This window comes from Balaenoptera musculus, chromosome 16 (assembly GCF_009873245.2).
Source record: "Balaenoptera musculus isolate JJ_BM4_2016_0621 chromosome 16, mBalMus1.pri.v3, whole genome shotgun sequence".
Lineage (NCBI taxonomy): Eukaryota > Metazoa > Chordata > Mammalia > Artiodactyla > Balaenopteridae > Balaenoptera > Balaenoptera musculus.
In genome coordinates, this window is record NC_045800.1 from 25048625 (window position 1) to 25192803 (window position 144179).

The following is a 144179-nucleotide window of genomic DNA, read 5'->3' on the forward strand; positions in this document are numbered from 1 at the left end:
TTTCCTTCCTTAATTCCTTTACGAAAACTGTTCTCTGCCCATTCCCCATCCTCTACCCGCAGCAATCACTCCTCATCCTTTAAATCTCAGTGAAAACAGCACATGCACACAGAAACCAGCTCTGACACTGCCCATCCAACCAGGAGAGGACCACAACATAAGCCCTGTAATATCATGTTCCTTTTCTTCTTAATTCAATCTGTGATTCCTACATTTGTGTAATGGAGTGGATGTCTGTCTATCCCTCACTCCCTGGGCCCCACCAAGAAGGAAGTTCTTCTAAGTTCCATGAAGGAAGGCACTGTATCTGGTTTGCTCACTATTTTGTTCCAAGCAGCTAGCACAATGCACAGTAATACTGGGTAAATATTTGTGAATGAAATGAAGAGAAGGTGGCAAGATGGGAAGGAGAGACCTAAAGAAGGGAAGAGGAGAGGACTGGAGAGGGGGTAGGGCAGAAGGAAAGTAGGGGAGGGCAAGAGAGTGTATGAGAGGGAAGGGAAGAGGCAAGGAAAAACTGCTGACCTTTTGATCAGTTACTTCCAGAAGCTTTCTGCCTCCTTGAAATAGTTGAGGGTCCATTAGAGTGTGTAATAAGTAATTAAAGGCTTGAAGCTCTAGATTTACACTAGATCTGGCTTTAAGTCCCACTCAGTTTTGTAGCCTTGGACAAATTAATTCTCTTATCCTGTTTTCCTTTTCTATAACATGGGGCTGATTGGGGGGTTTGAATATTAAATGAAATAATATCTGACCGCGCTTGGAAAGACGTCTGGCACGGTCACCACTCAATATTAAAGTCTGCTACTGATATTTATTAATTTTGTAATTATATGCCCCGTAGTGGGCCACTCCAGCCCCCACCTTGGGGCCAGCCCCTCGCTTCGTTCTACGCTCTCCCATTGGTCAAGGCCCGTCAGCGCTTCCACCAATCCACTTGGCTCGAGAGGGAGCAGCCGAAAGGACAGAGCCAATGGGCGCAGGGGTTGCGGTCTCCCGGATACGGTGTAAACAGTGGAGACCGCCCACCCAGCAGCCAGGGGCCTCGGTGTAACCGTTGCAGACACGGGCCTGGGTACGGCGTTTGCTGCCCCCGGCCCGGCTGAGAGACACACGGCCCATGGCGCAAGACCGGGAGCGAGATGAAGCCCAGAACGTCGCCCTCGGCGCGTCCCTGTCCGTGAGGTGCGGCGTTCGCGGCCCCGCGACTGACTCGTCTAGTGGAAATTCTTCCCTCAGAACTGCATCCTCTCCCTATCCTCCGCTTCCTCCCATCCCTGTAGACCTGCTTTCACGCAAATTCGACCTCTTTTCCTTCAACCCGCAACGCCTTCCTGCAGGCTTCCTTTCTCTGTGACTTCTCTCCATTCCCCTCGTCCCCTTAGTCAATGACCACATTTCCAGCTCTTTCCACGCCCCCCCCCTCCGTTCCTCACTATTCTGTGACCCCAACTCTCGCTGGCTTACCCAGTACTGCTCTCCTCCACTCTCCATTTCTGCCTCCTCTTTTTGACTATTACCTTCAGTGATCCATTTTGCTTTCATATATATTCCCCACTCCCCACCCCCATCCCAATGACAGCCCTCCTCCCATCCTAGTGGTCTTTGGTGATTTTCCCCGAAGTTAGGGCCATCAATCCCTTCCTTCTATCTCCTATCCACCGACTCTGGATTTGTTTGCACTTATACTGGCCTTTGAAAAGCATAAAGCGCTGCCCAGGTGTAAGTTAGTATTGCTCTCCTTCCACATTCTAGAGTGTTACCTGCACTATGTTCACACAGCAACCTCCACCAGTCCTGGCTGTACTCTCCATTTCCATGAAGCTTCTCTCCAAACCAGTGTCTTTCTCTTGCCCTCTCCACCATCTTTAAGCATATCTTTACTATTTAAATAGAAGTAGAGTCTCCCCCTCTTCTCAGTCTCTCTCTCCTTGGTCTAGCTTACACTCACCAAACACTCCTTACTTAAAAATATGTTACTTTTGTGTTCTAATCTTTTCATTCATGTTGACTTATTCCTTTTACTTTCTGCATTTATCTCTACATTTTAGATCTAAAATATGGCTACACATGCTCCATCTTTGTAAAGAAGCAATTTCCCTACTGGGCTCACAACCATAAAGCAGGCAGTCCTATTCAAAGTTGTTTTTTTAACGTTTATTTTAAAAATCAAAACTAGTTTTAAAGGTGAGGACCAGGAAGCAACCTGTTTTCAATTAGGATCAAGCTCTTTTCTCTCCCTGTTGTTTTTACTTTTTCTTTTCCAAGTATACAAGACCCCAGAAATTCTTCTGAGATTTTTTCAAGTTTGAACAGAGGTTGTGCTTCACTGGAAAAGCTCTTTGAAGAAGGTTCTTGAGACCTGTGGAACTTTAGGTGGCATTTAAGTTTCTGTAGTGCCTGGGCTTAAACTGGTCTCACAGCAACCTTGTGTGTTTGGGCAAAAACGGGGTGAAAAGAGAATAGATATGTTTCAAAAATTTTGATGATCTTTTGTTTTCTTTGTTTAAAAAAGAAAGAAAGAAAAAGTATTTGAAATGTATTTTATTGATGTTGATGTGTCTTTTCCCAAAGATGGGTGCAAGGATTCCCCAGGCAGAATGTTCATTTTGTCAACGACAGCACCATTTGCTACCCTTGTGGGAATTTCGTAATATTTATTAATATTGAAACCAAGAAAAAGACTGTACTCCAGTGTATGAATGGAATTGTGGGTGTCGTGGCAACTAACGTTCCTTATGAGGTTGTGGCTTTTTCTGACCGGCGGCTGAGACCCCTCATCTACATATACAACTTTCCTGGATTAACCAGAAGGACCAAATTAAAAGGTATCTTACAAGACCCTTCCTCTGCCATGACTGAAGGATTTTGTTTTAAGGTGTGACCAGATCTAGCTCTTATAAATGAAGTTTGTTTTTTTTTTGAAGGATTGTTTTTTCAGTTTTGGTGGGTTTTTTATTGGTTTTGTTTTTGGTAATACACATTTATAAGGAAGGAATCAGGCTGATCACTTAGAATTTAATTAAGTAGGCTAGAACCTTGCTACTTAATATGTGGTCTGCTTACAATTAGCATTGCGTTGCCTAGGATGCATTATAAATGCAGAAACTCTGCTCTCATCCAGGACCTACTGAATTGTAATCTGTGTTTTAACCAGATTCCCTAGGTGATTCATACGCACGTTAAACTTGAGAAGCACTGGGCTAGAACACTCTATTAGAGCACTAAATGTTGTTTGTAAACCTTTTTCAGAACAGTATTTTCTTTCCTTATGATTTATGGAAAATCTAACCGAATGGATGTTGTATAACTTCTAAAGATAAGTCTCTGAGCCTCAATTTCCTTATCCATGAAATGGGGATAATGGTATCTACTGTTAAGGCTGTGGTGATAATAAATGAAATTATGTGTAACATATGTAATTATATAATACATTTCATATATATATATATATGAAATGTATATATATGTATATATATAATATATATGTCATATATACAATGTCAATCAATGTTTCCTACCATTTAAATTATTATTGACTCATTCATAGATACAGCTGACCCAGGCTGGGCTGTTGCACATATATTAGGGCCTCCATGTAACGATTCCCTCATTTAACACATCTTGGACAGAAAGCTTAGGAAGGCTTGAGGCTGGTCTCAGTTCTGTAGCTTATGATAAAAGAAGTGTTTGGATCATGCCAAGGATATTCACTGTAATTTAACATTTTATTTGTGGGGAAATTTGTCTGTGTTCTTAACAGACTAAAACAACATTTAAAACATAACCCATTCATACATTGGGCACCGTCTACAGGCATATCTTGTTCTATTGTGCTTTGCTTTATTATGCTTCATAGATACTGCATTTTTTACAGATTGAAAGTTTGTGGCAACCCTGCATTGAACAAGTCTACTGACACCATTTTTACAATAGTATTTGCTCACTTCTTGTCGCTGTGTCACATTTTGGTAATTATTGCAATTTTTCAAACTTTCCCCATTATTATTATATTTGTTTTGGTGATCAGCGATCTGTGATGTTACTATTGTATTTGTTTTGGGGTGCCACAAACTACACCCAAATAAGATGGCAAACTTAATCTCTAAATTTTGTATATGTTCTGACTGTTCCACCAAACAGCCATTCCCTGTCTCTCTGCCTCTCCTCAGGCCTCCCTGTTCCTTGAGACACAACAGTATTGAAATTAGGCCCATTAATAACCCTACAATAGCCTCTAAGTGTTCAAGTGAAAGGAAGAGTCGCACATATCTCTCTTGAAATCAAAAGCTAAAAATAATTAAGCTTAGTGAAGAAGGCATGTCAAAAGCCCAGATAGACCGGAAGCTAGGCCTCTTGCACCAAATCGTTAGCCAAGTGGTGAATGCAAAGGAAAAGTTCTTGAAGGAAATTCAGAGTGCTACTCCAGTGAACACACAAATGATAAGAAAGCAAAACAGTCTCATTGCTGATATGGAGAAAGTTTTAGTGGTCTGGATAGCAGATCAAACAGCCACAATATTCCCTTAAGCCAAAACCTAATCCAGAGCAAGGCCCTAACTCGCTTTAATTCTGTGAAGGCTGAGAGAGGTGAGAAAGCTGCAGAAGAAAAGTTTGAAGCTACCAGAGGTTGGTTCATGAGGTTTAAGGAAAGAAGTCATCTCCATAACATGAAAGTGTAAGGTGAAGCAGCAAGTGCTGATGTAGAAGCTGCAGCAAGTTATCTAGAAGATCTAGCTAAGATAATTAATAAAGGTGGCTACACTAAGCAACAGATTTTCGATGTAGATGAAACAGCCTTATATTGGAAGAAGATACCTTCTAGGACTTTTATAGCTAGAGAAGAGAAGTCAATGCCTAGTTTCAAAACTTCGAAAGACAGGCTGACTCTCTTGTTAGGGGCTAATGCAGCTTGTGACTTGAAGTTGAAGTCAATGCCCATTTACTATTCTGAAAATCCTAGGGCCTTTAAGAACTGTGGTAAATCTACTCTGCCTGTACTCTACAAATCCTGGATGACAGCCTATCTGTTTACAACATGGCTTACTGAATATTTTAAGCTCACTATTGAGACCTACTGCTTAGAAAAGAAGATTCCTTTCAAAATATTACTGCTTATTGACAATGCACCTGGTCACCCAAGAGCTCTGGTGGAGATGTACAATGAGATTAATGTTGTTTTCATGGCTTGCTAATGCAACATCCCTTCTGCACCCCATGGATCAAGGAGTAATTTCAACTTTCAAGTCTTATTATTCAAGAAATACATTTTGTAAGACTGCCATTGATACTGACTCTTCTGATGGATCTGGGCAAAGTAAATTGAATACCTTATGGAAAGGGTTTACCGTTCTAGATGCCATTAAGAACATTCGTGATTCATTGAAAGAGGTTAAAATATCAATATTAACAGGAGTTTGGAAGAAGTTGATTCCAACCCTGATGGATGACTGAGGGGTTCAAGACTTTAGTGGAGGAAGTAATTGCAGATATGGTGGAAATAGCAAGAGAACTAGAATGAGAAGTGGAGCCTGAAGATGTGACTGAATTGCTGCAATCTCATTGTAAAACTTGAAGAGATGAGGAGTTTCTTCTTACGGATGAGCAAAGAAAGTGGCTTCTTGGGTTGGAATCTATTCCTGGTGAAGATGCTATGAGGTTATTGAAATGACAAGAAAAGGTTTAGAATATTACATAAACTTAGTTGATAAAACAGTGGCAGAGTTTGAGAAGATTGACTTTAATTTTGAAAGAAGTTCTACCCTGAGTAAAATGCTATCAAACAGCATTGTGTGCTACAAGGAAATCGTTCATGAAAGGAAGAGTCAGTTGATGTGCAAACTTCATTGTTGTCTTATTTTAATCAATAGCCACAGCCACCCCAACCTTCAGCAATCACCACCCTCATCAGGCAGCAGCCATCAACATGGCGGCAAGCCCCTCCACCAGCAAAAAGATTATGACTCACTAAAGGCTGAGATGATGCTTAGCATCTTTTGGTAATAAAATGTTTTTAAATTAAGGAAATTTTTTTTTTAGACATAATGATATTGCACACTTAATAGACTACAGTATAGTGTAAATATGACTTTTATATGCACTGGGAAACGAAAAAAATTTGTTGCTCGCTTTATTGCCATATTACTGTGGTGGTTTGAAACCAAACCCATATCTCCAAAGTATGCCTGTACAGGGACCGTAACCACCCTTCATCTTTAAAATTTCCGCAGGGACTTCCCTGACGGTCCAGTGGTTAAGACTCCATGCTTCCAATGCAAGGGGTGCAGGTTCAATCCCTGGTCGGGGAACAAAGATCCCACATGCCACACGGCACAGCCAATAGATAAATAAATTAATTAATTAATTAATTAATTAATTAATTAATTAAAAACAAATTTCCACAGCTTTACAGAAATAGAGACACAGATGTAGAGAACAAACTTATGGATACCAAGGCGGGGGTGGGGGTGGGATGAACTGGAGTTTGGGATTGACACGTATACACTACTATGTATAAAATAGATAACTAATGAGAACCTACTGTATAGCACAGGGAGCTCAGTGCACTGTGGTGACCTAAATGGGAAGGAAATCTGAAAAAGGGGACGTATGTCTACATATAACTGATTCACTTTGCTGTACAGCAGAAACTAACACAACATTGTAAAGCAATTATACTCCAATAAAATTTTTTTTAAATTAAAAATAAAAAAATAAAATTAAAAATAATTTCCCCAGCTTTATTATTTGGCTGTAGCCCTGTACAAGCAATTGAAAGTTAATTCAAACCAATAGCCAACATTAGTATTGAATAATGAAACTATAAAGGCATTTATAATAAAATTAGGACTAAGTCATCAAGGATGCCTGTTGTTACCACTAATATTAAAACCAACGTGTAGTTTCTAGCCAATGCAACAAAATATGAAACTGAAAAATTATACCTATGGGAAAGGAGTTAATGCATAATAGTGTACTAGGACTAATAAAATAATGCTCAGTAAGATGCTGGTTTCAAAATAAATATCCATACAGTTAGAAGATTTAAACACTTAGGAATACTCCAAAGAAGGAATGTGACTGACCTTAATGAAGAAAACTACAAAAATCACTGATATAAAAAAATATTTAAACATAGGCATATCCCTGCATGGAGAGTCCAGTTATTATAAAAATATTTCTGATATCTTCACAGAGTATAATTCATAGGTTTATCATATGTTTTAGAGAGCCAAGAGTACTTAAATGAAATGACTATTCTTCCAGAACAAAAAGTAGAGAATGGGAATAATTTGAAAGAGATTGATGCCAAGGCAGAGGGCCCTCTTAGCATTATGGTGCTATAGTCATGTAGAGTGTTGTATTGGTGCAGGGATCACTCCATCAATGGAAGAGTTGAAGGCTAAGGACAGACTCTAGAATATATACAGCTAAGTATATGATGAAGATGCTCCCCTACACATACACACACAGTAGATGATATGGATTATTCAACAATGGTATTAAAACTATGAGAACAAAAGTATCAAGTTAGGTACTCATGTCATACTGTACATCAAAACATATATCAAACAAAAATAAGAGTTCATTATAAACAACAAACCCATTGAAAAGTAGAAAAAATGTGGTAGAAAACTGAAATAATTTGAGGATGGGAAAGAACTTTTCACACGAAGGATAAAATTTTAAATAGAAAGACATGTTTTTGATTACATACAAATTTAAATCTTATGAACATCAAAAATACATGAAAAATTAACAGGCAAATAATAAACTGAGGGAAATATTTGGAACAAGGATGACCAAACATTTTCAGAGCATTTATGAAACAATAAGAAAAAAGACAGATATTCATTAGAACAATGGAATTTGCCCAAACCACAAGACTACCAACGACCAAAAACATAAAAACTCTTCCATCTCAATATTCACTTTAAAAAGTATCTTTTAAACCAAGATGAGGTTTTTCTCCTTATCAAGGTCACAATTTTTTTGAAGCTCATAATTGCTAGGCAGAGTGCAGTGAAATTGATAGCATTCTTTTTTGTTGAAGGTGGGGGTAAAAATTGATACAAAGACATGAATGTAAAGACAGACATAGGAGAAGGCAAAGCTTGCATCTATGGAACCACACTGAAGAAGAGCAGATAAAGGAGGGGAAACCAGAGGCTCATATGCAAGGAGTCAGAAGCCGACACTTCCCTGTTTTAGCATCCTCATGATGCACATTTAAAACACGTCGTTGCTAAGACTTTTAATGTCACGTTTCATTTCTTCAACTGTAGGTACAAATGAGAATAGACCTTTTATAATTGTTCCAAGAACTGGAAGATACTAAGCTAAGGGCCAGATATGGCCTAAGAGTCAGAGATATGGAAGTAAGGTAGAATTACTACAACTCCCCAGGGTTTTTCAAGTTGTGTGAATAATTTTTCTAATTACCATGTTTCATATATTTATGGAATATTTTATGGTTCTTGGGCCGTTTCAAGCCAAATGGGGACATACATGGTGCAGTATGCTCAGTTTTGTACTGAAGACTCGAGAGAGTGACCTTGTGGTCTTAATTCACTCTAGAATCTTTTAAACATGGATCTGAACTTAGCTCATAGCTTTCTGTTAATAGTGTTAGAAATCAACCAAAACATCTCTTATTCCAGGAGCCAAATGCTTTTGAATTATGTAAAAATTATTAGATAAGGGAAATTAAACTATAAGACTATAGTTAATCTGAACATAATGATTAAATCCTTGTAATGGATTTTGTATTTTAGGCAATGTTCTTCTGGACTACACTTTACTTTCGTTCAGTTACTGTGGCACCTACCTGGCTAGTTACTCCTCCCTCCCAGAATTTGAACTGGCCCTCTGGTAAGTTGCAGCCTCCTGCAGAATTCCTTTCATTGGGTCACATTTTAATCTTGCCCTTCTGGATTGTATCAAAAGACATATACATGAAAAATCCAGAACAAGGAAAAATGGAAGAAATAAAAGTCCTAATCATAAGGTTTAATACAGTCACTACTTTCAGGCAGAAAATTGGCAGTGCAAAAGCTAAAAGAGATTAATTACCGTCTTTCTCTTTTTGTTAACCTGTTATAATATTTCCTCTGTCAGGTAAAGAACACATGGATAAGTACATAAAGTTTCATCTTTTCTTAAAACAACTGATACCTTTGAATTATTTTCATATTTTCCACTAATGTTGAAATTAAGATGGTCTCTATATTAGAGCTCAGTTTGAGTAATTGTTTTTAGGGACATTGGAACAATTATATGTTCAGAGAATGGAACATTATATCCCATTTTCCAGCTGTAGAGGAAATACTTGTGAATAAGACACATGCCTGGTCTTTGCTGGGTCACTTCATGTGGCCACCTTCAAAGCTGCACTCACTCTTCCATCCATAATATAAACTGCTTCAGGGGGGAATTTGTCTTATTAAGGGGAAATACAGAATGTTCCACGAATGATTGAGGACACTCCTTACATACCAGCATTTCTCAGGAAAAAATGTAATAATCTAGATTCCAAGAACAACATTTAGTTTATGCAGAGTTACTTTTTTTAAAAACAGCTTTACTGAGGTATGACTGGCGTATAATATACTGCCCATATATATATATATATATATATATATACACACACAGACACACACACACACACACACACACACACAACTTGCTAACTTTTGACTTACCCATAAAACCATCACCATAATCAGGATAATGAATATATCCATCAGCTCCAAAAGTTTCCCTTTGCTCTTCAGACCCTTCCTTACTGGCTCTTGCCACACATCCCTGTACACCATCGTTGCCCTGCCCCTCGCCCCCAGGGAACCACTGATGTGTTTACTCACACTCTGGATTACTTTGCATTCTCTAGAATTGCACATACATTATATACTCTTTTTTTTGGTCTGGCTTCTTCCACGCAGCACAATTATTTTGAAATTCTCTCATGTACTGTGTGTTTCAATAGTTCATTCCTTCCTATTCCATGGTATGGATGTACCACAGTTTGTTTACCCACTCACCTGTTGATGGTTGTATTGGTTTGCTAGGGCTGCCATTAACAAAGTACCACAAACTGAGTGGCTTAAACATAGAAATTTATTGTCTCACAGTTCTGGAGGCCAGAAGTCTGAGATCAAGTTGTCAGCAGGGTTGGCTCCTGCTCAGGACTGTGAGGGACAGTCTGTTCCAGATTGTGAATAACTGTCTTCGTGTTCACATGGTGTTCTCCTTGTATGTGTATCTGTCTCTTAATTTCCCCTTTTTATAAGGATACTAGTCATATTGGAGTAGGGCCACCCTAAATGGCTTCATTTAATTCAGTAAAGACCCTCCTTCCAAATAAGGTCACATTCTGAGATGCTGAGGGTAAGGACATCAACCCTTGAATTGTGGGGGAAGCAGTTCAACCATAGCAATACTTAAAGGATGAGTAGGAATCAGCTTTGTGAAGAGGAAAAGGAAGAGGATTCTAAGCAGAGGACAGGCATGTGCAAAGGCCATGAGGTCAGAAAATATGGTGAGTTTGCAGATTTAATTAAGAGATCATAATGATGAGAACAAGAGATGAGCCATGAGAGGCAAGCCCAGAGGGACAGTCTGAGGCCAGCTCACGAGCAGCCTTGTAAATATGTGACCATGTAGTTTACCATCCAAATCAGGTCACTTGTGGGAGTGAAAGGGGTATGTTATCAATAATTAATACAGAAGGATCCTCACCCTATGTATAAGCCATGCTAGTAGGCACGTCCTTTATCCTAGAGACATTGGGAGACTATTAAGGATTTTTTTAAAAAATTTATTTATTTAATTGGAGTATAGTTGCTTTTTTTTTTTTTTAGTTAATTATTTATTTTTGGCTGTGTTAGGTCTTCGTTTCTGTGTGAGGGCTTTCTCTAGTTGCGGCGAGCGGGGGCCACTCTTCATCGCGGTGCGCGGGCCTCTCACTATCGCGGCCTCTCTTGTTGCGGAGCACAGGCTCCAGACGCGCAGACTCAGTAGTTGTGGCTCACGGGCCTAGTTGCTCCGCGGCATGTGGGATCTTCCCAGACCAGGGCTTGAACCCGTGTCGCCTGCATTGGCAGGCGGATTCTCAACCACTGCGCCACCAGGGAAGCCCCTATTAAGGATTTTAACCAGGGATGTGACATGATTAGATCTGCATGTAAGGAGACTCCTTCTAGTCACATCATGGAAGGATGTTGGAGGGAAGTAAGCCATGAACATCAATTAGGAGGCTGTGGTGGTCCAGATGAGAGATGGTTGTGGCATGGATTGGGGTGGTGAGTATAGGGACAGAGAAAAGTGGAGATGTTTGGGAGGTGTTTAGGAGGCAGCACCATGAGGCTTGGTGACCGACTGAATGTTGGGCGTGGTGCTGAGGGAGAGGGACAGTTGAGGGTTTTACCCAGAGTTGTGACTTGGGAAACTTGAGGACGTTGTGGTGCTTTTCAGAAAGATATAGAGAGCATGGGTGGAGGGAGGTTGGATGAGGCAGTGGGGAAGATGAGTTGGGACAGCTGAGTGTGCCTGAGATAAAGAAATGGGGATGTCTAGTTGGCAGTTGATATATCAGTTAGGATTTAGGTTCAGTTGCTGTCACAGAAACCCAAATCACCCTAAAGAGGTGGCTTAAACAAGACTGAAGTTTCTTTCCCTGCCATGCAGCAGTCCGGGTATGAGTAGCCCATGGCTGGTCTGGTGGCTCCCCAGTGTCTGGGACCTCTCCACTCTATTCTGTTGTTCTCCCATTCCTAACGTGTTGCCCTCATCTCTAGTCTGAAGTGGGGCACCAGCCATGTATTCTGGGGAGCCATGTGGAAAGGAAAAGCATAAGGGGAAGGGCACAAACATTTGTTGGAATGCCTAGCCTGGGAGCTGCACACACCACTGCCACTTAGATCCCACTGGCCAGCTTAGTCACAAGTCAAATCAAGCTACAAGGGAAGCTGGGAAATATGGTCCTCACTGTGGGTGACATGCGCCTGGCTAAAAACCAGGGGTTCTGTTACTCAGAGGAAGAAATGGAGAACAGATGTTGAGAGACACAATTTGTCACTGTCCTAGATAGCCAGACCCAGAGCACAGGAGAGAGGGCTGGAGATTAACATTTGGGAGTTGTTAAATCAGATTAGTAATCAAAGTGCGAAAAGTGGATTAGAGCACCTACAGAGGAACCTCAGACAGAACCTAGAGGAAGACCAATAAAAGGGACTGAAAGAGGCAGCGAGATCTCATAGGACACGCAGAAGGAGCAGTCATGGAGCAAGGAGGGACAGAGGCATGGAGGTTCCAGAATATGCCTCAGCCTGGATTCCAAAGAAAGCAGAGCCTGAGGCAGAAGCTCACCAGCGACTTCTTTAGGAGGGAGTAAAGTTCCAGGTGGGAGGCAAGCTGGAAAAGGGGGCAGGGAAGGGGAAGAGCCAGTGTGAATGCGCATTACTTTACTGGGCACCACTTGGCAGCTCTGTCCTGCGGGTGGTCTTCTGAGAGGCCGTAATGGACTACTGTGAACATGGACAGTCCCTGGGCAGTGATGCAGGGGGCTGGGGAAGGGAGAGGAAGATATGGGAACTTACCCACCTACTCCTGTTACCCTATCCATCAAAGTTTCCCTGCCCAGGGTATTAACTCCACCACACTTTCAGATTTATTGCAACCTGGGATGGCCCTGGGCGTGTGGAGCAGGCATGAGGTGTGCCTGTGAAGTTAGTTGAAGCCTACACTGCTGGACAGCCATCGAGTCAGCTAGGCAGAACAGGTGGTCCAGGTCCCAGAAACAGTGCGAGGCCGACAGGTATGGGGTGTCCCATAAGAGCTGTGTGACAGAGAGTCCAAGAGTCATCCCAGAAGGTAGTTGTGGTGAGCGGAGTCCAATCCTGCAGAAGTGAAGTTAGACAAGGACTGAGAAGTGCCTGCTGGATTTGAGATGAAGGTGGATGTCAGTGGATCTTGGAGACACAGAGCTATGTTGATGGAATGGTGGTGATGGGATGCAGATTTCCTGGAATGAGGAGTGGGAGTGAGAAAGAGGAGGCTGTGAGTTTAGAACAGCTCACTCACTCGGGAAGTCTGGCTCGAAGGGAGGGAGAGAGACGTGGAAGGGTGAGACTGAGGGAGGGCTTTTTTTTTTTCTTAAGATAGTACAGATGAGCACTTAACTTAAGTGCTGAATGGGAGGAGTCAGGAGAGAGGGAGAGTCTGAAGATGCCGAAGAGAAGGAATAATGGATAAACTAACATTCCTAAGAAGTCAGGACCTGTAGGGTCCAGAGCACAGGTGGTGAAATTGGCCCTAGGCAGGAGGAAGTATACGCCTTCATTGTAACAGAAGAGGAGAGGGAAAGAATGATACACATCCTGGCGGGTCATTACACTCGATAGCAGAAATTTGGAGGAATTCTCAGCTGATGGCCTCTGTTTTCTTTGTGGAAATCAAAGCCATTTACTGAGAGTAAGAAGGAGGTGGAGGAGTTTGAGGCTTCAGGAAAATGGAGAGTATTAAAAAAACCAGCACTTTAGAGAACAAGAGAGAAAACCAACCAGAGAAACACAGTAGGATTGGCGGTGGTATAGAGGGTCCCTGGGGGTGGTAACCACGAATTTATAATGTCACTGACACACATAGTCCTGTGATCTTTCTTCTTTTCTCTCAACTGCCCAGGCTTTCAGTCGTATCCATCCAGGGTTGATGGGTTTTCCCAGGCATCTGAGGCAGAAAGTCAAAAAATCCAGGGAACCGGTGATACCAGGAAGAGAATGGTTGATATTGATGGATGGGACCTTTGTGAGGGGGATGGAAAGAGGTGGAAGCAGCAGGGAGCTGATAGACAAGGCGAGCTCCACACCTATTAGGTCCAATTTGCAAATCACAACCCTGAATGGAGTTCTGGCTCCATTCAGGAGCCAGACAGCTCACATTAATTTTTTTTCTGTATATGTCATCTAGCAAAGGAACTTGCTCATGATAGGCATTCAAGATATTCTCTCAAATAGGTAAATGATTTAGTCTGTTTTAAGGTACTAGTACTGTGATTTTAAAAACTCAGTGAACGATCTACTGGCATCAGTGTGTACAGTGCGTCTCGATCTATGAGGAGTACTCATGTGTGCTAAGAGATTTAGGTACCTACACTTACTTTTCAGCAAATGTGATGATATATTCCATTTCCTACATTTGAACGGGTCAAATCCAAATTTGATAAGGAGGATAAAACAGCCTTAGTAGCATATTGAAGAGTAATATTTTAAAATAGTTATTTTGCTTTCCTAGGAGGGCACACTATAATGATAAGCATAATTATTTATAAATTTGATATTAAGATCATAGATTAATAAATTATATCATAAATTCTCAACTTATGTAAATTGTTTTCAAATAATTAGATAAATGTTCTCAAGATATGAAATTCAAATGAATTATTTTTCACCAAACTCAATTTTCCTCTCAGGAACTGGGAATCAGGTGTCATTTTGTGCAAGAAATCACAACCCGGTATAGATGTGAGCCAGATGACCTTTAACCCCATGAACTGGCACCAGCTGTGCTTGTCAAGTCCAAGTGCAGTGACTGTGTGGACAATCGAAAGAAGTAACCAGGAGCATTATCTCAAAGCAAAGTAAGAGACTTCATTACAACACAACAAAGTGGGGATTTTTGTTTGCATTCATGTAACGTGATTGGATCAGTTTGGTGAATTAAGTGGCTTTATACATGCATCCTTTTTTTTGTTTGTTTTCTAAATATTTTTAAATTAAGTTTTATTGGAGTATAGTTGATTTACAATGTTGCGTTAGTTTCTGCTGTACAGCAAAGTGAATCAGTTATACATATACATATATCCACTCTTTTTTAGATTCTATTCCCATATAGGTCATTACAGAGTATCGAGTAGAGTTCCCTGAGCTATACAGAAGGTTCTTTTTTTTTCCTTCCTTATTTATTTATTTATTTATTTTAAGCAGGTTCTTATTAGTTATCTGTTTTATACATATTAGTGTATATATGTCAATCCCAATCTCGCAATTCATCCCACCACCATCACCCCACCCCCCTGCTTTCCCCCTTTGGCGTCCATACGTTTGTTCTCTGCATCTGTGTCTTTATTTCTGCCTTGCAAATGGGTTCATCTGTATATATGTGCATCTTAACTTAAAACGTTCTTTCTACATATATCAATATAATTTCCTTGGAGTGGTTGTTTGCATTTTGAAAGTATTCTCTGTGCTTTGATTTCCCACTGAGTTTGTTTTAAATATCAAGCTTTTCCCACATGGTTTAATTTTCCAAAATTGTATTTGCTCTTACTATTTCAAAACATGCCTATTGTGTGTATGTGTGTGTATGTGTGTATATATATATATATATATATATATATATTTTTTTTTTTTTTTTAAAGGTCATGTTTTCACTTTTTGCTCCTATTACTTTGATGCCCAATTGAAATCTCAAAAATAAGAAATTTTTAGATATGGGAAGTGTGTAGTTTATACCTTCAGCCACATTATCTGTAAACAAAAGGGTAGTTGCATGTAGTGAAGTCATGGAATTGCCTGTTTAAATAGAACTGGGTCAAAGAGAAGTTCTATGACCAATGTCCTGGTGATAGCTGATAATAATGGTACCTTTGTTGAAAAGAATTCAAAGACTCAAGGTGCCCCTGAGCTGACCATTCTCATCATACTCCCCAAAGTCAAAGAGTAAGGAAACGTTGGACATACACATCCTTGAAATTGCAGTTTTTGAAAAACTGCCTTCTTAAAGAGCAATGTAAAGCTAGTAAATGAAGTTTTCGAATGGAGAACCCTAAGAGAGGCACTTCTTTCTCCTCAGTATTCTTTATGTCTCAATTTCATTTTTACAAGAACCCATTGAATAGCCAAATCTGTCTCAAGGCAGAGTTGACAACACTGTACCTTTTTATAAAGTGGGTAATGTCTCTATCAGATCCTTGCCACGGCAGGCAAGTAATTTATCACATCTTTCTCTCCTTTTGCTTCCCTTGAATATTCTTCTTTAGTTCTGAATGTTGAGTTGTGATTTTTCTGTAAGCAGATAAAGTGGGAGGCAAAGTGAGTGGATTGTCCTGGATCAGAAAACAAGTAGGATTTGAAAATACTTAGTTAAGTCTTACATTTGAGTAGTAAGTACTTTTTGTGTGATCATTTTTCAAAATTATTCATCATTCATAAAACATAACCAAAGACATTTTGACTTTAATACATAAAGCCATGAATTCTCTAAACTCACTTTTATAGCCATGTTGTGGTTTAAAAGTAAATATTTGGCAAATCTGAAAATAAATTCTTGATACTAGAGGTTGTAAAGGTAGCTGAATACAACCTACATTTATGTTTTTTTTTGGTCCATGTGTGTTGCCAATATTTAAAATTTGAGAATTTTCTCATCAATATACAGATTATGATTTTCTCTTGAAATTTTGGAACCAAAGTTCTCACAAGTCAGCAAACCCTCCTGGTTGGAACTGAGTGGTGCCTGCCAGCTTTAGGGGGTGTATATAGAGAAAAAAACTCAGATTTTCTTTCTCTATGTAGGCAAAAGCCTAGTTCTTCCCTACTGTGTTTTTCTTCTCCATGAGTCTCCTTTATTACAGTGAACACTTCAATTCTGACATTTGTGGAGGAGGTTTTTCCCTGCACCAAGCAAGTCTCCTCAATACCAGCTGGGTGTCTTACCATTCAACTCAATTCTGTTGCTGTCTACCCAGAGACAGAATCAGATTCCATAGGCTAAGGGTTCAGTCCTACAAGACTGTCCTCCCCTTTCCGCTTCAGATGCTAGCTGCAGCCCAGGTTGTTACCTGTACTTCTGACTAAGTGGCTATAGATTAGAGGTTTCAATGACCCCCTCCTTGGGTTCCATTAATTTGCAAGAGCAGCTCAAAGAACTCAGGGCAACACTTACTTACATTTACTAGTTTATTAAAGGATATGATAAAGGATACAAATGAGCAGCTAAATGATGAGATACGTAGGGCGAGGTCTTGGAGGGTCTTGAATGAAGGAATTTCTGTCCCATGGAGTTGGGCTGCATCACCCTCCCAAGTGCATGTGTTCACCAACCTGGAAGCTCTCCAGGCTCCCTACCATTGTGATTTTATGGAGGCTTCCTTATGTTGCATGATCAATTATTTGCTCCATTTCCAGCTCCTCTGCTCTCTCTGGAGGATGGGAGTTGGGGCTGAAACTTCCAAGCTTCTAGTCATGGCTTGGTCTTTCTGGTGACCAGCACCCATTCAGGAGCCATCCAGGAGCCCACCTAGAATCGCCTCAATAGTACAAAAGATGCTCCTAATGCTCTTATCACTTAGGAACTTACAAGGGTTTCAGGAACTCTGTGCCAGGAAACTAGGAAGAGACCTATATACATATTTTCCACTGTCTCACAGGAGGGAAAACACTTTCCCATCTGCCATAATCCTACCTGGCCACACATCACCTGCTTAACCCCTGTCAGTGTTCAAATTTACAATTCCTGCTTTACATATTAACTTTAAAATTTTTTGAAAAATACCAATATACTTAATTTATGACTGTTTATTACTTGTACTTTTACGATATATATTTTTAAATCTAGTATTTGGTTTCATCTGGTTTTTCCTAGGTTTTTTTAATGAGTTGTAACACCTCCCATTTTGCTTACCACTGATATGCAGCAGTTCCATCAATGATCCGTTTCTGTTAATCTGATTATTCTGATGTCTCTTTTTTTCCACAGGTCAGTAAAACTGCCTATGGAAGATGGGTCATTTTGTAATGAAACAGATGTAGTTTTTCCCCAGTCGTTGCCCAAAGATCCTATCTACGGACCTGTGCTCCCCGTGTCAGCCATTGCCGGACTAGTGGGCGAAGAGGCCGAAACTTTCAGGGTAACGACCTGGCCGCTCTCCGTGTTTGCCTGTTTGCGTTCATGACCATCCCATGAGACGTGCAGGATAGAGAGGCTCTTCCTGGTTTTTATTTCAGGCTAGCCCTGGAGGCCACGAGAGATGAAGTCTCTGGAGTTTTGAGTTTGGGTGACTAGGAAGATGATGGCCTTGCTAACTGAAACAGGCGGCCCAGATGTGATTTCAGTTTTGGACATACTGACTTTGGAGTGCTGGGCAGCTTCCAGGTGGAGATGCCAGGTGGAAGCTGTCAACTTGGACCTAGTGTCAGGGAGGAGAAGGCAGGGCCGGAGACACAGTGTGTGGTCAGAGTCATTCCCCCAGAGAGGACAGTGGGAGCGTGGCGGTGGGCAGGGGATAGGGGGTGAGGAAAAGGAGAGAGAGGGTGTCAGGGAAGAGAGCCGGAGAAGAAGGAGTCAGCCAAGAGACAGGAGGAAGAAGAGGAGCCTCAGGAGGAACAGGCACAGAAGCAGGAGCAAATCCAGGAGAAAATGAGGCCATGGAAAGCGGTGGAAGAAAGCTTCATAAGGGAGTTTGCCAAGTTACTCATTTTTTTTCATGCAACAGATACTTATCAGGCTCCTTATAGGTAGCAGGCACTGTTTCAGGCAACAGGGTCGGATGGCGACCAACCAGGCATAACCCTGCTTCTTGGAGCTTCCATTCTACCAGGGAGACAGAGCGGCAATGCCACCAACACCAGAAGTAAAGAGATACAGCAAATCGTTGCGAAACGTGACAGTTATTACAACAGGATAAATGAGAGGTGGGCGTGGGCTGAGGGAGAGATTAACATGCTGTTCAAGGAAGGCCTCTGGGGAGATGACTCTGAAGGACAAGGAGGCGTTCCTCCAACTGTAAGCAGGGTAAAGAGTGTTCAGGCAGAGGGAACTGCGCCTGCAAAGGCCCTGGGGGAAGGAAAGAACTCTGTGTTTGAGGAGCTGAGAAAAGAGCCCTGTGGCTGGAGCAGAGTAAGTGAGGGGGAATGAGGTGCCGTGATGGTCGAGAGCGAGGCAGGGAGCAGAGAGTGACACATGCAGGGCCTTTGGGATGAAGGTAAGGAGCTGGATTCCGCTGAGCCTCTGGAACCCGCGTTATGTGAATGCTTGTGTGAAAGCTCCAAGCCCAGGAGAACAGAAGTAGAGTTTCCCCAATGTTTCTGAACACTGCAGAGAATTAAGCTATAGATGTTTAAAATAGTTCCATGTGATAAGTAGTTTATCAAAAAAATCTCTGGCCAGCAAGGGAAAAGGTTGTATGCTCTTAGTATTTCCTCTAAAGGATGACAATTACTCACTTTTTTTAAATTACAGAAAATAACTAATTCCTTTTAATAGCACAGGTCTTACCCTTGGAAATGCAACCACACTCAGCCACAGTGGGGCAGCAAAGGAAAAACAAACACATCAGCCATCAAGGTTGACAACTTGAAACAATGTTTCTATGCTTAGCTTTTGATGCCAAAGAACCCACATTGTCAACCATCTCAAACGTGTGTGTGTGTGTGTGTGTGAGTGTGTATGTGCAGCAAATTTCTGTGGGAGCCCCCATCATTCACCCTTTGTGCCAACTTGATGGATCCTACATAAAATTCAAGTAATTGTTCTTGTTATTTGAAAAATGCTATGAAATGCCTCCTTTAAATAATTAAATGTGAAGTTACCGTTTTTAAAAAGTGCTCATAATAAACAGACATCTTTATTTCCTAGGACTTTTGTAACAGTGTATTTTAAACTTTTTCTGAAAACAGAAATTTAATATTAAAGTATGACATCTCTAAATCATACAGGGAATATTATTAAAGCCATTTACTTTACATTTAAATTAGAAATCAACTTTCCCAGTATTTACTTCTTTCATCTTATAGACAAATAAGGTGAGAAAAATTGGTAAAACATTGAGTAATGTCTATACAATGAGTGAAAGCATAACTAAACTTAGATCTCAAATGTCTTGATTCTATTTCTTCCTTTGAATGAAATTTCTTGTGACCCAGTACCAATGGCAAAGAAACCAGTAATGACTTGACTTATTTAAGGGTCTTAAAAATTGACAAATGTGGATTTTTATAAAATTACAAATATTAAGTACTCCCCTTATTTCTCTTATAGCTAACACTAAAAAGGCACATGATAGGACTTTAAATAGGCCCGCATCACGTTACACAACTTATTTGGGGCATTAGAAATGGTATCCAGTAGTAGCATGGGGAAAATCAAAGGCAGATGTTATCTGGGCAGAAACTGGATCCAAGATAGTGAATTTAATCTCAAGGGTCCAGTTTTCTTTTTCCATCTACTTTTTTTTTTTTTTTAAAGCAGAAGTTGCTAAATAGAAATTCCTTTTGAAACTCAAGTATTCTGACATACATTCAGATGCTTACAATTTCTAAAGCAATATTAAGTTGGGCTTGAGCTTTTTATATTTGATCCTCAAGTGATCAAAATGTTTGATTCCAGAGGACTGAACAAGGAGGTGGTGTTACCAACAAATACTTTTAAACACTATAGGCACCTTTTCTTTTAAAATTCTCAATTTCCAGGATTGAAAATTATTGCACATCTGCTTGCACCACATAATATTACATTCATTTTTAAATGGCACAGAACATATTTACTGATGAAAGAAAAGTAATAGGAAGACAAGCCCAGGTTTATCTTAAAGTAAGAAAAGCCACACACAATACTAGTTTAGTATACCAAGGCAAGAAAATTCCAAGTTTTAATCCTCACCTTCTATGGCATACATACAGATTCACTGGTATTGTGAGAACCAGTTATGTGTGGTTTTTTAAAGATTTTTGAGCCCATTGCCATACGAGGTAAGAGTCTGTCTTTTTGTGATTTATAGTCTAAGGTCATCAAGACGACCCAGGCAACTTTTAAATAATGATGATTAAATAATGGTAGTCAGTGAGTAACTCTTTTCCCTCTGAGTCAAATCTCAGTTTAGACACCACAAAAATGTCATTAATCAGCAACAGTTTAATCCTTTTGAGTGGTTTTGTCCCCTTTTTTTTCCTGCCCACTGGGTGGCGAAATTGTTACTCAAGTATTTATTTTCTAACAATCCAAGGCTATGAGGGCATGAAATAGGCCAATCATACAATTAAAGACAATGTATCCTTTAAAAAAATTATCCTGTGGAGTGCTCCTATGTATGATTTCTGCCTTAGTCATATTTCCAGGTTCATACCAAATGATAATTCTCTCTCTGTCCACTTCCTTCACTCCACCAAGAAGAACAAATTGCTTTCTCATAGATTCTCTTTAATATTTAAACACTCTTCTACTATAGCCTACTATGTTTTCTGATTCTGATGTTTGTTGATACTACTTCTTCGCCCGATAGGTGATTATCCTATTGAGAAGAGGGTTCTCTTAGCAGTTGGCACAATACCTGCTATATAATCAACACCCAATAAATGTTTGTGGAAATATCAATTATGCAACACATTTATATCAGTTGGGAATCCAGCAGAATAGTTACTCTGGCAGTGCTCCACCTGCTTTACCTTGAATCTGTAAACCTTTCCTAAATTAAAGAGCAGTATATATTATTCAAATAACTGAGTATTTATTACAACGGTGGCTTGCATTATCGAAGAGTTTTGAATGAAAAAATGGCTGTTTATATAGGTTTACAGTTATTCCCCAACTATGAAACCTATTCCACCTTCCCCTGCTTTATTTTTCTCCCACAGCACTTTCAACACATAACATTCCATATATTTAACTTCTTAACTTATTTTTACTCTGTTTTCCCTCACCAGGATGTAAGCCCCATGAGGGCAGGTGTGTGTGTGTGTGTGTGTGTGTGTGTATTTTGTTCACTGCTACATCCCTGTAATTAGAACAGTGCCTGTTATGTAGCATAAGTATTTGTTAGATGAATGAATAAAGGAATGAAATACATATAGAGCTCTCAAGGAATTTAAGAATTCTGTTAATTTGGCCATTAGCTTATTAAAAATGTTTTCTGTCCCAAATAAGGATGTACCACTTTTATAATTAGAAACAAATAAAAATATTATTAAAAAATGTTTTCTGTTCCTATGGCTGTAAGGATGCCTAAAGAAAGCAAAGACGTTATGTTGTAGCTAATGCAATTCTAAATAATAGTATAGCATTAAAAAAAAACTAATATAGTACTAAATGTTATATTACAAGCAAATACATCTGTAAATAGATAAATAAATAAAAGTAAGGTAGTATGTTTGACTTGTTTAAATAGAAAGGAAAGAAAGCCATGTTTTATGTTATGTTATGGTATGGTATGGTATGGTATGTTATGATATGCCATGTTATGGTACCCTGAATTCAGGATCTTAATCAGTGCTGTGGAGGGCACATGCCCAGAATAGCTGCCATGGCTATTTTGACCTCTGGAAAGGAAAGCAGATGGTCCAGGACTTACAAGGAGGCCTGCTGTGTGCGGACAGAAAGGAGGAGTGACCTCTCCCCTGCTGGACACAGTGTTTAAGGCTGCAGGGGGCATAACACTGAGATATTATCATCTAAGGAACAGATCAGCAAACTGTCACCTGCTTTTACATGGCTTCAAGCTAAGACTGTTTTTTACATTTTTAAGTGATTTAAAAAAAAAAGGGATATGTGACAGAGACCTATGTGGTCTGCAAAGCCTATTCTCTACCTGGTCCTTTACAGGAAAAATTTGCCATAGACCCTTGGTCCATATTATTTTTAGTTCCCAAAACCAACATTTCTTCTAGGTACGTCCCAAAGATTTTGTGCATTTCTCTCTGAGTTTTCCATGGAATCAAAGTCAAGTAGGATGTTTCATGAACTAGAGAGGCTACCAGAGGCAGACAAAGTGTCCTCTTACTCCCCGTGAGAGTTAACCAAGCAGAGGATCGAGGCCAACCTCTGCATAGCCACTCAAGGAAAATCACATTCATGTCCCCCTGCAGAACCAGGAGGGGAAAGGTTGACCAAAATCTTCCTCAAATGGTGTGATTTTAGCTAAACAATGACTTTAGACAATGACTCTTAGATCCAAGATATCAAAAAGTCCACCAAGAAACAGTGTAGACGTTATTACTCAAGAATTTTGTGGGACTTCCCTGGTGGTGCAGTGGTTAAGAATCCTCCTGCCAATGCAGGGGACACGGGTTCAAGCCCTGGCCCGGGAAGATCCCACATGCCGCAGAGCAACTAAGCCCGGGCGCCACAACTACTGAGCCAGCGCGCGTAGAGCCCGTGCTCCATAACCAGAGAAGCCACGGCATATTCATCTGTTTTGTCTTGGAAATTGTTTTTGCTGAGTATTTCTCTGGCTCTTAAGCTATGACTGTTGTCTTAACACAAGGTTTTAAATCTTTCCTTGAAGCCTAAAGATGATCTATATGCTTTGCTTCACCCGACTATGCACTGCTGGACTCCAACAAGTGACCTATATGTTGGCTGTGAAGAGGGTCATCTTTTAATGATTAGTGGAGAAAACTTGAAGGTAACTGTGCTTAATAAGATAGAAGACGGACCACCAAGGGGTAAGAAACTGCTTTGCTTTATCTTCCCAGAAGTGTAGCCATTGGTGATGGTTTTGTACTTGACAGTGGATGTTGTGTTCCCTATTTTTCTCTTTCTAGAGACATCTTTGATTCCTCCTTCTTTATCCTCTAGTTTATTACCGAGCCCTCTGTATGTTTCTTGTAGCTAACATGTTTATTGAGTGCTCTATGCTCTAGGCTTTCTGCTATCACTCTATATGTATATTTCACATAATCCTTAAAACAAATTTGTAAGGAAATATATTTTTATCTTCATAATATAGATGAGGAAATGGAGGCATTAAGAGGTTAAGAAACATGCCCAAATTCACATAACTAGTAAATTATGGAGCTGACACCTGAACCCAGACAATGACTTTGGAGTCCAAGTTCTTAGCTACTATGCTATATCCTTTCCCATACATATGCCTGTGTGTTTAATCAGCTAATATGCCTTCCACAATGACCCTTTCTCCACAAGACCTTCTTTTAAGACCAACTGCCGTCTTGAAAATTACTTTTTGTTGCTTGGTTAGAACTTCTGAGAGAATCTGACCTATTCTCCTTGGATCTGGTGTCCATTCCTGGTCCCATCAGCTGTGGCCAGAGTTGGGCCTGAGTCAGAGAAGCCAATGTCACCTTGTGGGGGGCTACTTGTAGACACTTTGAGAAGGGATTCTCACCAGGGCAAGTTCTCCAACCTGACCAAGGCACTCTCCACTCCATTTCCTCTTATTCTTTCACACCTTGATTTCTGCAGCAACCTTAGGGCTGACTTCATTGACCTTAATCCGCAAGTGACCCAAATCAGGCATCTCATCCCTGCCAAACCGCGTTTCTTGAAGACCATTTTAAACATATAACTCAAGGACTACTTTGCCTTGATTTCAAGCCCTCTCTAATCTAATCTTACCCGCGCCATTAATATTATTTCCTGCTACTCCCCAGTATGAGTTTCCTGATCTAGCCAGTCATTTCTTCCCATCATTTTACAGACATACCACCCAGCTCATTCCCTTGCCACCTTACTCTCTGAATCCTCCAGTTCCCAGCTCAAACACCACATCCTACAGCAAGTTTTCCCCAGCTGCATGTCCCTTATCTGCTCCCTCTCCTGTTCCCTGACTCACTCCACGGAGAAAGTGAAGCCATTAGGTTCAACTTTCCTACCCCAGCCCCCATCTCTCTTCCCTTTACTGTCACCTGTACTCTCCAGGCCCAGTCCACCCTCTGATCTCATGTCCACAATGCCATCTCTCAGCTCTCTAAAAACTAAGCCTCTTTTCTGGCCTGTCTTTCCAGTTTCAGCTCTCCCGCTTGATCCTTTTAGAAGTTCTCATCATTCCTGTGCTCTCTCTAAATTCTGCCTGCTGGCATTGGTAGTTACCTTTGTCTAGGACGCCCTTCTCTTCCTTGTCTACCTGGCGACATTATCCATTCTGGAGCCTTCGTCTGTCCTCACCGCAACCTACAGGCAAAATCAGGTGCCCCATCTGGGGTTCCATCAGACTCACTTCTTTGTTAGAGCCTCATCCTGTGCTGTTACCGTACAACGCCCCATGTGCCTGTCTGTCTTTGCCACTAGTCACCAACTCTTTGAAGTTAGGAACTGTGACTTACTCAAACTTTGGCTCTATAGTTTAATTCCAGAGATTGCTAGGGAGTAAATTGGCACTTCTGTGTGTTTGTAAAGTGAATTATCGAACAATGTTTCGCATTTCCAAATCCCTATCACACTTATAATGTTTTACACAATTTAGGACTTAGTTGTATGTAGTCTTTTTTTTTTGGCCACACCTCGCGGCATGCTGGATCTTAGTTCCCTGACCAGGGATCGAACCTGCACCCCCTGCAGTGGAAGCGCAGAGTCTTAACCAATAGACCACCAAGGAAGTCCCTGTATGTAGTCTTATATTGTTCACTATTTCCTTCTTGTACACTATTTCTTATTATTTTCATGATATATTATAAATACTTTCAAATAAATATTTATCTAGCTTCTACAATGTGGAGGACACTAAGCAAGGTGCCTCCGAGTTGACATCGGTGGCAAATATATAATCTCATAATCAGCACCTCCAAGGTGCTGATTTATATTTTATTAAAGAGAATAAGACAAGTTGACAAACAATTGCAGCCAGGAAAATTAAGATGTGAGGAGAACTTCATAAAGTGCTCTGGGAATTCAGATGAGGGAAAACTGCCAAGTTAAGTCATTTTGTAGGCGGCATTTAAAATAGCCCTTAAAGGATGGATTCACAGACAGAGATGAGGGTAGGTGGAATTTGGGGCAATGGTATCTGCATAAACAGGAAAACATGGGGAAGGCTGAGAAAAAGAAGTGGTCCAGTTTGTCTGGAGCATCGAGTGTTATGCAGGAATAGTGGGGAACAAAGGGACATCTATCTGATACCATATCTGACCTTGAATGTCTGACTAAGGCATTTATACTTAATTCAGCTGACAGTGGACTGACATCAACTCCTGAATGGGGATGTACCCCAGTTGGAATTGTGCTTGGGGAGATTAATTATCCATAGTTCAGGGAAGCACAATCCTAGAAGCGGGTGGCTATAAGTAGCAGGCACCTAGACTAGGCCAGGAGTCATAGCAACCTGGATTCTAGTGGCAGTTGGATTGGAAAGAAGAGACTGCTGGGGTGAATAGTCTTTGGAGGAAATGACAGTATGTGTCTTAGCATCTGGCAAAATGCCAAGCATGTAGTGTTGAGTAAGTAAAAGTCTGATACATGTCTCTGAGCCTTTGATCTTGTAGTTCTTGCGGTTTATCTACATAAAAGGTAATATGCTTTTTGTTACTTTCCCCAGGACAATATTTTATTAATAACAAAGTTCTTGTAGATCACTTTTTCTTTTTACTCTTTTAAGTCCACTGTGTTTTATTTACTGAGGTATAAATTTATGTACCATAAAATGTACAGATCTTAAGTATACAGCTTAATAATAATATAGTTTTTGTCTTTTTTCTTTCTGACCCCTTAAAATCTCTGATAATTGCTTTCCTAAAAAAGAAAATATATTAACTATATAATTCCACAATGTTACTTCCATAGATCTGATGATACAGAACCTTAAAAAAAAAAAAAACTGTGTGATTTACATCAGTAGTCATTGCAAAGCAGCTTTTATTCTTCATTGTTTGAGAAGCATAGCACATATCCTGATAGGAAGTTGATTTGTGGAAAGAAGAATTACAAAGAAATGAATAGTCCTAGGAAAGCAAGTGAGATTAATTACTCTGTACAGCACTTTTAATTACGTGTCACCTGTTTTACCTTGTTTTTCTTTTCCAAAGTTGGAAGAAATTTTGTCAGTCCAGTCACCATGGCATATCAGAAGGGAGGCGTGCTTGCTTCTGGAATTGTAATGTATTTTTTTCTTCAAAATTAATTGCTTTAAAGAAAATATACAAACATCTGAAGCTAACACAACGTTGTAAATTAACTATACTTCAATTAAAAAATAGTTAAAAACTTATTTCAAATAGAGAAAAAAAGAAAATATACAATTTCCATTTGCTGCCATTTCCTATGATGAGCCATAATTTGGGATGTCAAGTTCTGTCAGATTATTAATTAAAATTGTGTTTGGGGAGATGTTTATTGTAAAACTTTTTATTATGAAGAATTTCAAATATATACAAAATTACAGATAACAGTATAATGATCTATCATATGTCTATCTTATTGCAAATAAGCAAAAACAAGATTAAAAAATCCAACCCCCCAAACACACACACACACACACACACACACACACACACACACACACACACACACACACGAAGGAGTCGAGTCTTACAGAGTTCACCAGCCAGTAAGTGGTGAAGCTGGGACTTGAACCCAGGTGTGGCAAACTCCAAAGTTCTTGCTCTCATTTATTAGGGCACATAGCCTCAGTAAGTATGAAAAGAGGTCAGACCAGGTTACATTTCCATGTGGTTGTAATCAATGCTAAGGTTTGGAGCCGACCTACACTAAAATCTCAGGTCTACTGGTAGCCGTCCCAGAACACTGTTAGCTTTGTGTCTTCTTTTGCCACAGATCACATCTCCAGGAACCTAAGGGCAGCTAGGCAATGATGTCAGAATGAGAGATGTAGCTCCACCAACAAGAAACAATCTGGAGCTCATTAACCTACATGTAGCTTGTAATCTCCTCTCCCCAACCTTGCAACGGACTACTTCCTCCTACATTTAGTCTGCATTTGTCCTTCTCAAGGCCACCCTTGGTGTGTTTTTTTAACCTAGTTTAAAGGAGAGATTGGAGCATCTGCTCTGGTGAGGGATGGAGAATGATGATGGGCTTGGAGAAAGCACCTTGCACATTTCTCCCCCCAGGTCTCAAGTCTGAACCCAGCCGTCTCACAAATGCCTACTCTTAGTTATTATGGGGTCTAATCTAGAAATGATGGGTGAATTTGCCAAAGCCTTTTCATTACTGTAAAAATAACTTAAGTTTTTCTTGAGAGTAGTTAAATTAACCTAAAGCTGTTTACAACTAACTGATCAACATTTAACCAACCCTTTTTTACTGGATACTTGCCCTGTTTCTATCACTGTGTGAAAAACTAGAAAAGAAAATACAAAGGAAATAAACAGTACACTCCCTACCTTTGAGTCATTTAGAGATTTAGGAAATGCACATAATGATGACTATACATACATTAAGGCTAAGGTCTTTGAAGTAAGGAGACTTCTGGATACCAGCCACACGATAAACTCTGCCTCATCTGCCCCACCTCCTATATAATGAAGAATGTGGTAAGAAGATAAATGCTAAAGAAGTTCAAAGAAAGGAGAGATCAGTAAAATTTTAGGTAGTTGAAAAATGTGTCACAAAAGAGATAAAATTGAAAATTGACCAGGAAACATGGTTCAAAGTTGGCTAAATAAAGGTAAGAAGCCAGGGCATTCTAGATAATGTAAATATAGATGATGATTCCAAAAATGAATAGTAGATGGTAATCAATAATTTTTAGCTTGTTTGATGAGGAAAGTATATTGAATACTATGCATTGATCAAGACTAATTTTCTTCATTTATCTCATTGTTTTTGGTCTCTAGGATGGCTTTGTGTATTCTTTTCTTATTAAAGATACAAATTACAAAGTAGAGGATTTTCTTGAGGTTGAAGGGCCTGTGGAACATTTGATGTTTTCTCCCAGTTACAGAATGTTGCTGATTCAGACAGACAAGGTATGCTAGATGGTGGTTTCTTGACATGAAATTTCAGATATTATTATTATCATCATTGCATGACAGGAATGAAGGGCAGAGTGTGTTGCAGAATGATACATTACTAGTCAGGACTCTTTAGCTTGCAAATGAAAAAATACCCAATTTAAAAGACCTAAGTAACAGAGGGATGTTTGTTTGTTTTTGTGTGTATAACTGAAAGCAAGCAAGGAATTGATATAAATCCAAGAGCTCCCATGATGCCGCATGCCTTGTTTTTCTGCCATATCTTGGCTCTGTTTCCTCTCTGCTTCCTCCTTTTCTATGCAGACTCACCCCTGTGGTGTCAAGAGAGCCTTCTGCAACTCCAATTTTGTATTTTTATCCTCTTGGTGACCCAGGTAGAAAGATACCAGTTGGAAAAAAATGTCCTGGAATCTAGACTCATTGTACTAACTTGGGTCACCTCTCTACCCCTGGGTCAAGTACTATGTCCAGAGGGATTCTAAACTCTCATTGACCAGGCATAAGTCACATGTCTACCCTTGGACCCTGGGTAGAGTCAATCCACCCAAACATGAACTGAGACTGGGGTCATGGGTGGTTCTCTAAGGAAAACACAGGTTCTGTAAGAGAAGAAGGGAGGGAAATAAATACAGGATAAAATCAAATGCCCACCTGAATTATACTGTTGGGAAGACTCCTAGGTCAGGATATATTAGTTTATATTGTTAGGCAATGATTTTAGATGAATTACAAGTAAAGTTCAATGATTTTCTGCCTAAAAGAAATTTAAATTTAAATATGGAAAGACTTAAGTTTCTGTAATTACCAGAAGTTAAACTGTGCTAATGATGTTTTAATAAATGACAAATTTAAAATATCTATGGAGAACAGGAAACAATTAAAAAGTAACAAAACAGAAGGGAGAAAGACACAAACAGAAGTTCTAAAAAAGAAAAATATACTAACAAAGAAAAAATTAAATGAATATGTCTGACAGAAGACTGGAGAATCAATGAACTGGAAGATAGATCAGAAGAAGTTGTCCAGAATGAACCCAAGAGACAAAAGTATGGGAAATACAGAAGGGAGGGTAAGAGAAATGAATGATACAGTGAAAAGATCTAACATGTATTTGATTGGAATCCCAAAGAGGAGAGAGAGTGAGACAGAGGTAATATTTAAAGAGATATTTTCCAGAACTGATTAAAGACATGAATTTACAGCTTCAAGAGGCCCAGTGAATCCCAAGCAGGAAAGATATACACACTTAAACTTAACAAAGTGAAATTTTTGAAAACCAAAGACAAAGAGAAAATCTTAAAAGCAGTCAGAGAGAAAAACAGATTATTTCAAAGGACTTTCAGTTACACTAACAGCTGACTACTCTGGCAATAATGTAAGTAAGAAAGAGTGGAATGAGATCTTCCATGTAGTGCAGGGGTCAGGAAACTTTGGACCCATGGGCCAAAACCAGCCTGCTGCTTGTTTTTGTAAATAAAGTTTTACTGGAACACAGTCAGACCCACTTGTTTATGTATTGTCTATGGCTGCTTTCACACTACAATGGTAGAATTAAGTAGTTGTGAGAGACCACGTGGCCTGCAAAGCCTAGTATATTTACTAGCTGTCCTTTTATAGAAAAAGTTTGCTGACCCCTGATTTAGTGAAATAAGGTTACTACCACCCGGAATTCTATACTCAGGGAAAATACTTTTCAGTACAGGGGTAAAAAAAGACTTTCTAGACACTCCAGGATTGAGAGTTTGTTAGCACATCATCACTAGAGAAAATTCTAAAGAATGTACTTCAGGCAGAAGGAAAATGACCCCAGGTGGAAGGACTGTGATGCAAAAAGAATGAAGAGCAGTAGTAAATGTGTAGAGAAATGTAAGTGAACACTGACTGTATAAAACAGCACAAATAATTCAAAGTTGGGTTTAAAAATAACATTGAATTAAAATTCCAGACAACAATAATGTAAGTTGGAGGGAAAGGAGTAAATGGAATAATGTATTTCAAGTTTATTTTATTGCCTGGGAGGAGAGTAAATGTTTTAAGTAACTTCTGATATTTATAAGTTAAGTATGCATGTTCTGACTGCTAAGGTAACCATAAAAGAACTGAAACATCTGATGAAATTTCCACATCATAGAGGGGGGAAGTGAAATGTTAAAAAAAAACAACCCAAAACAAGGTAAGAAAAGAGAGAAAATGAAACACAAAACAAGTGAGAAAATAGAAAGCATAAATTAAATGTAATGTTTAATCTCAGATATACTAGTAATTACAATTAAAGCAAAACAGAATAGTTGGTCTAGTTAAAAGGCAAAGATTACCATATTTGATTAAAAAAAAATCCAAACCTAACTGCACTGTTTTCAAGTGACATATCTAAAGCATAAGATTGAAAGTAAACTTTTAAAAATACAGTAACATTGAAAGTAAATTAAAAACTAAAAAGTAAAGTAAATTTAGAAAATGGGAAAAGATATATCATGCAAACATTAACCAAAAGAAAGCCTTTGGAGATATGTTAATATTAGGCAAAAAAGACTTATGGGCAAAAATCATTACTAAGGATAAATGGGCTTATTTTAGAATAGTAAAAGGTTAAATTCACTAGGAATACATAAACTTTTAAAATATATATGTACCAAATAAAATAGCCTCAAAATATATAAAGCAAAACATGACACAATGACAAGGAAAAACAAAATCATGATCTCAATAGGAGATTATAATATACTTTTCTCAGTACATGATAGAATAGACTATGTGTACTCAACATAGCAGCCAAAGTGAGCAAAGCATCTCTCTCTACTACTCAGAGCCCGCCAGTGATTCCCCATGTTATTCTGAGTAAAAGCCAAAATCTTCACTATGCTTTACAAGGCCCTTCATGATGTGGACTCCATTCCCCACACTGGCCTTATTTCCCACGACTCTTCTTATTCACCCTGCTTCAGTCATGCTGGTCATCATGCAGCTTGCTTATACGCACCAGGCATGCTCCTCCCTCAGAGTGTTTGCACTGGCTGTTCCTTCTGTCTGGAATGCGTTTCCCACAGAATCCACATGAATCCCTTCCTCATTTCCTTCAAGTCTTTTCTCTAAACACACCTTCTCTGTAAAGCCTTTCTTGGACACTCAGTTTAGAATTTCACCCTCTTATTTTGCCATGTCATATCCTCTTTCCCTGCTTTATTTTTTTCTTCTTGCAATTATTGCTCTTTAACTTACAATATATATTATTTAGAAATCTTATTCATTGACCAAATTCCCCAGTAGAATGTAAGCTCCATAAGGGCAGGGAACTTTTGTCCGTTTTGTCCTCTGATGCAGCCCCAGCATCCAGAGCTGTGTTTGGCACAGTGTATCCACTCAATATTTGTTGAAGGAATTAATGAAAGGTAAATGAATGAAAGGTAAAATCAGTAAATACCTACCAAATTTTAGACTTTACAGAGTTGTATTTTTTAGATAAACAGGAACGAAAATATTCATGTTTAACTGAAGTAAACTTGAAGAACTTGTGATCAGTTGAAAGCAGACTTCTTATTGCTAGTTAAATAAACATACCGTATTACAGTTACTTGGCAGGGATGCATAATGTATAGGATAGATTTTTTGGAGAGGTGAATTTGGAACCTGAGAATGATAAACAAGTCATAAGTAACAGCTTCAGACACACCTCTACAATTTTCACAAATGTACATTTAAAAGTTTTTGTTAGTGCCCACCATGGTCTAGTATGTGATAGAAGTTAGTTCATCTTAACAACTTTTCTGGTTTTCTACATTTTCCAAATTTTCTGCATAAATAGACATTATTTTTAAAGTCAGGAAAAAGTGCTTTGTTATGTATTGTAATCTTAAAAAATGCTTGGAAATGGAGAAAAGAAGAAAGTCCTATTTATTGATTATTTTAATTGAGGAATGAATGAATGAATCAATAAACATTTATATTTTAAGCTCCTCAAGGTCAGGGCCTTACTGAGTTTATCTCTACTTTCCCACTACCTTTTCTAACACAGTGCCTTGTTCATAGTAAGCATTTAATAACTATTTGTTGAACTGAACACACAACAATTACATTATTTTTTTTTTTTGGTATATTTATAGGGATCTATTTATATTTACACTTTTGATAAGGAGCCAACCTTTGAAAAACTCCTAGCGGCTTGTGATGGGAAATTTCAGGCAACAGACTTTATCACACCTGGAAATGAATACTGCATGGTAAGGAATATTGAATTGTTTCACATTAGGATTTAAGGGTAAGATTTTGGAAGTTCATGTGCAACCTGTTGTAAATCCCTGCATTGGGATTGGGAGCACAAAGTCTTAACCACTGGACCACCAGGGAAGTCCCCCGAGGGTACTCTTGAAGATGTTGTAGAAATGCCAACCACTTCCATCATCAAATCTACTCCCCAGTTAGAATGACATTGTCATATTGTGACTTCATAATATTAAGTCTCTGAACATGACCAAAGCAATGAAAATCTTAGGAGCCATCCTGTTTGTTTGTTTTTATTTTTTAAACTTTTTATTTTATACTGGAGTATAGTTAACAATGTTGTGATAGTTTCAGGTGTACAGTAAAGTGATTCACTTATACATATACATGTATCTATTCTTTTTCAAATTCTTTTCCCACTTAGGTTGCTACATGATATTGAGCAGAGTTCCCTGTAGGAGCCATCCTGTTTGTATTCACCATCCAGGCTTTCCAAGCCAGATGGTTAAACACATTCATTGCTAATGAGTTGTCAACACTTATTAAACTATTAGTGTTTACCCTCTCAGAGTAATGCAGCCCAATCTGAAAATGAAAATGAAGTAGTTGCCATGCACAAAACATGTATTCAGTCTACTTAGGAAAAAAAAAAAAAAAACCTTCCCTCTACATGCAGAAAATAAATTTTTTTTCTGGTGTTTAACTGCTTACTTTTAGTTGATCTCAAGAAACATATTTCACTTTTCATATGATTCATCAACAAATCCATTAAGATTTTGGGAGTTCTAGCAAATAAAAACACATAGACTATGGAATAGGTAACACTTAAGGTTTCTTCCAATCTTCAGATTCTGATTAAGTGATTTTTCTTCCAGATGTTCTCTGATAAGAATTATGTCTGTTTTTAGGGTTGTTTCAACTCAATAAAAAAGTTTAATACAAGATTTTCATGTTTAGGATTTAGATACTTGATCCACAGTATCATGTTACCCACTCCCTAGTATTCAAGAAACAGAATTTAAATTGTATCACATTGCAGTTACTTTAAGCTGCTTTCAGTCTTGATCCTGTGAAAGAGTAAAAATTATCTGTAAAAATGAATATGAACTTTGGGTTTCCAGTCCAGCATGTAAAGAACCTCACAACAAGAAAAAAGCTGAATTGGGCTTCCCTGGTGGTTCAGTGGTTAAGAATCCACCTGCCAATGCAGGAGACACGGGTTCAAGCCCTGGTCGGGGAAGACCCCACATGCCGCGGAGCAACTAAGCCCATGCACCACAGCTATTGAGCCTGTGCTCTAGAGCCTGCGAGCCACAACTACTGAAGCCTGTGTGCCTAGAGCCCGTGCTCCGCAACAAGAGAAGCCACTGCAATGAGAAGCCCGCGCACCGCAATGAAGAGTAGTCCCCACTCGCTGCAACTAGAGAAAGCCCGTGCACAGCAGCAAAGACCCAATGCAGCCAAAAATAAATAAATTAAATAAATTAATTAATATATCTTAAAAAAAAAAAGAAAAAAACTGAATAAATTTTAAATCAACAATTCCTCTTAGACCCATCAGAGAATTGAGGTCATAGGGAAAACCACTCCCCCCAAAATTATAGAGACAGACAGGCAGATGCAAAGAATTACAGCTTACTGGAGCAGATGCCCAGAAGTAGAAACCACCACTGGAGCCAGTACCCAGGGGGATTACAACTGGAGAAACTGCACATCTCAGACCAAAACAAGGACACCAGAGGAAATTTTAGTTTCTGACACATTCAACTACAGCAAACAGTAAACACAGTCTAACTCCTAGCCAGATAAACATAAAACCTCACACTACAGCCTATTTAATTCATATTCTTTTACCCAGTACATCATGTCCAGCTTTGAACAAAAATTATAAGGCATACCAAAAGGCAACAACAGAAGAGACAGAGCAAGCATCAGAATTAGACTCAGATATGACAGACATGTTGTAATTATCAGGCCAGAAATTTAAAACAAACTATGATTAATATACTAGGGATTCTTATGGAAACAGTGGACAACATGAAAGAATGACTGGATAATATGAGCAGAGATATGAAAACTCTAAGAAAGAAAAAAAGAAATATTAGAAATAAAAAGCACTGTAACAGAAATGAAGAATGCCTTTGGTGGGCTCATCAATAGACTGAATATTGCAAAGGAAAGAATCAATAAGCTTAAAGAAATGTCAGTAGAACCTTCCAACACTGAAATGCAAAGAGAAAAAAGAATGAAAAAGAAAGAACAGAATATCCAAGAAAATGGGACAATTATAAATGGTATAACATACACATAATAGGAATACTAGAAGGAGAAGAAAGAAAGGAAGGAACAGAGGAAATGTTTCAAGTAATAATAGCTGAGAATTTTTCAAAATTAATGACAGATCCAGGAAGCTCAGAGAACACTAGTGGGATAAATACCAAAAAATCTACACCAAAGCTTGTTATATTCAAACTATAGAAAATCTAAAACAAAGTAAAAATTTTGAAAAAAATCCAAAGGGAAAAAAAAAACCTTACCCTTGAAGAAACAAAGATAAGAATCACAGTGGTCTGCTCTTCAGAAATCATGTAAGCAAAAGTAGAGTGAATATCTAAAGTGTTGAAAGAAAGAAAAAAAAAAACCCAGGATTCTATATCCAGCAAAATTATCCTTCAAAAGTGAAGGAAAAAATATTTTCTCAGGGCTTCCCTGGTGGCGCAGTGGTTGAGAATCTGCCTGCCAATGCAGGGGACATGGGTTCAAGCCCTGGTCTGGGAAGATCCCACATGCCATGGAGCAACTGGGCCCGTGAGCCACAATTACTGAGCCTGCGCGTCTGGAGCCTGTGCTCCGCAACAAGAGAGGCCGCAATGGTGAGAGGCCCGCGCACCGCGATGAAGAGTGGTCCCCACTTGCCGCAACTAGAGAAAGCCCTCGCACAGAAACGAAGACTCAACACAGTCATAAATAAATAAATAAAAGAACGTGAATTTCTTTAAAAAAAAAAAAAAAGCAAACTGGGCTATTCATTTCAGTAACAGTCAAGTGGTCTTAGTTTGCATTCAATTTCCAATCAGTTTCTCAATCTATTAAGAAAAAATATATATATATTTTCTCAGACAAATAAAAATTGAGGGAATTTGTCACTAGCAGAACTGCCTTGCAAGGAATGTTAAAAGAAATTTTTCAGAGAGACAGACCAGCAGGCAGAAGATCAAAATCATAGGTGAATTGAACAATACCATCAGTCAACTGGATCTAATTGACATCTATAGACTACCTCATCAAATGATAGCATAATATACATTCTTCTCAAGCTCACATGAATTATCCACCAAAATAGATCACATTCTTGGTCATAAAACATACCTTAACCATTTAAAAGAAATACGTTCTCAGGCTACATGGAATTAAATTAGAAGTAAATAACAGAAAGGTAGCTGGAAACTCCCCCCACCCCAAAATAATTGGAGAGTAAACAACACACTTCTAATAACACATGGCTCAAAGAAGTCTTAAGAGTAATTAAAAATTTGAACTAAATGAAAATGAATATACTACATATCAAGATTTATGGGATTTTGCAGTGAATACAGGGCTTAGAGGGAAATTTATAGCATTCAATGCATATATTAGAAAAGAAGAATGTTTAAGATCAATTATCTAAGCCCCCACTTTAGGAAATAGAAAAAAAAAAAAACACCAAAATTAAATCCAAAGTAAGCAGAAGAAAAGAAATAATAAATATGAGAGCAGAATGCAATGAAACTAAAAATAGGAAATCAGTAGAGAAAATCTAAGAAACCAAAAGCTGGTCCTTTAAAAAGATCAATAAAATTGATAAACTTCTAGCCAAGTTAATGAGGCAGTGGGGGGAGGAGGGAGAGAGAGAGAGGAGATACAAATTACTAACATCAGAAATGAAAATTAAAGAGGGGTCATTACTACTGACCCCAGGGACATTAAGAGGATAATAAAAAGAGTACAGTCATCCTTCAGTATCCATGGGGGATTGGTTACAGGACTCCCTGTGGATACCAAAATCCACGAATGCTCAAGTCCTTTATATAAAATGGCATAGTACAGTCAGCTCTCTGTATCTGCAGATGCAGAACCCAGATACAGAGGGCCAACCATATTATGAACAACTCTATGCCTACAAATTTGATAATTAGATGAAAGGGACCAATTCTTTGAAAGATACAATCTACCAAAACTCATACAAGGAGAAATAAATAATCTGAGCCTATATCTATTAAATAAATTGAATAAATAATAACATTACAAAACAAAACCTCTCAGCAAACAACAAAGAGTGGGTAACTTCTTCAATCTGATAAAGGACATCTTTAAAAAAAAAAAAAAACCTTAATGAAATCAACTGGAAGTCCTAGCTAATGCAGTAAGACAAAAAAAGGGGGGTGGGGGTGGGGAATAAAAGGTATTAAGATTGCGAGGGAAGAAATAAAACTTTGTTCTTAGATGACCTGATTGTCTATGCAGAAAATCCCAGAGAATCAATAAAAAATCCTTCTGGAGCTAAGTGATTATAACAAGGTTGCAGGGTACAAGTTTAATATACAAAAGTCAATTGCTTTCTTATACAAACAGTGAAGAATTGGAATTTGAAATTTAAAACACAATACCATTTACGTTAGCACTGAAAAAGTAAAATAGGAATATAACAAAATATGTACAAGATATATATGAGAAAAACTATAAAACTCTGATGAAAGAAATCAAACAAGATCTAAATAAATGCATAAATATTTCATGTACATGGGTAAGAAGACTCAGTATTATTAAGATGTTGATTCTTTCTAATTTGGCTTATAGATTCAATGCAATTCCGATCAACATTCCAGTAAATTATTTTGTGGATATCAATAAACTGCTTCTAGAACTTATTGATTCTAGAACTTACTGATTGTAGAATTGGGTAGGACTAACACTACCCAATTTCAATATTTACTATAAAGCTACAGTAATCAAGACAGTATGATATTCGTGAGAGAATTAGACAAACAGATCAATGGAACAGTGTCTAGAAATATAGTCAACTGACCTTTCACAAATATGCAAAAGCAATTTAATTGAGAAAGCATAGTTTTTTTCAACAAATGGTGCAGGAGCAAATGGACATTCACATGCCAAAAAAAAAAAATCTAGTCACAGATCTTACACCCTTCACAAAAAATTAACTCAAAATGGATTGTAGACCTAAATGTAAAATACAAAACTGTAAAACTCCTAGGAGATAACATAGGAGAAAAATCTAAGTGACCTTGGGTTTGGTAATGACTTTCTAGACACAACACCAAAAATGCAATCCATGAAAGAAAAAATTGATAAGCTGGACTTCATCAAAATTAAAGACTTCTGCTCTGCAAAAGACACTGTTAAGAGAAAGAAAAGACAAAGCACCGACTGGAAGAAAAATCTTTGCAAAACATATATCTGATAAAATACTGGCATCCAAAATATACAAAGAACTATTAAAACTCAACAATCAGAAAATAAACAACCCCATTGAAAAATGGGCAAAAAAAATCTGAATAAACACCTTAACACAGAAGGTATACAGGTGGCAAATAAGAAAGATGAAAAGATGTTCAACATTTTTCGTCATTAGAGAATTGCAAATTAAAACAATGCTACACACCTATTAGAATGTCTAGAATCCAAAACACTGACAGTACAAAGTGCTAGTGAGGATATGGAGCAACAGAAACCCTCATTCACTACTGAGGCAAAATGGTACAGCCCCTTTGGAAGACAGTTGGCAGTTTCTACAAAATTAAACATACTCTTACAATATGATTCAGCAATTGGGCTTCTTAGTGTTTACCCACATTAGTTGAAATCTTATGCCCACACTAAAATCTGCATGTGAATGCTTATAGCATCTTTATTCATAATTGCCAAAACTTGGAAGCAATCAAGATGTCCTTCAATAAGAGAATGAATAAACAAACTGTGGTACATCCATACAATGGAATATTATTCAGTACTAAAAAGAAATGAGCTATAAAGCCATGAAAAGACATAGAGAAACCTTAAATGCATATTGCTATGTGAAAGAAGGCAATCTGAGAAAGCTGTATGGTTCCCTCTGTAAGACATTCTGGACAAGGCACAATTGTGGAGACACTAAAAAAAATCAGTGGTTGCCAGAGGTTCAGTGGGAAGGGAGGGAGGGATGAAGAGGTGAAGCATAGAGGATTTTTAGGGCAGTAAAACTATTCTGTATGATACTGTGATGGTGGTTACATGTCATCGTACGTTTGTCAAAACCCATAGAATGTATAACACAAAGAGTAAACCCTAAGGTAAACTATGGCTTTAGTCCATAACACTGTATCAATATTGGCTCATCAATTCTAACAAATGCACCACAATAGTGCAAGATGTTAGTAACAGGGAAAATTGTATGGATATTGGGAAGGGCAGGGAGGGAAGTGCAACTCTCTACTTCCTGCTCAAAATTTCTGTAATCCTAAAACTGCTCTTAAAAGCAAAGTCTATTAATTTTTTAAAATACCAATTGTGATTTTCTATTCCTAGGCTTATTCACTAGGAAATTCATTGAATTTCCAAGTAACTTATTTCAATTATGTTACACAGAGAAAAAAACCTTTATTTCACTTTTCTAATCCTAATTAGTTATTATGTGTTACTTAAATTGCATTAAAGGTAATAGTTAATTTTTGTCAAATCAGAAGTATTGACATTGAAATTGTAAAGTAATTTTAATCCACATAAATAAAATGAAATTTTATACTAAATCATTTTAGTGTGTGACATACTAGAAAGGAGTTTAGAACATACTCCCATAGCAAAGTCTTGTTTTCCATTTGAGTTTTCTTTTTCTTTCTTTTACAGACTCTCACACAGTCAGGAGAAGTTTGTGTTTGGGGTATAGAGGATGGTGCTTGTGTCAGCAAGATTTATCTGAATATCCCAGTAAGTGTGCCTTATAAATGAATTTAAAAATATATATATTGAATTCTACTCCAACCTACTTTTTCATATTCACATGTCAATAGTCTGTGGAAATACTCATTACAGAGGCCTTATTGCATTTTTACCTTATATATTAGAGTAATTCTTGTGTATAAATTATATTCCACAGCCCAGAGAGTGGAACATAAGATACTCTACTGGTGTATGGGAAAGAACAAGATTTTCTGTGGTGGCAGTTATTCCTGAAACACTAATGGTTTATATCTCACTGAGGCTGTAAGTTCATTGTGGATTGAAAGGTTCTCTGCTCCACACGACCTTTCAGGGAACAAAGTCGACAGAGGCTCCACCAGCTAATAGCTCCTCAGTGCCATGGTATGGGAAGAGTGCTGGAAGTTCTTGAATTAGCAATTAAGTGCTTTTACTAAAAAATGAAACATCTCCTTGGCAGTAACTAGATAAATGGCCCCATCTAACCTCAAGAGGATCGGTTAGAAATGAAAGAAAGGGACTTCCCTGGTGGCGCAGTGGATAAGAATCCGCCTGCCAATGCAGGGGAACATGGGTTCAAACCCTAGTCTGGGAAGATCCCACATGCTGCGGAGCAACTAAGCCTGTGCGCCACAACTGCTGAGCCAGTGCTCTAGAGCCCACGAGCCACAACTACTGAGCCTGTGTGCCACAACTACTGGAGCCCGCATGCCACAACTACTGAAGCCCGCGTGCCTAGAGCCCATGCTCCACAACAAGAGAAGCCACCACAATGAGAAGCTTGCGCACTGCAGTGAACAGTAGCCCCGCTCGCCGAAACTAGAGAAAGCCTGTGTGCAACAACAAAGACCCAGTGCAGCCAAAAATAAATAAATTAAAACAAACAAACAAATGAAAGAAAAGTACCACTCTAACCAGCTTGAGCCAAAAATTAAAAAGTGGGGGTTATTGACTCAATCAACTATAAAGTATAGAGTTTGTCTGGGCTCAGCTGTGGCTTGATCTAGAAACTCAAATGATATTACCAAGGATCTTGTTTTCCTCTCTGTCTGTATACTATGTCTTTAGTTTCATCTTAGGCTTCATTTAGTGGTACCCAAATGCCTCAGGTACCAGCGTCACATCAGATCATCAGGGAAGAAAGCCTCCTACAGTGGGAGGAGGAAAAGAAGAGAAGTTTCTCCTTTTCAGAAGGCTTAGTAAATACCTCCTAATGTCTTAATAATAACACTGAACTAATCACTGTAGACAGGGGGATGAGAAATGCTAACTGGCTTAAAATCAGCCATGGAAATGGGAGTCAGATCTGTTCCACTCAACCCTGAAAATAGGGGAGAAATGGTTTCTCAATGGATATTCAAGAAATTTTCCAGAAGGAAGGTGTATTGATGCTGGGTGGCAAACCACAATTCCTTACCTAAACCTAACCCTAACCTACCATAAGGTGATACCATTCTTTCCACCATGTTCATGGTGCATTTTACATAAAATAATATTTTTAAAAATATAAAAAGACCAAGAAACAGTGGTAATGCTATTTTTTCTTAAATTATCATTTTCTGTATTACACAGTTCTAGATGAGTTATGGGTCTTCGTAGTAGGAAGAGAAGTTACAATCCTTCTCTATTATAAATTAAAATCTCAGTTATAATACAAGATGAAGCGTCATACCTCACATAAGAGGATTACAATATGCAAAAGGATGCAAGAGGATTACAAGATGCATAAAATTCAATGAGATAAAAAACTCATCCTAAAAAAGTAAAGATAAAAATTCTTACCTGAAAGAATATGTGTAGACTCCATAATCTATGTGACAAGGTTTATATGTATTCATTTCTGTTAGAATTACTAGAACTAGAAAAATCTTAAAGCTCATCTGATCACACCTCCTTTTACAGATGAGAGACATACAGATGTTTAACAACCCACCCAAGGGTCTGTATAATCAGGACTTACCTTAATAATAATAATAATCAGGAGGGATATAGGTACCACCAAAAGGCCCTCTTTCTGCTTCAGATATGTTCCCTTCCTCTGATGAGAGGGGAGAGATTCAGACAGCTGTCACAGTTAATTAGACAACCCTTCACTGAGCTCCAAACCAGGCATTGTACACTCATGTAGTTCAGCTCTTATTGGGGAGAGTCAGTGGTTTCTCCTTACTGGAGGATACTGCTGCCCCATGGGGAAATGATAAGTGGATTGACCCAGCAGTGCTGAGGCCAGATCTCCCTGCCTGTGCTGGGGACTGTGTTCCCCGTGAACATTTTAGGCAGTGGTCCTTAGAGAACCCTGCTCAGCGTCATGATGGCAGGATGCCTGAACACTACTAGCTTCCCCTGATGGTGCCTGCTAGGGTAACTAAGACCCCTCCAAGTATTGCTGTACATATTTAGCCTAGTCCACAATAGCCCTGGAATGGAGGGTAATTTCAACCGATTATTTTGAGGAAACACAGACACACAGACACACACACTGAGATCTCCCATAAAGGCTTTTAGCTAAAAAAAACAAACCCTCACCACTTTGTTTCCAGTTTCATACTGAGATACCACTAAAGACTCAAACTGGTTAAGGCTTGGAAAATTCACTTTAAAAAATAAAATGAAAACCTGCTCAATGGGGAAACCATGCATTCTAATGGGGCAGGACACCTGAGTTTTCCTCTGAGCTTTGTTACAAGCTATGGGATCCTGGGGCAAATTGCTACATTTTTCTTTGCCTCCATTTTCTAGTCTGCAAAACAATGATCTCTTTAAGATCTTTTCTATTTCTAACATTCCATTATTTTATTCAAAACAAACTACAAAATGTAATTACGTTACCAACCCTTTCAAGTTGGGCCCCAGTAGGGGTCCTCTTCTCTGGTGTTGCCCGTGCCAATAGATTGAGACTGAGTTTGGTTCAGAAACAAAGGAAAGTTTTATTCTTTGATCAGAGAACCGAGGGGTGGGAGCTCTCGCTCTAGAGCACACGTGTTTGGGACAGGGGATGGGTGGGGATGCTCTATATGGTTCTCCTCATTGCGGGGACGGGGTGGGGGGTTGGAGCTCTCGCGGGGCTAGTGCAGCTGTGCTGCTCTGGCTTCACATCCAAGTTCTGGGTGCAGTGTCTCTGCGCACTGCCCGCCACTGCCGCCATCTTGAATTGAGGTGTCATTGGCAGCACGTCTCCACACGGCCTCGGAGTTGAGGTGTCATTTTCCTGGTCTGAAGTGCTGGGTGCAAGACTGCTGCACACAGCACCCGATGAGCAAGTGAAACAAGATGAAGCACAAAAGAAGAGGTTAGACCTTACCACCTAGATTCCATCTTATTTTTCCCGGGAAACCCAGTGGGCTTTGTCAGTGACAACTATAGAGGAATGAATCTGATTCCTTAAGTATCATGACAAAAAATTTATTCTCTTAGACATCATCTTCTGTAAATGATCGCGACATAAGCAGGAATCTGTGATGCATTTCTTTGGTGACAGGCCACGTGGTCCAGTGATATATTGGGTTGGCCAAAAAGTTCTGTAACATCTTATGGAAAAACCCAAACAAACTTTTTGGCCAACTCAATAGTTATTTTCTTAAGTCTTCCTCAGTTATGCCCCCATCTCAGGATCTACCATTATCCAGCAGATGAATGCTGATTTTTAAAAATCGCTAACATTCTATAAAATGTCCAAAAGATGCTAGGAATATATTTTAAATTTCTTATTTTATTTTTCATTATTATCAGGTATAATCATTTCGCAATCATTTAAGGATAAAAATGAAGTCATGGTTTAAAGTTCAAGCAATTTCCTTATATTTTTATCATTCTAATTTTAGGGTAAAAGAGTATGATGTACAGATTGCTGTGACTTCTTATGCTATCGATTAGCTGAAGAATGTTGAGTGTATAATCTGTAATACCACACGACACTTGCCACTCTTCTTGTTCTGCAGGCTTTTCAAATAAACTGTAGAATTCTTACGTGAGGGAGAACAGGTTTCATTTTCTGGCACAGTGAAGTTGAGCATCTGGGGGGTTATTTTATTTTATTTTATTTTATATTAAAGTGTAATTGATTTACAATACTGTGTTATTTTCAGGTGTACAGCATAGTGATTCAGTATTTTTGCAGGTTATACTCCATTATAGGTTATTACAAGATAGCAGGTATAATTCCCTGTGCTCTACAGTATACCCTTGTTGCTTATCTGTTTTATGTATAGTAGTTTGTGTCTGTTAATCCCATACCCCTAATTTGTCCCTCCCTCCTTGTCTCTTCCCTTTGGTAACCACAAGTTTGTTTTCCATATCTGTGAGTCTGTTTCTGTATGGCGTTTATTTTAAACAGGCAACAGTTCTGGCTTGCTCTCCCTCCTCCCTCTCTGCAGCCGTGGGGACCGAGGATGGCTTTGTCCACTTCCTCGACATCCAGGACGTTGAATCCCCTCACTCAGTTCATACGGCCTATCTCTCTGAATCGCCCGTGCAGCACCTCCTGTAAGTAATGCCTGCTTCTGGCAGCAACTTTGTCAGGCCTGTCTGTTGAGAATTCCAGTGAAGCCCTAATTTCTTTTAATTTTAAGTTTTACATGTGTTGTTTTGAAAATTAATGTATTGACTCGGTTCTACCTTCAAGAAGTACAGAGCAGTGTATGGTACAGTTTCCCACGCTTGTCCCCGAATACCCAGTTCTCCTCACTGGAGGCAGCCTGTTACCAATTTCTCATGTCTTTTTTCTGGATATATTTTATTCACAAACAAGCAAAAAAGTTAAGTACTTCCTTTTAATTATATGAATACATATCAAGCACTTAGAGTGTGCCAAGCACTTCTGTTGTATTAACTTCATGAGATAGATATTCTTATTGTGTCCATTTTAGAGATAAGGAAGATGATGCACAAAGAATTTAAATAATAATTAATATTACACGCATAGTAAATGGCAAGTTTTAGGATTTGAACTGAGGCAGTTGGGCTCCAGAGTCATTGCCTTGGCTCTTACAGGGCAGCAAACCATATACAATGTTCTGCACCTCAATTTTTTTTTTTCACTTAATGGTATGTCTTAGAGAAAGTCTTCTATCCACACATGAAGACCTTCCTCATTCTTTTTTACAGCTACATGGTATTCCATTATATGGGTATACCATAATTTTTAAAAGATAATATACTGATGGACATTTAGTTGATTTCAAATTTTTTGAAGCAATACTTTTAAGAAGACAGCATAGAGCATTGGATTTAGATTCATGTTATTATTCTTTCTTTCATTATATCATAATAGTAAGTATTAATAAGAAATGACATTTATGCCCTGCTTTACAGCTTAAGGTGCTGTCACACATTGTAGCTTATTGAGTGTGATATTTGCCACACATTCAGAAAAGTATTATGCTTGTTCCTATTTCACAAGTGAGATAATTTAGGTTCAGAGAGGTTAAGGGAAGCATTTGCCCAAGATTACTCAACTAGTGCCGGGAAGGGCTGGGTTTCCACCATCTGCGTTGTTCCTACAAGCTCTGCTGCCTCTGGCTCAGTGGGGAAGGATCTGTAGTCTCCCTCCATTTACATTCTGCTCCTCTGTACCGTATTTTTTGGTGCTCCTTTTTCAGATCTTTCTCTCTTACCCTAATTTGCATTTCCCACTTGTTCCAGTTTGATGAAAGGATAGAAACATTTCACTACATTCTTCCTCTTTCTGCCAGGATGGGTACTGAGAGGCATTGGAATGTTCCACTCATCACTAATTTGACAATTGTTTATGTCCACTTGCAATATTAAGAAAGCTTTACTGTCATATTTCATTTACTTATGATGAAATAGTCACCCATTTTTAGTGAATCTTCTTGACCATGTACTTATAAGTTGCAATTGGGAAACAGTATTAGCCTAGAATGTAATGATTACATTTATATATAATCACTTGCCTTTTATAAGGTCTGATAATATTAAAAATCACAAACCATAAGAATAAATGGTTTTGGATGTATCTCCACGCTGTCATTCAATAAATTTGTTTACCATCTTATTAGTGAAACAAGTAGAATCTGATAATCAGATTTCTTCTTTTCTAGGTATGACCAGAGGGGAATGTATCTATTAGTTGGAACATCAGAAGGACACGTCTTTGTTATCAATGCCAAACCCTCAAGCTTATTTCAGATTCTTGGATTCATAGGTACTTACGTAGAATGCTTATTAACTTAAAATATTGGTCACTTTATTCCAAAGAATTTAAAGTTGTGAAAATGGGGCTATGGTGAAACAATTACTTGTAGCATGTTTTCTAAAACAGAGACATTTAAATAACTGTTCAAAGTTACTTAAGAGAATTCCCACATCATATGTAGAGGTTTCGGTACATGTACTTGGTACATAGTTGATGGTAAATAAATCTTCTTGAATCAATTAATGAATTAATGAAATGGCTAAATGTTTCTAATGTTACTACAAAGGAACATTGGGTTGGTTTATCCCTGAAATACTTTTTAAATAACATTTGATCTCTATTTAATTAAGATATCTAAAGAAAGTTTTGTTCCGTGCATCTTTAGAGTTTCCTCTTTAAACAAAATGACATCCAGCTTTTGCAGTAATGTGCATCCAAATGCCCAGGTAAACCACAGATTTGGTAGGTGAGATAGCACTTAGGTGATAAATAATAAGAACTAATACTTTTCTTTCTGGCTTTACATACAAAATATGTATGTATATTCTAAAATCCATGTATTGATTTTTTTTTTAATAATGTGCTCCTGTCCTTTGCACAATTTTCTGTTAGATTTTTTTAAAAATTATTTATTTATTTATTTTTGGCTGTGTTGGGTCTTCGTTTCTGTGCGAGGGCTTTCTCTAGTTGCGGCAAGCGGGGGCCACTCTTCATCACGGTGCGTGGGCCTCTCACTATCGTGGCCTCTTTTGTTGCGGAGCACAGGCTCCAGATGCGCAGGCTCAGTAGTTGTGGCTCACAGGCCTAGTTGCTCCGCGGCATGTGGGATCTTCCCAGACCAGGGCTCTAACCCGTGTCCCCTGCGTTAGCAGACAGATTCTCAACCACTGCGCCACCAGGGAAGCCCTATGTATTGATTTTTAAAAATTGAGTGCCTGCTAGTTGTAAGATGCTGAACCTAGGCTCTGTGGGAGCATGGAAAGGTCAAGGAGACAATTTAGTGGAAGAGGAATAGCAGAGAGCTGCGTAGGCTCAGGGGAAGAAGCAATTAATTCTGCCATGTGTGAAGAAAGGAGTGGAAGTGATGGAGTGGCACAGAGGACTGGGGGAGAGTTTTCCAAAGACTTAAAGTAGTGGAGGATGGGGCTTGTTGGTATTCTAGCTTGGGACAAAAGTTTCAGCAAAGGCACTTGGAATGGTAAGAAGTCTGGTGTAACAGGTAAATAAGAGTTTACTAGATGATGATCATGGTGACAAAGTCTGAAAGGAAGTGGAGCACGCTGAACATCATTCCAAGGAGTCTGGACTTTGTTCTGTAGTTAATGACACATCATCAGATGTTTTCAAGATGGGACTGGTGTGATTTGACTTGGTTTTTAGAGGACGACTCTGGCATCACTGTGAAGGCTGGAGCAGAAAGGCAAGAGAATGGAATAAAAAAGACAAGTTAGGAAACTATAATATTATAGTAACTTAGGCAAGAAATGATACTAATCATAACAATAGCCAACATTTATTGAGGGATTCCTTACCATGTGATAGACAGTATTCTAAGTACTTGGCACGTGTTCATTCATTTAATTCTTACAGACAACTTTCATGAGGTGGAGACTACTGTTATGCCCAATTTAAACATAAGACAACTGAGACACAATGAGGTTAAGTATTTGTTCAAAGCCATGAAGGTAGGTGGTGGTGGAGCCAGGACTCAGACTCAGGAAGACCGGCTTCAGGGCTTGTGATATTATCCACAATGCACGAGCCCATGCAGCAGTCATGGGAAGAGAAAGGAGGGGACAGCTCTGAGTGATGGAATTGGTAGGACTTGATAATTGATTATATGTGAAAGGGAGTGATCAGCAATGACTCCAAAGTTTGTAACCTGGATGGTGGAAGTTTGTGCTGTCATCAATTGAAGTAAAAACTCAGGGAAAAAGAAAGTTATGGAGGTAGAGGGATGGGGTGAGCTGACAAGCTCTGTAGAGTTGAAGCCAATAAACTCTTCATTTGGGAATCTTTACCATAAATTTGGAAATGAAGATTTGTAGTTCAAAGTTTAATGATAGAAGTCTGATATTGAAATCATGGAAGCTGATGAGATGGTTTAAGACAGAGTTGAAGCAAATCCAATTGTTTAATGAGGTCAAACAGGTAACCTAAATATGTAAATTAGATGACATGGAGTGTGGTAGGACCTATGGCTGACCTCAGAATGGGTACCAGTCCTGCCTAAATGTTACATTTTTCAACATATCTGGTCAGTCAGAGTGTGGGATGGGAAAAGCTACCTACTCTGAAGTTGTGGGCAGAGGAAGACAAGGCAGTGAAGAAAACTAAGGATGGACCAGAGTAAAGAGAGAACTGGGAGTCACCCACTCGAGGAAGAGCTTGAAGAAGGAAGGCTACGTGAAGGGGTGGATTATGGCAGAAGTGTGAGTGGGGTGAGGGCTAGGATGAGGCAGTCACTGTGTGAGCCCAGGGACAGCTATTCCTCTGGAACAGAGAGACAAAGAGGTTCAGGAGGGAGTGGAGGTCAGAAAAGGAAGTCAGTAAGTAGCAACTTCTGTTCTTAGAAGTTTGCAGTGGAGAAAAGAGAATTAGTAACTTCTAAAAGAGAATTAGAATTAGCAGGGTTGAAGGAAGGTCCTAATTTGAAGATAGGGGAGTCTTGAGGACTGAATAGGGAAAGCCGTACAAGACACAAGAAAATTAAAAGAGGTAATTGATAGCATGTGGTGTAATAGGATATTGGAGGTGTGGGCTCAAAATCACAGATGGAAAGGGTTACATTTTTTTCCTACAAAAATGTCAAGAAATGAAGCGGGAAGATGGGAACAAACAGAGAGAAAATGTGAGATTCAGGATAAGAAAGTTGAGGTCAAGTTTGTGTCAGATGTTTTCTGTCTTCCTCGTTAAGTAAGAGGAAAGGTCATCCAGTGAACACCTGAGGGGAGGGGCTGAGATGGGGCCTGAGAAAGTGGACACATGCTGAACAGTCCCTGGGGAGAGTGGCAGTAGTGAATCTGGAGAGAATCCAAGGTGGGCCCCAAGCACCTTGCAGAGGTCAGATTACCTGGGTTTCTGGAGGACAAACTCACAAAGGCATGTGTAATCCCACCACACCCGCAAAACCTTGACTACAAATGCAAAGAACACTGATGCCTGAGTTTATTCAGTATCGGGAATGGGCAGATGGCTGGAGTGGACATTCAAGAGGCCAGAGCATGCAGGTACTGCTGAGTGGGGTGGACATGGCAGACTCTGGAGGCCTCTCAGGCTGGAAAGAAGCTGAGTCCAACCAAGCTGGATTGAATCTGCCAACCCAGACATCTAACGTGGAGAAGCCCCCATCTGTTCATCAAAAATGTTTCCATCACTTATGTTTAAATGCCACTTAAATATCCAGTAAATAAATTTGGATCTAAAGATTTAGTGAAGGCAGTTCTATAATGTGATATCTTACCTGGGAGTATAAAAGATTCTATAAACTTATCAACGATGACTTGTGGTGTTGATTTCCATTTGCTTTCAGAGGTGGGCAAAGGCATTTTACAAATATCCACAGTGTCTCCTTTGGAAACAGATGTAGTAGAAGTGATGGTGCTTTCCCCACTTCCAGAAACAGGAAGAAGCAGGCTGGAAATATTTACTCTGCCTAAAATACTACCACAAGGTAAAGAAAAAATGAGCAACAAATTCTGTCCTGGGCATCCAGTTGAATAGCTGCTATAGCTTTCCTTCTTTTTTTTTTTTTTTTTTTCTGGTGATAGCATTTTTTTTCCTTTTAACATGTGAAGAGGTTAAAATGGCCACCACCTTTTCTCTGTCTTACAAAGTGAAATTGATGTGGCTGCTAAATAACATGAAATGTGGACTGTCCTCTAGGTCCTGTCATTCATATGAATCTGTCTTATTATCAGAGAAAAAACAGGATCAACTGTCACTTTTGTCAAATCGATTTGTCATTTTGTGATGTCTCTTTTTTGTAGCCTTAAACATACGTAGTCAAATTCAGATAGGTTACTGTGTAGTTACTTTCACTGATAAAATTATAAAGAAAGCTTTCGGGATAAAAAGGTCTGATAAAATAGACACTTTCTTTGTTTTATCAATAGATAACAAATATATCTGGTTAGCTATTTTGCAAATATATAGAGTATAAGAGAGTCAAAAACCTCAAAGTACTTTTGTGTCTTAAGACTCTCTAGACCATCATGAGTTTCTTTTAATGCTGTGTCTCTACTTAACTGATAAAATTAACCAAGGCTTTATAAAAGATATTTTACTCACTCTTAGTCATTTAATACTCAAGTATTTCTAACGGAGCCAAGTTGCTTTCCAATCATTTTTATCTCCTAATAGTTTCTGCATTAATTGAGCATTTAACTTTTTTATTTTGCTTTTCATAGTTTTCATAACAATTTTTAAAAAATAAAGTCAATATATGGTGCAAGTGATTTCTCTTCTTCCCCAAATCTTATAGTTTCTGCAAGCTTTGCTGATGAACGAGGGAGGCTGAGAGATGCATTCATTCATAAGTTCGTGTATGAGATAGAGCACGCTCTGTCCTCCGCTGTCTTGAACTTTCAAAGTAACCGAATATATGGCTTCTGTAACCAAGTGCCATACATCTGCAGCTATCTTCTTCCTGAAAAAGTATGCCAAAACCTAAGCATGCTATCATTTTTCTTAGCCGTCAAGATTGACACATCGTATCAATTAGACGTGATCCATGCTTTAACACTCTAGTCCAGTTAACAAATGTCTTTATTATAGTAACATAATTTCTTTGAATTAGATATATGTTAGAATGATTTGTTAATTCATCATAAAATACATTTGAGCAACCTCACACTTACAACATCATACTTGTCAGATAAAAGTGCAGACGACACGATATTAGTTTAGTGCCTTTCAAAACTATTTTTTAAAAATCTATCATTAGAAAATCTGTTCCACAGGTGTCAGGAGCTACAGGATTGATGATTTTCGGTGGAACTTTGTACCTGAGTCCTAAAGAAAATTGCACAAAATACCTAAACTATGTTTCTGGCATCCTTTCATCATACTCTCTTCAAACTTCTCCCATACTGTGTCATTTCCTGCTACATACACTGACCCAGATTATCTATCACCCTTCCTTTTCTAAATCCTTCAATCAAAGGGCTTCTCTCCCAGAGTAGACAACATCAGCAAGGTCTGAGACAAAGACATTCAGAGACAGAAGAAATGGTTTATCGTAAGGAGGATTCAAGAAAAGCTTCCTGGTGGAAGTAATATTTGCACTGGAGTTTGAAGAATAGGTCAGATTTAGACATGAGAAATATTGCGTACAATCTTGGCAGGGAGGTGGGGTTCCTGATGTAGGGAGGGGGGCCAACTTGGTGGGGATGGGTTGGGGAAGGGCATTCCAGACAAAAGTCACAACACATGCAGAGATTTGAAGGTGGGCATACATGAGAAACATGGGGGGAAATTGACTCATTTATTTTGACTTGAGCACAGGGGTATATGAAATGGATTAGTGAGAAATAAAGATTGTCAGTTGTAGGCTGGGATTTTTAATAGTAGCTAACATACAAAGAAGACTTTTCTTAGTTGGCCAAAACGAACTTCTCCTTGCAATCAGAGATGGAAAATGTGGTGCAAATACAGGTGCCCACTTTATCATGTATCAGTTTATTTCCAATGACAGTGATTTTGGATTTGAATCTGACTATATATGCACAACTGCAAACCCCAAGTTACCGCTCCCCTGATCTTTTCTATAATGTGGTCATTTTCTTTGGCAGGAACATAGTGGTATCTGCATTCTTAAGTCATACCAAAAAGTACAAAGCAAACAATACGGACCTGGAATGCTCTCTCTGTCTCCACATGGACTGTGGCTCATAACAATAGCTAAATGTGGAATTCTGTGTATCCGAGATATTCATACTTTGGTAAACTCCTTTTTTTTTACGGTTATGGGATGTGTGTCTTGATCTCATATAAGGAACAAAAGCTCTTACAATAGGAATTGGAACTCTTAAGTTAATTGACTCACAACTTATTTAGCCCTAATGGTGTTATTGATTCCAACACTGGGTGTATTTATGTGCTAAGGTTTGAGGCTCTAAGGGAGGAAACGCCAACAAATAGACTGAGATCTTGCAAAGAAGGAACAGGGGGCTGGGATACAGTAGGTGAGCTCCAGCCCAGCTCCGTCACCACTTACTGTGTGTCTTGGAAACTCACTGAGCCTCACTGAGCTTCAGCTGCTCCTCTGCAATTTTAAGGAAGCCTTGCTTGCTCTCACCCTGTGGGATTCTGGTGAGAGCTGGTGAGAGGGTACATGCAAAACTTCTTTGGAAATAGTGAATTGCTTTGCAAACCTAAGGTTGATTACGGCTACCTCCCTGGCCTGGAGGGCCTCTAGGCTGGTTGCTGCCACCCCCCCACCTGACTCTTCATGTGATGCTAGAAGAGCATAAGGGAGAAGGGTGTGGCCCTTACTGAGTCCTCCCCTATCACTTGCAGACCTCGACATCACCGGTACCACTACCATTTCTGATTTCCATTTTTCTCAGATCTCTGAAAAAATGAAAATAGTTTCTTCTCCCAAAAAAGTGAAAGATCCTTTTCTAGGTTTTGAGACCAAGTAGTACTGGTTATCAATTTAATTTAATTCAGTCAGTTATTTTTACCCAGGGATCAACCCCACACACCTGAAGCATCACAATCACCCCGCATGACACTCTCCCATGGGGCCACAGGTAAACTGGGTCCTGGCTGTGCATATCCAGCTCTCCTTGCTCACTTGTGCAAGAAAGCATATTTGGAATACAGTTGGGCAAAAGTGATATTATTATTATATAGGAAAAATCTTAAATCCCTTAGAAATTATTTTTAGGTGAACAATGTGCAAACTCTGCTACATTGTCTCTTATTCAAGTGATTTGTAAATGTACGCTACAACTGATAGTGGCAAGACGTCAGAGTTTTTCTGGGTGATTCTATGCAAAGTACGTCATATAGGAGGTTATTCATGGCAGTACTGTTTGTAAAAGCAACCTAATGTCCATCATCAGAGGACTGGATAAATAAATAATGGTACATAAACAGTATATAAATAAAGTATGGAATATTATGCTGTAATACAGAATGAGGAAATCTTTATGAAACGATATGGAAAGAATCCCAAGATATATTGTTAAGGAGGAAAGGCAAGGTGTGTAATATACATATTATGCTACAATTTATGTTAAAAATTGTTTGTATAAAAATTTGTTTATGTACATTAAAAAAACTCTGAAAGGATATTGAAAGTACTAATAATATTGATTGCCTTTGGGAGGTGTTGGGGAATGGGGGCAGGAAGGAGATTTCACTGCCTACTCTTCTATAGTTTTTAAATTTTGAAACATTTGAATATATTGCCTATTCAAAAAATTAAAAACATTTTAAAGGCATCATGGTTGATAACTAGTGTGACAAAGAAATCTCAGTTTTTAGTCAAAAAGTTTAAACCATTGCACTGTGTACCAATTAGTGATTTGTTCGGGTTCTAATTAAACTGGTTTAATTGGCATCCTCTGCCATTCTTCACAGAACCCATCACCTTCTGTCATCACACTCAGCCTCTCTGCACGTAAAGGGAACTTGCCTAATCCTTGAAGGCATCTGAATTTGCCCGCACTGCTTGCTCAAGGCCCCTTCTCGTAGTCTTCAGCAAGTCCATTCACTCTCTGTGTCTGATTTTCCTATTATAAATTGATGATAATCCCTCTTCTTCCATATTACACAGAAGGGAGAACAAACCAGTACTGGTGAATGTATTTTGTACTAGGAATTTTCAGTGCTATGTATTATTAAGAGGCTACTCCATACCAACTAAAATGCTGTTAACAAATAGAAAAAGGTTTATCCACAAGCAAGAGTGCACGTAACCCCCTTAGAAAAACCATGTGGTAGAATGACATTTGTAATTTCTGTACTTTGTTCCTAAAACTATTAAGGAAACATTTGTTCGGTGTCGGAGTCATTCTCACCAGGGGCATGGAATTCAATCGGTGAGAATTTCAATGGATGGACAAAGCATTCTGGTGAATGGGAAGGATGACAGCACCCTTGTTAACCTGAGATGGAGGTAAGTACAGTATACAGTAAGCAACCTCACATGATACGGTGTTTTAAAATAAAGATGTTGTTATTATTTAGGTAATAGCAAGACCAACACAACAGGAGACAACTGCCATTGAAAAGATTGTTATACTAATGATCCCAAGAGGAGGGGATATGCCATGCAATGGGGGGGGGGGGGGCCACATGGGGAAGCACCAGGGAGGGTAAGGAGGCAGAGGGAGCAGGGAAAGTGCCTTCATTATGGTTTCTATGGGAAGGAGCAGGCAGGTTTAGGATTGACTAGTTTGGATAATTTCAGTGGGTTCAGGGCCATAGGGGCTGCTGCTAGTTTTCTGGCACTTGACCCAGGGATGATTAGGATAGAAATAGTGGCACCAAGTGTGAAAGCCCAATAGAGGACTTGGTTGGGGATGTGGGCTCTGAGTTAGTGGGTTTGCATTTGAAAGGTGAGCTCCAGATTAGTTGTTTACCATCTCTATGAATTGCTGGTCCTGGGAGGGGCATTTCCTCCAAGGTTATTAGCAAGACCCCAGATGTCAAAGCATCAAAATACAAAAAATAAGAAGACCCAGTTAAGACCTATGAAGTGACCAGTCCTCCCTTTCATAACATCTGTTGGAGGAGCACAAGGAATGAGGACAATTCTGAACAGTAGATCATTTTTAAAGCTCCTATTTTTCCCTAAAAAACCTGACATAGGTATGTATGTATCTGTAAACACATACACGTTTACTTTCCTAATTAGACTTTGCCTAGACAATATTAAATTATTTAGACTTTGCTTAGACTAAAATTAAAATCCTAAATAAACAAATATTAGCCAAGCATACAGATAATGGCAAGGGCATAGAGAACATGAAGGTGACACCCTGGACTTGAAATGTTACCTTGTTTGATCTGCCGATGCACGTCACTAGTCAATGTGCAATTCATTTCCACAAAAATACTATTTCACGGTGCCTCCTGTGAGCAAAACAATAATAAAACATGGCGTATCTCAGTGACACTGTGAAATGTTACATATTATGGAGATTCTATATCATAGCAATTTTGGTCGCCACTTACTTCAAAGACCCATTTGATGACTGACTGTATCATCATGCCCATTTTATATGTGGAATCCTGAATAAAACACTAACCTGTATCTCAGTATATAAATCCTAATGCATTCTTTGTAGTAAGGGATCACATAGCATCTCAGGCAACAGCAAACATGTGCTGGAGCCCTATTCACGGCAGTGAGGTCATTTCCATCCATTGGCAGTTAATCTCATGGACCTCTGACTCAAAAAAAGTTGAGTTTGAAAACTTGGTCTAGCACTTGTGACCTTAGGGCACCTGACAACCCCTCTAAATCATCTGTAACCATGTTATTCAAGGTGGGATCTGCAGCACCTGTGAGCTTGTTAGAAATGCATATTCTTGGGCCTCATCCAGACTTTTCGAATCAGAATCTCTATGGGTGGGGCCCAGGAATCTGTTTTAACAAACCCTCCAGGCCATGCTGATGTGCCTGAAGTTTGAAATGCCCTGGTGTATTGAGTGGAAGTAATAATACTTTCCTGAGTGTGGGGTGGGGGCTATGAGGACTGAATGTGGTGATGTGATTATATATGTGAAGCAGCACAGCACCTACTATCTCCGAGGGTGCAACCAGAGCAGTGGCTCTTCTGCGCAATGACCGGGGCGGATGGGTACAGAGGGCATGTAGAGTAAGGGTATGGGGACAGTGTGAAGAGAGATGACCCCAGAGAGGTCAAGAAGTTTGCCATGTCCTGGAGCCCATGAAAGTACTGTCCTCTAAGAAGCAGAGTCCTAATAACTCCAGGACACTGTGAGAACTATCCACGTATTTCTTTGCGTAGAAATGGTTAGGTATCTGGAAATAATACTGCTAAAAGTGTCTTTTTCAAATTGTGATTTCGTAGCCTATGTGTTTTCTGTTTTATTAATATAGGCAGTTTGGAGGAAACTTAGCCAATGAAATTCTTGAATATAGCCAGCAACTTTCAACTTACCTGAAGAACACCATGGATGAGGAAAATGATTATTTAAGTATAGCAAAAAAAGATTCCTTGGATTTGGGATCAGAACCTGAACATGCAGTTGAGTTTCACTATAGTTTTCTTTCTCCTTCCTCCCTCCCTCCCTCCTTTCTTTCCTTTTTTTTTTTTTTTTAAATTTTATTTATTTATTTATTTATTTTGGCCACGTTTGGTCTTCGTTGCTGCATGCGGACGGACTTTCTCTAGTTGTGGCGAGCGGAGGCTACTATTCCTTGTGGTGCATGGGCTTCTCATTGCGGTGACTTCTCTTGTAGCAGAGCATGGGCTCTAGGTGTGCAGGCTTCAGGAGTTGTGGCATGCGGGCTCAGTAGTGTGGCTCGCGGGCTCTAGAACACAGGCTCAGTAGTTGTGGCGCAGCGGCTTAGTAGCTCCGTGGCATGTGGGATCTTCCCAGACCAGAGCTCGAACCCCTGTCCCCTGCATTGGCAGGCGGATTCTTAACCACTGCACCACCAGGGAAGTCCCTCTTTCCTTCTTTTTTTCCTTCCTTCTTTCCTTCCTTCCTTCCTTCCTTCCTAAATCAGATATCAGTTTTCAGCTTGTGGTTTTCTTTTAGCAGATATTTTAGTAATATTCCTCTTTATCCAGATAGCTCATGATTTTCAAAAAGAGCATGCACTACATTTAAGAGAAAATATTCAGCCTTTCTCAAAGCAATCACAAATATCACATTTCAGATCTCATTTAAACCATAGTACAAGATCTGTCTGGGCTTGCTTGAAAAAAAAAATCTACTACAATTCTGGCGCTTGTTCAAACTAGTCTCTCTATACTTTTACATCACATACATTATTTAGGATGTGTCTAGCCAGAGAACGTTTATTCACTCAATCATTTAACAAATATTTATCGAGTGCCTACAAAGTGCTGGACTCTGGGGGATACAGGCATGAAAAGATAGGAAAAGTTTCTGCTTTCATAGAGCTTACATGCTAATTGGGGGTTGGGTGTGAGCAGAGAGAGATAGATAAATAATCAAATAAATAAGAAAAAATTAAGTAGTAACAAGATCTATTTACCAAATAAAAATGGGTTGGTGTGATAATGTTTGGCTGGAATAGCCCCTCCATGGAGAAAGGCTGTGATCTGACTTAAAAGAAATGTGCCAATATGTGGGGCAGGAACAAGCACTCAGGGCAGAGGGAGAAAGAGCTTGGCACGTTTGAAGACCTAAAAAAGGCCTGTGCAGCTGAAGTGAGCAAGGGACAGAGTGGTAGGGGATAAGGTCCTGGAGGTGGGAAAGAAACAGGTAAAGAAGGGCTTTGTAAACCAGGTAGCATTTGGACATAATTTTACATGTAATGAGAACCTATTAAAGTGTTCTGAGCAGAGGATTTACAAGATCTTATTTACATTTTTGAAATGATTACTTCCGCTGTGTGGAGAATGATTCCTGTAGGGCACAAGAGTAGAAGCAGAGAAGGAGTTAGAAGGCTTAGGTGCCAGTGACAGAGGTGCAAGAGTGTTGTGGAGAGGTGGTAGTTTCCAGGCAGTTTGCAGAGGTAGAGTTGACAAAACTTCTGATGAATTGGACATAGAGGGAAAGGGAAAGAAAGGACTCAAGGATGACTCCTAGATTTTTTACTTGAAGAACTATGTAGAAGAAGGTACCATTCACAGAGAAGGGGAAGACTGTGGGGAGGGGAGCCACTGTGGGGAGAAAGAAGGGAATCTAAAATCAGTTCCCTGGACTGAGCATGAGAATACTGTTAGACATCCAAGCGAGATACCAAGTACGCCATTGTGTAGATGTTCTGGGGAGAGTCCAGGACTCGGGATGTTGATTTGAGAGTCAAGGGCATATGAATGGAATTTAAAGCCATAAAGCTGAGTAAGATCATCATGGAAGAGTGGATGGTGAGAAACAGAAGGGGACCAAGATAGAGCAACTTCTAGAACTCCAGGAGAAGAGTTCAGGGAGGCGAAGGAGATTGAGAAGGGGCGGCCAGTGAGGTTGCAGGAGAACCAGCAGAGTGTGACATTCCAAACTCTTTCAAGATTTTTTGCTGCAAAGGGGAGCACAGAAATAGGGCGGCAGCTAAAGCGGAATGTGGTGGTCAGTGGAGAGTAGCTTTCCTGGGACAGGAGATTCCAGAGCATGTTTAGATACTGTAGGGAAAGATTCAGTAGAAGGCAGAAATGGATGATGCAGAAGGGTGATGGAAATTTTTTTTAAGTGCAAAGCCTTCAAGAAGGAGGAAAAGATTAAGATCCTAAGCACAAATGGTGGGGCAGGCCTCGATAGGCAGCAGCATTTGGTCTACAGTACCAGGAAGAAGGCCAAGAGTGATCTGGTGAACGTGTGACCTGTCTGATCATTGCTGCTTTCTCAGTGAAAAGTGTGGCTGATATGAGCACAGAATGGAAGGAATAAAATTAACTAAACATTACATCTTGAGCAGGCAAAATGCTTGGTAGTATATTTTAAAATGCAACAAGTGAAGAGGGATTCAAAGCAATTAAATGAAGTAGGGTGGGAGGAGAACTTGATGAATTTTTAATTTAAGATATGTCTGTCTTCTTCTAAGATAAATGAGAATGTGAGGTTAAGCGTTGACTCATTACAAGAGGAATTAGTCAAAGTTGATAATACGGCGGAAATTCCCTGGATACAACAAAAAAGCCAAGAGGTATTTATAAAACATGAGAGAAGTTTGAAATAATGCTTTGTAGGGGTGCCAAATAGATTAGTTTCCTGTGAAACCCCTTGGAAAGTTAGAAAGTGGAAAGAGATACTACTTGGCAGACCATTACATCGTATAAGTGTACCTTCCCTGAAAGCAGGCAAACACACTAAACACGGCCCAGTCTTTTAGATTAAGTTATATGAGCTTTAAGTGCTGTACTTAGGCTAATACGAAACCCGAGAAAAGTGTCCAGGTAGGCCAAAGCAAAGAATGAACTAAGATACCTCATGCTGAAGTACATTTGGAGGGATGCGGCAAGGTAGGCTTAAATAAAAGGGGTGGGCCCGGAACAGAAGAGACATTGTGGCTTCTGATGTGCAGAAAGGTGACATAGGTGGCAGCTTGTGTCTGGATTTAGCCTGCTTATCTAGTCACACTCAAGTTCCCAATAAAATAGCAGACTAGTTTTCTGTTATCAACTGTTCTTTAATTTTTCACTAGACTATTTTCTTTCTGTTGGCCTCATCATTGACCTCAGTTCCAAGTTGCTTCAGTGGCCACTTACATAGCAGCAACTTAGACTTAAGCAAAGTATTGCAGTGGTATTATTTCATGTACACTTTATATTATCAGTCTTTAATTTTTTTCCTTATTTCTGTTTCTAGGGAAGTGCTATCTATGTATCTAAGTATGTATATATGTATCTATCATCTCCCTGTCGTCCCTGTTGCTTGTTTAAATGATGTACTTTCTCCATTCCAGGCCATCAAAAACGAGGTTAAACTGTTTTCCAACAAAAGGAAAGAGATAAAAAGAGGAATCAAAGCACTTGCTAAAACTGTAAGTGTTGCGATTCCATGTACTAATACGTTTGGCCCTTGGTCTAAAATTACGTTTTGAACTTTATTTTGTTCAACCCAGCATGAGACACTACACCCCATTTTTTTCTCTGCCTGTAAGCTTAGTTTTCTGGGGCACTTTAATAGGGTATAATTTTTATCATACCATACAACATATAAACAGTGGTTTTCTTCCCTGTCTTCCCCAAATACTGTCTTTAATACTTATTTTTGTCAAAGTTATACATTTACATTTTTACAAATTAAATAATACAGAGTTATGTAATTAAAAATAATGTTTTTGGGGCTTCCCTGGTGGCACAGTGGTTAAGAACCCGCCTGCCAGTGCAGGGGACACGGGTTCGAGCCCTGGTCCGGGAAGATCCCACATGCCGTGGAGCAACTAAGCCCGTGCGCCACAACTACTGAGCCTGTGCTCTAGAGCCCGCGAGCCACAACTACTGAAGCCCACGCCTAGAGCCCGTGCTCTGCAACAAGAGAAGCCACCGCAATGAGAAGCCTGTGCACCGCAATGAAGAGCAGCCCCTGCTCGCTGCAACTAGAGAAAGCCCGCACACAGCAACAAAGACCCAATGTAACCAAAAATAAATAATAAATTTTAAAAAAATGTTTTTCTAGCAGCACCTGATCTACTTTTCTTCACTATGATTCCTGCAATCCTGAGGTAAATGTTTTCAGTTCTTTCAGCCTTTTTGTTTGGATATTTACCTCCATCTTTGTAATGGTCTTCTTAATACTGCTATTTCTTGATATTTCTATTTTGACACTCGCTGTGGGCTTTCTGGTATGGAAGATGAGTACTCAGATTCTTTTACACCCTCCACCACTACTGTATGCACATAAATCAATACTCAGTAGGTACACTATTATAGTTATATGAATATTCTTCAAAGCTGAGCCACATGGTATATTATGATTACTTTTCCATTTTTACAACTTTATTTTTCCTGGAATTAATAATTGCCTTTGTTTTAGATTAAGCCTTTCTATTTAAACTCTCTCAAAATGCTAGATACCTGAGGTAATCAATCTGTCAGTGCATTTTTGTGTGTGTGTGTGTGAGACCTCCCTTCTAGAGCTTTCTATCTTCCAGCGCTAGTCTACACACCTTGCTCTCTAGACCAGGCACACAGCTGCTGTTCTAGGGACTTCTCTTGTCCATCTTCCTGGGAAATTGTCTCACCTGCCTCCTGAGTTAGAGCCCCTGTTTCCAGAGTCCTGTGTGTTTTTCTTTGTCTTCTTGGTGTGCATCTTCCAGTAGCTTTCTAAGCAGGACTGCTGTGCAGGCCCATACTTGGGAACATCATTTATCATGCAGCTGCGCTAGTGTCATTCAAATGTAATACATTGTGAGTGGTGCCTGCCCCCTAGAGGTGTACAATGCTTTGGCTCTGTTCTTGAGAAAGGGTACATAGGAGGTACATTTTTTGAGACCTGGTTTTTCTCAAATACAATGATTTACCCTCAGAATTTTGAAGACTTGCTCCATTGTCTTTTAGCTTTCAGTGTTTGCTTTAGAGAATTCAATATCTTTTTGATTCCCAGTTCTCTAGGTAACCAGATTTTTATCTCTGGAAACTTACAGGATCCTTTCTTTTTCTCTGGTGTTTGGAAATTTTACAATATGCACCTTCATACCTTTGATGGATATTCTTGATTTGCTGATGCAGACATACTCTTCACCCTTTTTCACCCTGCTCCTAGCCCCAAGAGGCTGGCCTCTGTGGATGGCATCAGTGAGCTCTCTTGCCTCTGTCTTCTGTTTGGGTTTAGACAGTGAGTGGCATCAGCAGACGATCAAGGGGCAGGAGAAGACAAGGTCAGGGTCTTTATTTCTCCAGTTTCCTCTCTGTGGTATTATGAGTTGGCAGTGACTGCTAGCCCTCTCCTACAGCTACTGATCTCCCCAGGTTCTAGTAACCACTTCCCATCCTTGCCTTTCAGACCTGGGAGTGGTGATAGCTTCCCGTGGTTGCTCGCCTGAGATGCTTTATCATGCCTTGCTGATTTCCCTTACCATGCCAAATCTGTTTTAAAGGTCCCTCTCCCCATTTATGCCATTTGAGTGTGTCATTCTGTTTCATACCAGGACCCTAGTTTGTTTGGGCTTTCTTGTCTCTTCCATGTGCTAGGCACTGGAGCACTTTTAACAAGAAGCCTCTTTCAGGTCTGGGAAAGGTTCTTTAATTATTTCTTTGGTAATTTCCTCCCCTTAATTTTTGTTTTCCTGATTACTAATGAGGTTGAACATCTTTTCATAACTCTGAAGACTGAATTTCCTCTTCTATAAATTCCCTGTTCATGTCCTTTGCCAATTTTTCTATCGGGTTGCTGGTCTTTTTCTTGTTGATTGTAGAAGTTCTTTATTTTTATTTTTAACTTATATTTCTTTATAATAATTAGCGTTAGCTAAGCTGTGATAACAAACAAACTCCAAAAATATAATGGCATAGGGATGAGAAGTTTATTTCTTCCCTATATAATCATTCTGGGTAGGTGTTCAGGTCAGCAGCTGCTCTGTTCCATGCAGTCATTCAGAGACCCAAGCTGACAGAGACTCTGCTGTCTCTAGCACATGGCTTCTAAGGTTCCCTTGCTTGATCTCATCCCACTCAGCTGGAAGAGGAAAAGAGCATGGAGGCGTGCATTAGGCAAATCTGGAGATAGCCCTTATTATTAGGTTGAACCACATGAGATTGCTGTTTTATATGGTTCAGCCAAATATACTACAAATATTTTCTGTTTTGTCTCAACTTTTATACTGTGCCTTTTTTTATATATATAAATTCATTTATTTTATTTATTTTGGCTGCGTTGGGTCTTTGTTGCTGTGCGTGGGCTTTCTCTAGTTGCGGCGAGCCAGGGCTACGCTTCATTGTGGTGCGCAGGCTTCTCATTGCGGTGGTTTCTCTTGTTGTGGAACACAGGCTCTAGGCGCACAGACTTCAGTAGTTGTGGCATGCGGGCTCAGTAGTTGTGGCTCGCTGACTGTAGAGCGCAGGCTCAGTAGTTGTGGCGCATGGGCTTAGTTGCTCCGCGACATGTGGGATCCTCCCGGACCAGGGCTCGAATCCGTGTCCCCTGCACTGGCAGGCAGATTCTTAACCACTGCACCACCAGGGAAGTCCCTATACTGTACCTTTTTAAATGCAAAAATTTTAAATTATGATCCAAGTGTATTGATCATTTATAACTTTTGCTTTATGTGCATGATTTTTAAAGGCTTCCAAATCTCACGTATTTTCTCCTGATACTCCTTTATTTCACCTGTAATTTATTTTTGTGAATGGATATGAGGTATAGATCTAACTTTATTTTTTCAAATAAATAGCACATTTCACCAATGCTTTTTATTGAATATACCATCCTTTCCCCGCTGATTTGCAGTGCCTCCTTCATCAATCCCTGGATTCCCATGAATATGGAATAATTTCTAGACACTCTATGTTCTAATATTGAGCATTGATCTTTTCCTTAGCCAATTCCAAACTATTTTAATTGCTATAGCTTTATAAAATGTTTTTATATCTTGAAAGTAATTCTCCCTTCGCTCTTCACTTTCAGAAAATGTTGGCCTCTTTGTGCGCACTTACTTTTTCATCTGAATTTTAAAATTAGCTTGTTGAGCTCTGTCAAAATCTCTGATTTGATTTTAATTGAGAATAACTGCTTACAGTGTGATTTGATGAAGAATTTATTTGCCATCTCTGAAATTTAATACATATATATTGTATATATTTATAAAATATATAAATCTTATATATTATATATTACATATAAATAAATATATATCTTTATTCAAATTTTTAACAAGTTCTTTAGTGAAGTTTTATAGTCTAAAAGTGACTTTGTATACATCTCTTATGAGGTCTTTTGTGAGTGGAATATTTTCTGTAACATTTTCTAATTGGATACTACTGGATATGAATATTACTAATTTTATATATGACCACCTTGCTGAATTCTCTTTTTAGTTCTATTGCTTTGTCAATTGATTCTCTTGGACTGTCTAAGTAGACTATCATATCTTCAGAATATCATGTGTCTATTATCAATCTCTATATTACTTTATTTCTTTTTCTTATCTTATGGTAAGGGCTTCTAATGTAATAGTGGTCATTGACAGTGGACATGCTTGTCTGCTAACAATGGAAATGCTTCTAACTTTTAAGTGTGATGCCTGCTGTAGTTCCTGCTAGATAGCCTTTAACAAGTTAAAGAAATGCCATTCTATACCTTGTTTTCTAAGAGTCTTTTTTTGTTTGTTTTTTTGTTTTCTGTTTTTGTTTTTCCTAATAACAATGTTGGTTTATTCTGAGGGTCAAGTGAAATGATATATTTTAAAAATCTAAGAGTTTTTATTGTTAATTTTATTGTGAAATTTATCAAATGCCTTGTATTCTTTGTATTCCTCAGATAGACATTGGTCATTTGAAGCAGTACACCACATTCAATTTGCTAATATTTTATTTAAGAATTTTTTATTTCTAGTTGTAAGTAATATTGGTCTAATTTTCTTGTACTTTCTTTGTTTAATTATGGTATCAGCATTATCAAGTGATTTGAGTAGCTTTCTACTTTTTTTCCCATTCTCTGGAATTGTTTGTATAGAATGGGAATTCTCCTTTTCTTTAAGGTTTGATAAACAACGCCCTCCTGCCCTCCCACACACATATAAAACTATCTGGGCCTGATGTCTGTTGCAGAGTTGATTTCTTCTGATTGTGTCAAGTTCTTCTGTGGTCTTTAGTCTTATCAAGTTTTCTATTTCTTTTCAGGTATAGATTTGATAAATTATATTTTCTTAGAAAGTTTTCCATCTAAATGTTTAATATAAAATTATATAATATTCTATTTTTTAAGTCTAGTTATAGTTCTATTTTATTCCTAATGTTGTATGTTTATGCCTTTTGTCTTTTTTCTTGATCACACTTTCCAACAGAATTTCTATTTTATTAACATTTTTGAAGAAGCAGGTATAGTTTTATTGATTTGACTCTGTTATTATAAGAGAAAATTATACAGAATTTTATACCTATACATTTTATAAATTTAGGATTTGATCAATTTAGAATTTTATTCATTCTTCCTTGCTTCATTCAGGTTTATTTTTCCTCATTTGTTACTTTTTTTAGTTGAAAATGTGGTTTCTTTTCTTTTTTTTTTTTCTAGTATGCATGTGGCCATAAGTATTCCTCTGAGTACCACTTTGACTACATTGCACTGATTTTGATATGCAATTTCTCATTATTGCCTAGTTGTAAATATTTCTAATTCCATTTTGAACATATCAACCAAAGGGTTTTCTACAAGAGTGTATGTATTTTTCTATTTTTAATTTCCAGATTGTTTTGTCTATTATTTATAGATTGTTTTGTATATCTTTCTGTTGCTAACTTTGAACTTTATTTCACTATGCTCAGTAAATAAAGCTTGTTGAGATTATCTCTGTGGTCTTGTATCTGGTCTTTTGTGAGTGTTCCATGTGTTTGTAAAGAGTATTTATTCTCTGGGTTTTTGGAGGGGGAGGGTGGGTAAAATGTTCTTTAAATTCCTATTAGATCAATCTAATTTTGTTAGTTAAGTTAGTAAAGTTTATGTTTCTGCTATTTAAACTGTTTTCTAGGATATGATTAGCAGTTTGGCAACTTATCATTGTATTTTTATCATATGTATGTTAGATACAAAAATGTACATGACAGATCACCTCGGTAGATTGTTTCTTTTATCCTTATGAATATTTAGCTTTGTCTCTTTAAATGTTCTTAACTCTACATTTTGATTTAAAAAACTTTTTTATTATTATTATTTTTTATTTATTAATTTTTTTGGCTGTGTTGGGTCTTTGTTGCTGCGTGTGGGCTTTCTCTAGTTGCAGCGAGTGGGGGCTACTGTTCGTTGCAGTGCACGGGCTTCTCATTGCAGTGGCTTCTCTTGTTGCAGAGCACAGACTCTAGGTGCGTGGGCTTCAGTAGTTGTGGTGTGTGGGCTCAGTAGTTGTGGCTCGTGGGCTCTAGAGCGCAGGCTCCATAGTTGTGGCTCACGGGCTTAGTTGCTCCTCGGCATGTGGGATCTTGCTGGACCAGGGCTCGAACCCGTGTCCCCTGCGTTGGCAGGTGGATTCTTAACCACTGCGCCGCCAAGAAAGCCCCTTGATTTTTTTATATTAATATTTTTTGCTGTATTTCCTTTTGCTAGCACTTATTTACGTATCTTTTTCCATTGCTTTATTTCCAAGTTTCTTCTGTGCTCTAATCAGTATATAGCTGGATTGTTTTCTTTAAATTCTATCTAAGAGTTTTAATAGGTGAGTTTAGCCACATTTATTATAATTATTGATATGTTTACACATTATTCCTGCCATTTGATTTTGGGCTTTCTGTTTAACCTATTTCCAAGTTTTTTCTTTTTCCCTCTTTCCTATGTGCTTGGATTGCTCGTGCATTTTTTGTTATTCTTTTTTCTTTTTCTTTTTCAACTATTTTGGGAGTCATAAATATATTCTTCTTATAAAATTCTAACTCACATGCTTGACCTCCTATTTTTTTTTTTAACATCACCTGGTGCCTTCCTACTCAATGGTATAGAACACAGAAGCATTGACACCACCTGGGATCTTGACCCCATCCCAGATGTCCTGAATCAGAATCTGCTATTTTCACAAGATCCCTAGGTGATTCATAGGCACATTAAAGTTGGAGAAGCTCTGGTTTAGCGTGTATCATACCATATCTGCCCTCCAGATAAGAGCCCCAGTATGCTTATGTTGTTCTCAGTTTTTACGTTTTCATCTCCTTCTGCTTCCCCACTTTCTCTCACTGATATCATTTAGAATTATAGTTCAAATTGGTACCTTTAAAAACTCTTAAAAATGTGTAAATCTTATTTAGACTTAATAAGTCTTTCTGCCTACCTACCCTCTGACTTCAGTACGTCCTTAATAATCCTTTCAGAGGTGTAGGTATTAGTGAACTTTCTGAGCCCCTGAATTTTTACAAATGACTCTACTCTATTTTGACCTCACACTTGAATGATGGTTTGATGACTATAGAATTAGAGATTCAAGGTTTTTCTTTCACTTAAAACTTTGATCCAAAGCTATTGATCCATTGTATTCTTGCATTCAGTGTTGCTGATGTGAGTTCTTCTATTAGTCTAATTCTTCTATTTTTGTGATACTCTTTTCCTCTTCAGAAATGTTTAGGATTTGGTTCTTTAGTTTCCCGACATTTCTTTCTCTAGACCTGGGCTGGCTCAACGCTTGTTATACCCTTTGAATCTTGAGTATTCAGGCTTTATTGTGTCTTTAAAAAATCCTCCCTTATTGTTTCTTTAAACATCATGGCTCCTGTTCTCTTTATTCTCTCCTTCTTAAAGTCATATTAGTAACAGGTACTTCTAGATATGTCATACATGTTTATTAATTTTTCTTTCACATTTTCATCTTTTTATCCTTTGTTACACTCAGGGAGAATTCTTAACTGACTTTTACAGATCATTAATTATCTTCAACTGTGTCCATTTTGCTGTTCAGCCCATCTGTCGAATTTTTTGTTTGTTTCAAAGATTAAACTTTTAAGTTCCATAATCTCTTGATTATTTTATGATCTAATATTTTGCATCCCTAGTTACTGTAAAATTCTACTCTTCTTGCTTAATTAACTCTTTTTCTTTGCATAACAAGTTTTCTGTTTAGTGAATTTATTGTCTGTCTTCAGTGGTCTTCTTGTTCCCCAAATATTTTGTGATCCATTTTTATTTTCATTATTGCATGCTCATCTTTTTTTGTTTTTAACATCTTTATTGGAGTATAATTGCTTTACAATGGTGTGTTAGTTTCTGCTGTATAACAAAGTGAATCAGCTGTACGTATACATATATCCCCATATCCCCTCTCTCTTGCGTCTCCCTCCCACCCTCCCTATCCCACTCCGCTAGGTGGTCACAAAGCACGGAGCTGATCTCCCTGTGCTATTCAGCTGCTTCCCACTAGCTATCTATTTTACATTTGGTAGTATATATAAGTCCATGCCACCCTCTCACTCTTTATAATTGAAATTCCCTATTATAATTTCACTACACCAGTTCAGCAAGCTTGGGAAGAAGATGTGTAGGAGATCTGACTTCAGCAGGTATTACAGTCTACCTTTTGCTGAGCTCTGTCCTGGGGACCCATGGGGCCATGATGCATCATTCAGATCCAACTGATTTTCATCCTTCAGACTTTACAGTTTCCATGCTATTGAAGGATGCTTTTCTTCCCCCTCTTAATTGCAGTGTTGGATTTATTGATTTATTATACACTTTTTTTCCCTCTTAATTTTATAGATTGGGGCAAGAAAGGAAGATTGTAAAGCCCATTCTCAGTCCATTTTGAAACTGAAGTCCTCATTTTTTTCTCTCGTATTGTCTATGTTGTTTCTGTTTATTTGTAAGGGCTCTTTATATTTTGAAGATATTAATATTTTGTCATATGTGTTGTAATCTGTGCCCTTTGTCACTGAATTTTTTGAAGCTATAAACTTTTAAAGATATTTTTATTATAGAAATGTTCAAATATATATAAAAGTGGAGGGAATAATAATATAATAAATCTAATCACCAATATTTTTTCCTCTATACACCATCCACTATCCTCTCCCCTGATTGTTTTGAGAAAGACCCCAGATGTCATATCATTTCACCTTTAATTATTTAAGTATATGTGTCTAAAAGATAAGAACTCTGAAAATACTTAATAATAATACTACTAGCACACCTAAATATCAGTAATTCCTTAATATCATTTCATATTTTTGTTGTTTTTAGATGAATGAGCTTTTATGGATTAAACCTTAAAAACTAAATAAGCCTATAACCTAATTCTTTATTTGATAGTTACATTTAGATAAACAGAATATCTATTTTTTTTTTATTGGCTGCTGTCTGAAGAGACTCAGAAAACCATCCCTTTAAAGTTTAATTCTTTGCTTGTCTCCATCCTTTACTATTGGAAAATTCAGATTCTGGACATGATGGAAGAAAATGAAGCAGTAGATAATATTGCAAAATTAGAGCAACAAGAATTTGGCCTGGATCTTGAAGAACTAGAAAGACTCCACGATGAAAGTGAGGAAGAAGTGGCAAAGGTATGGAAAAATCTGATTTAAGCACCATAAAGATTTAATAAAGAAAGTAAAAAGAAAATAGGAAGGAGAACTTTTCTAGGATAATGCAAATAAAACAAACCTTTTCCAGCGTGATGTGAATACAGCAAATTTAGTGCATACAAATGGAATGAGTCAGAGAATTATTGAATTTGGGAGTCAGGGGAAAGAAGAACATCTAGACCAGCCAGACATCTGATGTTTGTCTCTCCCCCATGACATTAATGTCAACCATCTTCCACCATATATTTGAACGTTTTTAGAGATCTCCTCAGCCACCTCATACCAACTTCAAACATTTTTGGTTTAGTAAGCCCTTTCTTAATTAGAGTTGAAATCTTTCTCCCTGTACTCACTGATTCTTCTACTCTTTGAGCACCATCTACTCTATAGCCACAGTGAAAGTGGTTAGAGAAGACTAGCAATTACCATGTTGCCTATGTATCTTGTCTAGGCTAACTATCCCAGCTCCTATGATATCATATACTGTAGTTTTAATAGTTTTATTATTATTGTAGTTTTCCTCTAATTTTGTTTTATTTCTGTATGGCACCCACAAAAGAATTTTAATGATTATCTTTCCAGTTTAGAGAAAAGCATAAACTGAAACCTCCATTTTTCTAGGTACTTTACTTCTATTAATTCACCCTTTGCACTGTTTTGTGGCAGTCACAACACATTGCTTACTCATATGGATTTTATTTTGGGTAAAAGCCTTAAGAGTGTTTTACACAGGATGTTCTTAAGCAACCTCTTTCTCAACCTGCACAGTACATTTGATTCTTTGAGTGTGCAAGTATAAAAACATTATCCCCACTGAACAAGAGAATTAAATATAGCTGGATATAAGGACATTTAAGTGGATTATAGTTGGTTAAACAACTACACCAAAAAGAGACTTGTTATTTGACTGATGATTCTAGGAGAGAAATCTCCAATCATGTGCCCCAGGACTCTGTCCTGTTAAACATGTTTATTAATGACTGGAGTGAAGATGTGAAAATGAGGCAGATCTGTCCAAATGGTAAATGACATGAGGCTGAGAATGAGAGGAAATATATTAGATAACAGAATTAATACCAAAAGTACCTCAAGGGACTAACTCAAGGAGATAAAATTCACCTAGATGTTCATTCACCCATCCATTCATTCATTCTGCAATATTTATTGAACACCTATTACATGCCAGGCACTACTGTAGGTGCTGGGGATACAATGAATAATACAGATAGGTCCCACCCACATGGGGCTACTCTAGTAGAGAACAGAGACCATAAACAAATCTCTATATATTATATGATGGAAACAAACCAGATTCGATAATAGATGCAGGGGGATCTACTTCTGTGGTCAGAGAAGACAACTTTAAAGAGGGGACCTTTCAGTTGCAAATTAAGAGAAGAGAGGCAGCTGGCTATACAAAGATCTGAGGAAAGAGAATGTCAGGCAAAGGGAGCAGCAAGAACAAGGGCCCTGAGGCAGAAATTGCTCAGCGTATTCCAGGGCCAGAAAGGCCAGAAAGGCTGTAGCACAGTGGACAGGAGAGGGCCTCACGGAATGAGGTGGGAGAGGTAGGCAGAGGCCAGCTCTGGAGACCTTGTATGTTATGGTGAAGAATTTGGCTTTTGTTTTTAAACATACAACAGGAACCTATTAGAAATTATCCCTTTTTCTTATTATAACAGATAGGCACCAATCTAGGGGCTTTTTGAATGTTATTTGATCATCACAGCAATCCAAAAACGTAGGTTATTGTTTTCCCCACTTAAGGAAAGTAAGGCTTACGTGCTCGAGTCATTTGGCTAGGAGCCCCCAACTTGAGTCTGAGCCGGTAAGCAGTGCTGGTCTGCCCACCGGGCTTCTGGCTCATCCTCCTCAGCCCGGGCCTTACAGGCCTGGAATGCCACCTCCTATTCTGGCACCAGCTTCTCCCAGCCCATTCATCTTGATCACTCTAAAATGAGTTCGGCTTAGGTGCCTGCCCCCATCCTCACCCTCTCATTGCTTTTTTCTCCAAGCTCTTGTCTGACCACTCGGCCCCATGAACCTGCTCCTCTGGACTGTTGACCTACTGACCCCTGATGAAGCCACTCTGCTCACCTGACCCCCACCCTGTGCCTCTGCCCCTGATGTCCCCATCCCTTGCTGCTTATCAAATTCCTGTGCATCCCTCGAGGAGCCTCCTTGATCCTCTGTCGCAGGCTTTGGTACAGAGAAAGGCTCTTCACATGCTCATTTCCCTCATGTTGTTTAGTTTTCCTGGGCTCTGGGCTTTGAAGAGATGTCAGCCCTAGATCGGGCGTGATAGTAGAACCAGACAGTCCAGGACAGAACAGTGTTAGCAGATGGCGCCATAAATCCACCTGTGAGCAGAACACTAGCCCCTGGGAAGAGCTAAGGCTCCCAGTCCTAAAGGGACCAGGCTACTACCCACCCTGGCCAGGATCTCAACAACAGGGCAAAGACCAAAGCCCAGTAATGACCACCTAGACACAGTATTAGCATTATTCTGGAGGGATTGAGCAAGTAGCCTCAAGAGTAGCAAGGGGAGGAATGGAGGAGCCTGGGAATCAGACAGGTTCTGACAATTAATATGCCAAAACAGCTGTTTAAGAAAAAATAATTTAATTTAATACTACAAAGCTACAGTAATCAAGACAATATGGTACTGGCACAAAAACAGAAATATAGATCAATGGAACAGGATAGAAAGCCCAGAGGTAAACCCACGTACCTATGGTCAACTAATCTATGACAAAGGAGGCAAGGATATACAATGGAGAAAAGACAGTCTCTATAATAAGTGGTGTTGGGAAAACTGGACAGCTACATGTAAAAGAATGAAATTAGAACACTCCCTAATACCATATACAAAAATAAACTCAAAATGGATTCGAGACCTAAATGTAAGACCGGACACTATGAAACTCTTAGAGGAAAACATAGGAAGAGGACTCTTTGACATAAATCACAGCAAGATCTTTTTTGATCCACCTCCTAGAGTAATGGAAATAAAAACAAAAATAAACAAATGGTATCTAATGAAACTTCAAAGCTTTTGCACAGCAAAGGAAACCATAAACAAGACGAAAAGACAACCCTCAGAATGGGAGAAAATATTTGCCAACGAATCAAGGGACAAAGGATTAATCTCCAAAATATATAAACAGTTCATGCAGCTCAATATTAAAAAAACAAACAACCCAAACCAAAAATGGGCAGAAGACCTAAATAGACATTTCTCCAAAGAAGATATACAGATGGCCAAAAGCACATGAAAAGCTGCTCAACATCACTAATTATTAGAGAAATGCAAATCAAAACTACAATGAGGTATCACCTCACACCAGTTAGAATGGGCATCATCAGAAAATCTACAAACAAATGCTGGAGAGGGTGTGGAGAAAAGGGAACTCTCTTGCACTGTTGGTGGGAATGTAAATTGAGACAGCCACTATGGAGAACAGTATGGAGGTTCCTTAAAAAACTAAAAACAAAATTACCATATGACCCAGCAATCCCACTACTGGGCATATACCCAGAGAAAACCATAATTCAAAAAGACACATGCACCCTAATGTTCATTGCAGCACTATTTACAATAGCCAGGACATGGAAGCAACCTAAATGCCCATCGACAGATGAATGGATAAAGAAGATGTGGTACCTATATACAATGGAATATTATTCAGCCATAAAAAGGAACGAAATTGGGTCATTTGTAGAGATGTGGATGGATCTAGATTCTGTCATACAGAGTGAAGTAAGTCAGAAAGAGCAAAACAAATATCGTATATTAGCGCATATATGTGGAACCTAGAAAAATGGTACAGATGACCCGGTTTGCAGGGCAGAAACTGAGACACAGATGTAGAGAACAAACGTATGGACACCAAGGGGGGAAAGTGGCGGGGGTGGTGGTGGTGGTGGTGTGATGAATTGGGAGATTGGGATTGACATGTATACACTAATATGTATAAAATGGATAGCTAATGAGAACCTGCTGTATAAAAAAATAAAGTAAAATTCAAAGAAAAAAAAGAATCAATGAAATCAAAAGCTGATTCTTTGAAAAGATTGATAAAATGAATAAGCCTATAGCTAAGCTAAGAAAAAAAAGAGATAGATACAATTACCAATGTTAGGAAGAAAAGAGGGACATCACTACAGATTCCATGGAAATTAAAAAGGAATAAAGGAATTCTATGTTTTTGAAGATTCTATTGTTACATTCTCTAGCTCAGAGATTCTTTCCTCAGCCATGTCCAGTCTACCATCATGTCCAGAGCCCATCAAATACCTTCTTTATTTCTAAATAAAGAATATTTTTGATCTCTGAAAAAAAAAAAAAAAGAAAAAATAATTTAAAACTGTATTAGCCATTAACTCAATGGGTAAAATCAAAAACAAATAAAACGCAAATTAAACAAGGTATTTGTTCAGACAATAAAATAAACATGAAAAATGAGTAAGTGAATGAATGAATAAATAGACATTTTCTAATATGGGAGATATTATTTTCAGCTAGTTTGCTAATGATCTGCCAACAAAGTGAAATGCAAAAAAAAAAAAAAAAAAGGTTCTGTACAACATTGTAAATCAACTATACTTCAGTAAAAAAATTAAAAAAAAAAAAAAGTTTCTGAAGAGGACCCTAAGGACTAAGGATTGTCGGGTGTCACTTTCATGCCAGCTCTTTTGGCAAACTTTATTAAAATAAGAATACTTAATCACTTAAGGAGATAAAACGAATTGAGGTAACATATGTTTCTAAATGGCAAAAGGTACATCATACGATCCCCAAGAATAGTGGAACATTCATTTCACAATGGACATAAACAATAGAAGAATTTAGTGCAATAAAGACCCCAAGACAGGGGTCACAAATGCCACTTCAAATATGCATTGACAAGGATTAAGCCAACATTTACAGATTTCAAACTTTTCTGATAAAACAGGAAGACTTGGCACAGTGGGTTTGCTTTACCACCTTGCACCAACCAGCCAGATCTGTGATTATGTGTGTGTTAGCTATCCAGCTACCATGGCTGTGCAACTGCCCGCACACCTGCCTTGGCTCCTGTGTAGGACCTGCCTGCCTTCGTGTTGTTTGTGTTGACACCCTAGTCCTCAAGGAATGGAATTCTAAGCCTCCAGACTAAACCAAAGACAGGGAAGTATCCTCCTCCAAGTGCATCTGGTTTTTACAACTGAGATTTTTTTTGAGGCCACATTTTCATTTTTACTTTTCCCTTCATTTGTGTTCCTTAAGATAAGAAAGGATGCTGAGATGCAAAACCTAGCCAAGAGATATTTGGCTGAACTTATCAAAGAAGAATGCTGGAATTCGATGGCTGTGAAAGGCCGAGCTCTTAAGGTAACAGATAGAACTTCAGGTACAACACCTTAGCCAATTAAAATTTTCATGCAAAGTCTCATGGCAGAAAATTTAAAAAAGAAAAAGTTTAAGAAAAGCCATATATAGGAAAGCATTCAAAGCACACCTTGCCCCTTCTTGTACTGACTCCACCTCGATGTGTCTTTTCCCTTGTCTCGTTCTTTCCTCTCTGCTCAGTCCCCATGTGCTTCTAAGCCAGCATCTCTTAAGCTTTGTTTCAGCACCTCTTTCCCTCTTTCCTCTATGACACCACCTGCATCCGGGTCTCAATATCTGTCTATTCCAAAAAGCCACTTCACTCACATTCCACACAGATTGAAAATTAGACATAATATTATTCACATTTCTTTTTTTTAATATAAATTTATTTATTTTATTTATTTATTTTTGGCTGTGTTGGGTCTTCATTGCTGTGCACGGGCTTTCTTTAGTTGCGGCAAGTGGGGGCTACTCTTCGCTGCAGTGCATGGCTTCTCATTGCAGTGGCTTGTCTTGTGGAGCACGGGCTCTAGGCGCATGGGCTTCAGTAGTTGTGGCACGTGGGCTCAGTAGTTGTGGCTCATGGGCTCTAGAGCCCAGGCTCGGTAGTTGTGGCGCACGGGCTTAGTTGCTCTGCGTATTATTCACATTTCTACCTGTACCTGCCTTCACATTTTCTTTTTCTTTTTTTTTTTAATATTCACAGTGAGATTTTTATGATCTTTTTTTTTTAATTTATTTTTAAATTTTTGGCTGTGTTAGGTCTTCGTTGCTGCGGGTGGGCTTTCTCTAGTTGCGGTGAGCAGGGTCTACTCTTTGTTGCAGTGTGTGGGCTTCTCATTGTGATGGCTTCTCTTGTTGCGGAGCACAGGCTCTAGGCACGCGGGCTTTGGTAGTTGTGGCATGTGGGATCAGTAGTTGTGGCTCGCAGGCTCAGTAGTTGTGGCTCGCAGGTCCTAGAGTGCAGGCTCAGTAGTTGTGGCGCACAGGCTTAGTTGCTCTGCGGCATGTGGACCAGGGCTCGAACCCATGTCCCCTGCATTAGCAGGTGGAATCTTAACCACTGAGCCACCAGGGAAGCCCCTACCTTCACATTTTCTAAAGGACTGTTTTTTGTGCCTTTTTATTGAGATTCCTCCCAACACAGTTTCCCTCTTTGTGTAGGGTGACCAAGAGTCCCAGTTTATGCCTGTGGTCCAAGAGTAACTATTAACAGCACCTTTTTCACTTTCAAATATGCCCCCTGTTTAGATAATGAAGTATTGGTCACCCTCCATTTATGTGATTGAGTATGGCTCTAAAACAGGGTTTCTCGAGAACAGCACACTTGGGGCTGGATAATTCTTTGTTTTAGGGGCTGGCCTAAGGATTGGAGGATTTTGCAACATCCCTGCCCTCTATCTACCAGGCCCCAGCAGACTCCACACACCACCCCCCCATCAGTGACAATCAAAAATGTCTCCAGACATTGCCAAATGTCCCTGGGGGGCTGGAGAGGATGGGGACAGGGGCCAGCAAAATCACTTCTAGTTGAGAAGCACTGCTCTAGAAATAAATCTTTCACAAAAGCACAGTATTTTTTATACAAAGTTTACACCAATACTGAAGGCATACATTGTTTTATTTTATTTCTTTTTTTTAATTGAAGTAGAGTTGATTTACAATGTTGTGACGATCTCTGCTGTACAGCAAGGTGACTCAGTTATACACATGTAGACATTCTTTTTTTATATTCTTTTCCATCATGGTTTATCACAGGCTATTGAGTATTGTTCCCTGTACTATACATTAGGACCTTGTTGTTTATCTATTCTAAATGTAATAGTTTGCATCTACCAACCCCAAACTCCCAGTCCATCCCTCTCCCTCCCTCCTTCCCCTTGGCAACTGCAAGTCTGTTCTCTGTGTCTATGACTCTGTTTCTATTTTATAGATAAGTTCATTTGTGCCATATTTTAGATTCCACATATAAGTGGTATCATCTGGTATTTGTCTTTCTCTTTCTGACTTACTTCACTTAGTGTGATGATCTCTACATTGTTTTATTTTAAAGAAAGCTTCCATCGGCCATTTCACTCATGCATGATGATAACCTATGGATTAATTTTGATCAGAGAAAATATGCCCCACTCTGCCCCGGATACACACAATTGTTCTAAAAATGGATTTATTTCATTTTTCTCTTTTTTTCCCAAGTGCTTTCACATCCCATGTGTGGTTGAGAACTTCCCAATGAAAGAACGCACAGATGAAGAGTTGAAAGAATTGAAGAGAGTTGTGCAGCAAAAGAAGATTGAAGCGGAGTGTCTTAAAGTACAATTTTAAATATATATGTGTTTATATAAGTGACGTGTTTTGTTTCAGGATTTCCTTCATACAGATTTGAGTTGGAATACTACTTAAGATATGCTTAGATATTAGTTGTGTTTATATTTATATTCCTTGTTTATGTGTAGAATATATTCTAATGAATGTAGGAGCCTATATCCACATTAAGGAGCCTATATCCTAACAACATTGGCTATCCCTCAAATATGATGATATACTTTTAAAATTGAGATTTGGGATTTTGTTCTTGTCCTGGTCAGAAGTTCTTCATCCACACATACTCTTTTTATCACCTCTTATCACTGGGGATTGTGTTTTAAGAGATTGGCCAAGGATGAAGTAGTATCTGTTTTGATGGGATTTATGGTTTTCCTAAAGCAATCCTAGCTTTTTTTCCCCAGCAATCTCTGTGAAACCACTTAAAAACACTGCCCAATTGGTGTAGTTTCATTTTGGCCAGAACTTTGCATCCATTCTTTTTCTAAAACTAAAATGAAGGCATGCTTAATTCTTTTTACATACACATACCAGCCCTATGTGAATAAGTTCCTTTTTAAAATATGAAGAGAAAGTATATTTTTTAATGCTTAAGTACCAAGAAAGACTCAAAATATTTACAAGCAGCTGTCATCCTGACAGAAAAATATGAATATTACACACTATCAAGAAGAGTTTTTACTCTTATGATTTATCTACAGTCTATCAATTTCTGAGGCTTTCTCTTCGGCAGGTTCAGGACATCACTTTAAATTCAGTTGTTGGCAAGACAATTAACATCTTAAAATGATTGTGGAAATAATTAAGTTGTCCCAAAATTGCCCTTTAGAGAATTCTTCTTATTGCATAACTTTCATTTCATCTTTTTCTATATTTAGCTACAGAAGGAAATTGTAGAGGTTCAGTCTGCAATTACCTTGGTTAAAAAGCATCATGAAGAGGAGGATGAAGAAGAGGAAGAAGATGGGACAGCAAAAGATACCAACTTGCCCAATTACCTGCTTGGTAGTCTGAGTACTGATTTTAGGGTACATACCTCTTTGTTGTCAAGCCAACTGGAACTTCATTCCAGAGAGGAGAAAATCAACCAAATTATATTACTGAAAGTGGGTGAATTTTTTTCTTTACCCTTGAAAATCTCTAAAACTTTCCATGAGGTGCCTTACAAAGGCTCAAATTGAAATCTAATGCCAATCAAATGATGTCTTTAAAGTCCACAGAGAAATATCCACATGGCTAGCATCCATGTTCTTTAAACAGAGCTCGTGGACAAGAGTTGTTTTCATCCATTTGGAGTGGGTTCTGTGATACCAGGTTTTCTAAAGAGCACCCTCCACTGGCTAACACCGCGAACCATTTTTGTACTTAGATCTTCGGGAAACTCAAAGATAAAAGAAATCCTTGAATGCCACCTTCTAGGTAATCCAGATGTCAATTAGGACCTCCTTGTAAGATCAAGATGTGAATGCTTGTCTATCTCCTTAATCTAGGAAAATACAATTTCCTCTCTAAGATTTCTGTAAGTTCTGGGGCTCAGGGATAAGGTATGGTGTCCTTCAGGCTCTAAGCTCCTACTCCTTGCTTTCAACCAAACAAGTCAGTTTCAGAACACACCTGTACATGCCTACTGAAGGTTTTTGAAAACTCAGTAACTGAGATTGCACCAATGAAGATGGTTTGAAATTTAATGTTTGGCCATTCCTATTCCTGAAGATCCTTCAGCCATGTCTGCAATTTGAGTTCTAGCCTCCTGCTGTGTTACTCTGCTCTCCCTTTCTATCTTTTTCTCTTCTTTGTCTCCTCCAATACCTGAAATTCCTGTGCATTTATACTGAGAACCGTTGAGTTATCCCTTTTGTTGCTTAGCTTCTGCTGACCTATGCCCTCAGTGTCTCACCTTCCTGCTGCTTTATTAAGGTGTTTTCCTACAAGAAAGTAATTTCAGCCTAAGAGAAATTCTGGTGCCAGCCGTTAAGATCATTTTCTACCCTGCTTTAATGGTTTCATCTTCAGTAGGATAGATATATAGACTGAACTCTGATGGTAAAGTCAAGTCTACTTTTAGTTTGACCCATCATTCTACTCATCAGCAGAGCTAGGGGCAATCCAGTTGGACCCACATCCACCTTAGTAACTGGCTGATCCAACTGGACAGCTTGGGTTCCCTTTCTACCTGAAAATGACCTGTCCATACAGAGGAAGAATATTGTGTGTAGTTGTGCTTCTCTGGAAGATTCTCCAGACCTCTATAGGCCATCTTTTCCTCACCTCCTCTCCCCAAACCTGGTTCCAAAGAAAAGATATTTCCCAACTTTAATACTGAATATTGCTTTTTAAATATTTTTATGATGGATTTTTTTAAGAACATACACAAAAGTAGAGAGAATAGCCCAAAGAGCCTCCAAGTATCCATTACCCACTTATCAATATACCTGCACACTGAGTTACATCGTACATTTCTGGAAGTACGTTGTAGTATAACAGTTATGCTGTTGCTTAACCTTACCCATGGTGGGATGCCACTATAGATTACTGGACCAATAAATGACTTAATATAAACAGTATTTTAGAAAGATTAATTTGCTTATAATGTGTAAAGTGATTTTGGAGGGAAAGTAAAACTGTGGGACCATGTTGCCAGTAAAGGTATAATACATGGTGTGTTTATAATAACATATTGATATTTCAGGATATTATTTACAAGGTAAAAACTGCTTTCAATAGTGAGTTTGATGCGGCATATAAACAAAAAGAGATTGAAATTGCACGTGTGAAGGAAAAAAATGTAAGAATTCAAGAAATTGTTTTAGATCTGGAGTTGGAAGAATCAGTCTGGCAACCAGAATTTGAGGACTGTGAAAAGCCAGAGAGAACCCTTATTGTGGAAAGTACTGAGGTACGATTATCCGTACATCATCTCTTCCCTTCTTTCTCATGACATTTTCCAGGCTCTTATTTATTCTTCTTGTTTTTGCTACCAGAAGCAACTGTATAAGGTAGCATTCTTGGTTACAAGTAACAAAAACAGTTAACATAGCCCCAGCAATAATGAGGATTTCTTCTATGAATGCCATAGAGTCCAGAGAAGATTTGGACACCAAGCCTAGAAAGAAGCAGGAACCACACACTGGAACCTTTTGGAGAGTCCAGAAGTGCTCTTTCTTCATCTCTTGACTCACTTCTCTCTGCATTTCAGCTGCCTCTAGCAGTTTCTATGTTATATCGCCTATGCTCAAGAGAGCAACTTGTCCAAACTATAATCTCTTAGTCCTAGTTCTGGATTCACCTGGGAAGGGGCTTCTTGGCCCAACTTGGGTCCAGCACCTGTACCCATGGAGGTTGGGTCACATAATGGGAATGAGGCTGATGGAGCTCCAGTAATTATCTAGCCATTAGAGTAGTATGGGTCCCAGAGAAAGGGCCTCACTGGACAGCCTTCTTAAAAGGTGTTTGGCACAAATGCAGTTACAAGTAAATGCTTAAAGAAAACAATTCAAATATAACCATATTTCATTTATAAAAAGTAACTCAAAGAGAATACCCTTGCTCACATGAAACCATCTTGATTACTTTGGGGCAAAAGATAATAGTGTTGCTTAGAAGTAATAACAAACACTTACACAGTCCCTGTTAACAGTAACCATCTATTTTTCTAAATGTCTCATTTTGGACCTCATCTTCATTCCAAGATAGGAAATTGGTTGCAAAATCTGGATAGTCCCTCTATCTCCTTAATCCCTTCTAACCTCCTCCCGGTGTGTGTAAAGAAAGTATGGCTTGAATTTTCTAAGGATAACAGCAGGAAACCACCTTTTCTCTTTCAGATTACAGCTCAGAGACATGTTAATCCATGGCAAAAAGCCAAAACAGAATTGCTTGTGACCCGTGAAATGGAGCGATTGCTTCTGTCACGGGTATGCAGTTTTTTTCAAATAGTACCTAAGACCCTTTTCCTTTTAGGGATATTTGTTCCTAATTTGGTTGAATAGTCTTGTACTCCACCATAGAAACACATCAAGGCATTTGTCGTGGTCAGAGGTCACTGGAATCTCAGTGGCCTCCTCTTCTCCCCTCCATGCATGCCACTGCCCACCCTCCCCAATCCTAAATGCAGTCATTCTAACATTGGGGACAGGGGGGCAGTCCCCAGTGCCACTGGAGTGTCAGATCTCTGTCTCAGTGACCCTCTCTGACCTTGGCTCTTTCCCAAGGGCCCCAACACAAGACGCCGAGCCCTCATGGACATGATGGGAGGAGTTCTGGAAGTCAAGAAGGAAGACATTTTGAGAATGGTGAGATTCCTGGCCATCTTTGTGGAAGGTGGAATGGGATGGAAAGAGCTACTTAAATGTGACCATTTTTTCCCATGTGAACCTGAGTTGTAGAAATTCTACAGTGACAAATATACCACCCCCCAGTACCTTATAAACTTACCACATCAGGCAAAGAAGAAGAAGTTTGAAACCCCAGGCTTGCCTTAAAATCTGATGAAAAGCAAACAAATGAACAACAACAAAAAAACAAACCACAGTTGTCTGGGTCTCTACAGAAAGCAGGGATAATACTGCACCTCTAATTCTCCAGATAAACCAAGAAACATTCCCTTTGATACCTGACATAGGTATCCCTGGAGCTCAGGCATAGTTCTAGCTATGAAGATATCAACTCACACTTCTGAACTTGTCACCTAAGCGTCAGGGTACATCCCAAAATGCTTGCCCTCGCTTAAGTCACAGAAAAACCATTGTAACATTTTTTCATATCCTTTGGTCAAAGTGTTAGGTCGTTGCCTTGCCAATGTGAAGAACTATACCCTTTTAAAGGGCTCTTTTTTTTTAACTGTAACAATAACTCTGAGTTTTACTGTATTGCTATATTTATGTTTAACATAGAATATATGTTTTCCTTTATATCTTCAGGTGATTCCTCAACCTGCTTTCATGTCAAAGCCTGATGCTTTGTGGTCTGAAGAGGAAAGGAAACAATTCAAAGCGTATGAGAAAAAAGTCAAGGAATTAAATGAAGAAAGAGATAAGTATAGAAAGGTCAGAAGAGCAAAGAATATAACCTACCTTATCAAGGGTTTTGTTTCAGTATCTTTTCAAATGAAGTGCTCTTTATTTTCTCAGTGTCTTTAGCAGCCTAAGGATGGTGTTTTGGCTTAAATTCTCAAGAGAATTTGAAGAAGGGAATGGAGATAAATTTAAAGACTTGGGACAATTTAAAATGAAAAGAACATATAGCAATTTTTTAAAGTTCTTATTGATTTCAAATTTCACATCATTACAGTTCATTTGGTCCTTCATTCATTCTTCAAATATCTAATGAACACCTATGATAGTATGTTCAAGACACTGCAAGGTACTGCTCTCTATTGCCTACGTCAATTTGAGCTGTATTCTCTTGCTTGACTTGCTCTCAATTTCAAGGAAAAGACTTGAGAGAAAAATGACACAGTCAATAAAGTTCTAATCTGAGATTTTTGCAGTGCAGGTCTCCCACTTTTATCCTTCCATCACAAAGAAACATTCCCACGTTAAAAGTGCTTACAATTATAATAGAGATGTAAAAGGTGATGGTATACAACCAAGTAAATGATATTTATTCTTCTGTGAAGAAAGTAAAATCATACCATCATTTGAGGCAGGGCAGTTTGTCAGCTTTATGGTGAACAATTCCTTTGAACATATTGTTAACTTGTCCCTGCTTTTATTCACTGCAGTCCTCTAACAATGTTTATGTATTTTATCCAAAATGAGTAGTTTTGAATGCAGTAAAGATTTCAAGAAGTTACGGAGTATAGATGCCTAAAGTGGTGCCATTTACTCCACAGTCTTGCACTGTAAAATAGTCTGCTGCCTACACCTTCACCCCCTGCTCCTTGGCCATGCTCACCTGGTAAAACCTCAGCCTTGATTAAACCAGGACTCAACCTTCTCTGCACCTGCACCATGCAGTGGGTAAAGGAAAAATACTGACTGGTTGCAGTCTAATGACCTTAATCTTTATTGGGTCCCTAAAGCTGCTCAACAATGCTATTCCCCCTAGCTTTCAATTTCCCCCTAGCTTAATCCACATCACCTTGGGGATCTTTTTTAAAATACAGGTTCAGAGTCCGTCATTCTGAGGATATAGAAGGACCCTGAGATTTTGCATTTCTAACAAGTAACCACGTGGTGCAGCTTCTGCTGGTGGGTGGACCACAAGATCCTAGCAAGATCCTAGAGGACCACTTCATGTGTTCTCCGCTACCCTCAAACCTCCAACACCTGACCCTCAACTCACTCTCACCTTATTTTCTTTTTCACTGCGAGAAGAGAAGCAACTAAAAGAGATTTTCCTTACGCCTCTCCCACCACATCTACACCCACCTGCCTTGAATCCACAGATCCTCCCTGCCTTTCTGTTCCTTATGGGTGAAATGGCCTTGCAGCTGCCCAAGCCTGGTCTTCCCCTCGTGCACTAGGTCCCATCCCATCTTACCTGTTCAGTGCTGTTACTCCAGCAATTTGCCCCTTTTCCCTGCATCGTCAGTTTTCCCTCTCTACTGGATTTTTCCATAGACACGTGCTGTAGTCTTACACATTGTATACAACTCTCATCTTATACAAAAGAAAAAAAGACTCCCTTGAACGGGATTCTGGAGTTCTTTCTATTACTCTTGTGACTTTGGGGTTAGTCTGAATTTATTTCAAAATAAAAAGTTAAAAGAAAAGAAAAAACAAACACTCCCTTGACTCCACCTTCCTCTCAATCCACTGCTCAATGTCTCCTCGAAAAACTGATGTTCACCGTCTCTAATTCCCCTCTTTTAAAAGAATCTTTTTTAAAAAAAACTATTGTGTTATGGAAAATGTCAAACATATATAATGACCCCCTTATGCAGCTTCAACAATTATTGACTAATGCAAATCTTATCTCATTTTATACCTCTACCTACTTCCCTGACACTGAATTATTTTTTCAGTCATTTAAAATAAATTTTTTTTTAATTTATATTTTGGCTGCGTTGGGTCTTCGCTGATGTGCACGGGCTTTCTCTAGTTGCAGCAAGCAGGGGCTACTCTTTGTTGCGGTGTGCACGGCCTTCTCATTGCGGTGGCTTCTCTTGTTGTGGAGCATGGGCTCTAGGTGCATGAACTTCAGTAGTTGCAGCATGCGGGCTCAGTAGTTGCGGCGCATGGGCTCAGTAGTTGTGGTGCCCAGGCTTAGTTGCTCCATGGCATGTGGGATCTTCCTGGACCAGGGATCGAACCCGCGTCCCCCGCACTGGAAGGCAGATTCTTAACCACTGGACTACCAGGGGCGTCCCGGGAATGGGAGAAAATCTTGATGTGATGGATTCTACATTGTTTATTCATCCTTCCTACTTGGTCTTCCATCTCTCACCTCCCCTGCTTCTCGTTTCTCAGCATCTGATACAGACATTTTTAGACAAAATTAGATTCCCCCAGGAAAGTTTGAGGGAAACTTGTGTTTTTAACCAATACTCCTTGAGTTCCCACTATGTGCACTATGTTAGATCCAAGGGACACGTGGTGAATAGAAAGACACAGCCCTCAACCCTCAGTGTTCACTATCTGGTGGTGAGGGGGGTTATATATTAACTGGACATTCACAAAATAATTATTTAGCTACAATGTGATAAATTAGGAAGGACAAGTTCAAATGCCATCTATAACAGTAAACACAGAGGCACTGACTTAGATCAGGGTGTTCACCTGGTCCCCTTTACAGGCTGGCATGCCCATCCCTTTGCTGCTGTGAGTGCTGCAGCTGAAGGCTTATACCCAAGGCCACTGGAGTCTTGTCCTTGGCTGACCAAGGGGGCATTATTGTCCAGAGACACTGCAAGGTTATACCGCTGCTCCCACCCAGAATAGCCAGCAATTGACTGATGAGATGGGGGTATGAAAGTCCAGCCCTCTCGGCTCACATTGGGACAGGTCAGCAGAGCCTCTCTATTACCCTTATACCCCTGAGAATCAGGCCAAGGCTGGGCCACCTGAGAGCACATCATAGCTCAGCTCCTGCCCCTTCCTACCCGTTTCCCTCACCCCTGTATAGGTGTCAAAAGAGCACTCCCTCCAGAAAGCATGTGCACTGGAATTCTGTGCCAGACTTTGCTGCTAAGACTCAAGATAGTGCCCAAGACAGGACCCAAGAAAGGCTTCCTTGAGAAAGTGGCATTTGTTCTCACATTAGAAGAATGAGAAAGAATGAACAGGTTGAAGAGTGAGGAAGGGACAGCAGGCAGATGGGAAAGCATGGAGAAGGGCCTGCAATGAGAAGAGTGGGGGGCATTTGAAGAACAGTTTTAGCAAAAGGCCGTTTTGATATCATAAAAAGTTCCTTTCAGACCAGAGAGCTTCAAAAGCCTGAAAGCTCAGTGTTTTAAAGAAGGGTGCATAGGGAACCCTTGGACAATCTGGCCTCAGGAGGCTGAGTCTTTGGCCATTTGCCATATGATGATGCTTCCATTATCCAGAAACACCTGAACTTGATAAACAACTACTAGGAGACCACAATTCATAGGATTTTTCCATTCCTATGAGATAGTGTCATAAATTATTATAAGCAGATTGGCCCAGAGCTGTATTTGTTTTATTTTTAATATTTCCTCATTGCTTAATTAGCCTAATTTAGGTGGTGTTTCTCCTTGTATCATATATTTCTATACATTTTGCTAAACTTCTCTCTCCATAATCTTCCCAGGGTTATTCTCTTCCTTTATTAAACCAGCATAGAGAAAACTTGGTTTTTTAAAATAAATTTAAAATAATAACAACATTCTACCAGCATAGTAATAATTGATTCAGGTAAGAATTATCAATGGATGTTAAAAGTTTGATGAGAAACAAGATTTTTTACATAGTCTCAAAGTATTTTCCCACAAATCAATTACAAATGGAAAAGCGAGAATGGTACAATAGAGAAACTAGCAGACGCTACCTAACCCAGTGATCACAGTTAACATCAGCCAAAGTGAAACGCAGCAGCATTGTGTCTCCTGAAGTGGTGCACTGGGAAGGACACAACATGATTTGTGGAGCATTCCTGCTAGAAATGTACATGCTGGTCTAAGCATAGGAAACACCAGACAGACCTAACCTGAGTGGCAGACCCCAAAATAACTAGCTTGTATTCAAGTGTCTGCAGCTTATTCTGAAATGGTTGAGAGAGAGAGCAAGGGGGGGAGATTGAGCAAGCGATAAAGGAAATGGGGTAGAATATTAACCGTTGATTAATTTGGTTAAAAGCATATGAGAATTCTTTGTCCTATTCTTGCATCTTTTCTGTAAATTTTGAAGTTATATCAAAATTTAAAAGTTACCAAAAATTTCTAAGGTAAAAATAGTTTGTAACAGTATGTCTAGGTTTGATCTGCAGATGTCATTCTCTTTAAAAATATAGATTTCTATCTTTCTACTTACCTACTGTGTGCTTAGTGCTAAGTCTTGTTGGAATTTTGAAGAAGGAGGTGGTACTTTTTCCTTCTGATGTAGAACTATTTGGAGGGAGAAAACAAGAGAGAGTATAAATAACGTAAATATGTATATATACAGTTCACCCCTAAAATGACTCAGGTTTAGGGGCCCTGACCCTCCTCACAGTCGAAAATCCAAGTGTAATTTTACCGTTGGCCCTCCACATCTGTGGATTCAACCATCCGTGGATGGTGTAGTACTGTGAAACATATTTGTTGAAAAAAAAATCTGTGTATAAATGGACACACACAGTTCAAACCCATGTTATTCAACCACCAACTGTATTCATAACTTAAAAAAACAAATCAAGATTTCTTAGGGCCAGATTGTGTGCCTGGAAATTTCTGTCCTGTATAGAGAGTCAGAATTTTCTGGAAAACTTTGCTGCAATTTGTTTTACTAGACCTCTGTCTGCTTGCATCATTAGCCCTGATCAGTGATTTTAACTTTTTTTTTCCAGTGTAATCTTTTTTAAGCAAAAATCTCAGATTCACAATATAACAGACCCAGCAGAAACATCTCTGGTTAAAGGGGGAGCCCAGAGTACCTCACGATGGCTGCCCTCCACCTGCCCCTTTCGTTTAGCAAGATGTAAACAACCACTTCCTAGGAACATTTGATGTTCCTAAATGTTAACTTTGCTGTTGATTTCCTTTTAGTCATTAGAAACAGAAATGAAGAAACTTCAAAACTCTATTCAAGAAAGCACACAGAACTTTGATGAACATTTGAAAAGACTCTTTGAAAGGAGAGTGAGGGCGGAGATGGTTGTCAGCCAGGTAAATAAAAGCTTTACTTATATGACTTGTTCTTTTAAGGAGCCTCCAGGGCCTCTCATTGCTCTTAGGACAAAGACCAGTACCCTGTCTGGCATCCAGGTCCTGCACTCGCTGTGACTCCTGCTCCAGCCTCATCTGTGCCACCCTCCCCCTCACTTGCCATGCTCAGTTCTCTGCCTCCTGTTCACATCTCCTTCCTCCCAATGCGGCAGTAAGACTCTGACCACTTCTCTGCTTCCTGGGCTACATCTACTCATCCGTCAGGTCCCAGACTAGGTTAGATCTTCTTGTTATATACTCTGTTCTTTTACTTCCTATCACTTGTTACAACTGAATTTTAATTTATTGTGAATCACTTTTTAATGCTCCCAAGACTATAAGCTCCATGAGGGTAGGGACTGAGTCTGTCTTGTTCATTTTTGTATTTCCAGCAACTAGCAAAGGGCTGGGCTCATCGTGTATGTTGAATGAATGAATAATATACATGCCCCAAAAGATCAGATGAAAAATCTGACTTAATTTGATTCAGCAGTAAGAATATAAATGAAGCATACAATAACTTGGAAGCAAGAAGACCAAGAATGAAGGCTTTAAATTCTGAGGGAAAATTATTCCTAACATTAGATTCTATACCTGACCAAACTATCAATTGAATGTGAGAGGAGAGTAATATTTTGAGAAATGCAAGGTCTCAAAAATTTATATGCACCCATTCTCTGGAAGCTAATGGAAGATGTATCTCACCAAAGCAAAGGGGTCAACCAAAAAATATGAGAGAGGTTAAGGAACCTCCAGGAGGATGTCTGTATTGTCAGGGTCCTAATAGGAATGGTACCCTGAAAGGGTTACATTTAAGAGAGGTAATGCAGGGACTCTTTACTGAGGTATGGGCAGGGTTAAGAGAAACAGTAAAGAATGGTGAAACAGCTGGAGACTAGAAACGATGGGAAGCCAGTGTCATCCCTAGAGTTAAAGAGGCAAGGGAAGGGCACTATTACCAGGACCCAGCAAGACCTATAGCCATGGGAGAGGGGCTGTTCCTCAGTTATCGTGGCCACAGATAGAAGAACATAAACACCAGCCCAGCAGGAAGGGGATGTATGCATATGGTAGTTGGGTGGGGGGAGATTGGGAATGAATGCTCCAGCATTAGTCTTAAGAGTGCGTTAGTCATAACGGCCAAAAAGTAGAAATAATCCAAATGTCCAACAACTATGAATGGATAAATAAAATGTGGTTTATCCCTATAATGGCATATTATTCAGCTACAAAAAGAATGTAATAATACATTCTACAGCATGGATGAACCTTGAAAACATGCTAAGTGAAAGAAGCCAGACACTCTAGGACACATATTGAATGATTCCATATATATGAAATGTCCAGAATAGGCAAATCCATAGAGATAGAAAGTTAATTAGTGGTTGCTTTGGGTGGAGGCGGGAAGGCCTCTGGGAGGTGTGGGGAGAAATGGGAAATGGCAGCTAATGGATTTCTTTTAGAAGTGATGAAATATTCTAAAATTGTGGTGATGGTTGCACAACTGGGAATCTAATTTTTAAAAACCATTGAATTACAGACTTTAAAGGAGTGAATTGTATGGATTGTGATATACATCTTAATAAAGCTGTTATTTTAAAAAGATATACTTAGAACATCTTTTCATAAAAGACAATGAGGAAACTATCAAAGACTACTAAGTAACATCAAAAGGACTCAGGAGTCAACTTTAAAAGCTCCCCTAAATTGGACAATTTAAGATTCAACAATAATAATAATTGCAATTAACTGAAACCTATCAAATTTGTTAGATTAATGAATGTGTGATATTTTAAAAATAAAAATGCCATCAAAGGATAACAACAAATTTATTATCTAAAAACTAATAAAGAGAAAGTGTCAAGTGTTTACTGTTTTCCTGTATGAACTACACTGCTAGGTAACCAAATAGATAGGGAGAAGCATCCCTTTATAAGAGGATTTCAATCAGTAAGTGAAAAAGGAATGATAGAAATATAACATCACCATTTTGCAGCTCCCAATGGATTAATGGACCCGGGCATTGAGATCTACAGCTGCTAACATCTCAAAAAGAAAGACAACTTGATACTACCTGTTTCCTGATCAAAAAACACAATATCCTTTATGGTCTTCATAAAAGGATCAGACATAGGTCTGATCTGTCCTCTGATTCAGCTGGCAATTTTCAGGAAATACATGGGATAAAGAACTCTGATAAACTTGCCATAAGTATGCAGTTAGCAAAACCCAGACTAGGTGAAACTACAGATAACTGCAAATAAATGTGAGGAAAGGAAAGGGCTGAAAGGGAACCTGTGGATTATAAGAGACTTTTAAAATGTGACAGTTTTTTCACCAGCAAGTTATACAATAGTGCCTAGAGATACATATTTGGGTAATAATACGGCAAAGAAACATAAAGATGTGATTACTATAAAAGTCAGTACAATGGTTATTATCGGGGTTGAGATTAGAATGGGGACACATGGAAAGGGCTCTGGTAAAGTGGTAAAGTTCTAGTTCTTAACTGAGTGGTGATTACAAGGGTGTTTTGCCTTTATAATAACTCATTCAACTATACATTTGTTTTACGTATTTTCCTGTGTATGTGTTTTATCTTACAATGAAAATTGAAAAAGGTAAAAACAACTGAGCCGTTATTGTAAGTTTATATTCCCTTTTTCTTAAAAAGAATTTCTCTTACTTATATGTCATAAACTTGCTTGATGAGTGCCAAGTCTGTGACCCTCAATAGGAAATCCTTTCAAAGGTAGGCATATTGATCATTTTCCCCCTTTTAAAATATTTCTACAGGAAGAATTGAAAATAAACAACCTTGTTTTTTCCTTACTGTTGGATGAAGAAATAAGCTCTAGAGAAGCCTTCCTGAACAACTACCTTGCAAGGAAGCAGGAGGAGAAAGTAAGTATAGTGTCTGATACCTGAGTACAAGCATCTTCTGACAAAGGGGATCCCTCTTAACAAGAGCTCACATGCCTAGCCCCTTCCTTCCTTCTACATTCCTACTCAACTGTGTGCGTTCCTTGGCTCCCTGTCTGGGACTTTGCTCCAGGGTCAGATGAAAGTGCCCACTCCAATCTGTTCATAAATTTATGTGATTCTGCGTCTGCAATCATTTAGTCAAACGAACTATGTAACTTTCATATGACATATGGTTTATAAAATGAGGCCATGTGGCTTCATGGTTGAAGGGGCCCACTTTTAACCACTGACTAGCTATGGGACCTTGGACAAGACACATAACCTTTAAAGCTATTTTCAATCTCTTCTCTAGGGAATATTGTTCTCTCTGGACCATTTGGCACCCTAAGTTTCACTAAATATATAAGTAATGGGTTAGCTTATAGAATGAAAAGCTGTCATATTTTGAAAAACTCAAATAGGAGCATGAATAGATATGTTTCATTAAAGAGACAATGAATACAAAATACATGTCACATAATAATTTTCAAAAGATGTCAGCTTTTATTAGTATTAATAAATGACATTTATGAATGAATGATACAAAGTATCAAATGACATATGTAATTATTGTTGCCAAGAGTCTGTTAAAGGGCATATGCAAAGCACCTTCTAAACACAACCCTACTCATAACAACCCTACAGAGTATGGGATTTCTTTTGTAGGTGAGGAGTCCATCTCAGAGAGACTGGTAACAGGCTAAGTCACTCACTAGTGTGTAACATGCCAGAAATTGGAACTGTAGATATAAATAAAGACCCTCCAAATGAGAATAAGCAGACTATTTATTCAGAACTTGGTATAGTAAGGGAATCAGCCACCATCACTTGTGTTTGGCAGACACTCAAAGGCAGGCAGGGGGATGAGAAAGCTTTATAATGAATAGAAGAGAGGGCTTCAGCTATTCCCTGATTCGAAGTTGTTGGCATGGAGGAGCCTGGGGCAAGTTAATTAGAAGCTTAGCAACCTATGTGCTTGGTTTGGGAAGCAGCTTTGGCTTTCTCTGGTTGGTCCTAAGTTGAAAATGGTGGCAAAAATTAGGAAAGCTGAACGTTATTGACCAAGTCCTGGCAGTCTAGGGCCGATTGCTGCAGAGGCTGTGGTTTCACTTTCTGGCTGGGTGTAGTTTATGGGTCAGGGCAGTATCTTTATATACGGTCTGGCCGTTGTCCATTTATATATTCAGTCTCTCAGAACCAAGGTCCATGCAACTCCCAAGTCTGTGCAATTTCATCATCCATACTGCCCTGCCAAGAGTGTAGTGTGCTCCCTAGTCACTTACACACTCACATACAGAGCTGGCTACCCTTCAAACCGGTGAGTGGATGTTTGTCCTTTCAGCCTCCAGTCAGTTTACTTTCTTCTGTGAATGTTATCTGTAATCGATACTTCACTTCACATTTATCTTGTACTAGGGAATTCCTTGTTCTTTTCAGTATCCCCAGTATTTTTGTTTATCCTGAAAAATCTCCGGTTCCAATCTTCTGTTCCCGATGTTATTATAGAGCCAGACTACAGAGGCCATCCGGAAATCTAGAGAAGACCTCGATATGTACAAGGAACACTATGACAACTTACTGGCGGAAGACAAAGTGAGAGCTGTTGTCTCACCCACTCGCTAATGCAATAGAGTTGCTGCTGCCTGGATTTGGGGAAGATTAAGGGGGATATAATTTAATTTCCTCATAGATTTTTCTCCGACTGTAATTCACAATTACGGGTGTACTTCATTCTATGCCACTGTGTATTTCTAAAAATCACTGTGTAAAATAAATTTTTGTAAACTTCTCTCGTTTAAGCTTTCTCTTGTACGAAAAAGAGAGAGCTCATCTAGACTTTGGAGCTTTTTGAACTTCAGGTTGCAAGCCCCATTAGTTGGTTATGAAATCAATTTAGTAGGCTATGACCAGCAGATTTATAATGGAAAAGAATAGGATAGAAAAGCAAACAGAAGAATAGAATAGAACGGAATGGAATAAAATAGAGGTAACTTGCATGTTTTACAGGTAAATATCATTTTGTGAAACTTCAGTTCTGAATGATTTCTAAGACCTCTTATATGAAATAATGTTTTAAATTTACTGAGGTGCTTCTTGTTCAAAGTAAATCTTTGTTAAATCCTTGCACAGTGAGTGGTCACCCTCTAACAAGTTTATAAACCAAGTTTTCATGGATTTTTAAAATCAAAGTGATACAACCTATATTTTAAAGAGTATTGTCAACAAATAAAACCTTCGGAACAAAGTTGCAATCCTGTCAATGATATGTTTTCCCTTAGGTTCTAGATCGCAGCTTTAAAAAGGAATTTTCTGAAATTCCCAGTCATCAGGTGGATATACTCTACAAACTTTTTAAACGCCGACCAAGGTTTGTTTCCTCTTTGCTATCATGTTTTTGAGAAAAAAATTTGTAAGCATTATTAGATGTCAGCTTTTTCTCCCGATTAGTTCGTAGTATTCAGTGTAACATCTTTTATGTGAAAATGTTCAAGTGTCTTGATCATAACTCAGTTTGTTAAAGATCATTCTTATATCTTACAGTAGGCAATGAAGACTAAGGATTTCTTTTTACTATTTAAAAATAGTTAAGTATCTAGGTAATCATAGTGCTATTATAGGTTCTATTTTATACATGAAAGTAGTTCCTCGTAAGACACAAATGGCAGACAGATTTATAAACTGTTTTTCCCAAGATGTGTTCCAGCAAGTATGAGTCCCTTCCAGTATGAATTGGAATTACACATAAAAGTCTTCCAGGACAAAATAAGTTTAAGGAAATACTGGGTTGAAAAAGATAAGGTTAAAAGATTTTCTTTACTGAAGAACATTTCAGAACTTTTTGTAGCCTTTGCATCCTCAAGTATAAGAAATAGAGTAGGAAATGTTTTCCAGACTTATTCGACCACAAACACCCTTTCCTCAGAGCATCTCATGTGATTTGTGTTCAAGACAAAGTTTGAAAAATGCCAGTATAAATGATTGAAAATAACCATTATCAGAAGAGTTCTAAAATATCTGATTTTTATACCGAGAGTAGCATTAGAATTACATTTCACAGATTTCCAAATTTTTATCAATTCAGATTTCCATAATTTTTAATCAGACATAATATAGGAATCATGGAGTTTGTCACAAAGATATAGGCTCATTTGTGTCTGAGATGCAAACTCATTCCCTCACCTTTGACAGGTTACATGCAACCTGAGGAATTCAGCCTAGAACAAGCCTTATGTCTTTGTTTCCCTATTTTTAAAGGAGTGAGTTACATAAGCCTGTGAAGAAAGAAGTGAGACCTCCCATATACTGGGAGGCAGCAGTGGAAAAAGCATAAACTCTATTGTCCAACAGAATTAGCTTTAAATCCTAACTCCACATCTATCAGACCTGTGGCCTCGGCCAGTCACTTCTCTCAGAGCCTCACTTCCTTCATCTAGAAAAAGAGGATTACAATAGTAACTTCACGGCGAATTGTAAAGCAACTTGAGAATGAGTGCCTGGTACAAATCTCTGTACCCTTCTCTTCCCAGCCGCAGGCCAGGGAAACAAAACTAATCCATTAATGTAGATAAAAAGAGGCACTTCTCCAGTTGCACATATATCTGAACATTTTCCAGGCTACTCACCTGCAACAAGGATACCAGCAGAGGATGTATGGGGCAGAACCAGGGGACATCCACGCTTCCCTCAGGCATTTACTTACCTGCTTAAAATGCCCAGAAGGGAGACATTTTCTAGTGCAGGTAAAGCTGCCAGTGCTGACAGCAATTGGGGACATCTATAGTCCAGCCGAGGTCATGTCTGGGGATCCAGAGAGGATGGAAGAAGGTCCAAGTGGGTTCTTTTCTCTTTAGGGTAATCCACCCATTAGCCACAGGAAACTGTCATGCAGTGTCAGACCTCTGCTAAGGGTTACATTAATTTAACAGTGATTTTTTTTGTATGTGAGAATGTGAAAGGTTGATGGGCTTTTATTGGTTACACCAGGATTCACAAACAAAAAGTGCACTCAGATACGACCAGTCTTGTGCCTTTTGGAGAGCGACCAGGATCCGGGAAATTGAATAAGGATGCCTTTGCCCAGTTAATGAAAGCCATGGATGACTTGGACAGTATTAATAACATGCCAGAAGGCTTGGACCCCTCCGTCTGGGAACATTTCTGCATGACCAGACGAGCAAAAGTGGAAAATGAACAGAAAGTATATAATAACATTTTATTATTTTATTTCATTTCATTTAGTGTACTAGTATCAAATATATAGTTTATGGTGGTCAGTGCTTCTAGAAAAGCTAGTTATTTAGGTTTTCCCACTAGGGTAATAGTTAGTAATATTAATAATACTGATAAAGAAATAAAATATTAACCTCAGTCCTATTGAGGGCTAAGTACTTGTAGGCCCAAATTGATGGCCACTAGCCACACGGGGTTATTTTTTACTTGAAATAAATGTGGACAGTCCTAATTGAGACATGCTGTAATTGGAAAATACACACAGATTTAGAAGACTTAGCATGGAAAAAAGAATGGAAAATGTCTTAATATTTTTTATATTCCTTACAGGTTGAAATGATAATGTTTTGGATATATTGTATTAAATAAGATAATAAAATTAATTTCATCTGTATCATTTCACTTGTATAATGTGGCTCCTACAAAATTTAAAATTACATACGTGGCTTGCATTGATGGCTCACATGACATTTCTCTTGGACAACACTGTTGTAGATACAACTTCTCCTGTCTGCTCTGGTCCTGAGTAGTCCTCATCCCTTTTTGCATAGATTAGAATTATATTTCACCAGAATCAGCTTTATAGTTTTGCTAGAATATTTTGTTAATGTCACAAAGGGTAGCAACTGGAGAGTGTGTTTAATTGGGAAGAGACTCCTTCCTCTTGCTGCTTCTTGACCACACCTTGCCCCCTGGCCCTGCCGCCAGATGACCTAAATTGTGCCGCATGCGTCAGGCTGTCATATTCTTGTTAAAGTATCTATGATTGTAAAACTTTATCTAAGATGATAAGATATAAGAAAAATTCTAGTTGCTTGCATATTGTCTTTCAGTGAGAAGCAAATTTGATACTTTTCTAATTATTCATGGGATGTACCATGTTAAGTTTTGGGTTTCTTATATTACATAATAGCAGGATTTAAATTTTTGTTTATTTCTTAGACAGTTGGACTTGTTAAGGTTTTGTAACAAAGTTAAAAGACGTATATTTTTTAAAGTTCTTTAAAATTAGTTTGCTTTTATTTCTAAAGCTCCGTATGTTCTGAGATGTTTGGTGGTTTGGTTTCTTCAGGTAAAGCAGAAAGCAGCTGGCTTAATAGAAATGGTGGCTTTCCTCCAGAGGAGAACTGAGGATGATGAGAAGGTGCAACATGAAATTGAAAAAGTGTTCCATGAGCTCATCCTGTAATTTGAACCTTTCATTCATGTTCATTTATTCAAAATCTAGGGCTAAATTAGGCTGTGTTATCATGGGGAGAGAATGCTGACTCACTGGTTTACAGCTGGCACTGGCTTACCTATATTCATGGCTTTATAACTTCTCTTTGAGAAAGTGCATTTTGTTACATAAGACCTTATTTCAGAATGAAATTTGCCTACATGCTCCACTGTTCTTACTGCAAATGGTCAAGTTTTTTTTACTCTTCAATTTCTTTTTTTCCCTTTTTTAAAATTTGAAGCATAATTGACTTACAAAATTAGTTTCAGATGCGCAACATAGTGATTTGATATTCCTATACATTACTCAATGATCTCCATGATAAGTCGTTACCATGTATCATCACACAAAGTTATGACAATTTTATTGACTATATTCCCTATACTATACCTCACATTCCTGTGACTTAATCAAATAGGCAAATTTGGGGAAAATCTTTTATTTTAATCTCCTTCCACATGGAAATACAAAGAACATGTGTCTGCTGGTAAGTACTTTTAAGCTCAAGCCACACAAGCAAACTGTGTGGAAAATTAAGCAGATATCCAAGAAATTTCCATGTAGATGCCTAAGCAGCTAATATTTTTTCTTCAGGGGAGCTTGTTGTATTTTCTGGAGTAATTGGGATACTGTTTTAAGTCCTTGCTTCACTTTTGGCCATATTTACAGCCACATTGATAAATACTTCTCTGATGTTCCCAAATTCATCATTAAACATCATTTTCAGATCTAGGTGATGAGTAGGAATATGAATTACCTAAAAATAGATTTGATAAGTAGCATGCAGATTAAACATTGTTAATATAATATCAGAGATCAATACATAAAGTCAGAACTTTAACAGATTTGTTATTTGGTAACATCTCTATTTTTTCCACTTACATTCAAAACCATATTAATCTTCTCTTAATCATGAAGTAAAACTTTATGAATGTGTTTCTGTCCATACCATTCTTTGAGCGGCCCAAGTGTAATTCCACATCAGTAAGAAGAGGTACCATAGAGACCTCTAGGAAAGCTTGTCATTGGGAAAATATTTTCCACATTAATCTCCAGCATGTTTTCCTTCAACTTAAGGAAAATCAATTTTGAATTTTATATTCAATTTTTATATCAGATATATTTTATCGAATTTATATATCAGATGATAGATGAAATTTGGAATATAAATGTATTACAACTACTTACTTTAAAGTCTTTTTCAATTTAGATTACAGGAAGACAAAGTGAAATTCCAGTTGAATTTGACAATCCAAATCCTCCTTAAACAAGGGCAAGTAGAACTGGAGAATTTCCAGTTACTGCTGGATTATTCTGATGCAATCCTCATCAACAAGAACATAATTGAAGACTTGAATTCTGCGATTCGGGTAATTATCATGCTTTAAGGAGAAAAAACCAACATGTCACCCGCTGTACCAAATATTTTTCATATTCTCCCATTTCTATGGTAAATCATTTTCATTCAGTTGACCCAGTGGTTGCTAACTCTGGCTCTACATTAGAATCACATGAACAAGTTTACAAATGTGTCCAGACCCACCCCTAAGCATGGATATTTTTTAAAAGCTTGCCAGATAATTCTAAGGTAAAAGAAGTTCAGGACCACGGAGTTAAGTGTTCGTTCTAATATACATGCTATTATTTTGTTAGAGTCAATCTCCTCACCTAATGATAAGTTTGATAAGCTTAGAGAATTGATTTCAGACCTTGCTTGTTTTCTGATATAAACATTTAATGTTGTAAGTTGCCTTCTAAGCACTATTTTAGCTGCATTCTGCAAATTTTGATATTTTGTATTTTTATTTTCTTTCCATTTAAAATATTATCTAATTTCCCTTGTAACTTCCTATTAGAAGTTACTATGGGTTATTTAGAAGTGTGTTATTTAATTTCCAAATATTTGAGGATTTTGTGCTATTTGGGAATTATGTGCTAATGTTGCTATACATATTACTTTTATAAATGCTCTTAACCCACAATATATTGTTATTATTGTTCCTGTAGATAGTTATCTTTTAGAGTGATGAAAATAAGAAAAAAGCATTTTCTGTTCCCCTTCAATTTCACTATTTCAAGAGATCTTTCTTTGTATAGATTGAAGTTTCTGTCTTGTATTATATATACCTTCTGCTTAAAAAACTTCTTTTAACAACTGAATTGCAAGTCTGTTGGTAATAAATTCTCTCTGTTTTTCCTTGTCTGAAATTGATTCACCTCTATTATTGAAAGATATTTTGCTGGGTTCCCTGGATTGACAGATTCTTTCTTTCTCCCTCTCATTCTTTTCACTTTAAAGGTGTTCCTCTTCTTCTGGCTTACGGAACTTCTGACAAGTTGCCTACTATATTTTTTTAATCCTTGTTCCTCTTAAAATAATGTGTCTGCCTTTGAGATTTTTCTCTTTATCTTTGGTTTTCAGCAGTTTGAACATATGTCTAGGAGTGTGTGTGTGTGTGTGTGTGTGATCCTTTTAATGTACTGTTGACTTTGGTTTGCTAATATTTTGTTCATGATTTTGGCATCTATGTTCATCAAGGATATTGACCTGTAATTTTCTCTTCTTGTGGTGTCTTTGTCTGGCTTTGATAATCAAACAGGGTAATGTTGGCCTCATAAAACGTTTGGAAATATTCCCTCCTTTTCAATTTTTTGTTAAGTGTTTGAGAAGGATTTGTATAAGTTCTGGTATGTTACGTTTTCACTTACATTCATTTCAAAGTGTTTTCTCATATCCCTTGTTATTTCTTTTTTGACCTCACTGATTATTTAATAATGTGGGGTTGAATTTCCACATATTTGTAAATATTCGAGTTTTCTTTCTGTTATTGATTTCTAGTTTCATTCCCTTGTGGTCAGAGCAGATACTTTGTATGATTTCCATCTTTTAAAATGTATTAGGATTCATTTTATGGCCTAACATGTGATCTGTATTTGAGAATGTTCCATTTGCACTTGCAAATAATGTGTATTCTGCTGTTATTGAGTGATGAATTCTGTATATGTCTCTTATGTCTAATTAATTTATAGTGTTCAAATCCTCTATTTCTATATTGATCTATGTACTTGTTCTATCCATTAGTGAAAGTAAGATATTGAAGTCTCCAATTATTGTTATTAAAATGTCTATTTCTCCGTCAATTCTGTCAATTTTTGCTTCATATATTTTGAAGCTGTTTTTAGGTGCATATATGTTTATAATTGTTATATCTTCTTGAAGGATTGGCCTTCTATCAGCATATAAAAGACAATTTTTGTGTTAAAGTTTATTTTGTCTGATGTTAGTATAACTATTCCAGCTGTTTTTTGGTTACAGTTTGCATGGAAGATATCTTTCCATCCTTTCACCTTTAAGCTACTTGTGTCTTTGGATCTAAAGTGAGTCTCTTCTAGACAGAATATTACTGGATCTTTTTAAAATCCATTGTGTCTATCTTTGCCTTTTAATTGTAGGCTTTAATGCATTTACATTGAACATAATTACTGGTAAAGAAGAACTTACTGCTGCCATTTTGGTATTTGTTTTCTACATATCATATTTTTTGGTTGTTCAGTCCCTCCCTATTGCTTTCTTTAGTATATAATTGGGTTTTTTTGCAGAGAACCATTCTGATCCCCTTCTCTTTTCCTTTTCCCTATACATTTCCTTTTCCATATGCTTTCTTAGTGGTTACCCCTGGAAATTATAATTGACATCTTAATTTTATAACAGACTAGTTCAAATTAACACCAACTTAGTTTCAGTAGTATGCAAATCTCTGCTTCCATGGAGCTCTGTTTCTCCGCCAGTATGTTATTATTATCATGAATTACATCTTTATATACTATGTGTCCATTAACATAGATTTTTAATCATTATTTTATGCATTTTTCTTTTAAACCACACAGGAAAAGTAGAGTACTTACAAACCAAAATACAAGAATACTGGCTTTTATATTTACCTATGTAGTTACATTTTTTATTTAGTTTTTTTTTTTTAATTTAGTTCTTCTGGCTTTGAGTTACTATCTACTTGCTTTTTATTTCAGCTTGAAGGACTCCCTTTAGCAATTCTTGTAGAGCAGTCTAGTAACGATGGGCTCCCTCAGTTTTTGTTTATCTCAGGAAGTTTTAAATTCTCCTTCCATTTTTGTTGTTAGAGTAGAAGCAACAATCATCAGATTTGTTGATGGACTGAATGTGAAGGGTCAGGTAAAGAGAGGGATCAAGAATAATTCTTAATATTTTGGCTTTGGAGCAACTGAGAAGGTGATGGTGTCATTCACTGACATGAGAAAGACTGGGGAGATGTAGCCTTGGCTGGGGACATAGGATGAAGAATGTTGGCTTTTGTTAAATTTGAGATACCTATAGAACACCCCAGTGGAAATATCTAATAGTCAGAATTCAGGGTTGAGATATATATTTAGGAGTCTTCTATATGTAGATCACATATATTTAACTACATATGGATTATTACATATAGATATCTGCATAGAGATAATTTATGCCACGAGATTGCTTGAGACCACGTAGGAAGTGGGTAGATAGGAGGAGGGCATTTGGGCCAACACCCGAAGTCCAACTCTGAAAGATCTAGCAGAGAAGGAGTTAAGTGAGGAGACTGAGAAGGAGCTGCCAGTGAGATAGAAGGAAACCTAGAAACCATGAGAGAAACAGTTCCAAGGAGGAGAGAACCATGCACTATGTCAATTACTTGACAAGAGCAGTCTCAGTGGAGGGTTGGGGCAGGAGCTCAATTGGTGATGGCTGAAGAAACAATATGAAGTGAGGAAGTTGAGACCGGGACTATAAATAAATCTTATGACAAAGTTGACTGAAAGGAAAGGAGAGGGGAGATGTGGTAGTTCGACAGAAGTGTTTCTCAACCTCAGCACTACTGATATTTTGAGCTGGATGATTATTTGTTAGGGAGAGATGTCCTGTGTATTGTGTGAAGTTTAGCAGCCTCCCTGGCCTCTACCCACTAGATGCCAGTAGCAATGCCCCCCAACAGTTACGTCAGCCAAAAATATCCTCAAACATAGTTGAATGTCCCCTGATGGGGCAATATTTCCCACATTTGGGAAATACTGCTCCAGAGAAATACTTGACCTTAAGATTTTGGAGCTGGTGATGACAAGATCAAGGGTATGATCATGGGAGCTGGGTGGCTGAGCAAGATAGAGAAAAGACCATTGAAAGTGGGAAATTCAAGGAACTGAGTCCAAGCAGTGACCAAAAGATGAAAATAATTTTTAAAAAGAGTAGCAGTTGGTATAGTCTAGTGGCATGAACTTGAAAAAGCTAAGTTCTTGAAGGAGAAGGGAGGAAAAATATAAAACATTAACTGATGGAACTCACATACAAATTTATTTTAGAGACATAGTAGTTTCACTGTTAGCAATCTGGGAAAACAACTCCATGAAAATATTCCTGAACTTCATGTATGCAATTTGAAATGAAGTACAAAACATCTAGGTGTTTAAATATCATATTTAACCCATTGAATATTTTTGCTTTTCCACTAGCTTCCAACAAGATACTGCTGTGCCTAGCTGCATTAAATTACAATCCTTTATCTATAGTGTCAAGAAGCAGGGCAGACTAGGGGTATAAATGCATACAGATTGGTAGATTGGTGATGGCAAGAGGAGTTCCTGCCTAATCACTGACATAAAGTAAATTGGCTATGCCATTCAAATGTATCTTATAATCCCTTCTGTTTAGTAACTATCATGCTTTATAGTGATCAGATTGTGCCCATGAAATAATTTTTTAATATCTGCTACATTTTAAAAAAGAGGATAGAATTATCTCTGCATTCCAAGTGTTTTCTAAGAAAAGCATTCAGCTTCAAATATTCTGTATTCTGTATGCAGAATCATATTACATGAATATCGGAATGTACTTTTTCTTTAAGACTCAAGGACAAAAGAAAGTTGCTAGCATGATGGAAAGTAAAGAAATCCACAAAGGAATATTTCAGATCGAGTGGGAACATAAGAAAATGGAGATGGAAATGGAAGATCTAAATCAGAAGGCTTGGGATATTCAGATGCTGTTTTTTTCAAGAGATCGTCAAAAGGTAAGTTCTCCCTGCCCCCCACGATATAATTTTAATTTCATTCATTAATTTATTCATTCAATCAACCAGTATTTAATAAGAAGCCTCTGTGACGTCAAGCATGTTCTATGCCAGAAGTAGTTCATAATGTGACTATGAATTCTGTCTGTTTCTTCTGGTAGTTTACATTTGCTGCCTCTGGTTCTTTGTGACCCATTCAGTAGTATAGTTCTGTCTTGCAGTTCACCAAGAATTTCCTAATTGTCAAATCTAGTGGTCCCTTTCCCAGTCATAACCATCCCTGTAGCATTTGTCCATCTTCTTTTTTTTTTTGGCCGCGTGGCATGTGAGATCTTAGTTCCCTGACCAGGGATCGAACCTGCAGTGGAAGCACGGAGTGTTAACCACTGGACCGCCAGGGAAGTCCATCCATCTCCATTCTTAATTGCGCATTGTTTTGGCTTTAATCATCCCTGTTTTCTCCTGTATTTCTTCCGACATGTCAGACCACTCTGCCTCTTTTCCCCATTTCTCTTTTGTTTCTCTTAAGTATAGCTATTTTTAAGATTCTGCCCTTAGCTCTGTGTTTCTTTCCATGCCCTCTCCTTTGATGATTTCTCTTTTTCTGACTTTCATGATCACTGCTAAAAGACTCATCCAAGCTTTCTGGATTCCAATTAAATTCGAATTCCAATCTAAGCTCTCTGAACCTGACCTTTCTCAAGCTCTATTTCTGTATTTCCCACCTCCCAACAGCTCCTCTTCTTATTTTGCTTATTTCTGTTCTTTCAGCCATTCACTCAGGGTTAAAGTTGTTGTCCTCTTTGATTCCTCTCTTTCCCTTGTCTTCCAAGTCTTGACTAGTTTATCCATTTACTCCCTCATTCTCTATGCCCACTGCCTTTACCTTGCTTCAGTCCTTCCTTTTCAATGGTTTAGAGTATTTTATAATAATCTCCTAACTAGTCTCTTGACCTTGTGTTTTTCTCTAATTATACTGTATACTGCTGTCACATTCCTCTTCAGGTCTAATAACATTACTACTCTGCTCAAATATTTTAAAGTTCCTCTTCTTACCTGGCACATGAATTCTCAAATCCTTAAGTGGCGTTCGGTGTCCTTCAAACTATCTTTTGAAATTCATTCCCACTGTTCCTCTTGCGCATCAGTATTCTCAAACCAAACTGATTTTATTTTCTAGGATTCTACCTCTGTGCCTTTGCTTATACTGGCTCTTCTACCTGCAATATTTTTCCGCATTTTTTTTTTCACATCCCTAATCTGTCTATTTTTCAAGGTCTGGTTTAAATGCCACCTCATCCATAAAGCCTTTTGATTTCCCCAGTTCAGAGAAACAATAGCCCAACTCAAACCACCTTTTAATTTGCATGTCACCTTACGTACATTCTGGCAACTAATCATACTACATGTTCTCTTTTTCTTGAAGGCTCTGTCATGTTATCTATCTTTGTTATCTCCCTCAGTATCTTTAACTGGGACATTGTTAATGTGAGACTTAATGAGACACTCTCAAATGAGACACAATAAATATTTGGTGAGTTGAATAAGTGAATGAATGAATGAGAAAATAAACTCTAGGCATTTGTAACTATTAGTATATAGATGAATGTATCAATAGCCAAGTATAAGTAAATAGCATGACACTAAAGTCAAATCAATCCTAACTTGGATAGATAATTTTTATGAGAAACAGTAACTTTCAAAACTAAGATAATCTTTATAAAATTATCTACTGAAAGAAATAGAGAAAAATATCCTTACATACATTGTGGGTTTTTTTTTTCCTCTTAAAGTACCTAAATGAACCAAACTATGAGACTCTGATTGCCATTCAGATTGGAATAATGGAGCAAACCATTGCTGTTTTAGATAAGGTAGGTCTCAAGGATACTGATCATTATAATTCCAGTAGTTGTGAATGATTTGAACAAAGTAATAGTTTGCAAATCATGAATTCAATAGAACCTACCAAAATCTTGGTCTTTTATACTGATATTCAGGATGTAATTAGAGGTCTCTAAATAGTGTCTTTGCAACTGTAACCAATGTGGTAGCCTGAAGCACTTCTTTTTTTTTTAATTTTTATTTTATATTGGAGTATAGTTGATGAACAGTGTTGTGTTAGTTTCAGGTGTACAGCAAAGTGATTCAGTTATACACATACATGTATCTATTCTTTTTCAAGTTCTTTTCCCATTTAGGTTATTGCAGAATACTGAGCAGAGTTCCCTGTGCTATACAGTAGGTCCTTGTTGCTTATCTATCTTAAATATAGCAGTGTGTATATGTCAATCCCAACCTCCCAATCTATCCCTCTCTCCCTTCCCCCAGTAACCATAAGTTTGTTCTCTAAGTCTGAGTCTGTTTCTGTTTTGTAAATAAGTTCATTTGTATCATTTTTTTAAGATTCCGCCTATAAGCGATATCATATTATATTTATCTTTCTCTGTCTGACTTACTTCACTTAGTATGATAATCTCCAGGTCCATCCATGTTGCTGCAAATGGCATTATTTCATTCTTTTTAATGGCTGAGTAATATTCCATTGTATGTATGTACCCCATCTTCTTCATCCATTCATCTGTCAGTCATTTAGGTTGTGAAGCACTTCTTTTAACATTTGAATTAACCCCTTGGGAGATATCAGAGTGTAGGTAAATTTCCTGTTTCACATTAGGTTATGATTTATGTAGTAGAAGTGCTGATAGTCTTTCCTTTGCATTGTAAAGGCTTTGTTTTACCCTAATTGCCTAACAATGCTCAGTTTTGAGTGTTTAACATATATGGAACAAAGTAATCTCAAGGCTATGTGTTTTTAAAATCTTCTCTCATTTCTAAGAACATACAAATGTTTTTCTAAAATGTGTATTAACATACCATTCTATCTTTCAACAAATAATTTAAGTACCTACTATGTGCAGGCATTATGCTAGGTACTAGGGATATGATGGTAAGATGTCTTAATGATGACAATGTATTTAAATTTTAAGAATAATGTCTTTATAAAATATATTTTTTTCAAAATTATTTCTGTGGGGTGTCATGGGAACAAAAATTTCAGACCCACAAAAAGAATGTGGAAAACTGCAAAAAGCTGCTTAAAAAACTGAGAAGGTGCAGCAATCAAAAAGATGTAGCAAATTATACCCTAAGCTGCAATTTACGAGAAGAACTGGTGGCTGTCTCAGAGAGGAAAGACATCTGTAATGCAGTGGGTAAGATTTTTTTCTTTAATCAACTGTCAGTTTCTTTAAAAGTGATCATAATTCCTAAAATCTGTACAGTAGTTATAAAGCTACCAGTATTTTTTCCATATGTTTAATTGATTCTGAGTGCTGTTTCTGCATTTAAAAGTATAGATAATAATCCAAATAATTCCTTCTTCTTCATTCCTGGGATAGGGTCTACACTGACTTGTGAAAAGATTGCCAAAGAACGATATGAAAACATGATGCAACACCAAAAGTTAACAAAAATTTCAAAAGAACAAGCTGAGCAGATTTCAATACTACAGGCTGAAGTTGAAAGATTAAGGATGAAAACATTTCCTGCTCTCGTTCAAATGTAAAAATGCCGGTGGGAAACATAAGACCAAATCAGTCATTTTAAAAATAATTTCATTTGGTTAAAATGATTTCTGTTTCTCTTATATAAGGGAATTTAAGTAGAGTCTCCTCTTAGTGGCATATTTTTAATAGCAAATTGTTTGATTTTAGCCTTAGTCATTATAAAAATGTTTGTCCTGCATGAATAAATGTCTAAAATAACATGAATGATTTTTATTCAAGAATGAACAAGATTTTAACTCAGAATATATTCAAGATCTACTTTATTAAGTCTTAATTTGATCAAAAATTATTTTCACAGTAGTAGTATAGAAAGTCTTAAAGACAAAATATTATTTTTAGCCACTACTGGTATTTCTAATTTTATAAAATTACCAGAAATGTTATGAGATTATGAATGATTTTTATCTTTTATACTTTTCTATATTTCCCATTTTCTTCAGTAAGCATTTCTCTATCATCAGAAAAAAAATTAATAGAATGTTTAAGATTATTCCCTGTCCTACCAATGGGAACAAGGTGAATTGTTTACTTTTACCAAGCCCTAAATCATTTGTAAATTACAACATATTTTCTTCTACATAAATGTTCTACATAAACATGACATAATCTTCTATACTTCATATTTATTGCAACAGAACTTAATTTTGTGCACCACACGATAGAGTTTAGTAAACAGAAAAAAGCATTTTCTCATTTTGTGATATTGTGATTTATAATAAGAAATATATATATTTGGTCTTCGACACCATTCCTGGCACAGAGATCCTAAAACCCTTGGAATTTCCTAAGTGATGAGAGAGGTACAGGTGTCTTGTTATGTTAATGAGGTGACTTTTGGATTGCACCTAAGGATGGGGGCTGTTTGCCAGGAGAACCAACCCTGTGTCCCAACCTCCCATCCACCCCCCAACCCTCACCCACACCCACCCCTCCACCCCCACCTCTAGGAAGGGTAAAGGGGCTGGAAGTTGAATTGATCACCAACGACCAATGATTTAATCAATCGTGCCTATGTAATGAGGTCTCCATAAAAGCCCAGAAGGACAAGGTTTGGAGAGTGTGCCCAGAGAGAGCAAGCAAGCTCTGAGCTTTTCACCATAACTTGCCTTATGCATCTCTTCCATCCCGAGGTTCCTGAGTTAGATCCTTTTATAATAAAATGGTAATCTGATAAATAATATGTTTCTCTGAGTTCTGTGAGCCACTCTAGCAAATTAACTGAACCCAAGGAAGGAGGGAATCTTGGGAACCTCTGATTTATTGCCAGCCGGTCAGAAGCACAGGTAACAATCTGGGTTTTCAAATGGCATCTGAAGTGGAGGGTGGTCTTGTGGGACTGAGCCCTTAACTTGTAGAATCTGATGCTATCTCCAGATAGATGTGTCAGAATTGAGTTGAATTGTAGGACATCCAGATGGTGTTTTGAGAATTGCTTGGTGTGGAGAAACACAGACACACACAAAGGAATTTGGTGATCAGAATTCTTACATTTCCATGAAATAGTTTATCACTTTTTTCATGTAGATGATGATAAATAAGTAATGAGAAGATTAACTTTTCAGAAAACTGCTTTGCCTTTCCATAGCCTATGGACTGGTGCATTTCAAGGTAATACCATTGGGATCATTAACCACAATCTCCAAAGGGTGTCAATGTCTCAATGTTCTGCAATTTGTGAATTAAATGTTAAGTTTAATTCATAACACCATATCCAATGTACACTGGTGTAGGTAAAGCAAGAGAGCAATTATAAAACATTCTATTTAGAAAAAAATATTTAGAAGTTTTAAAACCTTCTATTTGGAAATTGCCAGGATAGTACCATAATTGTCACCTGTATAGTGATCAGTGGTGGGAATGGTAAGGAAAATAGAACCAACATCATTTTGACAGCTCCCCCCCCTAGACCTAGAATGATTCCTGAAGTAGTCGATTTGGCTGATTAAGCAGGGTAGTGCCTATTGGTAATATTTCCATGTCACCTAAATTAGCTGCTGGAGCCTCCAATTGCTACTAAGGCAAGGCCACAAATTTCACTGGACAGTGCTCTGTGGATTCCCGGGTCTTAACAGCCTGTGTCATTTCTGTTTCTTAGTGTCTACCCTGAGTGATTCTGGCAATGCTCCTTGCTTGAATGCCTCAGCTTTGAGGCATAAATAGAGTGGAGGTTGGCAAGAGCCTCTTGCCCCCAAGCTGTATTCTAGTAGCAGCACTCTCAACAAGAGGCATCTTCTGCTTTGAGGGTATTGGCAGGTGCTTTGGAAGGGCACATGGGTCATGGAACCCAGTCCTCTCTCTTGATATGTTCATGGTACTGATTCCTCTCAGCTTCTGCTGAACTAAGAGCAATTATATTTGTATTTTTATAGCCCTTTAAAATATTATCTATATTATCAAGTAGTAATATATATAATTAATTGGGTCAAACATAACATGGTTATGAGCTCTGTTGCTGGGTTGCTTGGGTTCAAATTCTGACTGTCACTAAATAACTAATCTTAAAATTTCCTCATCTTTAAAATTGGGATGTTGATAATTGTAAAACTCAAATGAGTTAACGTACTTTTAAAACTGGCACAAAGCAAGCGCTAAGTGTTTTAGCTTTCATTTTAATGAATAAAAATAATTCTTATTCAGTAGTTCTTAATAAATATATCCTGTTAAATGGAGGTGAAATTCAATAGAAATTATTAAAAAGGGGACTGCTTCATGGGCATCCCTAGGCCCCAAACTCTCCCATAAGCCCCATCCATACTCCATGACCCACCTCCTCTTGTAGAAGTGCCCACTGAGCTGTTGGAGCCCTCAGCACCTAGCCAATGCCTTAGAAATCCCCATTGCTATACCACCAACTGCTCCCCAACTCTCCCAAAACCAGAGTCCCACTGATGCTGTAGTTCCCCCAAATGGACATGTAAGGGTGACTCCAGGGGATGTGCTAGTCAGCAGTGGGCAGCTGCAGTCAAATGCTGGCACCTCACCAGGGAAACCACTTCTCCTGCCACATTTAGGACCTCTGGCTGAGCAGCAAGAAGCAATGGAGGCTGGTCAGCACAGCTTCCCAGGGATGCCCATCTGGGAATCCCAGAGCCAGGGAAGGCCCATGTGAGGGTTGGGCCAGTCCTCTTGTGTTCACAGAAGCCAATGACAATGGCAGTGTCTAGAAGGCAAGAATTAGGGCCGGGGTGAGGGGTAGGTTACTGGCACGGGCATTAACAATTAGAATGCATGCAAGAGCAGGGTCTTGATATGCCAACATTAATAGTCTGTTGGATCACGGGGAAGGAATGGGCTGAAAGTAAGGAGCAGTTGGGCGTGGAGGGGGGAAGCTTAGGGTAGTGGCTGTTTACCAAGTAGTAGGGAAGTACCTTTTTTTTAAGATTGGGGGAAAAAAAAAACACAACTAAGTAAAGCTGTCTCAGCCCTTAAAAGGACCCAAGAGACTGGAAACCAGAACCAAGAAGCCACTGACCGACAAAGTTCTCTCTCTGTCATCTCTGCCTTTCTCTGTAAGGGCACACTTAAGCACACCAGCTTTTCTGCTTTCAAGTTCACATACAACAGCTCCAGCTACAAAAAGAGATGGGCTTTCTTTTCTTGAGCTCAATTTCGAATTCTCAAGGACTGGGATGCTTGGGTCATACGTCCATCTATGGCCAGGATGACAGATAACGTACAACATGGCAGCCAGAACCCCAACCCAGTGAAGGTGGGTTTCTGGCTGAGGAGTCACTGTTAATGGAGTAGATACGCTAGCTTTTACCTATTTCACAGATAAAACTACAAAGGTAGATGAATGTAAAAGGCCCTGTATGCCGTGATGCCTTGAAGTGGGCGATGAGGACATGTGGTTTTATGAGAAACAGATGATCACTTCACTAACTGAGATGAGGAATACACGTAACAAATTTGAAGAGACAGGAACTAATGTAATTTTGAACATACGAGTTTAATTACCTGCTAGACCATCCAGATGGAAATATGTGGTAAATGGGTGGAAACAAAGGAGAGGCATAAACTTAGGAGAGGCAGGCATTTTCAGACAAGTTTAGGTTTAGACATTCACTAGATGGACTGTTTCTTAACATTTAAAATAAAACTTTTACCACAATAAATAAAACAATGTATTAAAACTCACTTCCACAGTTGTCCAAATTATTTTTTTAATCATGACTTAATTTTTAAAATTGTTTTCATCTTTCTTTAACTGTCAAGTTTTCTTTGGCAAATTTATTCAAAACACTAAATTTTCATTTTAGAACCTAGTTTATACTTATATAACAGAGGCCCTAAATTGATCCAGGTTCACCAGGATACCTTTCTCTAAGCCCTAATGGTTTACATCTTCCCTTTAAAATGTATAAATATCTTTTAATTACATTGTCATCCACAAAGACATTCTGGAGAAAAAAATTATAAATTAAACACCTATAAATTCTTCTTCATTTCTGTTATAGTGTAGCAATTTATCATCTAACCCATAGTGGTCTATCAGCTGAGTAAGGCTTAGTTTCTTGTTCTCCTCAGACATAGCTGACTGAAGCTCATAAAGCAACAGCTGGCTACAGCTTCTCCACTTCTTTATTAACATCTGTAACTGAGACAGGTCATTCTGAAACAGAAAAAAAAAAAAAAAGACATAAATGTATGTCAATAACTAGATAGTCATCCTAACTTACTTAATGAAAGTTGTCAAATCAGTCAATGAGTAGTAGGTTTAAAGGGTAACACATTTGGACATGAATGGGACTTCTACCCAGGAAAAAAGTAGGATGGTTTTAAGTAACTATCACTCAAATTGAGTTCTATGGCTGTTTTGTTTGGTAGAAGCTCTGGGCTATCCTTACCCTCAGGGAAAAATCGAATCATTAAATAGGGCAAAACTATGTAAAGAAGCAACAATATGGGTTAAAAAAAAAAATCTACTTTTTCTACCACAGCTGTACTTTAAAAAATGATATTCAAATTAATATTTTTCAATGTCACTATCTCATGAAACTCAAGTAGTTATATTTAGAGAAGTCCTAAAAATTCAAGAGAGCAAATAAGATACAGTATTCCATCATTTATTACACATTGCTGCAGAAGAAGGAGCAATTGCAATATACATGAATGATCCAGGTAAGTAAGGGTCATCTTCTTCCAAGTGCCCAAATTCTATTTTCTTCAACCTTATCTGGGTTGAAATCTAAAACCTAATATATATTTGTTGTTTTCTTAAAGAAAATGCTCGGAACATTTTAATAATTTGTTACAAATAATTGAATAACAAAAGATCATTACTAAAAATACTTCTCATTGTACTCTGTGGCCCATTTTTAGCTTTTTTTCTCATTCACTGTCGCTGTTGCTTCTGTTCTCATTGCCACTTGCAGCTAACATTTGAAGCGTCTAATACTGCTGTGGGCTGGAAACTAGAGAGAAAGCTTCAACTGCATATTAAATAAGGGCTGGGACTTTTAAAAGTTATACCTGGTGTTTAGAGGCCTCTTCTGCTCTACTCTAAATCTATGACATATTTGAGTTAAAGTTTTTGGAAGCCAGGTTTCTGGATACTTGGCTTATTTCGTATTATGCTAAAATAAACTTTTCTCTTTGAAATACTTTCCTACCATTTATCTAAAAATAAAAAAAATTAGGCAATGGTTCTGAAATTCTTCTCACCTTTGATCTATACATTTTGACTAGTTTTAGCCTCCGAAGAAGGTCTTCTTTCTCCTGAATCTGCTTCACCAATTTTGCTTTTTCTTTGTTTAATCCATGTTTGGGAAGATTCTCATTCATAAAGTCATTCCGGAGATCACTGCTTGACTCAGAATCAAGTGATTTAGATGCACATGCATTGATATTCTTGAAGGTATTTTTCAAATACGTACTTTCTTCAAATTCACTGTCTGTGTGTTTAAAATTTTCTTGAAATTCCAAACAGTTTTCTTCTGTTGAAGGTGCTGGTTTCTCTGAAAAGGTCTGATCATTTTCTTCACTCTCTACTTTAAGTCGTTTTACCACACCGTAACAGGAATTGAATGAAAATCTAGTTTTCCTTAATCGTTCCCTAAGGGTTGCACTCATAGGCTGAAAAAGGCATCAAACGTTAATCATGTTAAGAAAAACATTCTTGATATAAATAAATCTACTAGAAATCAAGACCTTACGCTTCTATGGCAGACACCACTAGATGACTTTCTGTCTCCATATATGTGAAGTAACCATCACAAAATATCTTTAATTCCTGTAAGCTCCACTAAGTTTTAATCCCTTTTTATATTAGCAGAGCCGGCACCCTTCTAAAACGGTGCTGAAACACTTATCTCAGTAATCACAAACATTTGTTCAGCAATTGTCCCAAGCCTGACATGGTTAGGTGCTTCAGAGTTACAAATTAAGGAAACGACCTAGATCTTTCCCCCAAAGACCTTCATGATGTCAGATTCAAATTTCCTGTTTGGAATGCTGTAATAACTTGAACTGAAACTAAACGGAAATAATTGGGTCAAGATGAAAATTTGAGGGGAAGGTCCAATACATTATCTAAGGGGAAAGACCTAAAATTATGTTAAGAAAATTTTTACTTACTAATTTACACATTACGTTAACTGACAATGTTCAGTAGACTTGAAACCACCATTGCCACAATACTTAGAAATACAGAATAGATCCACTGAAAGAACTAAGATTTTCATACTTGTTTTCCTGAACTGCTTGTACGAGGAGATGGTGTATTGGCCCCAGCCTGTGGAGTGCTAGGTAACACCACAGCTGAGTCTGATGGACTTTCCATCTTGAAATCTTGCTTTACTTCTAAAAAACAAAAAATAATCACAAAACGGAAATCAAATTAACCCACACCTCTATATATTCCTCAATTTTTATGAAAGAATTTTTTATTGTTTTACATAACATCATCAAGTAAGCCAGCCAGCCTCCTTCTTTCACTTAGTTGTGATTCATTCTTGCTTTTTTTTTTTTTTTTTTTTGCAGTTTTTCATTTACTTTCCTAAATCGGATTGTGTTGGTGATTATGGTGACTACTAGTTTTTTTCATGACAAGTTAACTAGCTAGCATCTCATATGAACAACTCCACATTTGTTTTTATTGATGGATAAAATCCTCAAAATCTGCCATATTGGGGGGGGGTTGGATAACAACTTTGGATAGTCAGGAATTCTTTAATTTCATTACGCCAGCTTCACGATGAAAAGAAATGTAACTGAAATCCTGACTCAAAAAAACATAATCAGACCTGTCACGCTACCCTAAATCCTAAAGGCTGTGTGCCTAAAACTAATGACACTCCAGGCCTGAGGAATAAGGAGCCCAAGCACAGATAAACTTACTCCTGTCTGCATCGTTTTCGATTAAGCAGCGAAGAGACCCTGAAAAGGAGAGACCGAAGTTTGCTTCTCAAACAAAGGCCATCAACTTTACCGGGAAAAATACCACAGGGAGTCCTCCCTCCCCTCCCGCCACTACAGCAAGCCCACGCGAGCCCTCGAGAGACCCCAGGCCTGAGGTGGAGCTGAGAGGTTCCCTGACCGCGGAAAGGGAGCGCTACTCGACTCCCCACCCAATCCCCGAAGAAGTCCAGTTCTCAGACGCCCACTCCACGCCCAGCACGCTACCTCCCTCCGCCATCCCCGGAGAGCGCAGAGAACTAACCCAGCTGCTGCCGGCAACCGGGAGTCTCAGAGGTGGGGCCGCGCGGGAGGCGGAAGAGACGCGCGATTGGCCAGTTTGACTGACGCGCGCAGCTCCACTTAGCCCTGCGCCCGGAGAGGCGGGACTGCGCGCGCGCGGCCGTGAGCCTCCGCGAGGGGGCGGGGCGAGGCCGCGCGGGAGGGGCCGAAAAGCGTGATTGGCCAGGTTGACAGAGGCGCGCTGCTCTGCTCCGCCCAGCGCCCGAGAGCTGGGGGACTATGCGCGCGCGGCCGCAAGCTTTAGCAGCAGCCGGGCGCTTTCCGGAATGAGCTTAAAACGAGTAACCGATCCCGGGAGGGGCGCGCCTTTTTTTTTTTTTTTTTTAATTGATGACTTTATTGCTCTATTTTAAAATTTATTTATTTATTTATTTATTTTTGGCTGTGTTGGGTCTTCGTTTCTGTGCGAGGGCTTTCTCTAGTTGCGGCGAGCGGGCGCCACTCTTCATCGCGGTGCGCGGGCCTCTCACTATCGCGGCCTCTCGTTGCGGAGCACAGGCTCCAGACGCGCAGGCTCAGTAGTTGTGGCGCACGGGCTTAGTTGCTCCACGGCATGTGGGATTTTCCCAGACCAGGGCTCGAACCCGTGTCCCCTGCATTGGCAGGCAGATTCTCAACCACTGCGCCACCAGGGAAGCCCGGGGCTTGCTTTTATTCACGGCTTCCCCTCCCTCCTCTCTCCTTGCATCACCTTCCCTTCCTGCTTCCTTGTTTTTGTGTGTTTGTGAAGGACGCCTGAGAATGCCCCTCCCGTTCTCCTGGCTCCCGTCAGTCCCTTCTCCGCGCTCCCCCCAGCAAAGGCCTTTCCTCAGACTCCCCGGGACCCAGAGCCGCGGGGCGGGCTGTGTGTTAAATTTACAGCTTGTAAACTCCAACGGCAGAGATCACGAAAGAGCAGCGCGGGGTTCAATGGCCTGTTGACAGTCAAACACGTTAGCAGTCTCTCTGAGAGCCCCGGCGCTCGCAGTTGAGCTCTTTTGTAGCCTTCGCTGCCGCAAACTCTGCGGTCCCGCCACGGGTTTTCTGCCGGATCTACCTCAAAAGTTAGATTTCTTAGCTTGGCTTCGAATCTTGTCAAATCTGAGAGAAAATGTAGCCCAAGGAAATCTGTTGTGGTGCAACACAGGAAGCAGAACAATCACTTAATAAGATTGGGTTGGTCCAGAATTGGGGTGATTGAGACAGATAGGGCCCTGGCTGAATACTGGGCAGCGGCATCCTCAGTCTAAAATAATCCTCGTTTCCTGTGTGGTGATGTTCCGTTGCTGTGTAACAACAAAGTTAACTAAGTTGGGTGGAGCCCTGGGTTTAGGAAAAGACAGTTGAGTAATTTCTGAGTCGCGTGGAAGTTGGGAATTTTAATGGGCCAGTGTTTCGAATCCCAGTGAATGGCCATTTTAAACGTTGACCCTGACTTTTTACTAACATCTGATAGTAATGGAGGTAGCTTAGGATCCAGAAGGAATTCACTGAGTGCTAAACAGTGGGATATAAATATAGAACCTGAAGACAACCTAATACAGTGATTAAGGACATAAATGTTGGAGTCAAATTGCCTAGGTTCAAATCCCAGCACCATCATTTTGTGTGCTTTGTAAGGTAGTGTCGCTGTGCCTCGGTTTCCTCATCCATAAAGTGGGGATAATAGTATCAACCTCCTAGTGTTTGGAGAATTAAATGAGCATTCATGACAGGCAGTGAAAAGCGGCAGTAGGTATCTAAGAAGCACTCGATAGTTATGCTAGAGATGCAACTATATTCACCACTCCCTAATTGATCTAAAGGAATGCATCATATAATCCTTTCACCCCTTCACTTACCTCCCCAAAAAGGCCACAGATTTTTAAAAAGATGCTGTGATGTGTAGGACACCTCACCATGTAAGCCATAAATAGCAGAAAACTTGGAGCTTCCATATATAATTGATAATGTATTCTGATCCTTCTAAATTTTTCAAAAAGTATGTAAATTAATCTCAAGGAATTTACAAAATGAGAGAACTCATGATTTTGTGTTACAGGTGTTATTCACCTCAGCAAGCCACAGGTCCCAGTCTGTACATTTATTTCTCCCTTTATTCATCCATTGGCATCAGTTACACTGAAAAAAAAGTGGAGTGATTTGTCCTGACATTAGAAGCATAATGCACACTCTGCATATTCTTTACACTTTGGGTTGGGTTGTTTTTATGATTCCCTAAAATCAGCTGCTCCAAAAGCCTTTTATCATTATAACCTAAGCTTAGAGCTGTGTTTTTGCTGGCTCCATAAAGGAAAACAACATCTTGCCTAGCAAAAGTTCTGACTTGCTTATTATGTGAACTGGTGTATTATAAGGGATTGTTTTAGCCAGATTTTCAAAGAACTTCAGAACATGTACTCAGGAGAACCTGTATTTCAGAAATGTGCATTTGTTGACCTACATCTCTGACTTCCACGTGTTGTTAGAATTGAATGATTTTCCCAAATACAAGTTTGCATTTTACTTACTCCCATTACATACCGAAATGGAAACATACCTTTCACTCTCAATTTAGTGTAAGGGATCTGGAATATAGCCCCTATAGTTTTCATTGTACCTTTAGATAAAGCCTAGCAACCATTTCCATGTCTTTAGGAACTTGAAGTCTACTGGCCTATTAGGAGTTTGTTGTTTCTGACACATGACATTGTATGCTTCATCTGAAACTTTTTTTTTAATCTTTCTTTTTTTAAAATTTGTTTATTTTATTTTTGGCTGCGTTGGGTCTTCGTTGCTGCGCGTGGGCTTTCTCTAGTTGCGGCGAGGGGGGGCTACTCTTCATTGCGGTGCATGGGCTTCTCATTGCGGTGGCTTCTCTTGTTGCGGAGCACGGGCTCCAGGCATGCGGGCTTCAGTATTTGTGGCACGCGGGCTCAGTAGTTGTGGCTCGCGGGTTCTAGAGCGCAGGCTCGGGAGTTGTGGCGCACGGGCTTAGTTGCTCCACGGCACGTGGGATCTTCCTGGACCAGGGCTCGAACCCGTGTCCCCTGCATTGGCAGGCAGATTCTCAACGATTGTGCCACCAGGTAAGCCCCCATATGAAACTTTTCAGGCAGGGAAAAATACTGCCTCAGAGAACTAGAAGGCAAGGACTTTTTTTTTTTTTTTTTTTTTTTTAAGAAATATGTGCTGTGCTAGTCTTTTTTTTTTTTTTTTTTTAACTTTTTTGGGTTTATTTATTTATTTATGGCTGTGTTGGGTCTTCGTTTCTGTGCGAGGGCTTTCTCTAGTTGCGGCAAGTGGGGGCCCCTCTTCATCGCCGTGCGCGGGCCTCTCACTGTCATGGCCTCTCTTGTTGCGGAGCACAGGCTCCAGACGCGCAGGCTCAGTAGTTGTGGCTCACGGGCCTAGTTGCTCCGCGGCATGTGGGATCCTCCCAGACCAGGGCTCGAACCCGTGTCCCCTGCATTGGCAGGCAGATTCTCAACCACTGCGCCACCAGGGAAGCCCGGCAAGGACTTCTTACTCCACCATAGAGAATAATTTGAGCAATAGAATTCAATGATAATAGTAATTAATACTAACTTAAGGCAGGCTTTCTCTGTCTGTTTTTAACTTTCTTCAGTACCCAAGGCTACTATTCAGCACTTTGTTATTCATCAGGGTGTGGTAAAATGCTTCTTCCGTTCATTCTTGTCTGTGATTATTGTTGGTGGGGTAATAACATAAACCTAAAAACCTTTATGAGGGTTTTTTCTTTTTTAATAGCAAGAAGAGAATAGTGAATAGTGTCTCTCTCCCTATCTCTCTGTCTCTGCCTCTCTCTCCATACAACCAAGCATACACACACGCACACACTTTCAAGCCACAATTTAAAATTTTATTGCAGTAATTTTTGTAAAAATTCTTAGCTTTAGCATTACTTTAAAAATCTTAACAGTAATCTCAGGATGACCTAAATTCCATTCCATTGACTTTTCTGTATTGATAGGTAGTATCCGTAGCTATTTTTTAAGCAATTTAAAATATACATACACACTTTTAAAACTGGAATTAAAATCCACTTGGGTAAAGAAGAACTATATAAAATCCACATGATTAAGTTGATTTATAAAGTCCATCAGGACAAGTTAAACTAAATTTATAACATTCACAAGAAAGTCTACTAAATTCTCTCACCTGGCTTTCAATATTTCTAATGACACTGATATGTAAGTTGAAAATCACCTTCAAAAACTCTCCTCTAGGTTTCTCTTGCCATGAATTCAAATCTCATCCTATAGACCTATCCATGGTGAAGAAGATGTGTTTTAGTGCTCTGTCATCTCATAAATTTCCCTTTGAATAACTGACAAACTCATTCTATTTTTTTCTCTATTACCTAAATATTTTATATGGAATTTTACAGTGTAACTGGTTCACTTGTAGAGACTGTTGAAGACTTTGTTATCAAAAGGTGACCTTTGAGGGTAAACTGTTTAATATTTTTTAGTCAAGTTAAACAAGAAAGGATTTTATTTTCAACTTCAAGGTGAAAGAGCCCTTGACTTAGCTATTAGGCATGCCTGTGAGGTTGCCTCACTGAGTAGGATGGCTACTTCGAGCGTGGAGATAAGGGGAGGGTCAATGATAAGAACCTGTTCACCACCAGGTAACCAGAAAGTTGATCTGGGAACTAATATTGAGGGTAATATACTGAATAAGAACCTAAAGAACTCCTTTCACGTTAAGTTCCTATCCTTTTATTCTATTAGATCTGGCATTTCGTCAAGTCCATTAGAGATTAGAGAAGTAAGAGTATCTATGATTCACTGCTATTAGTGGGGTGTGTTCTCTTGGAGAAGAATAGAGTGATTCAGGTTAGATTAATAATGCAATGAGGAAGGGGGTAGGATGTGGGTGAGTGGGAGGGTCATGGCAGAAGAGTTAGATGGTGGGAAAGTAATGGTAATAAAAGTATTGTTCAAGGCCACATCTTTCTCAGATCCTTTATTAACTCAGAAATGTCATTTGGAGAAAAAAGGCAATAGATGTCAGCAAATCCTTAAGCAACAGAACATGTCTTATAATCATCTTTAACCACCTGAAGTTTGAGAGGTAACAACTCCCAAGATAATTTCACAGTGTTGAAACCTTTTTGAAGTGCCAGCAAGAAGTCAATTCAGTGTTCTAGCCTCACCTCTCATTACTGTTTTTGTCTTGAGAATATAAAAGATTTCTTTTTGGTGATGCTTTTTTAAAATGGGGGAGTAAGAGTGTCTATTAGTACCAATAAAATAAGGAGTTAAGATACCATTCTACCATATTGTAGGACACTACTGATCTTTCGGCTTCTGCTCTTCCACACCTTGGCAAAGTTTGATGATAAGAACAATAGTAGAGTAGATCTGTGCATTAGCCTATAACCAGGAATTTTCTGGCCCAGTTCAGGATCTAAGAGCTAGACTGAAACTTAATCCCTTCCCACCACTCCCAAAGGCAACATAAAATGTTTTCATCAGGGACCTTTATGAGCAGTACCAAACCCAGTGAATGCTAGAACCCCTGACCAAGAGGTCTGACCACCCCCCCAGGGAGGATCCCTTGCAGAGGCATGGTCAAAGGTGGGGAAGGCGGCTTGAGCAAAAGTACCTCTTCCTTGATCCTCTCCCTTTCCATCTCCAAGATCATGCCTAGTGCCCATTAACCCCACACTGTGTCTAACTTACACCACTTGTCAGTGATATCAACATTACCCACCTCTCCACCTCTGTGGCTCCCAAGAAATAATGTGTGAAGTTTAATGATGATGCTGGTGACCCACACTTGGCAAATGATATCACTGTTTTTTATAGTAAAAATATATCTTTCCCATGGAAAAGAAGCTCTTGGAAAAGAAGCATGGAATGCAGCCTACATTCACCCTCACATGGTTCTCCAAGACTTCACTCAGCTATTTAGACTTTGTTAACATGAGATTAAGACAGATAATACTTTTCCTTCGACAATGAACACCTTTAGCTCGAACTCTTCCCAACACTTCCACCTCCCAAAATTTCCCCTTTATGTGTCACTCTGGTTATTATTATAGCAGCTATCAAGTACCGATATCATCTCAGTTATTTTTCACTTTTTGTAAGTGCCTAGCTCTGAGTCAAATTGTACTTTTCTTATGGCCACTTTCCAACTTTTATCTTTTTTTTTTTTAATCAAGAGAAGTTTACTTAATTTTTGCCAGTACTCCACAGTACATGGGAATGTTGGCTTACTCTATCTCCATTGTACTCTTTACTCTCTTTCTTACACTTTTTTATAATGTGTGAATCTATGCCCTTTTATGAATGCTGGATATTGAAAACTCAACCTCTATGCTGCTGAAGATCTGCTGTGAGTGGAATTCATACCAAGTGCAGGAATAACACTCACCAGCAAAGATGGTCTTCTTGACTTTTGAAAGCCTGTCATTTGGCAGATAGCATCCCTTGATATCAAAGAACACAGATTCGGGTTTTGGAGGGCAGAAAACTAATCACGTCCACATTTGTTAAGCAAATTCCTAAGAAACTATAAACTATAAACTGCCCATAGTTTAAAAACAAACATAGAAACAAACAAGCATTACTACAGGTTGGCATTATCTGAAATGCTTTCCTAGCTTAACTCTGGGCCATTGAAATAGGATATTTTGAACCTGCATGTACAAGTTTAAGATTTTTGTAAAGCCGCCAAATCTTTAATATAACAACAGTGAGCATAAAGCTTGTGCAGTTAAGCTGCCCCAAAAGGAATGAGTTTGAATCTTTGGCAAGATGCTCCTCTTTTTAAAAAACAGTTTCCCAGTGACATTATTTTCACTCAGGGCTATTTTCCTCAGGTTTTGAAGGTATGTAAAGCTGATTTTGTTTCATTCCAATAATTGTCTACAGGGATAGCAATTTATTTTCAGTCACTAGCTTTTAGGATGAATCAATCAACCAATTTTATCCACCCATACAACCCTGTCTGCTATGAATACACTACCAAAAAATACACTATTTTTTGCTGGAGAGGGTGTGGAGAAAAGGGAACCCTCCTGCACTGTTGGTGGGAATGTAAATTGATCCATTTTTATAGTTTGAAAGAATCAGGCTTACTGCTCCCCTCAATCTAGATAGAATTCTTCCGCACTCAGAATGGGATTAAGTCCCCAAAATAAACTCTAGGAAGAGAATTCATTTCAGAAAAAGAAATTCATGTATATCAATGATATCAAAGATGTGGTGAGCCAGTACCTGAAGTGACTTGATTTTAAGGAGTGAAAATAGCATGTTATCACAGGTTTGAAAGACTACAGGTAAGAATTACGTGGACTATTGAGAATACCTATGAGGCGGAAATTGGACATTTACATACTAAATAGCAGCTCTCAAGGCAAACCTTACAAACCCACCACCTTTCAATCAATAACTGCTCAAGCGAAGATTACAGGAAGCTTTCCTGGACCACTGCATTCATAACTGAAGCTGTCCTCAAGAGCTCAAACTTCACTGCCAAGAATTATGTAGGAGGAGAGGGAAGGAGAAGGAAAGGGAAGGGAGGGAGATATTTTTACTATGTGTTTCTTGCCCTTAAAAAAAGCAGAACAAAACTCTTGTATTTTAAAACACTATTTTTTGCTGGAGAAGGTGTGGAGAAAAGGGAACCCTCCTGCACTGTTGGTGGGAATGTAAATTGATACAGCCACTATGGAGAACAGTATGGAGATTCCTTAAAAAACTAAAAACTGAACTATCATATGACCCAGCAATCCCACTACTGGGCAAACCATAATTCAAAAAGAGACTTGTACCACAATGTTCATTACAGCACTATTTACAATAGTCAGGACATGGAAACAACCTAAATATCCATCGACAGATGAATGGATAAAGAAGATATGGCACATATATACAATGGAATATTACTCAGCCATAAAAAGTAACAAAATTGAGTTATTTGTAGTGAGGTGGATGGATCTAGAGTCTGTCATACAGAGTGAAGTAAGTCAGAAAGAGAAAAACAAATACCTTATGCTAACACATATATATATGGAATCTAGAAAAATGGTACTGATGAACCTAGTGGCAGGGCAGGAGTAAAGATGCAGACATTGAGAATGGACTTGAGGACATGGGGGGGAAGGGGAGGCTGGGACGTCGTGAGAGAGTAGCATTGACATATATACACTACCAAATGTAAAATAGATAGCTAGTGGGAAGGGGCTGCATAGCACAGGGAGATCAGCTCCGTGCTTTGTGAAGACCTAGAGGGGTGAGATAGGGAGGGTGGGAGGGAGGCTCAAGAGGGAGAGGATATGGGGATATATGTATGCATATAGCTGATTCACTTTGTTGTACAGCAGAAACTGATACAACATTGTAACGCAGTTATACTCCAATTAAGATGTATAAAAAAATTAAATAAAACACTATTTTTTACAACAGATTACAGACTACTAGGCTTGTTTACTCCACACTACAAATTATTCTGTAGATTTAACCTGGGTTTTGATGTCCAAATAGCAGATCAAACACCACAAAACCTGGGCCCACTTAATTAGGGCTAAATTCTGAGAAAATCATGATTTCTTCCTTAACGAGAAATGCATACTTCATGTTCTAAAGACCTTTTGATATAATTGACTAAAAAGGATTATGGAAGTTCATGATTCTATGATTAACATTTTATGATGTAAGTATGCATTTAGTAGATATACGTGTACTTTCTTAGGGCTGATAGAGTATTGTAATAATCATGTTAAACTTGATTGTATCTTGTAAGTGAGATAAGCCACATTTTACAGTAGGTGAAGTTTTAAATGAGTAAGGCTGTAAAGCCACAGACCTCACCTACTTGACTTTTCTTTGGCCTTCCAAACCCTTTCTTTGCTGATTTTTGTTGCTGTATACAGTGAACTGGAATTGGCTGTGGTCACAAATTGTGAAGGTGAGGTTGCTTAAATCTGTACTAAATATGGCATAATCATGAGTTGTCAGTTTAAATTGGGGAAAATTGGGAAGCCACTTGGGATTTTTGTTTGAATACAAGTTTTGGTGAATACATTGATGTTTACAACTTTTTTTCTCTTACCGTAAGTTCTCAACAAATATGTTTTGAATGGATAAATCTAAGGATGGATGGATTAATTATTTAATCAGTAGCTCAAAAGGTGAGAATTCCAAACATGTTAAGAGGAGAGAGTGACAGTGTAGCAATCCAATAGAGGCAGGGACAGGGGAATATTAACAGCAGACAGAGCTTTCACTGTGCCCTTTAAATTACTGATAAATTACTGAATTTATTCTTCTTTAAAAAAAATGATGAAAAGATAAACTAAATAAAGTCAATACAAGCAAAAAGTCTAGTGACTTTTATGGCATGGTGAATGAAGAGTGAGTTTTGGGAGAAGCAGTTGTAAACCTCCCAGGCAAAATCCCTTTTTCTTTTATTTTTTTAAAAATATCTTGCATTGGTGGTAGGAATGTAAAATGGTACAGCCTCTGTGGAGAACAGGGTAGTAGTTCTTCAAAAATTAAGCATAGAATTACCATATTGTGAGATATTAGAAAATATATATATTGGTCTCTACCCCCCATCCCCACTTCTCTAGAGAGGGGAGAGGGACTGGAAATGGAGTTAATAATTGATCATGCCTAAATGAGGAAGCCTCCATAACATCCCAATTAGTAGAGGGATCGGAGAGCTTCCGGGTTTGTGAACACATCCACGTACCAGGAGCGTGACACACCCCGACTCCACAGGGACAGAAGCTTCTGTGCTCAGGACCCTCCAAGACCTCACCTTATGTATCTCTTCATCTGGCTGTTCATCTGTATTGTTTATCATATCCCTTGATAAGCTGGTAAACGTAAGTGTTTCCCTGAGTTCTGTGAGCCACTCTAGCAAATAATCAAATCCAAGGGGGAAGAGGTCATGGGAACCTCGAAGTGTAGCCCAGTGGGACAGAAGGTGCGGGTAACCTGGGAGCCTACTGATAGCAATTGGCATCTCAAGTGGGGCAACAGTCTCGTGGGACTGAGCCCTTAACCTGGGGGATCTGATGTTACCTCCACGTAGAGAGTGTCAGAATTGAGTTAAATCATAGGACACGCAGCTGGTGTCACAGAGAATTGCTTGGTGTGGGGAAAAAACCCCACTGCTGAGTGACCAGAAGTGTCAGAAGTGTTGTGAGTGTGGTAGTGGTGTGAGATTAAAGGAGGCACACAGGAAGAAAGACTGGATTTTTTCCTTACACACATATGATCCACCAATTCTACTTCTTGGTATAAACCCAGAAGAATTGAAAGAGGGACTTAAACATATTTGTACACCGACGTTCATAACAATATTATTCACAAATAACCAAAAGGTCAAAACAAATGCCCATCAGCAGATGAATGGATAAACAAAATGTGGTCTATACACACATATACATACAATGGAATATTACTCAGCCTTAGAAAGGAATGAAATTCCAATACCTTCCACGACATGGATGAACCTTGAAAACATTATGCTAAATGAAATAATGCAGGCACAAAAGGACAAATATTGTATAAATCCACTTATATGAGATACCTAGGATAGTCAAATTCATAGAGACAGAAGGTAGAATAGTGACAACAATGTGAATGTATTGATACTTAATGTTACAGAACTGTACGCTTAAAACTGGTTAAAAGAGTAAATTTTGTATTATGTATACTTTACCACAATCCCCAAAAAAATCTCCAGGGAAGAATATTCTCTAGCATAACTGATACCCATATTGAACAGCTTCTCTGAGGGGAACACTGTTCCTCAGATCTAATCTACACCTTTCAGCTTCCTGTCTTATTATTTCTTATTGTTGCTTCTGTCATTGGACCAGAAAGCCTACTTGGAGACAAACACTAAGATGTGCTCCCTTTCTGGGTGATGCAACCAGCCCTCTTTGGAAGTGGTGCCTTTGAGTTTCTGTATTCACAATGGGATGGGTTTTAACAGGCTTGTCTTTTCTGCCCCTTACTCCATCCTATTGTGAAAGGCAGCATAATTTTCAGTCCGTGTAGCCAGGGAATAGAGTAAAGGTTAAGTCAGGTTCATGGAAATCCACCCATAACTTCAGTTTCAGGGAAACGAGTCAGGTAGTGCAACAAGAAATGAATATATGTTGGGGTGCTTCAAAGAACACTAATTCTATTAAATCTGCTAATTGTGCTTTATACCAGTAGTACAACCTCTCGAAAAAGTAGAGAAATGTGAATCTTTCAGGGACAACATAAGAAGTTAAATAAGTTTTATTTACTTGAAAAACTGAGGTTACTTTTATTTTGCCCCATTTATTCATGTTATTTGCCTAAATATGTCTTGTATCTCACTCCTCCTCTTCAACATCACTGCCACTGCCCAAGCTCAGTCTGGCCTGGATGCCTTCAAGAGTCTCCTGACACCTAGACTTGCGCCTTGCTTTCTCTGTGCATCTCATTTCCCAGGCCCATCTGTTCTTTACATTACTGCCAGGATGATCATTTCAAAGATCTTAAAATCTTCCAATGATACCCAAACCTCTTCATGATAAAATCCAAACTCCTCACCAAATCACTTAAACATACTTTTCCAGCTTGACCTGGTGCCATTTCTCAGCACACACCCTGCACGCAAGCCTTCTCGAATCATGTGCTTGCAGTTCCGATAACAGGCCAGGCTCCTCTCCTCCTTATCATCTAGCTTGGTTCTTCTGCCTAGAAAACAGAGGCACATGTGTATGCACGCACACACGCACACCTACGAACACATACACACCTCCATCTGCCTGATTTCTACTCCCACCTGAAGACTAGTATCAAGGGTCATAATCCCCACTCCATCTCACTTCCTTCCCATTGGCCCACGTTCTCCTTTTTTCCCCCTCCCTCAAGTCTTCTACCTAGAGTTAAATGCTTTTCCTCTTTTACAGCACCCTGTAGGTGTCATAATACACATTTCACCATGAGCTATTTGAGAGTAGGGACCATGTCTTTGATCTCTGTATCCCCAGCACCTGCACAAAAGACTTAGCAGATTTTGGTGGGTTCAATTGCAAGATAAAGTGCTAAGGGTACAGGGAAAGTGCTTAGGGAGTTCCCAGAAGGTTGAGTCAAGGAAGGCTTCATGGGAAAAAAATGGTGTATGAACTATATGTTATTGTCTTCACAACAATCCTGATAGAATCTTCCTTCTTACTTTTCAACCAACACCTCTTTTTTAGAACTAATTCTGTAAAATATATTCTACAAGTATATAAACCTGATTACAGGACACAGATACTCCTTGGGTAATATAGATTTATGACTGAGAAGTTTTCGAACACCAGATTTAAGGGCTTATTGACAGGCTTACAGAATACAATGGGTTGTTATTTTCCACTCTTATTGCTATATATTTGGTCATGAAGGAAGCATAGGTAGCAGTTAAGAGAATGGATAGTGGAGTCAGACATACCTGGGTTTAAATCTCAGCCCTGCCTTTATAAGCCATGCTAATGATAACCTCATTAAAAGTGTTTCCTCATACTATATCACATGGGTAATAATATCTACTCCATTAAATCTAATGAAGCAGATAAAGTGCTTAATATGGATATTAACACTGAACATATGGTTGTGAAGGTGGTGATTACCTTAAAGCCGAGGATAGAGGCAGGTGGCAGGGGCAGTACAAGAGAGCTGCTTGATGAGGGAACTTTTCTCATCTCTTTCATTTAGCCAGAACTTCTCAGATTGTACTCCAAGAGAACATTAGTGTTCTATGAGCTGGTCTGAGGTGTTTCACAGGTAAAATCAAAATCAGGGTGATCTTTTCTAAATACGCAGGAAACATTAAAATAGAAGTAGAATGCTTCCAGTTATATATTTTTTTCTGTATACTCTTCTTAAAACTGTAGTGTCTGCCAATGGATGACAGATAACAGGATGAATAGGTAGAAAATGAGTATTAAGAGGAAACATCAGTAAATGATTTATTTTAAATGTTTATTCAACATTTAACAAATACTTGTTTTATAAAAGCTTTTCTTTTTTTTTTCTGTTAAAGACATGTAAACATGTAGTTTGGTCATTTTCTTGCTAATATTATTGCTCCTAGTGCCAAAATTAAATGTGGCTTTATCTCATGCTATTCTGCAAAGAGCATGAAATCCCCAAATCACCATGTCATCCAATGCTCCACCACTTGCAGAAGCACACAGTCTGTTATTGCCAGCATCCCACTGTCTGAAGCTTTAGAGTCCTAGTTTTTAGGGCACCCCTAAGACTTCATTGAAGTATCCATGGAGAGCCCAACCATTCATCTCTTAACTCCCTCTTATATTAGAGGAACACTGCCTTACAAATACAGAATTTATAAGAAAAAAGTCTTATCTGCTACACATTTCTGTTATTTATGGTATAATATATACCATGAATGAATAAGTACATCTGTACCTCCTGGAGTTACTGTATAGGAGGATATCCCAAAGAGTTGGAGTAGGAAATGGGAAATGTAGAAGAAGCATGTCTTGTTTTAACCTGTGCTCTTCACCAGTCATTTTCAAGAAGAGAGAATGGTAAAGCTCACAGCTAACGATTGAACAAGGTAGGTACTCAAACTATGGAAAACACAAATGTTTAAATCTTGACTCATCTTCCTCTCAGAACTCCTCTGAGGCTCAGAGTAACTTGTCTATTTCTTGTTCTTGACAAGTAGGTGAGTCTAGCACATTTCTAGGTATTGACTGGCATGACTGATTTCTGAGGACTGCAGGAAGACAATCTGCTAAGTAGCCTTGGGCAGCCCTCATCTCATGGTGGGGCTGCAGTGTTACTTCTTCCATGTCTACCCTACTAAGTCTTCCATGTTTATTCAGAGGCATGGAAGGAAAGGATTTGGAAATCTCATTATCCAGACACAAATAAAATGGCTCAAAGAACATGGCATGAATTTGGGGACCCAAGTCTAGGTTTCTCCAGGCGCTCTCATACTGCTGAAGGCCTGGTTGGACTTCAGTTCGAGTCAAGTTTCATTTTGCAAGTAATGCTTTACATTCAAGGATGTGTCATAATTTTAATTATATTTATTTTTACTAATTGCTTATCTCAAGTGTTGGCTTCATTGCTGTGAAGTAGAATCTGAAATGCTAAAAAAAAATTTGGAGTATCAGTCTCTCTTCCTAAGGCTTCTGTAACTCAGACCTCAGTTGGATTTACAAGAAAAGCTTGATGGTTAGCTTTAGTTTTAAGGTAACAAGCATTTCTATGTATTAGCTATGTTAAATATATATATATATATATATATATATATATATATATATATATACACACACACACACACATATATAATTTTTTTTAAATCCTTGTAGTATGAATAGACTATTTTTAGAGCACTTTTAGGTTTACAGAAATATTGTGCAAAAATTAACAAAGAGTTCCCATAATACCTGCTCACTTCCTCTTCCCACCAACCACATAGTTTCCTCTGTTATGAACATCTAACGTCATTAGTGTGGTACATTTGTTACAATTGGTGAGACAGTATTGATACATTATTATTAACTAAAGTCCATGGTTTACACTAGGGTTCATTCTTTGGGATGTACATTCTACGGGTTTTGACAAATGTATAATGACGTATATTCACCACTACAGTTGAATGGATTTTTAAACTTCTTTTTAGTTTAAGTTGGTATTTGGTTTCTTAGCTTCATACAGTTTCCGTAATGATTATTCTTTCCCATTGCTGATTGATTTTGTCTTCTTTATAATTACAGCTATTTTCCAGATAGGATGTAATTTTCTTTTTATGCCATTAGCCAATGGTTTGAATTAATAATAATAATAATAATAATAATAATAATCAAGTTAAGGATTCAGGGTCAAGTACTTGGGCAAGAGAAGTTGCTTCTTCTACCTCCCGCTTGTCTTTGGCAGTTAGAAGGTGTATCAACATTCTGGTGAAAGATTCTATTACAATGTTTCAAGGAAGACTTGCCATGAGCCATTCTACCCTCAGCCCCTGCAGTGAGGATCACTGAGTCACGCTCTGAATCAACACAAGACTCAGGACAGGATGTGCAAGTTCTTACTCCTGGCACAGTTATCTTAAAAGGCTTAGTACACCCTACCATGTGAATATCAATCATACTCACCTGGAGAGGGTCTGGACAGCAGATTTCTCCTCCACTCCTTCCCAGGACAGCACCTCAGAAATGACTAACGTTATGACAGGAAGGGAAGATAACTGTTCTCACCTGCCTTAGTTTACTAAGAAGAAGCAGGCAGTGGGGGTTTCTAGTAAGTATGCAGGGCTAACGGGGAAAATCTAAAGACTGCATTTCGGTCTTAGAGTGAACTTTGCTGGATATGTAATTACGAGCACTGGATTAGAGAAAAATCCACTTTTTAGTCATTGAAAAGAACAACATACTGGGAGTGTCGATTATACATTGGAAGAAGATAAAGCAGATACACTCAGAGGTGTTCAGAAACAACCAAAAAATTTGTCATATAAACACAATCCACAAATAGAACTAACAAAATCCAAAGTCAAGGATCACATCAAAGGCAGCTCAAAGTTGTCATGAGACAGGATGTGTTTTCCAACATTTTAAGCCAGATAATACCAAAATTACCACTGGTACAGTCTCATTTTAATACTAAATTTTCTAAATCAGAACTTGAGGAAGGATTGGATTGACATGTAATGATCTTAGGTTTAATGAACTTTTTCTTCATGGAAAATATTAAAATGATAAAATTATGGGGAATTATTTAGGAAAATCATTTTTTAACTTTTTATTTTATATTGGAGTATAGCTGATTAACAAGGTTGTGTTAGTTTTAGGTATACAGCAAAGTGATTCAGTTATACATATACATGTATCTATTCTTTTTCAAATTCTTTTCCCATTTAGGTTGTTACATAATATTGAACAGAGTTCCCTGTGCTATATACAGTAGGTCCTTATTGGTTATCCACTTCAAATATAGCAGTGTGTACATGTCAATCCCAAACTCCCTAACTATCCCTAATAAAACCATTTTGAAACACTTTAATATCTACTTGTATACCTACAAGCATGATGACAATTACCTATTCACTAAAATAGTGTCTTCAACCACTACAACAAAGCAGTGTGTTACATGAGTTTGAGGTACCGCAAAGCAAGAATTACATTCATTAATTCTGGTTGTCTCCTATATTATACTCCTGTGCATGAAGCTTATGGGAGTTCTCAAAGTATCCCGAATTACATTTTTTCCATCACTCATCTGTGTTGTTTCCATCCACCAGATCATAAATCTTGTTTAGAAACAGCAAATATATAGACATCTCTTTCTTTTCTGAAAATGTGCTTACCTAATGATATATCATGACCTGCTGGTTCAGGTGTGGCTGAGAAAGTCTCTGAGATACCAATAGGCTTCCCCATTCTGAGGCCAAATCTGTCCTCTGGTGAATCCTGTTAGCTGTTTTCTGAAATGCAAGGTTCTCAGATGTGTTTGGGTAAATCAAGCTGCACAAATGTAAACACTGGTAATGGAATGCAGGGCTCATCCATAGAGTTAGTGCTTTGTGGAATATCACACTCGTCTAAAAATAAGCTGTGTACTAATTTCATTTACTGTGTGGTAGATGTCATTTGCTTTATTAAGAATGAATGCGTTGTTCTTCTCATATGAAAATGATTCTTGCCTCTGAACTCCAAATTTTTAGTACAACCTTTTGAGTTGTATGAGGATGTACTGAGCTCTAATCTATACTGTTTCCTAATTGCCTTGTGAGCACCACGCCTGAAGGCAACAAGCTGAACTGTGTTTTTATATTCATTGATATTAGAAACCTACAGAAAACTCTTAATACAGTCTGTACCATGTGAATAACATCGAGGAGTGCTTGTACTGTTTTGTTTAAAAGACTGCAAAAAAGAATATACTTCAAGTCTATGGGCCAGGGTTTCAGCTGAAAGGGACCTCCTGCTGTTGGTTTTCACATCCTGCCTCATGTGTTGACTAAAGGGAGTTAGTTCACAAACTCTTGCCCATTTATATTTCAGTGAAATCCTCCATTCCAATAGAAAAACCTCTGCCAGGGATCCCAGGAATCTGGGGTGTTAAGATTGATACTCAGCATGTGAAGGCAGCTGCCTTAGGAATAACAGGTGCTTTCACTTGTTTAAAAAAAAAAATCACAGGAGTCCTTTAAGCCTCTTTTTGGAACAACTGTTGAAAACAAATAATTTCTTTGGAAAATGCTCTTTTCATAGATCTAAGCACCCTTCAAAACTACCAGATGTCAGCATGATTTTACTAAGGCCCTCACAATGACAGAGTATTTCTTACACATTTCTGTGTAGGCTAGAATGTACCTCCCACAAATAAAATCAAGGAGTGCCTGCATCTTGCCTTTACCTGAAAATGTCTTGGGGTTACAGTTATGACATGTCATCACTCAAAGAGATTAGAACATTAGACTTAAAATAAGCTGGCAACAGAACCCAAAAAGAAAACATACAAAAAGTTACAAGGCTAAAAACTCCAGGACCAGAAGAACAGGCAAGATCTTGTCCCTCTATATACCTAAGGCAAAATAGGGAATCATTCCCCATGGGAAAAACAAATGAACCTCAACCCCAGATCTTTATTTCAGAGCTTCATCCTGAGAACTATGAGGTTAGGAACAGGCTTCTGATAACACTTTTTATTTTTGCCGACTGGTATACAGAATCCTGCTCCATAGTGGAAAATGGCCCAGCCACTCCTATTATCTACATGTGCAGGAATGGCGGAAAAGGTGGAAACATGCCCCTTAGTCCCTTCTATCATCACACTCAAAAAACACTGAAGTCTAATCCAAACTGGAAGCAGTTAATACAACACTGGAAGGGAAGAGGAATAGTTGGAAATGTGTTCTAGTTCTTCCGTAGAGGGCTCAGGATGCATTCTATCTCTCCTGATTTGAGGAAAACCAATCTAAAATATCCTTGTCACCATCCTATCCACCGTCGTCCTCTCCTCTTCCCTCTTTTCTTTGTGACCTTCATGATTCCCTTCTTTATTTTACTACTTTTTCCTCATACTTCTTTTCTATTGTCTTTTTCCTCATTTCTCTCCTCATTCCACTTTGAATATTTTCTGAATACTTACAGGGGACTTGATACAGACCGTGCCCTGCAGACCACCACAGCCATGACTGAGGAGAGTTAAGGGGAGGTAACAGGTCTGGTTTTTAACATGGTGAGTTTAAGTGCCAGCAGGACATCTATGGAGATACACAGTAGTAGGTGTAAATACTAATCAGGAGTGAGAGAGAGAGAGAGAGAGAGAGAGAGAGAGGAGTTTTATTGAATGCCTGTTATACTACAGGCACTGTGTTTGGTGTTGGGAATACAGTGAAAAGATAAAACCCATCCCATTTCTCCAAGGACTTTAAGAAAACCAATATATTTGAAGTGTTTTAAGAAAATTCAAGTGTTAGAGGTGCAGAGAGAAAAGTATGGGCAGTTGCTGAGGACATACACAGGACAAGTGGTCAGAGGTACCCCGAGTGAGGGAACAGGGTCAAGTCAGACTCTCAGTTTCATTAAGCAGACCTGCTAGGATGGTGTCCATAGGCATTAAATTTGAGGTTGGCCCTTGAAGCTCTATCGGTACCAAATTGTTCCAGCCAGTCTCACCCATGGGGTGTTAGCTTTTCTGATTTGTGTTCTTCTTTCTTTAACTGGGTACTGATGTCCGAGTAGCAGAACAGTCTACACCTTTATATGGGGAGGGGAAATCCATGGCTACCTGTAAGGTCTCCTCCCCAAGTTGTTAAAAGAAGACTGTGTTTTTTAGCTTTATTGTCAGGCTTATCACTATACTGATTTTTCAAAATAGTCAGTGATCTCTCTACATTTCTTCCCATGAAATTCCTGGGCCCTAGAACAAGCCTGAGGGTATTCTGAGATGATAAAGCTGGCAGTCTGAGGGGCTGTAAGAACTGGGAGCACAAGTAGATCATTACTGTGGAGTTTTTCTCTGGTGTGAGATGAGATGAAATGAACTTTGTATTTCAGACTTTCCAGCTTTTGTGATGAAATCCCCTTCAACTATTAACTTATCAGATCTTGGAACTAATGGAAGTGTCTTTCCACCCTACCCTTCCCCCAGCCCCACTTGTCTGAGCATCAGAGAAAACTCTCTTGTCTTTCATCAGTCTCCCACTTGAGTCTCTCTCTCCTCATCTAAAAAATCCTCATAGGCTGATTAAGTATGTTAAGGTTCCTGTAAACAACTTAACTCACTCAGTCCTTTCTCAGATGCCCGAGTTAACCAAGACAAACAAAAAATGGAAAACCAAAGGTCACATACCTGCTGCATTTTTATCCCTTTAAAGGAAAAGTCCCCTTTTGTGCTTTTCCTATGCCAAGAACATTATTCTCTACCCATGAGTTATCCCTAAGAAAACAGGCAGCCTTGAATATTGGCAGGGCTTCTATATATAGTAAATCAATATGGCCAGCCATCAACTGGGATATTTCTTCTCAGTCTGGGTTTGTTTTCCCAGGTTTTCAATTTAGATTGTCGACTTCCTTCCAAAACTACCTATTAAAATGTTATTTAAGTTATGGTAATACATTATTAATTGATCACTTCTTGAAACTTATTTATAATACTCTTGCAAGTTACTTAGGATTATTATGAAATACTTTTATTGAAGTTAAAGTTGCTTCTTGTTAGTTCTGGGGAAAAAGAAAGACTGCTTATTGGATCTTTATCTTTTTTTTGCCATTTAAAAGTTTAAGTCCTCTAGCTACTCTGAAGAGGTGGAGTATTTGAGATAATCAGACATGATTAAATTTTAGTACCCCATTTCAGGTACTCTTCCTGCTGTGGCTGTTTTATTTGTATAGATGAAATGAATACAATCTGATAAATGTAAAGTAGGTGGCAAAAAAATTATCTTATAAAACATATTTGATTTTATGCCACGCTAACTATCCTGCCCTTTCAAGTATCCTGTTAGTATGTAGGATAGCTGAGCCCACTTCTTCCAAGAGAAAATAGTGGGTGGTAAAAATCATCAAGAGCAGGGTTATTCTGTTTAAGTTCATAATTGAGAATTGTTAAAACTTGCAGAGGATTTTAATAGCATAGATTTGGGCCACATATTTTGGGTAATTCTTCAGGTTCCTCAGTATTTAGGATAGTTAAGAGCATCTTAAACAACTTTCCCAAATGCCATAGCAAAAAGAAGCAAACAAAAGATCTGTATCCTAGTCCTGATTCTACCGTTAACTACCTTCAGTAACTTATTTAGTTTATTTGGTTCCCAATTTTCTCACTTGCATCATCATTATTTGCTCTCTAAGTCCTCTTTGAGCTCCAAGATTTTATGATATTAATATTAGAACTATGCCCATTTTTAACTAAAATTAGTCTCAAAGGGTCTAGCGTCTTCTGAGAATGTTTAATTTCTTCATGGTACTTGTAAAAATTAGGTGTCTGTGTGGTCTTCACAGTGAGCGAGCTACATTTGAGTCTGCATGAATCACTCTCAACCTTTGTAAATGTAAATATCTCTTCTTACGGTCAAAGTATTTTGTAGAGTTACACATCATGATACTTGTACTTTTGGAATCAATTGATTGAAAAATTAGGCAATTCCAGAGGGCTACTTTGACTCCAATAACATTAAAAATGAACTTGTGTTTTATTATTCACAACAGCATCTACACATATTTAGAGAATACTATTACTTATTATGCATCTATATTTGGAGAAAACTATAACTTATTATTAGGTATCAGTGAGGACGCTTTCAACTCCAATAACCATATTGGCTTAAATGATAAGGAAGTCTATGCTCGTACATGCAAGGGATCCAGAGGTAGGGTGGCTCCAGGACTGTTTATTGAGGTGCTCAAGTGTTGGCACTGAGGAGGAAGGATGTTTTCAATTCTCATCACCTCACTGTGGAGATTTGACTCTTGTGGCTGTAGTGCTTTAGCAGTACCCAGATAACAAGGTCCTGAAAAAGAAAAGGATTGTCTCTCTTTTGTCTCCTTAGAAGCAATAAGTCCCTGGACAGGCTTTCTTCATATACCAATGGCCAGGAATGGGTCATAGTTCCTTCAACAAATCCATCACTAACAAGGGCAATGGATTAAGATGAAGTTTGGGGAAGAAATAAGGAGGCAACCACCATGACCACTATAACAGGTAATACATTCTCAGTCAACAGTGTGCTGTGCACAGAGCTGTGGTAATAACCCTAAGTGTACTGCCCACTTCTGGAAATGCTTGGTCCATTCCTCTCTGTAAGACCAAAGTCCATTAACACTCACCACACTATTAATGATTTGTATACCTCTATGGGGAAAAAATGAAATTAATAGTTCTGAAGTGAATCACCCTAACTTGTGTGTGCATCTTTCCTAGAGAACAAATCTCAAATATTTCAACAAATATAATACTATGTACTGCTTTCTTACTAGTTAATGTAAAAAAAAAAAGCAAAAATCTGCCCACTGAACCAGTCTCAAATGAGATCACAGAGGTTATGGTTAGATATCATCACTGCCAATCATTTCTGCCACAAGAGTGGTAATAAAAGAAGTCAGAACATTTTTTTTTGAAGCAGTCACCTGATAGCAGGCAAAACCCGATGCATCTACTCCCAGTCAAAAAGTGGGTATTCCAGAACATCTAGGCAAAAAAAGAAGAAATCTCATTATCCGGGAGCTGAAACACATATGAAGAAAAATTTGAATGATTTTAAGTATTGTATTGGGAAGATAATAAAGGAACAATGGACCACCCTTTGATTGCCTAAGTCTCTTGGTATCCTAAAATTCCCACTCTATTTTTTTTTTAACTTTAGGGTTTCCACATGTGCCTGGAATGTAAAAGCTGAAATGAGCATTGCTCCCATACTAGCAACAATAAAAATCCAGATGAAATATAAAATCATAAATTTGCTTCAACCTCTCAGAATGCTGAGTTTGCAGGGCAATCAAGCAGCCTGAAATTAAGGAAAAGCAGGGCTTTCTCCCAGGATATGGGATACAAGTACTGGTCACCTGTAGCAGGACACAAGGGAAAGACCCAATCACCTTATAAGGAAGTAAGAAAAATTCAAGTAAAATTTTACTCAGTTTCAAAAGTCTTTTTTCAAGACTTTTTCCCAGGACATAAAACAAACCTCAACAAATTTAAGGGAATTGCAATCATACCAAGTATGTTCTCTGACCACAACATAATTAAGCTAGAAATTAATAACAGAAAATATTTGGAAAATCCCCCAAATATTTTAAAATTAAATTACTCATGTGTCAAAAAGGAAGTCACAAGGGAAATTAAAAGCTATCTTAAATGAAATGAAAATACAATATATCAAAATTTGTGGGATGTAGCACATACTTAGAAAGAATATTTACTAGTAAAGTTTATAATAGATGAGAAGAAATATCTCAAATCAATTATCTAAGCTTCCGTCTTAAGAGACAATAAACAAGGAATTCCCTGGAGGTCCAGTGGTTAGGACTCGGTGCTTTCACTGCCGAGGGCCCAGGTTCAATCTCTGGTTGAGGAACTAAGATCCCGCAGACCTCTCGGCACAGCCAGAAAAAACAAAAAAAAAAAAAACAAAAAAGCTAGAATCAAGCAGAAGGGAAGAAATAATAAAAGAGCAGAAATGAATGAAACTGAGAATATAATAACGATAGAGACTTCTGGTTTCCAGTTCTGCATGTGAGGAGTCATCATCCTTGGATTCCTAAGAGAGGGGAGGACACAGGGCAAACCACTGCCCGCAAGATTGGAGTGGCAGACAGGTGAACACATGGAGTCAAGGCTTACTGGAGCAGAGACTCATGAGAAGAAACTACCCCAGGAACCAGTGCTGGTGTAGGAAAACCTGAACTGTAACCAACCAACTGCTAGAGACTCAGTGTGGACAGCTCTGAGAGTTGAAAACTCCAGGGGGACCCAGTCACAGGGGTCCCCACAATACTGTGAAATTAACCTCCAGGAGCTTGACCACATTCCCACAGTAAATATTGGAGGAAAATCCCCTCTTGCTTCTGGCAGGAGGAGGACAAAAGGAACCATGTTGAAATACGCCAGAGCACTCTGTTCTTAACAAGGCCCAACCTCAGGGAAAACTAGTTAACTAGAGTCTAACCTCCTCGAGTATTTTTATGAGCCTAACTGACCTGGGGAAGGGAAATACCCAACTCCAGCCAACTCCAGCTATTCTGTCCCACCTAAATGGGGAGAAAAATTCCACATTTGTAAAGTTCACAGTCCAAAGGCATAGGCTTTAAGACTGACACCCAATCATAGGACTAAAGAATGCTCCCCCTCCCCCATACCTCACCACCACATTCCTAGAGGCCTATTTACAGCAGTTCCTTTTACCTGGTACATCATGTCCAGCTAGCAGTAAAAAATTAGAAGGCATACCAAAAGGCAAAAAACACAATTTGAAGAATCAGACAAGCATTAAAACCAGATATGGCAGGGATTTTGGAATTATCAGACTGGGAATTAAAAACTACTATGATTAATATGCTACTGGCTCTAATGGATAAAGTAGACAGGATGCAAGAACAGATGGACAATGTAGGCAGAGAGATGGAAATATTAAGAAAGAACCAAAAAGAAATCCTAGATATTTTTTTTTTAAAGTCATAAAAGAAATAAAGAATGCCTTTGACAGGCTTATTAGTAGACTAGACACAGCTGAGAAAAGAATCTCTGGGCTAGAGGATATAACAATAGACTTCTCAAAAATAGAAAAGCAAAGAGAACAAAGACTGAAAAATATAGGTCTGTGAGACTATTACAAAAGGTGTAACATATATCTGACAGGCATACCAGAAGGATAACAAAGAGAGAAAGAAGCAGAAGAAATATTTAAAGCAATAATGGCTGAGAATGTCCCCAAATTCATATCAGACACCAAACCCCAGATCCAGGAAGATCAGAGAACACCAAGCAGGATAAATGCCAAAAAAACTACACATAGGCATATCATTTTCAAACTACAGAAAATAAAAGATAAAGAAAAAATGCTGAAAGAAGTCAAAAGAAAAGAATACCTTACCTATAGAGGAACAAAGATAAGAATTGTATCTGACTTCTTAGAAACCATACAATGAGTGGAGTGAAATATTTAATGTGTTGAGAGAAAAAACCCACCAACCTACAGTTCTGTACCCTCTGAAATTATCCTTCAAAAGTGCAAGAGAAATAAAGACTTTCTTAGACAAACAAAAATTGAGGGACTGAATTGCCAATAGACCTGCCTTCCAAGAAATGTTAGAAGTTCTTTAGAGAGAAGAAAAATGATAAAGGTCAAAAATTGGGTCTACATAAAGTAAGGAAGAGCATGAAAAAAGGAATAAGGGAAGGTAAAATAAAAAATTCTGGAACTTTCTGACACCTCAATCCAGATAAAAACCTTGCTTCTTTGAACCTTACCCAAAACCACCCAGCCCACACCCAAACCCTATAGAATGCCTCACCTGACCATCCTTCTATTGAGATGACTCGTGGTCCCCTGTGGTGTGTGAACAGCCTTTTACAACTTTTTAAACTACAGGCTGAATAATGGCCCCCAAGACATCCAAGTACTGCTTCCTGGACCCTGTGAAGATGTTATCTTATATGGCAAAAAGGATTCTATAGCTGTGAGGGAGTTAAGGATTTTAAGATGGGAAAAGTAGCCTAGATTATCCAGGTGGGTCCAATGATGTAATCACAAGCGTCCTTATAAGAGGGAGGCAGGGGGAGCTACTACTTACTACTGCAGAGATGGAAGGCAGTGTGGTGACTGAGGCAAAATGTTATACTTTTGGCTATAAAGATGGAAGAACATCCAGGAGCCAAGGGCTGCAAATAATACAGCTCTAGTAACTGGAAAAAGCAAGGAAATGAATTCTTCCCTAAAGCCTCCAGAGGGAGAGCAGCCCAGCCGACATCGTGATTTCTGGCTAGTGAAACCGATTTCGGATTTCTGACATCCAGAACTGTAAGTGCATAAATGTGTATTGTTTTAAGTCACCAAGTTTGTGGTACTTTGTTACAGTAGCCATAGGAAACTAATGCACTCATCTCTTATAAGCCTATAAAGCTCTCAGTTTCCCTCTATAGAATGATATAGCTGTCTACTCAGATTTTCATTTATTGTGTCTTCATTTTCATTTAGTTCCAAAAAAATTTTTTTTATTTACTTTATTATTTTTTTACTTGATTGTTGTGTTATTTAAAATTGTGTGGTATAATTTCCAAACACTTAGGAATTTTCTAGATACCTTTTAGATACTGATTCTTTTTTTTTCTGTTTTTAATCTTTTTTTGAGGTGTGGTTGATGTATAATATGTTACAGGTGTACAACATAGCAATTCACAATTTTTAAAAGTTATACTCCACTTATCGTTATTATAAAATATTGGCTATATTCCCTGTGTTGTATAATATATCCTTGTAGCTTAATTTCACAGAGTAGTTTGTACCTCTTAATCCCCTACCTCTATCTTGCTCCTCCCCGCTTCTCTCTCCCTACTGGTAACCACTAGTTTGTTCTCAATTATATACTGATTAATTTAACACTTCTGTGGTCAGAGAATATATTCCATAAGTTATGTATTTCAGTATGGTTTGAAATGTATTGAAATTTGTTTTATGGCTTAGCATATGGTTTCTTTTGATGAAATGTCTTTGTGTACTTAAACTGAATGTGTTTTCTGTTATTGTTAGGCATAGTGTTTGTTCTATAAATGCCAATTAAGTCATGCCAATGAAGTCATGTTGGTTAACTTGACAAGTTTTTCAAATATCTATATCCTGAGAGACTGTTTCCTGTTCTATCAATTATTGAAAGAGAAGTGTTAAAATAACCATGGTTATGGGTTTATGTCTACTTAATACCAATTTTTATTTATTTTGAAGCCATTAATTGCATAAATATTTAGTCTTTCATAACTTCTTAAATAGTTGACTAGTTTTTTATTCTGAAATGACCTTTATATCTAGTATGTCTCATGGTCTGGAAGTATACTTTGAGATACTAAAAAATGCAGAGGTTTTCTCAGAAAAAAACCCTTGTTTCTCTTATTCTTAATTGATTTAATATATAACAGTTCAAAATAATACCAAAAATGTATTCAATTATGGATGCTTATGCATTGTGTGCGTGTGTATACACACGTATGCTTATATAAGTTAAATGAAAGACAGCAATGATACAAGGGACAGGAGAGAGGACTTAGGATTATTTTATTATAAGGTATTCATACTTCCCATGAAGTGGTATAGCATTATCTGAAAGTGGACTTTAGTTGTAAACGTATATGGCAAACTCTAGGGCAACCACTAAATAAAGTTAAAAAAGAAATATAACCAATATGCTAAGAAAGGAGGGAAACTGGAATCATAAAATACTCAGTTAAAATCACAAAGAGCAGAAAGAGTGGAAGACAAAAATAGAAACAAAGAACAAGGGTAACAAATAGAAAACAGTAACAAATATTATAGGTATTAATCCAACTATATTAATAATCACTTTGAATGTCAATGATCTAAATGCACCAGTTAAAATACAGATTGTCAGAGTGGATCAAAACACAAGACCAACTGTAAGTTGTCTATAAGAAACCCACTTTCAATATAAAGATGCATATAGATTAAAGTATGGATGAAAACTAAACAATTGAGAAAAATATAACATGCTAACACTAATCTAAAGAAAGCCAAAATAGCTATATTCATTTCAGACAGAGTAGACAAAGCAAGGAAAATTATCAGGGGTACAGAAGAGCATTACAAAATGATAAAGAGGTCAATTCTAGAAAAAGATATGACAATTCTTAGCGTGTATACACCTAACAGAACATCAAACTTCATGAAGCAAACATTAATAGAATTGCAAAGAGAAATAGATGAATCAACTATCATAGTTGGAGACGTCAACATTCCTCTATCAGAAATGGACAGATCCAGCAGGCAGAAAACCAGTAAGGACAAAACTGAACCCAACAACACCATTGATCAGCTGGATATAATTGACATCTATAGACTACTTCATCCCAAAACAACAAAATACACATTTTTTTCAAGCTCACATGGAACATTCACCAAGATAGACAACATTCTGGGCCATAAAATACACCTAAACAAATTTAAAATAGAAATCATATAATGCCTGCTCTCAACGACAGTGGAATTAAACTAGAAATCAGTAACAGAAAGATAACTGGAAAATCCCAATATACATGGAAATTAAATGACATGCTTCTAAATAACACATGAGTCAAAGAAGAAATCTCAAGACACATTTTAAAATATTTAAACTAGGCAAAAATGAAAACACAAGTTACCAAAATTTGATGTATATGGTGAAAGCAGTGTTTGAAGGAAATTTATAGCATTAACTGAATATATTAGGAAAGAAGAAAGACCTAAAATCAATTGTCTAAGTTTCCACCTTAGGAAACTAGAAAAAGAAGAGCAAATAAAATCCAAAGTAAGCAGAAAGATTTTTTTGGTGATGGCCATTCTGACCAGTGTGAGGTGATACCTCATTGTAGTTTTGATTTGCATTTCTCTAAAAATTAGTGATGCTGAGCATCTTTTCATGTGTCTCTTGGCCATCTGTATGTCTTCCTTGGAGAAACGTATATTTAGGTCTTATGCCCATGTTTTGATTGGTTTTTTTTTTTTTTGATAGCTGCATGAGCTCTTTGTATATTTTGGAGATTAATCCCTTGTCAGTTGCTTCATTTGCAAAAAGTTCCTTCCATTCTGAGGGTTGTCTTTTCATCTTGTTTATGGTTTCCTTTGCTGTGTAAAAGCTTTTAAGTTTAATTAGGTCCAGGGTGTGGAGAAAAGGGAACCCTCTTGCACTGTTGGTGGGAATGTAAATTGATACAGCCACCATGGAGAACAGTATGGAGGTTCCTTAAAAAACTAAAAATAGAACTACCTTATGACCCAGCAATCCCACTACTGGGCATATACCCTGAGAAAACCATAATTCGAAAAGACACATGAACCCCAATGTTCATTGCAGCACTATTTACAATAGCCAGGACATGGAAGTAACCTACATGTCCATCAACAGACGAATGGATACAGAAGATGTGGTACATATATACAATGGAATATTACTCAGCCATTAAAAGGAACAAAATTGGGTCATTTGTAGAGACGTGGATGGACCTAGAGACTGTCATACAGAGTGAAGTAAGTCAGAAAGAGAAAAACAAATATTGTATATTAACGCATATAATGTGGAATCTGAAAAAATTGGTATAGACGATCTTATTTACAAAGCAGAAATAGAGACACAGAGGTAGAGAACAAATGTATGGATACCAAGGGGGAAGTGGGGGGTGGAATGAATTGGGAGATTGGGATTGACATATATACACTATTGATACTACATATAAAATAGATAACTAATGAGAAACTACTGTATAGCACAAGGAACTCTGCTCAATGCTCTGTGGTGACATAGATGGGAAGGAGGTCCAAGAAAGAGGAGATATATATATATGTATATGTATAGCTGATTCACTTTGCTGTACAGTAGAAACCAACACAACATTGTAAAGCAACTATACTCCAATAAAAATTTTTTTAAAAATGATGAGTAGTCTCTAGGGGCTGGAAATGGGGGTGGACTACAGTGGAGCACAAGGGATTTGGGGGTGTGATGGAACTGTTCTGTATCTTGAATGTGATGGTGGTTACACACCTATATGCATTTGTCAAAACTCATAGGACACTAAAAAAGGGAATTTTACTGAATTTAAGTTAATCTGATTTACATCTGATTCTGGCAGATGGCAAAAAAAAAGAAAAAAAAAAAAAAACCAGGTCCTCCAAAACACAAGTTGGGAGCCACTGGTGTAACAGTAATTCAAAAACTTTCAAATGCATGTTATAATCAGTGGAATAAGTCAATAAGTATGTCAGGCAACGAGATGTGATTTTCAGTGTGAGTCTATGTACGAAAGATAATACCCGTGAGGAAAATAGTGGTAATCACCAACCAGATAATAGGGTTCGGTCTTCATCTTAATGAAGATAGTCCTTGTGTCGACATGTTTTGTGAGAGCCAAGCCCATCTTCTGAATCATGGCCTACAGTACAAAAGAATTCTCATCACCTGATACAGACCTTGTAGATCTTTGGGCTAAAAGCCAATAAAACGCAGTAATAAATCCCACTGTCAGGGGGTTTTCTGCTGTTTTGTTAAATTGTTTTTCCTTGCTTCCCAATAAGGATCAAGCCTAATACAAATTTTAAACAACTGACCTACTTATATTCAAACACTGGAACACATCTTTGTCTATGAGCAGCATTGAGCTTGTCATCTCCTTGATGCTTCTGGCATACCTCCCATGTCATTTCTGAGCAAATAAAGTGCAAATATCTTGGCTTCCTCAGTTCTTAGAGAGGCTTAACACCACCAGGGTGGGCAGGTCAACAATGCCAAATATAAGACTAGAAATCGCTTCCCTCTCAGACAAGAGGATTTTCGTTTCTTCCATGATTGCGGGAAGCTTTTGGAATACCAGCATGTTTTTCTCTGATTATGAAAGGGTAGCATCTGCTAAGGCCAGCACTTCACATATTTGGTCCATTGCTGTCTTTTGATAAAACTAATCTATTAATGTTGAATTATCAGAAACAAGCTACAGATAATTTAGTAGGGCATGTGTTAGACATAACACATGGTGGTTTTTCACTAATTAAATGTATTACCTACTGGTGATAAATTCTAATATTATCCTATTGTCTTAATATCTAAATTCTTCAAGGCAGAAAAGTAAATCATTTTTTTAAACCTCCTATTCGTAATGTGTTAGGTCATGAACACGGAACAAAATGGGGATGGGGAAGAACCCAAACCAAAAGGAGTAAACTTTTTTTTTTTTATCCTCCATTGAAATGTAAGCTCTACCAGGTGGACTTCAGAGGAAGGTAACTTGGCGGGGAAGGAGAGGGAAGGTGCTGTGGTCAGTGGTTGGTTTGGAAAACTCTAAGCATCATCCTAGGCACTGTCCTCTCTCTCATCCAAAAGCAATCACTAGGTGCCTTGTCTTGTCCCAGCCTCACTGATACTGCCCCTGCCCCCGGGTTCCTTTCCTTTTTCATCTCTGCCTTGCTAAACTTTAGGTCCTTATTATCTTTCACCTAAACTATAGCTGCCATAGTGTTCTGATCAGCCCCCCTATCTCATCTCTATCTTTCCTGGTCCATTCTACATTGTCACCAAATTCATCTTTGTTCGGCCCAGTTCTCATCATTTCATTTTTGACTTCCCACAACTCCCCTTCACCCACGGAACAACGCAGACCCTCCTCAGACTGGCATTTCAGATTCCCCATGATCTGACTGGCACACCCTATACTTCCAACCTCTCCCCAGTTACTCTTGTTTTACATTATGTTTCACCATCCTCCACGCGAGCTCTACTCTCTCCTGTGTTTGTGCCTCTCATGCTGGACTCTGTGCTTGAAATTCCAACTCCGCCTTTGGCTCCTTAGTACTGTTCATCCTTTGAAGTCCAGCTCAAATGACACCTCTTTCACGAAGCATTGGCCGACGCCCCCAGCTGGAAGTGAATTTCCATAGTTCTTCATTCTCTTATGGTTTACAGTCTTCCTTGTATTGTAATTATTTGTATGTGTGGTGAATATAGCCATATATCTTTTCTTTACATTGTCAATTCCTTGAGGGCAGGTTTTACAACTCATCCTCAGTTGTATCTATATACCCAATGCCTTGCTCATGGTAGATCCTCAATAGGTGTTTCTTTAGTCATTCAGCAAATATGTGTGAGTTTTGAAAGGATAAATGAATGAATAGATCTGAAGTTGGAAGAAAGGAAACCAGGGTGCTTTGTTATTATAATAAAGGCAGCAAGGAACACAGTTTGGGTACAAGTCAAGAACAGTGATAGACAAGAAAAGCAGATGGAGACATTAAGCTGACATATGAAGGGCAGGAGCTGGTACTATTTTTTTGCTGCATCTTTCCAAAAGCCAAATCTTTCCATAGACTGTGACATATGCTGCTGTCATAATTGTTTACAGGGAAGTCTTATTATCCAGAAGCACCTGCTAACCAAAGAGAAGGTAGGTGGAAATACAGTCCTCTAGCCTTAGAAAAGTAGTCACAAACAGAAACAAATAATTATTGTATCATTTTTATTGTAATGTGTAAGAATTCTTTTTTTTTAAATCAGTGGATTTACTGTTCACAAAAGAGCTAAATCAATGATTGTAGATACTGAAATTATCTCACTAAATAGAAAATATTCTTCTCTCACCTCAGCAAACTTCACTTCATATTGTTTCTTAGGAATGCAAGACAAATGTGTCCCAAAGCTTCAGGATCCCCAGATGAAAGTATCATAAAAACACCATATCACACCATATCACCATATCACATATCATGTGATACTGTTTTATGAGAGGAGGGTCACAGAATAGGTAGAAATCCATCTATAGTGTTCACTCCTTTAAACCAAACAAAGAGAAATCAACATTCATGAAGATTGATGAGGTAGTAACTAGCCATTTGACAAAAACACTCACCCTGATCACCAAAAACTGGATTTACACATCACTTTTCAGAAACTCATCAGCCACGTAAAACGGGGGCCACCT

General features: G+C 38.4%; 2 protein-coding genes across 10 annotated transcripts; one reads left to right on the forward strand and one right to left on the reverse strand.

Moving 5' to 3' along the window:
- The first annotated feature begins 1033 nt into the window (after positions 1-1033).
- On the forward strand, positions 1034-105097 carry CFAP43 (cilia and flagella associated protein 43). Of its 5 annotated transcripts, XM_036829763.1 has the most exons (38): positions 1034-1185; positions 2575-2828; positions 8775-8871; positions 14468-14635; positions 17755-17905; positions 23273-23432; positions 26748-26815; positions 28518-28649; positions 32756-32872; positions 39756-39836; positions 44161-44309; positions 45887-45990; positions 49514-49654; positions 50465-50637; positions 51774-51923; positions 53979-54109; positions 56063-56210; positions 58700-58801; positions 59561-59638; positions 68661-68786; positions 74077-74181; positions 76378-76494; positions 77385-77612; positions 79196-79402; positions 80331-80420; positions 80718-80798; positions 81426-81551; positions 86654-86773; positions 89609-89716; positions 91283-91369; positions 92056-92144; positions 93761-93974; positions 95079-95191; positions 96436-96595; positions 101129-101293; positions 103087-103167; positions 104355-104508; positions 104695-105097. In XM_036829763.1, exons 1-38 carry the CDS (start codon positions 1121-1123, stop codon positions 104859-104861), a joined length of 5007 nt encoding a protein of 1668 aa, XP_036685658.1. In that variant the 5' UTR covers positions 1034-1120; the 3' UTR covers positions 104862-105097. The 5 variants fall into 5 exon arrangements, with proteins under 5 accessions (XP_036685658.1, XP_036685660.1, XP_036685659.1 ...); XM_036829765.1 differs by lacking the exon at positions 86654-86773; XM_036829764.1 differs by lacking the exon at positions 58700-58801.
- Positions 105098-108792: 3695 nt separating this feature from the next.
- On the reverse strand, positions 108793-112572 carry SFR1 (SWI5 dependent homologous recombination repair protein 1). 5 transcript variants are annotated; one of them, XM_036827808.1, is made up of 5 exons: positions 112523-112572; positions 112201-112239; positions 111548-111663; positions 110527-110937; positions 108793-109474 (listed from the first exon to the last, which is right to left on the reverse strand). In XM_036827808.1, the coding sequence occupies exons 3-5, from the start codon at positions 111641-111643 to the stop codon at positions 109283-109285; spliced, it is 699 nt and encodes a 232-aa protein (XP_036683703.1). In that variant the 5' UTR covers positions 111644-111663; positions 112201-112239; positions 112523-112572; the 3' UTR covers positions 108793-109282. The 5 variants fall into 5 exon arrangements, with proteins under 5 accessions (XP_036683703.1, XP_036683705.1, XP_036683704.1 ...); XM_036827810.1 differs by lacking the exon at positions 112523-112572 and adding an exon at positions 112486-112515; XM_036827809.1 differs by lacking the exon at positions 112523-112572 and adding an exon at positions 112431-112471.
- Positions 112573-144179: the final 31607 nt, after the last annotated feature.

Bases quoted from the DNA above. Each gene is read 5' to 3' on its own strand.
- CFAP43 (XM_036829763.1), top strand. From the start codon at position 1,121: ATGGCGCAAGACCGGGAGCGAGATGAAGCCCAGAACGTCGCCCTCGGC. The intron at 76,495-77,384 runs GTACAATTTTAA...TTCTATATTTAG, and splicing joins TTGAAGCGGAGTGTCTTAAA to CTACAGAAGGAAATTGTAGA. The intron at 101,294-103,086 runs GTAAGTTCTCCC...TTCCTCTTAAAG, and splicing joins TTTCAAGAGATCGTCAAAAG to TACCTAAATGAACCAAACTA.
- SFR1 (XM_036827810.1), bottom strand. The intron at 111,664-112,200 runs GTAAGTTTATCT...TTTGTTTTTTAG, and splicing joins CGAAAACGATGCAGACAGGA to AAGTAAAGCAAGATTTCAAG. The intron at 109,475-110,526 runs GTGAGAAGAATT...TTTCTGTTTCAG, and splicing joins TCAAAATGTATAGATCAAAG to AATGACCTGTCTCAGTTACA.